This window comes from Dendropsophus ebraccatus, chromosome 12, assembly GCF_027789765.1.
Source record: "Dendropsophus ebraccatus isolate aDenEbr1 chromosome 12, aDenEbr1.pat, whole genome shotgun sequence".
Taxonomy (NCBI): Eukaryota; Metazoa; Chordata; class Amphibia; order Anura; family Hylidae; genus Dendropsophus; species Dendropsophus ebraccatus.
This window is the reverse complement of record NC_091465.1, coordinates 65,450,179-65,594,357: the sequence shown is the minus strand read 5'-3', so window position 1 is coordinate 65,594,357 and position 144,179 is coordinate 65,450,179. Positions and strand designations below refer to the sequence as shown.

The following is a 144,179-nucleotide window of genomic DNA, read 5'->3' as shown; positions in this document are numbered from 1 at the left end:
GGAGTCATAATAGCCCAATTAAACTAAATCTTTTGTGATATACTTTACATAGGTTTTGCTGGATCTATGGAAAATCTGTGCCTCCATTTGTGGATGTGTGTTTAATAATACAGTGGTGCCTTGGATTACGAGCATAATTCGATCCGGGGCCACGCTTGTAATCCAAATCCAATCTTAAACCAAAGCAAATTTTCACAAAGAAATTCTGAATAACATGTAAAACAAATGAAACAAACAATCTGGAACAGCAGAACATATGATATTATAAGTTACTGTACGGTATAGGAGGGGATGGGAAACACAAGGGCTGACAGAGACTGCAGGGAGCATGAAGGAATGAGCAGGGCAGATGTGGGTACAGTATAGCGGCACTCTCTGTCCGGGGAGAGAGGGGTTACAGCTGTGGAGAGATTACCCCCATAGTCCTGTCCCCTGATGTGAGCCCCAGCCTGAAGTGGATCTGCTATGATTTGGAAGGGGAGGGAAACTTCTTGGGTCGGAGAACAGTGCTGTAGACCCCGCTATGCAGGCCATGCCCCTCCCACCCAGTACAGGGAGCTCTTAAACCAAAGCAATGCTCTTAAACCAAGTCACAATTTTGAAAAATTGTAGGGCAATAGGTGTCCCACATGCTGAGAAGTAAAGTGAGTTTAGAGTAGCAGAGAAGAGCTTGTCTTGAGAGTTCAGAGTAGTAGAGAGGAGTCTGTCCCGAGAATCCCAATCCAGGGTAGAAGTGTGCTCTACTGGAACTTTTAGAAGTAAAAAAAAGAAGAAGTAGAATACTTAAAAATACTTGAAAGTAGAAGACTACTTGTACCCGTGTTTCGACCTCTGTCGTGATACCACCTATTGCCCTACAGTGTCTGGTTACCCGTCCTCCTAGTTTGACAAAAGCCCAAGACCTTGTTACCTGAGTTGAGCAGGTTGGTAAAAATTTCCTGGTTACACCCATGCTGCAAGATGGAGAACATAGGCTTGTAGCAACTTTGCTCTATTCGGATCAGTTCCTCTTGTTTCAGGATACTGTCCTGCACTTTAAGAGATGTTCACGGTGTGGGTTGGGGTGATCTCTGACTTGTCCTCTCTCAAGTACTTTAACACTGCATAGCTAGAATAAGAGTTGCTTTTAGGAAGAAAGTAAATGGCGCCCTGTGCGAAACCTTTTTTTGGCGCCCCCCCTTAAGGTAACATAAAGCTCCTTCAGCCGACCAAGATTCCAGACAACACCCAATAACCGACCCCCACCCCCATACACTGACCACCTAAATACCCCTGATTATGTCATTGATACAGTTTGACTGAAACACGTTGGGTATGGGTATGGGTATGTTTTGGCAGCATGCTGTATATGACTCTAGATTGTGTGCCCTTCTTTGGAGTACTTCCGTTATGTGTTTTACTTACTGGATTCATACGAGGTCTTGACCGACAGGGGTCAAATACTGACGTGTTGGACTGATACGGGTCATTGTGACTATTGTTATTATTATTATTACTTTCATGATTGTGCCTGAGACGATCTGTACATGTGTGACTGGACATACAGTCGAGACTGATCTGACCAAGACACGAACAGACAAACAACATTGGTACTGTCTTATTGTACATTTGTATATAGTATACTGGAGACTTATCTTTCTGCCAATTGCTAGCGATTGGTAACATGGCCGGACTGGGACTTAAAATCAGCCTTGGCACTCAAGCCCCAGCAGCCCACATACAACATCCTCCCAGATATCATGGATAGCGGTGACTATACATGCTGTTGTGTATTCTGCTTCAGTTAGCCATGTCCCACTCTACTCTCTTAAATATGTGAACACATAAAAGTAAAGATATATAATGTCATCCCCTGTGGATTCTATGATGCATATTCACATATTTTTTAAACTGATTAAATGAGCAGCATCAAATCCACAATGGATGTGTTCTGAACGTGCCCTTTGAGATAATCTATGAGGTCCATACCAGGCCCCCAGCTCCACCTTCTGCCCTCGCTTATTCCTGCTCTGTCTTTCATACATAGCGGTGCTGCGGCTTAGACTAAAGGTCCTGTCACTTACAACTCCCCAACATCTGTATGCTAGGATCTACAGCCCTGTACCAGGTATTAATTCATTAAAAGAGAAAAAACATGGCCGCTTTCTTCAGAGGTGTGGCTAGGCTCTCCTGCACCCAGGGCAAAGATTCAATTTTGCGCCCCCCCCCCCCCCCCCGTGTGCACAGTAGTTGAGGGAGGTCCTATATACCAGTAGTGTATAGTTGGGGGGGGGGGCTGTATACCTGTACTGTATAGTTTGGGAAGTCCTGTATACCTGCAGTGTCTAGTTGGTTAAGGTTTGCACAAGCCAAAAAGACAGAAATGGCTGCAAATCACACCCATGGCTGACACAAAAGCTTATTCAGCTACATTTAAAACCAACATCAGAAGTTAGTATATAATTTGGCCAAACCATATTGCCTCATGTACCACGTGCAGGTCTTCTGATACACATGAGTCCCTAACCAAAAAACATCACTGTGCTGGTCAGCGACCACAATCCCCGCAAAACGTGTGCAAGCAGAGAAGGAGGGCAACGGAATGGCCCGGCAACCCCATTGTCACAAGACCAGACCCTAAATGGCCCTCCCGGACCCCGTAGGCGCCACCGGCGGAAAAAGTGGACGCCAAGCAACACAAGTGTGAACAAGCTCTTACCTCTCTCCATTCCTGTGCAGGTAGAATGGGAGAATACTAGGAGATCCTCCCCTTATGTACACAGGTGCTTCCTGCTAATTTGGATCACATGGGTCTTACAAAGCACGAGTGCTAGCCACAATGAAAAAAGGGACAGAATACATAAAATATGCACAAGCCAAAAAGACAGAAATGGCTGCACATCGCAACCATGGCTGACACAAAAGCTTATTCAGCTACATTTAAAACCAACATCAGAAGTTAGTATATAATTTGGCCAAACCATATTGCCTCATGTACCACGTGCAGGTCTTCTGATACACATGAGTCCCTAACCAAAAAACATCACTGTGCCGGTAAGCGACCACAATCCCCGCAAAACGTGTGCAAGCAGCGAAGGGGGGCCATGGAATGGCCCTGCAACCCCATTGTCACAGGACCAGACCAGGGGGGGCCCTTTAGGGTCTGGTCCTGTGACAATGGGGTTGCAGGGCCCTACCCTCCCTGCAGGGCACTACCCTCAACATACAGTAACCATTATATCACTATAGTGTCACTGAATAATATCCACTATATAAAAAGAGCAATATTCTCCCTAAGCAGTCACCGTATAGAGGTAGATCCAGCTGTACACAGGTTCTGCAGACTTATAAGTGACTATAATGCAGTGATGGTATAGAGGTATATACAGCTGTATACAGGAGGCTCCGCAGTCTTATAATTGACTACAGTGCACTGACTCACAGGAGGCGTCTTCTCTGTAAGAATTGCATGTGACGTTTCTCATTGTCAAAGTTGTTCGTTTTGTCAATTCTTCTCCATCTGGCTCCGATCATCATGAAGACTTCTCCAGCCATGACTTGTATCCACAGAATCTGCCAGACAACCATTTTAGGCTCCTTGTTCCACAATCATCCTCATCTCTATACAAAGTCCTCATGTATTGCTCCACACTGTATCAGTGCCCCCCTCTATGCCCCTATATAAGCAGCTATGCCCCATATGGGCCTGCAAATAGTAGTCGCTTTGTGCCCCATATGGTAAACAAGCCTTTTCTGTGCCCCCATATAGTACAGACCCTCTTTTTGGCCTTATACAGTATAGACCCCTCTGTGCCTCCATATAATATATGCCCTCCATATTGTACCTCCATATAGTAGATATACAGTAGTATAAATATAAGGAAATTCCACTGTAGTAATCCCCCTTATATGCAGTCCCACTATAGTAATCCCCCATATGCAGTCCTGCTATAGTAATCCCCCATATGCAGTCCCGTTATAGTAATCCCCCATATGCAGTCCCGTTATAGTAATCCCCCATATGCAGTCCCGCTATAGTAATCCCCCCTTATGCAGTCCTGCTATAGTAATCCCCCCCTTATGCAGTCCCACTATAGTAATCCCCCATATGCAGTCCCACTATAGTAATCCCCCATATGCAGTTCCACTATAGTAATCCCTCCATTATGCAGTCCCCCTATAGTAATCCCCCATATGCAGTTCCAATATAGTAATCCCCCCATATGCAGTCCCGCTATAGTAATCTCCCATATGTAGTCCCGCTATAGTAGTCCCACTATAGTAATCCCCCATATGCAGTCCCACTATAGTAATCCCCCATATGCAGTCCCGTTATAGTAATCCCCCATATGCAGTCCCGTTATAGTAATCCCCCATATGCAGTCCTGTTATAGTAATCCCCCATTTGCAGTCCCGCTATAGTAATCCCCCCCTTATGCAGTCCCGCTATAGTAATCCTCCCCTTATGCAGTCCCACTATAGTAATCCCCCATATGCAGTTCCACTATAGTAATCCCCCCATTATGCAGTCCCACTATAGCAGTAGCGAAATTTGGTGGGGGGCAAGGGGGGCGGTCGCCCCCGGGCCCACTCAGACAGGGGCCCACTGAGGTCTTAGACAGTTAATGCTGTCTGCAAAAGCTATTGCTTTTGCAGACAGCATTAACACGTCAGTAGTGGCCGGAACTGTATGCGCTCGCACTCCTAATGAGCGCATACAGTTCCGACTGGGCCAGGATGTGATTGACACAACATCAGGAGCCATTGGCTCCGGGCTGTGTCAATCATTCTTGTGGCCGGAGGCAGCGTTATGCCTCCAGCCACAAGAGGCTGCGCTCCGCACACGCCCCTCGAACCGCCGAGCCCACCCCCTCCTTTATGCCTCTCTTGCGACCGCAAGCACGGTCTTGCTTGCGGCCGCAAGAGGCAATCTTGCCCCTGTCTGATGCGTCGCTCCCTGGGGGATTCCCAGGGAGCGCACGTATCAGGAACCTTAGTGCGCGTCGCTGGGACTTCCTGTACCGGAAGTCCCGGCCTGGGCGCACACTCAGCTTCTGGATGTGTGCGCTGCCCGGGAATCCCCCAGGGAGGGACGCATCAGCTGGGGGCAGAAGAGAGGACAGCAGCGACGGGGGAGCGCTTGTTAGGTGAGTTGTGTGTTTGTTTTTTTTAATCTGCTGTGCAGGGGGCAAACTATAAGGGGGATACAGGGGGGGAGCCATCTACAAGGGGGGAATACAGGGGAGGGAAGCCATCTATAAGGGGGGATACAGGGGGGAGCCATCTATAAGGGAGGGATACAGGGAGGGGAGCCATCTATAAGGGGGGATACAGGGGGGGAGCCATCTATAAGGGGGGGGATACAGGGGAGGAGCCATCTATAAGGGGGGGGATACAGGGGGGGAGCCATCTATAAGGGGGGAATACAGGGGAGGGAAGCCATCTATAAGGGGGGATACAGGGGGGGAGCCATCTATAAGGGAGGGATACAGGGGAGGGGAGCCATCTATAAGGGGGGATACAGGGGGGGAGCCATCTATAAGGGAGGGATACAGGGGAGGGGAGCCATCTATAAGGGGGGGGAATACAGGGGAGGAGCCATCTATAAGGGGGGGGATACAGGGGGGGAGCCATCTATAAGGGGGAATACAGGGGAGGGAAGCCATCTATAAGGGGGGGGGATACAGGGGGGGAGCCATCTATAAGGGGGGGATACAGGGGGGGAGCCATCTATAAGGGGGAATACAGGGGAGGGAAGCCATCTATAAGGGGGGAATACAGGGGAGGGAAGCCATCTATAAGGGGGGATACAGGGGGGGGAGCCATCTATAAGGGGGGAATACAGGAGGAGCCATCTATAAGGGGGGAATACAGGAGGAGCCATCTATAAGGGGGGATACAGGGGAGGGAAGCCATCTATAAGGGGGGGATACAGGGGAGGGGAGCCATCTATAAGGGGGGGGGATACAGGGGTAGCCATCTATAAGGGGGTAATACAGGGGGGGCATCTATAAGGGGGCAATACAGGGGGGAGCCATCTATAAGAGTCAGCCTACCCACTAAACAAGGGTGTAAAGGAGCCAATACAGATGTGCAGTGTGTAGAGAGATGAGGATGGTGCCAGAGTGTGGAGCCTAATATGTATGTCTGGCAGATTCTGTGGATTCGTGGCTCGGAGAAGTTCTCATAACGGCCTAGGACGGATGGAGAAGAAGATGAAAAGGGAAGAACTCTGATCAGAGAAGACGTCACCTGTGAGTCACTAAATATATCTGCACTGTAATGTATATGGTGTGTAGAGCCTGTGTAGAGCTGGGGCTACTGCTAAATGACTTGAAGAGGTGATATTGCTCTGTGTACAGTGGATTATTCAGTTGCAGCAGTGGTGTTAGTCAGTATGTGCTGGTATTAGTCGGTATGTGGTGGTATTAGTCGGTATGTGCTGGTATTAGTCGGTATGTGCTGGTATTAGTCGGTATGTGCTGGTATTAGTCAGTAAGTAGTGGTGTTATTTGTTACTTGTAATCTGGTACTGTGTTTTATTGGATTTAGTATAGAGGATTTAGTCAGTAACAATATGGTGGTGATGGTAGTGGTTGTGGCGATATTTCCCCCTTGTATACTGGTATTATTGGTAATACCATATATATATACCAGTAGCATGCACTTGGTCGAGGAAGGGGGGCTCCAGGTTGACAGTCTGCAGCCCTCAGGGTATGCTGGGAGTTGTAGTACAGTAGTACAATCCTCCGATACCTGCCGCTGTAGACAGATGTATTGCTGGAACTTCAGGGCTGATGGTTGTCACCCACAGGTTGCAGCCACCAGGAGAATCAAACTGAGGACAAGAGTGGTGCTGTCTGTGGAAGAAGGCAGCTATATTTTTCTAATGTTAAGCCCTTTTACTTTTTTTGTGGTTCTATATTCCAGATGTAGAAGCCTCTTACACGGCTCTGTATCCTTATTCACTATAAGAAATGTAGAAGAATATTCCCTTTATTATTCAAAAAAATCCTTGTCACCTGCTGGGGTTCCCTATGGGTAACGTTGGTTGGGGGCCCACTCAGCCTCACTCGCCCCCCCTAGGCTGAACCCCTAGCTACGCCCCTGCACTATAGTAATCCCCCATATGCAGTCCCACTATAGTAATCCCCCATATGCAGTCTCACTATAGTAATCCCCCATATGCAGTTCCACTATAGTAATCCCCCCATATGCAGTCCCACTATAGTAATCCCCTCATGCAGTCTTACTATAGTAATACCCCATGTAGTCCCACGGTAGTAAATCCCCCCTGCTATCCCACTGTACTACATCCCCCCCCCCTGCTATCCCAATGCACTACATCCCCCCCTGCTATCCCAATGCACAACATCCCCCCCCCCCCGCTATCCCAATGCAGTAAATCCCCCCATGTGCTATCCCACTGTACTACATCCCCCCCATAGGCATTAGCCACCCCGGTCCGTCTCAGGGCAAGCCCCAAACAACATTCTCCCCCGGCCCAAACACCACCCGCCCCCCACTAAACATACTGTTTTGTGTGGGGAAAAAATTACACATACTCACCTGGTTGCGGCGCAGCCCTCCAACACTGGCTTTATATATAAAATAAATATTCTTATTACACACAGTCCTATCTTGTGTCCTCATTTATCAGTTTATATTGAGAGGGCCATATCATCCCTATGGTGTTATGTATACACACTGGTATTTTGGATATGTGCCTCCATACATGTGTGCCCAACTGGCACTGGCATCACGACAGTATAACAACCAGCTGAGCTGTACTCCGACCAACCACTACAGCAGTGGCGTCACACAGAACCACCTAGCAAGTAACCGGTCAAGAGCATGGGCGTGCCACATCAGCATGCTGCAACTTCTCCAACCACTTCAGATAAGTATTTATAGCATTTAGTGCCACAAAGAACCATGTACCTCAATAATGACACTATCAAGATGACCGACTAAAGGGATCAATATATAAATATAATATATAGCTGATAAGTAGTGTGTTAGGGAAGCGCTGTAAACATCAATGTCCTGTTGATTTAATACCATCACTTACTTGCGTTGCGACCAACAGTATATTTCAGATGAATGGCATGTTATTTTCTTTTTTTAAAAGATCTTGAATCTGGAAGATGACAGTATAGTTACTGGGAGCGTGCCTTGGCTGTCTGCATTGCTACTTTTAGCTGACAACGTCCGGTATGTGTTCCTAATGGGTGAAGGATGGCATTACTGTTTGGAACTACAGAAGTCTGTGAGGGTCTAAACTGATCCTACGTGTTTCGGAATTGCCTATCGCCTTCATCAGGGATCCCTGACCCACCTGGCACATTACATTATCCCTCAGTACAACTACGAGATCCCTTAAGCCCACCTGACTACGATTGGCTCGAGTTCTATCATTCGGCATTTAAATACCGAGGCTGAAAAAATTGTATACAGCCCTAGAGAGTCTGGGAAAACATTGATGGCTTTATCCATGTTTCCCCGAACTTAGCTGCATCTAACTTCTTCAGCCACCAGTTTTCAAATTCCAAATCCATCTCTCGGTATGCAGCAATTCTGACCATATAGAGCTGTCCCTCTTCAGCTGTACTATATAACAAACTACAGAAATTCAATACTTCTGATAAAGATGAAGAATGTCACCTTTACCCCCTGCCGTAATACACATTATGTGACACAGGGAGGAGTTCAGGCAGCTTATAAAAGGTACATAACCTGTCAGTCATCACAGTAAGAAGTCACCATGATCCAGATCCTTGGTCTCTTATTCCTGTGCGCAGGAGCTGCTGCAGGTAACCTTTATCTATATATGAAGTCAATACAGGGAATAAAATTGCGCCTGATGCATTGTTATTTCTTGCAGACTGTTGCTTATGTTTAGGTTTATTGTGTTATTCTTGGACTGTCTTCTTTTCACAGATCTGCAGTGCACTGTAATACCTGGGAAACTGAGGCAAATAGATGCAGGAGCCGATGAGGTGTATGGTGTGAATGATGATGACAGCATCTACCAATGGGTGGACCAAAACTGGAAGCTGCTCCCTGGAAAGCTGATCCATGTGTCGGTGGGTCCAGCCGGTGTCTGGGGAGTCAACAGGGGGAATACTATCTACAAATTCCAAGATGGCAACTGGGTGGCTGTTAATGGTAAGAAAAACAAACCCACTGTTGCCTATTTCACAACTATGTCACTTTTGTTATAATATTTAAAAATCTAAGGTTAGTTTCACACACTGCAGTTTTCGAGCCAAGGACAGAAGGAGCCTAAATCAGCAGGAGATGTGATATAAAGAATGTTTGCAATTCACGTTAATATGTATTTTTAGTTATCATATTGTAAACCAAAGCTATACTTACTTGTATCCAGGTCCAGTCTCCTGAAGGCAGCTTTTCAGTCTTGTGCTGGTTGAGAAAAGAGACTAAACACTACTAAAGACGACTAAACATGAGTGTCACAGCTCAATGTATCCATCAATCAAATGACTGTCTCCTCTGTGATTGCGGAGATTGCCGGGACTTCCTGTATTTAGTCTCTTTTTAACACGCACAATACTAAAAAGCTGCCTTCAGGAGACTGGACCTGCATACAAGTAAGTATAGCTTTGTTATAAAACATGAGAGTTAAAATAATAATAATAATAATAATAATATAAATTGCAAACTTGCTTTATATCATATCTACTGTTGATTTAGATTTTGAAAATGATAATGTGAGTGACACTTTAAATTGGTCCTGTAAGCTGAGATAAAGGGTGCTGTTTTCTTGGGTCATCATGCTGAAAAGAGACTTTAGCTGTTCTATGCCTGCATGTAAGGAACAAGGTGGTCTCCCCATTCCTTGTCTAACCAAGTGAAATTCTGCAGGGTCCAAAAAATATATATATATATCTATTTTCACAGGACAGTTCTACAGGGTCCTACCAAGTAGCTTTCTATATTTAGGATCATCATCTTTTATTCAGATCAGAGAACAGCTGAAGAGCACCCTGAAGGACTTGGCATCTCCCTGAATTACACAGACTACAATAATTTAATTGTGAATTGTGCAATACTTAGTTTTTCCTGCGGGGACACTGCATGAAAATTAAGTACTTGCTGCAAGTTCCCAGCACAGATTCCAGCTGATCACTGGACGATCCATTTGCAGGACATCTTATACTTTGCTTATACCCTGGGGACCTTTGTAACGTAAAGGGATTATCCAAAGTGTAGAACGCCTTCAGTCAATATTTTATGAACATGATGGTAAAAAGTTGTTGTAGGCATGCCGAATATTTCTGGCACAAATCATCCTGTCCTTTGTACACTCTTTTCTGTAGCTGTGGGTAATTGATCGGCTATATGGAACTATTCTGGTATTTACAGTATTGACTCTGCTGAACATACATGAGCTGCTGCTTTTCTGTAACCTCTCCTGTCTGATTATATTACAATAGCAAAGCTGCTTGTGAACACAGTCTATCACAGTCATGGTATGTGTCCGAGTGACTCAGTAGACAGACAGGTTTCTCACACATTTCTAAGAGATTATGAACTATTCTGCAGATTGTGGGTGTGCAGTAATACACGGAACGCAGTATATGGCCATGTTCACACAACGTATGCTTAGCATGAATCACGGCCATTGTTGCAATTTGCAACAACGTCCTTAATTTATGCTAAACATACGCTGTATTTCAATTAATGGAATTCTATCCGGCCGCATTGTGTCAGCTCACTCAATGGAGCGTTCGGCTCCGTCTGCACGCTCCATTGTGTGCAATGGGGAATTGGGATGCCGACGCACACTGGTGCGCCTGCATCCGAATTCACCAGAAATGAAGATTATCTGGCCGGTAACACAGTACCGGCTGGGATGATCTTCAGTAGCACAGGCCGTTCTGTGACCCGGCCGGGTCACAGAACAGCCAGTGTTATACCATGTGTGAACACGGCCTATGTCTGTATCAAAGGGTTTACTATCTAATCTACGTAGTCTATCTATTTACAGTATCTGTCTGTCACGTCCAATATTTAGTGAACAAAAAGATTAGGTGTTGAGGGTATTTTACATTGATCACATCTTTAGTGGGGGCTTTAAAATTTATCGCTTTCGGCCACACATCTCCCTGTGTAAACAGCTGATAGCAAAGAGAAACTGACAGCGCAGATATGCATATATCTGTACTGTCAGTTTCTAGATCACACAAGCAGTGCATACTTACTTTCAGCACTGCTTTGTGATCTTGGACTATCACCTTCTGTCCTGTGCCATGGCTGTGTCTTTAGGCCTGCTGCCCTACCTCCTTCTCAGCTGTCAGTCATTTTGGAGGAGGCAGGATGACAGCCTGTAGTTACAGCAGCAGCCAGAGAGCAGGAGGGGAGCTGACAGTGTCAGATCACACAGCAGCACTGGTGGTAAGTTGTAACGCCTGGAGTCGTGGATCCACTGAACTGTCACTAGCGATGGCACTAACCTCACCAGGGAGCGGAGTCTAAAGGGCCGCTGGTTTTCACCAGAGCCCGCCGCAAGGCGGGATGGACTTGCTGCGGCAGGCGACCCCCAGGTCGCTACCCCTGGCTTGGTTGCTAGTGACGGCAGGCGAGGCGTGGCAGGAGCAGAAGTGCAGGCAGAGGTCTGTAGGCGTAACATACATAGTAACATAGTAACATAGTAAATAAGGTTGAAAGAAGACAAGAGTCCATCAGGTTCAACCTAGGAGAATCCTACTGTGTTGATCTAGGAAGGCGAAAAACCCCTATGGGGCAGAAGACAACCGCCCCACCACATGGAGAAACTCCCCCCCTCCCCCCCTCCCCCCCCCCCCCCCCCCCCCCCCCCGACTGCAATGGCAACCAGAACAATACCCGGATCAACGTATCACCAGAAATCTAATGCCCATAACTTGTTATATTATATTGTTCAAGAAAAGTATCAAGTCCTCCCTTGAACTTATTTAATGAATCGGCCATGACAACATCATGTGGCAGAGAGTTCCACAGTCTTACCACTCGCACAGTAAAGAACCCGCGTCGATGCTGATGATGAAATCTTCTTTCCTCTAGACGTAGAGGATGCCCCCTTGTCATTGTTACAGACCTAGGAGTAAAAAGACCACTACAAAGATCTCTGTACTGTCCATTCATATATTTGTACATTGTGATCAGATCGCCCCTAAGACGTCTTTTTTCTAGCGTAAATAACCCCAAGCTTGATAACCTGTCTTGGTACTGTAACCCACCCATTCCCTTAATGACCTTTGTTGCCCTCCTCTGCACCCGCTCCAGTTCACCTATGTCCTTCTTATATACCGGTGCCCAAAACTGTACACAGTATTCCATATGTGGTCTGACCAGTGATTTATAAAGAGGCAAAACTATGTTCTCATCTTTAGCATCTATACCTCTTTTGATGCACCCCATTATTTTATTAGCCTTGGCAGCTGCTGCCTGGCACTGATCACTAAAGTTGAGTTTACTGTCCACCAATACCCCCAGGTCCTTTTCGGAAGTACTTTTACCCAGTGTTTTATTATTTAGCACATAACTGTACTTATTATTTCTATGGCCCAAATGCATAACCTTACATTTATCCACATTAAACTTCATTTGCCATTTCTCCGCCCAAGCCTCTAGCTTCTCCAAATCCCTCTGTAATATGATATTATCCTCCTCTGTACTGATTACTTTACCCAGTTTAGTATCATCTGCAAAAATGGAGATTCTACTCTGTAGCCCCTCTACAAGATCATTAATAAAAATATTAAAAAGAAGTGGACCCAACACTGACCCCTGTGGTACCCCACTAGTAACTAAAACCCAATCTGAATATTTTCCATCAATGACCACCCTCTGTTTTCTATCACACAACCAGTTACTTACCCATTTGCATACGTTTTCCCCGAGTCCCAGCATCCTCATTTTGTAGACCAACCTTTCATACGGCACAGTATCAAATGCCTTTGAAAAGTCCAGATACACAACATCCACAGCCTCCCCCAGGTCCAGTCTATAACTTACCTCTTCATAGAAGCCGATCAGATTAGTCTGACAGGACCGATCCCTCATAAATCCATGCTGGTGCTGCGTCATAAGATTATTTTCATTAAGATACTCTAGTATAGCATCTCTTACAATCCCCTCAAATACTTTACCTACTATAGATGTTAGACTTACGGGCCTGTAGTTTCCAGGATCACTCCTTGACCCCTTCTTGAATATCGGTACCACATTAGCTATGCGCCAGTCCTGTGGAACAATCCCTGTCGTAATAGAATCTTTAAATATTAGGAATAACGGTCTGTCCAACACAGTATTTAATTCTTGCAAAACTCTAGGATGGATACCTTCTGGGCCCGGTGACTTATGGATTTTAATGTTTTTAAGGCGTTTCCCCACTTCTTGTTGTGTTAGGCAGGTGAGATTTATGGGAGGATTAACATTATCCCTAGTCATGTCGTCTGTTATGGGATTCTCCTCTGTGAATACCGTAGAGAAGAATGTATTTAGTAGATTGGCCTTTTCCTCTTCCCCCTCCACCATTACACCCAGATTATTTTTGAGGGGACCAACATTTTCGGTTTTAAGTCTTTTGTTATTTATATAAGTGAAGAACATTTTGGGATTTGTTTTACTTTCTGTGGCTATCCTTCTTTCTGTTGCTATTTTTGCTTCTTTTATTTGCGTTTTACACATTCTATTCTTCAGTCTATAGTTGCTCAATGCTTCCCCACTACCTTCTTGTTTTAGTTGTCTGAATGCTTGTTTCTTATCATTTATTGCACCCCTTACAGCTGAAGTTAACCACATTGGATTTCTCTTATTTCTACTACGTTTATTCCCATATGGTATGTGTCGTTCACACGATTTACCCAGGATGCTCTTAAATATGTCCCATTTCTCTTGTGTACTTTTATTTCTGAAGGCATTGTCCCGGTCTATGTTCCCAAGGTCCTCTCTTAGTTTTTGGAAATTAGCCTTCCTGAAATTTAATGTTTTTGTAGCCCCTCTACTAATAATTTTATTGAAGGATAATTGAAAACTTACTATGTTATGGTCACTATTACCTAGGTGACCCCCCACCTCTATTTTTGATATTCTGTCGGGCCTATTGGTTAAGATCAGGTCCAGAAGGGCCCCCCCTCTTGTTGGTTCCTCTACTAGTTGGGAAAGGTAATTATCTTTTACTATTTCCAAAAACACGCTTCCCTTCCTGGAGCTGCAGGTTTCTGCTTTCCAGTTTATATTTGGGTAGTTAAAGTCCCCCATAATAATGACTTCCCCCTGCTTCGCTGCCGCATCTATTTGTCTTATAAGAAGATTTTCTGATTTTTCCACTATACTTGGAGGTTTATAACTCACTCCTATAAGAATTTTATTATTCTTCGTCCCTCCCCTTATTTCTACCCAAAGAGACTCCACATTATCATCACATATATCCTCCCGCAGAATAGGCTTAAGGCATGATTTAACATATAGACAGACCCCTCCCCCTTTCTTATTTTTACGGTCATTTCTGAATAGACTATAACCCAGGATATTAACAGCCCAGTCATAACTCTCATCCAGCCATGTCTCGCTTATCCCCACTATATCATATTTCTCTTCAACCATTATGAGTTCTAATTCCTCAGCTTTATTAGTGAGGCTTCGAGCATTAGTATACATACATTTAATATATTTGTCCATATTCCCTTTCCTCTTGTCACTAGTGACTGTTCTAACCCCTCCCGCCGCTCCACCCCCAGTTCCATAATCTAGGCCCAGCTCTCCATCTACTCTGTCTTTACTCACTATATTGTTGTTGCCCTCCCCCCCGGGCCCTAGTTTAAACACTCCTCCAACCTCTTAGCCATCTTCTCCCCCAGCACGGCTGCACCCTCCCCATTGAGATGCAGCCCGTCCCTACCGTACAGCCTGTAACCGACCGAGAAGTCGGCCCAGTTCTCCATGAACCCAAACCCCTCTATCCTACACCAGCTCTTGAGCCACTTATTTACCTCCCTAATCTCCCGCTGTCTCTCAGGTGTGGCTCGCAGGTGGCAGACAGTACTCAGGAACAATTAGGAAGGCGCGGACAGGGACTAGGGACCGAGTCAGCGGACAGGAACAAGGAACAAGGACTGAGGTCAGGAACAACAGGGAGCTGGGCCAAACGCATGTAGAGGCTCTAACACGAGGGACAGGGCATGCTGGGATTTATAGGGAGTGATTCAGTGTAACTTCCAATTAGGGGCGGACTGGCCCTTTAAATCTGAGACAGCCAGGCGGGTACGCGCGCGCTGGCCGGCACAATGAGAGACAGGAGCGGAGGAAGGTAAGGCGCCCCCAGGGGCCGAACTAGCAGCAGCACCGGGTCCTGGCACTGGGACACCGGCGGCTGCCCACGGGGAAGAGGAGTTGCGGCGGCGGCCCGGAGCGCGGGCCGCCGCCGCAGCTGTGACATAAGTACACACTTGTGTAATCTGAAAACTGACAGCATAGATACATGCACATCTGTGCTGTCAATTTTCATGGCTATAGAATAATTGTTCGCGTGGCCAGGCCGCTTGATTAATTGTGCAGTGTAAAGGCAATGTAAATGAGAATGGTGCTCATTTGCAGTGCCTTCAGAGGGCACGACTAATCGAGTTTCTGGGCCACATAAACGATCACCACCTTGTTCATGTGGCAAATTAAATATACAGTGGTACCTTGGTTTAAGAGTAATCTGCAGTTCTATTCTGTTTTTACAAACTGCTGCTTTGTTTTCAGGTTTATGCACTTACTATGCATTATACTCCTCATGCTGATTCTATACTGTACAGTAACTTATGATATCACATATTCTGCTGTTTCTCATTGTTTGTTTTATCTGTTTTACATGTTATTCAGAATAAAAAATTTTCAATGTTTTCTTATGGGAAAATTTGCTTTGGTTTAAGTGTGGATTCGCATAACAAGCACAGTTCGAACTATGTTCCTCATCCAAGGCACCACTGTATTTCTAATAATAGTAACATATTTTGGTGCAGCTCAAAAGATGTGATAAGCTAAGGATCAGCATTTTCCCCCTCAGCTATTACATGTGTAAAAGGGCCTATAGTTAGGTTGGTGGATAAGTCGGTGGATAAGAGTGGGTACGTGGGTGGTTTGGGTAGTAAAGTAGATGGGTAGCTTGGTAGGGTATCTATCTATCTATCTATCTATCTATCTATCTATCTATCTATCTATCTATCTATCTATCTATCTATCTATCTTCCGCTCATTTAACCTTGAATTTTGTTCCCATAGGTGCTCTGAAACAAATAGACGCTGGTGGAAACAAATTTGTATCTGGAGTCAATTCAGGGGACGGTATTTACTGCCTGAACCAGGATCAAACACTTTCCAGATCTTCAGTCTTGTCCTATAACCAACTAGATGGGAGTCTGAAGTACTTTAGCTGTGGCCCTTATGGGTGCTGGGGTGTCAACTCCAACAATGATATATGGTACCGCCATGGTGTGCAGCCCACCTCCTGCAGGGGAAGTCGGTGGCAGCAGATAGACGGTAAATTGATCATGATAGAGGTCGGCACGGATGGTTCTGTCTATGGTGTGAACTCCAACGGAGATGCATATAAAAGGTAAAAGCTTTGGAGACATTACACATCACTATCATACATAGTTTATGAACAAGGGCTCAGTGGCACAGTGATTGACAAGATATAAACATGAGGTTCATTCCCAACCTGTATAAATTCTAGAATGAGGGGTTATTTGAAATAAAAAAAACATGGCCGCTTTCTTCCATAAACAGCACCACTCATTGAAGTAAATGGACTATATCACACACAACCTGACACGTTTGGAAAAAAAGTAGCCAGGTTTTTTCAGTTCTGGATAACCCTTTTAATATTTATGGGGCATACACAGAAATCATAGGGCACCATAGCAAAAATCTGAATGGGTCCCACCCTGACAGCTTCGCTACATGTTTACTATTCGCTTTGGTGATCCAATTCAGTTGTGAAAATTTCATAACATATCTGTATAGGAAAACTCTGATCTGTATTGATTTATTGATAAATAACAGCAGTTTTCTACATATAGATTTATATAATTGACAAATTTATGGGTCTCCAAACTGGCCCTCCAGCTGTTGCAATACTACATTTCCCATCATGCCTGGACAGCCAAATCCAAAGCTTTAGCTTTTCGGGCATGATGGGAATTGTGGTTTTGCAACAGCTGGAGGGCCACAGTTTGGAGACCCATGCTATTAGAGCAATAGAATTTTATATGCAGGGCTCCCCTAGTGGTGGCTACAAGGAGTAACTGTTAGGGTAAAGAACATGTCTGTAGTATTTCGTCCGTACACGTGTATGCAGGGCCGGGACAAGGAGTTTTGGTGCCCTAGGCAGAGAAGGCAAATGGCGCCGTCCTCAGTGTATAGCCCCCACATACAGTATAGCCTTCTGGCTGCCCCCATGGCGTATAGTCTCCACACAACCCCACAGTATACAGCCCCGACATATGGTACAGTCTCCTGGCTGCACCCACATAATGTCTAGCAGGGGTCCCCAAACTTTTTACACAGGCTTGTCGGTTCACTGTCCCTCAGAGCAGTAAAGGGCTGGACTATATGCCGCTGGAGGAGGACACTGTCTGTGCCCATGAGGAGGAGGTGGAGTGGAGGATCATACTGCTCATCAGGTCTCTGATCTGGGAGAGGGACATTAGGGGTGGCTTAGGATGGTGGAGTTGTAGTTCTACCACAGCCACACAGGATCATTCTGGGAGCTGTAGTTCTACCACAGCCACATGATCATACTGGCAGTTGTAGTTCTACCATAGCCACACAGGATTATGCTGGGTGCTGTAGTTCTACCACAGCCACAGGATCATACTGGGAGTTGTAGTTCTACCATAGCCACACAGGATTATGCTGGGTGTTGTAGTTCTACCACAGCCACACAGGAACATGCTGGGAGTTGTAGTTCTACCACAGCCACACAGCAGCATGGTGGGAGTTGCAGTTCTACCACAGCCACACATGATCATGCTGGGAGTTGTAGTTCTACCACAGCCACACAGGGTCATGCTGGGAGTTGTAGTTCTACCTCAGCCACACAGGAACATGCTGGGAGTTATAGTTCTACCAAGGCCACACAGGTGCATGATGGGATCTGTTGTTCTACCACAGCCACACAGAAGCATGCTGAGAATTGTTGTTATACAAAAGCCACACAAGGTCATGCTGGGAGTTGTAGTTCTACCTCAGCCACACAGGAACATGCTGGGAGTTATAGTTCTACCAAAGCCACACAGGTGCATGATGGGATCTGTAGTTCTACCACAGCCACACAGGATCATGCTGAGAGAGTTGTTGTTCTACCACAGCCACACAGGATCATGCTGAGAGAGTTGTTGTTCTACCACAGCCACAAAGGAGCATGCTGAGAATTGTTGTTATACAAAAGCCACACAGGAGCATGATGGGAGTTGGAAGTTCTACCTTAGCCACACATAAGCAGTAATACACACACACACACTCCATTAGCACACACATTCCATTAACACACACACGATCACACACTCCACTAGCGCACACACACACACACACACACTGTACATATACTCACCCACACAGCAGTAGCAGTGAAGAATGACACTGTCTCTGATCGAAGGATCATTCTCCTCATCTGTCTCTGTAGGGAGGGGGGGCATCTGTCACTACAGTTGTCCCTGCACTTCTCCCCTCTCCTGTTTGGCTCAAGACGTCATGTGACATTGGTCAGAAGCTTATCCTTAGCTCAGAAGCAGAAGAGAGGAGAAGAGCAGGTACCTGCCGCCATGAGGCTGGAGCCTTCAGCAGCTGCGGGGCAGAGCGGGGTAGGGATGCTGCCTGGTGAGGTTGGATGGGGGGGATTTTTACTTGGAATACATTGTCCGTCGGGGGGGGGGCGGTTGTCACGGAGGTCACGGAGGTATGTGAGTGCGGAGGTGCCAGGTGGTGCAGAGGTAAAAACTGCGCCCCCAGTAATTCAGCAGGAGATGGCACCATAGGCCATCGCCTATCCCTGTCTACCCTTTGTCCCGGCCCTGCATGTTTGGAGTCCTTGCTGTATCATTCAGGCTGGAAAAACAGTTAATTGCTGGGCACAACATAGGGTTATACCATAGTAATCACCATTAGTATATAACCATTGTGGATCCATGTAGCCTCTCCTCTCTATTCCAGGGAAGGGATCTTGGCTAGCAATCCCATTGGAACCTCTTGGACTCGTCTGGATTTCTGTGTCAGTTTCAGACATGTATCCTATGATCAGGGAAACCTGTGGCTTCTCACTCAGAATGGAGAAATCTATAAATGCAAAGTCAATGGTGCCGTTGTCCCAACCTTGTGATGAGATCCCAATAATACACAGAACCCTCTAGAGCAAAATGTATTCACTTTGTTTTTTTTGTGAGTAAGTAAATGCATTTATTAAAAGGGCAAAAAAAAAAAAAAAACCCTTTTTCTCTACCGTATCATGCACATGCAATAAAATCTGTTTTTCAAACCATTACATTTTCAGTGTTTTTCTTTTACCCCACCAGAGAAGAGAGATCAGATATCTATGACCTGGGTCTGCTCCCAGGCCTAGAAACGAATAATCCCTGGCCCAATGGTACTGAGTATGGGGGAGCTCCACTCCTAAGAATTAAAGGCTCTAATACACGGGGCGTCAAAGAGCATTGCTAGAAAGGTTCATTCTGCCAATACGTATGCCCATGTAAAAGTGTCAGCGATCAGCTGAGTAGCGGGAAAACGCTAATTCCTTGGCTGAGCGCATCTTTTGACTAGGCCAATAAATCATTGTTTACCAGTCGCACATCACTGTGTAAATTAGAGATGTGTGCCGATAGCAATGTATTTATATGGCCATATGAACGTTTTCTGTGTAATGGCACTGCAAATGAGCGTCGATCTCTCTGATCGGGGTTCATTTGCTTTAGTAGACTGATCCATATTGAGCCATCTAAAAGTACCCAAACACTGGTTATAACGCAGCAATAACTGGTGACAATAATACACAATAAAGTACAGTTAATCTCCTTCCCAATGCTAGTGTCTACTGGTTTGGGCTGAGGGCCCCAGCAAGAATATTCTCTATCCTCTTTAGGTGTTAGCTGACAGAAGTTCTGGGTTCACTCACATGTGGTCATCTCAAGCAATGGTACTGCTGGGTATGTTTCTCCAGTAATAATCCAGTCAGCATAGTGATAACACAGTAGTAGGAAATGCTGAAAATCTCTCCCAGTGTGACAGCTTATAGGCTGAGGAGCTTGTGGTATGGAAGGTGTTGAGATGCCTTGTGGTGCATGGTTTTTCTCTAATAGCTATAGTAGCAACTTCTCACTTGGGGTCCTATTAGACGAAGATATTTTTTATTTCCATTGATTAACAATTGCAAACTAGCACTTTTGGGAACGACATGAAATCATTCACCTTAATACGCATAACTAGGGATGAGCGAACTTTTGAAAAGTTCGGTTCAGTTCGATCCGGCGAACTTTCGTGAAGTTTTGATTCGTACGAACCGAACCTAAAACGAACCTTGCTCTAACGTCTGATAAATTGCAGCTACAATAGTGGGAGTCTGATAGGGTATAGTTTAGTTTAGTTGCAGTTGCTATTACAATGAAAAAGGTGGAAAAAAAATTAAAGTGAAAAAAAAAATATGGTTGAGAACAGACTATTTGAGGAGGAGGAGGAGGAGGCAGTACCTTATTGCACCCAGGCCAGTATGGTTGAGAACAGACAATTGACGGAGGAGGATGTTCAGCCTTGGAGTGGTGGCCTGGGAATCCTCGCTGATGTTCAAAGCACTTTCCAGAACACAGACGAGTGGGATGATGTCATTGATCCCATAGTCACGCCTGCTCACAAACAGATAAAAAAATCAAACTGGGACAGCACTGGAAAAAATGGAAAAAAATAAGAATATTTAGATGGAGTGCACGTCTCACCGCACAGGACCCTTCCGTTCGGCTTCAATCCAATAGTAAACGTAGGAGACAGCACTTCTTGTGAAAAAACGTGATTTTTTTTATTCACATCAGACGCGACGTTTCGGCTGGTACTTCAGCCTTTCTCAAGCGCTTGAGAAAGGCTGAAGTACCAGCCGAAACGTCGCGTCTGATGTGAATAAAAAAATCACGTTTTTTCACAAGAAGTGCTGTCACCTACGTTTACTATTGCTCACAAACAGAGTCGCGTCCTCAAAAGGGATCAACAATTGGCAGGAAACTTTTGAAGAAACCTGTGCACTATGAGGTTTATCACATGTGCCATAGGTGTATGACCTCAGCCCTCCCTGCTACACTGCAGAGACAATGTTCCTCCCATTGTCGGCTACAACACTTCCCACCGTTAGTTGACCTTGGGTCAGCCATTCATATATCTCCTCCTTGATGGTCCGGAGGAGCTCCTGCCCACTGTGGCTCTGTTCACCCAGACTCACCAAATGGAGGGCAGCCTGAGAGGCCCGGGCCTGACATCGTTGGTAAGACACCAGGGCAGGTTGGACTGCAGTCAAATGGTTGCAAGGTGGTGGAGGCAGAACTTGTGCAGAACTGGTCCCCTAAAGAACCGGAGAGGTGACAGTGGCAAGAATGGGCCAATTTCCTGATGGTCTTTTGGGAGGACGTTGACCCAATAGGCAGTAACAGACATGTACTGCCCTTGCCCATAATTAAAGGACCAGACATCAGCACTCAGGTGCACGGTCTTGGACACCAAGAATCCCAATGACTCGCCAACATTTTTCTACACAACTGTGCAGAGATAGGACAGCTGATGGGACTTTTTTTTTCTGGGACAGTGATGGGACTTTTTTACTGTTTTTTTTTTTTTTTTTTTGCGGCTAAACGGGGTTCTTCTATTATTTTTTGAAGCTTTAATGTAAAGATATAAACTGAGATTTTGACTTAATAAAGTAGATCAGCTTGAACCCTGAAGTTGCTTTCATGTGTCTTGGTTGATACTCACAGACAGCTGTCACATTACATTTTTTGATTAGGCAGCACCCAGGTATATCTGAGGAGACTTACTTAAGGTCTCACCCTAACAGGGGTGATGTCACACATCTTGATATTCACAGAAAACCAGGATACAAGGGATTATAGGAATAATAATCCCTTGTATCCTGGTCTATTCTAACTTTCTCAAAGTTTGGTTCGGCGACGAATCAAACTTTTTGCAAAGTTCGTAACAAATCTGGTTTGTTACAGTTCGGTTCGCTCATCCCTACACATAACGATTGTTCTTATAAGCGGGACAGGGGCTATTGACCATTACATTCTGCCTTGACAACGTCTTTAAGGTGCCTAAACGCCATTAATAAAGGCTGGATGTGTAGTGATCCGGTAAGGGCCCCTAAGTCTTTTTACAGCTGAGTAAGGTAACTCCCTCGTGTTGACACAAGTGGGATGAGGTATCCACTGCAGTTAGCATTTTTCCCACTAGGTGTCACTACTGTGTTTGTAATTAATTTCTATGAAAAGCTGAAGTCTTCCAAGAGTTAACTATTGTGTCACATTTTTTGCCCACTCACAGGTGCAGGTGCTTTCCCTCCTTTCTCTAGCCTATCTTCAACTTTCTTTCTCTCTGCACACACAAGCCTCTGCACACACACAGCCCACCAATCACAGGCAGGGTTAGACGGAACCCTGTAGTTAGGACTTAGTTCCTAGTGAGAGTAGTTAGTGAGTTGGAGTTCGTTGTAGTCTGAATTCAGTGTAAGAAGGAGTCTCTGCAGGAGCCAAGCCAGGACCTGGCTTTGGCCAGGTCCTCTGATAGGGACGCAGCTAACTAAGCAAGCAACCACAGTTTCTTTCCTTATGAGCAACAAGTCCACTATGCAGTGCTAGAACTCTATAGGGGGAGAGAACCTGCAACTAGGGGGCAAAAGGCGGTCAGTCTTGGTCTCTGGCCTGGACCCTTACCCACACACACACACACACACACACACACACACACACACACACACACACCTGTACACTTGGGTTAAATCTTATGTGGTGTTGGTGAGGCATCAACTGTCCGGGGTGTGTCCTAAACCACTCCAGGCTACCATGCGCAATTTATACCAATTTCTATTTTACATGGAACAGGGTATTGACAAGGCCGTCCCGGTCCACTATTAACACTAGGTTAACCATACATTACTTGACACACACCCCCAGCCCCCATACTCCCCCCTACCCCTCCAAATAACCACAACATTTGGATTTTAATGTCCACAGCAGCCCTTTATTAATACAAAATAACATTTATAACAAACAGCTTTACCCATTAAGCCTAAACCTGACCTCCCGCCCTGAGGTCTTTACCCCACCACAAATAAGTTCCCTAAATGTTGCCCAGGGAAGTCCAGAACCAACCAGGCTCCCTCCCAAAACCATTCCACTGCCTCTAACCCCGAGAACCCCGACTACCCCTACTGTTGCCGTGACAAAATTGAATACCCTTAACCCTCCAACCACCCAAGCTGCACTGCCAGACCCAAATGCTCCACATGACCCCCCAGTAAGAAGAGGACCCCCCAAAACGGAAAACAAAAAAGAGAGAGGGTTGTTGTTAGATGTTCACTAAGGGTCTATCCATACAAAATTGCTACTGCCCCAACCCTGTTGCCCCCTAATATAAGGGTCATAACCTCACCTATCACACTCCACTCCCCTTTACTCCAATTAACCTCTAACCTACTTATGGGGCAAACCCCCTCCTTGAACCCCCACCTACCGGCCTATCAAATCCCTGTCATGAATTACCCCAAGCTACGCCCTAGTCCATCCCCACTTACAAAGTGGAATCCGCAATGCCCCCATAATAGCCAGTTACAACATCTAAATGCCAGCCGCAGTGTATCTATAAATGTTCCTATTAGGTTATATACAGGGAATGGTTCAAACTCAGAACCCCCTGATAGTGACTGACATAAAGCAGCTCCTGCTGTCAGCCGAGCCACATGTTAAATGGTCAGCCTTTCACTAAAATGGCCGATGCTGAAACTTCTATGAGGTCCATATAGTGGTAGGCTATTTTTGTAAATGCCCTTGACATTCTTTTGTATTTATTTCTATTTTTTTTCTTATTTTTTCTTTCCTTCATGTAAGGTTAGTTTTAACACAGAATACACCCCCCTCCACCTCCGCCTGATTGTCTCTGGTTGTTCTGTCTCTTCAAGTCATCAACAGTTCTTTGCAGGTCGTTCAGAGATTGTTGATGCGTCGCACTCAGTCTGGATTCTTGGGCCTGAAAAAAAGTAACAGAAAAATTGTAAAATACTGTAAAGTTTATAGCAACTCATCAGATTCCTACTAAGCGAAAACCTCTCCTAATTTAATGCCGTATTAGACAGCCTAAAGTGAGCGAGCACAGATGTGCTCACTTGCAGAGCCTATTATATGGCTTGATAACTGTGCGGGGAGGGCCTGCTGTCAACCGTGTGATCATTTTAAAACATGTTGAAAGAATGATCAGCCGACAAGGGAACGTTTCTTTGCTCCTTGGCTGATCGTTGTGTGGTGTCCCACCACGGGTGTTGCTAGTGTATACACACTTCGCAAAAGCCTGTACTCTAAGTAAAAGTGGTGATGCAGTCGTACCTAAGTTTTGCCACTAGATGTCACTAGTTGCATATTGTATGCTTAAGTATTGCACAGCTGTGATACTCAAGGGGTTATTGTTGTTTGTGATTTGTGCACCAATGAGAGCTCTTTCCTCTTTTCTACCTATCTCTTTTCTCCTTCTTTCTCTGCACGCTCTTCTCACCCACTCACAGCAGGTATTACATACCTTGTAGAAGGTAGTCACATGAGGAGAGGAAGTGTTAAGGAATCTTAGTCTGGTTCCTGCACAGAGAGGATGCAAGCCAGAACGGTCCCTTCAGCAGTCAATTTGGGCCCTGGCTTATGCCAGGTCCCCTGTTAGAGGAAGAAGTCCAGTGTAGTCTAAGGGGTGGTAGTGGACAGACACTCATGGGAGACAAGGACACTCATTTCTTGAAAGCAGCACTTCTACACGCTATGCAGTGCTAAACACTCTCAGAGAGGACAAGTCAGGGATCATCCCAGCCTACGCCGTTAGCAAGTCTAAAGGTGCAGGACAATCCTGATAGAGTACGTAGGCTTCTAGCAACTTTGCTCTATGTCGCAGGGCGGGTGTAACCAGAAAACTCTGACCACTCTGCTGAAGTCAGGAAACAAGGTCTGGGGCTTGTGTCACCCTCATAGGACAAGTCACCCAACACTGGTGGAATCGGTGGTATAAAGACCTAAGAACTAACATGGGCACAAGTATTCTCTCTTCTCTGAAGTATTCTATTTATTCTACTTCTAAAGTTCCGGCAGAGCACAGTACTACATTGGGATGGGACTCTCTCAACATCCTCCTCTCTACTTCTCTGAACTTACTCTACTTCTCAGCATGCAACCAAGCCAGCACGGCTATTCTACCCCTCAAGCTCTCAACACAAGTCTTGTCAGTCAAGTTCAAACTGTATTGTCAAGTCAGAAGTCCATTGTATATCACTGTATCAAGTATTTCTACAGTAAAAGTTTATTTATGATTATGGGATAACAGGATTATTGCTTAAGCACCGACAGAGTAATAGCACCTTTCTTGAGTCATCTCCAATTTCTGCGGGTGGCGGTACCGATAGTCCGGCTGGGTGGCAACTCCACTCTGGACCACCGTGATAAGCACCCAAGGGACCCTCTCACAGCCCGGCAGGTCAAAGACCACAGGGGACAGGGTGTAGCCAGCCTCCCTAAAAAAAAGCAGGTGTGCCACCATACCTGTGTGCCCAACCGGCACTGGCGTCACAACAATCTAACATCTGGCTGAGCTACTTCCCAACCAACCACTACTGTAGTGGAGTCACACTTCACCACCTAGCAAGAGAGCGGTCGAGCCTCACAGTGGGGCAGCACCACAGTTGTCTTTATAACATGTGGCGATATCTGCCTGATATGGCAGAGAATTGATCAGAGTAATAGGGTCTTTAGTCCTGTTCACACAGCTGATGGACGGTTATAATAGACTGGTGCAATATGCATGCTGGTTTCACACATGGTTTTTGGAAGACTGCAGTTGCAGTTTTTGAGCCAAAGCCAGAAGTGTGGATCCGGCAGGTACGACACATATACATGCTTCCTTTATTTTCCCAATTACTTTGTATCCACTTTGGCTTAAAAACTGCTACGTTTAAAACCGCATACAGTTGGGTTCACACATAGTGCAATCACAGCGGATTTCATGCTGCGAGTTATCAGCCAATGCGATTCCCGGCACTGTCAGTTTGAATAGGTTTACAGACTCAATTTTAATCCCCCCTGCAAGTATGTAAACGCCGCCCCCCTTAACCTGCAGCGGCCCAGTGAATACTTTACCGGGTGCGAACCTGCTTGCTCCTGTGGCTCCTGGCACCCTGACTTCCCATTTGGCCAATCAGTGCTCTGTCCTGCCGCAGCCACTGATTGGTTGAGCTGGACATCAGGAAGCCGGGAGCCACAGAAGCAGGCCAGAGTGCGGACTGGTAAAGTATTTACAGGGCTGTGGTGGGTTAAGGGGGATGACGTTTACATACTGGCAGCAGGATAAAAATTACGCTGCGAGTATGTAAACCTATTCAAATTGATAGTTCCTCTATGTGTGAACCCACCACTATGTGGAAACACACACAACAGTTTTTTTTTTTTTTAAACAGCCAGTGCAGTTCCTGTGCCAAAGCCAGAAATGGATCCAACAGCAAAGAAAAGTACAAGTCCTCCCTTTAGTTTTCATCCCATTTGAATCAACTTCTGGTTTCAGCACTAAAACTGCAGTGTGTGTTACCAGCCTCAGGACTATCAGCCTGATATGTTTCCACTCTTTGACACCAAGCAAAAATTATGACAATGGTGAGGAATTAAAAGACGAAGGGGAAGATTTATCAAACTAGTGTAAAGTAGAATTGTTTTAGTTGCCCCTAGCAACCAATCAGATTCCACCTTTCAACAAATCCGTAAAGAATAAAAAGTGGAAAGTGATTGGTTGCTAGGGGCAACTAAGACCATTCTACTTTACACCAATTTGATCAATTTCCCCCTTAGTTTACTTCATAGAGCTAAAATCAGACTCCTCTCCTCCAGGCTGGGCTGCCCTGCCCTGCTCTGTGGTTTTTCTGTCCATAAGATGGCTGACATGGAGGAGCATGTGACCATGCCCCGCCCCCTGTGTCCACCATTGAGCCTGTATGTCTATGGAGGATGCAATCCTCCTCTCCAAATTCCAGCAGGATTAACAGGCGCAGCTACTACCAACATATGAAGTATAAAAAAATACTTTATCAAAATAAAAAAAATTATATAACAGACTCAGCATTACGTGTTTCTAGACCGGACCAGTCTCTTAATCAGATGCTACAGTAGTTTTTTTATTCTTCATCTGTTGGGAGTAGCTGCGCCTGTTAACCTGCTGGAATTGTGAGAGGTGGATTGCATCTTGCTACGGCCGTGGCGTGGGTTTGCAGGAAGGCTGCACACTGGTTCCCTTCTTAAGTGTATGCATGGAGAGTTGTGCCTCAATCTTGCACAACTCAGCCAGGTGAGAGGGGACCCTGTTTTACTCAGTTACTGGATTTTTATCCATCCTATTGCATCTGGTCCTGCACATGGAGTGCTGTCTTTGTTCTCTTTTACTCTAGCTATGTCTATGGAGGACACAGGGGGTGGGGCCTGGTCACATGCTCCTCCATGTTCGCCATCTTATGGACAGAAACATCACAGAGCAGGACAGCCCAGCCTGGAGGAGGGGAGTCTGATTTTAGCTCTATGAGGCACACAGGGAGCAGCTGTCAGTATATACAGTGAGTACACAGGGAGCAGCTGTCAGTAAGTAATGTGAGTACACTTACTAATACTGTAAACCGAACTATTTTACTATAAAGTGGCCAACCCCTTTACGGAATAGGGATGTAGCTTAATACAGTAAAAAAAGCTTTCTTGTTATTTCTACCTGAAGTCTCTGAGCTATCCGCGCCTGATCCTCTTGAATCATCCTCCTTTTGTTCTGCTCCATCATTTCTGTAAGGGAGTTTATATGTTGCTTGTGCCTGACGCTCTGTTGGTCTATAGACAGCTGCAGGTTTCTGTTTTGCTGCTCCACAGATTGCCGCTGCCGTTGTGCTTGCATGGTCCGCTCATGGGACTCTGGATAATAGGGGAGAGATACAATTAATTATTAAATGGTTTCTGCATTTTCTAAACGTTTCCAGTTTAAATCCACATGAATATTTGAAAAATGTTGATCTCCTGTTATTTACTCATTTACATTATGCTATATTGTTTCTATCCAGACTGTTTCCACCGTACCGTACCTGCTAGCTGTATCTCTGCATGGGCAGCCCTCTCCTCGGCTTTGAGGATGGCAGCTTCAATGTTCTTGTTTTCACGTATGAAATTTTCCAGCACCTCCAGAGACTTCAGATGTAAAACATAAAGCATGAATTTATTAGGTTTACTTTCCTGCCCTGGACCACTAACCCCCAACATCATGGTAAACAGTATATCAATATCGCATAAAACTGTAACTACAAAACACTATTAAAATTTTAACCATTAGCAGATATCAACCTATAACTACCCCTTATACTGTATATACTGTAAATAGTAACAATTTTCAAACTGGGCCAGTTTCCCCCCTTCCATAACCTAACCCATTTTTGTTCTCTCAGTACTTATGGATATGAAAGTTATAATGTTTTAGCACATTAAAATACTTTTTAAATTGTGCCCCCATTCTACTATGTTTTTTTTTCATATAAAGGTGTGTAGGTGGGTTAGGGTTGTTTACTTATACGCATTATTAATTTATTATTTGGTTTTGGTTATTTCTTATTATTATGAGATGACATGATTGAGCTAAACACAAAGGGCCACATGTATCATCCGGCAAACGGATGATTTTCGGCGGAAAGTGCCGATTTGCGTATTTTTTTATTCGCAAATGGCCGAAATGGCGGTGCGCACGGGATTTATGTAGAGGCAGTCCGCCTCTACATAAATCTCCGTAGCGCCGGAGCTGCGGGGGCATTTATAAGTCCGGCATAAAAAACGCCGGACTTAATAAATGCCACCCAAAATGTTCAAAAAAATCTGAACTCTTTGGCTGAGATCTTGAAATTGTTAGATACCTTTACTCCCTTTCCTGGCATTCGGTGATATCTCTCCAGGAATACTAGCTTATCCATTAGGAAAAGCATATGTCCTCCAGGTCGGGAGTAACGTCCCTGCATGAGCCCATCTTGCATTGTCTTGCTGAGGTCCTGGAGAAGTTTGTTACATTCGGCTCTTGATAGATCTTCATTTATCTTTATATATTCTTTCCTTTTCTTCTTAATCTCATTCTGTGGGTAAAATAAGAAATTAATTAGAGCTGGGATAGGATTGTACAAGAAGGAGAGGATCTACCAGAGACCCTGAATATCTCCTTAAAGTGACTGTACCACCAGGCCCAGGCTGAAGCACTGGAGGCAGGCCGACCCACCCTTAGTGGGAAGAAACCACAGCCCCTCCATGACGTGTTTCCATTAGAATCAATGGAACCCTATCATAGAGGGGCTGGGGTTTCTTCCCACTAAGGGTGGGTCGGCCCGCCTCCAGTGCTTCAGCCTGGGCCTGGTGGTACAGTCACTTTAAAGCAATGTACCACTAGGTATATTGTTTTGTGTTTTTTTTACATGAACAGACCAGCGCCGGGGTGGGGATGCCAGTGGTGCGGTCCTTTCTTTGAACCATCGCCCGTTTCTCGCACTGGGTGCTGGTCTATTACCGAGCAACAGTCCAGCACGAAGAACTGGAGATGGGCCGCGTCACAGAGGGGAGATCGTCACACTGCCAGCCTTCAGTGATTGTCGCCCACCTCCAGTGCTTCATACCAGGCCAGTGTTCGGGAATAGACCGGCGCCGTGGATTCGAAATGGGTGGCGGTTCAAAAAAAGGACCACACCACTGGCATCCCCAACCCGGCGCCGGTCTGTTCATGTAAAAAACACAAAACAATATACCTAGTGGTACCTTCGCTTTAAGAAACAATAATATATGGAGATATCTGCCTAAATTGACAGAGAATAATCTTATGTAATAGGGCCTTAAAGGAGGACAGTGGACCCCATCGCTGGAGCTAGGTGCATGTTGTTATGTTCAGCCACCTCCTCCCCAGCTCTTTTTGGGGAAAAAAAGCCAGAGCCCGGACTTCTCCTTTGTGTGATTCATCAGCTGTTTCCATTATCCATAGACTTGACAGGATAAGGAATAAGTATATAATTGTGAAGGATCCAACCTCTGTCTATGGCACCACTAGTGATAGCTTAGTGTCACACTTGGCGATCTTTGGCAGTGCCACAGGCAGTAAAATGAGCAATAGTTGCATTTACTACCATTTTACCACAGGGGTCCTAGTGTTTGGACTGCATCTTAAATGTTTCCCTATCCTCTGACCAGTGGAATAAGTGTTATTGGTGGGATAATCCCTTTAAATATATCATAGAGACATGCCAAAAGACTTCATTGGTTGGAGTGACTGTTCTCTCCCAGCTCTATGCCACGTAACCAAGATGGATGCACAACATAAGTCTATGGGACCACTTGCTTGCACAGAGAGCGGGGAGAGAAGCATTCAGCCACAGTCTTCTCTCTCTACTTGTTCTTGTGATCAGTCCGCTGAACGCCTAGACCCCATCCGAATATAAAAAAAACTACTTTTGACATGTCATAGATATATATTAAATGTTTAGATGTAACAGGAACAAATTTCATCAGTGCGGGATGTCTGACCTTTAGTTTTTGTAGATACTTCTGATCCTCATCACTAAATGATTGTTTATCGAAGACTTCTTTGGCCTTTCTCACACATTTCAGGTGCATCTTCACAAACTCTAATTCGTTCAGTGTTGGGAACTTCCAGACATTTTTGTCCATCTCACATTCATATCTGGTCAGAGCTTCTTGCAAAGCTGCCGTGTTTTCAATCTCCGCAAGAGCCAGGACGGCATTGTCCATGTTAGGAATTGCTCCGCTCTGAATAGTGTCCACATACAAGGAGGTAAGATTACCTAACACTAAAGAGGAGAAACAAGCATTAATGTGGGTCCCTTCTTCTGAATGGGAAGTCCTTTTGACAACGCTTATTGAATTATTACAGGGGGAGCTTATGACTGCCATTATCCTGTGTAATAGGGCAAGCGATCAGGCAATGAACAAGCAAACGCTCATTTGTCAACCTGATTTTGACCCACTAAAAAAATCAATAGACGTCATCCATACAGCTCCCTGTCCAGGGCCGGTATAAGCACAGGGCTTAGCAAGTGCTGGGGCCCACAGCGCCTCTAGGGGCACAGAGAGGGAGAAGGGCCTGGTGTTCTAATGTTCAGTCTGTTTACTGTAGTGCAGGGTGAGGGGCTGAACATCAGAAGACAAAGGAGATGGCGCATGACAGAGAGAGAAAAGGGCCAAGGACCTGATCACGACCCGAAGGTCCTTAACATTACAGTGTGGAGAGCAGCCCGACAGAGAGGAAGCGGGAGAAGACTGAGCTGTAAGATCTGTGTGTCAATGTCTGAGTGTGTCTGTGTCAGTCAGTGTCATTTAGTCAGTCAGTGTGTTTCAGTCAGTGTCTGAGTCAGCCAGTGTCAGTTAGTGTCTGTGTTAGTCAGTCAGTGTCTGATTCAGCCAGTGTCAGTCAGCCTTAGTCAGCCAGTCAGTCAGTCTGTGTCAGTCAGTCAGGGTCTGCATCAATATTGTGTGTTTGTGTATGTTGGTGGTGTCTCAAGTCATTGTGCATAGTGTGTGGATGATGGGTGCATAGTGGATGGGCCCGCTGAGGCTCTTTTGCCCGAGGGCCTGTGAAAACCTGGAGCCGGCCTTGTCCCTGTGTAATATGTGACATGTGGCCAATTATTATTATTATTATTATTTATTTATAGAGCGCCCTTAATTGGTTGGTTGTGTGAAAAGGCCACATGACTGATCCAGCCTCCTGAATGATCTTTCAATGAGCGCTGATCACCGATTACAGACAGACCAAACCTTAGGGCCTTATTAGTGACAGATTTATCATTGAGTTGTCTGAAATCTCCAAAGGTGGATTTTCAGATTTTCCTATCCTCTAATATGTATGGTACCCCCCCTACTCCCAATTACCAATAAAAACTAACCTTTATATTGGCAAATTGTGTTAGATCATTACAATGGTTGTATGTCATGGCAGCGCTTACTTTTCCCACTGACTATAATTCCACCAGTCAGCCTTTTAACTCCAGCGTTCCTTATTATATACTGGTAGAATTTGGCCGCCTGCTCCACAAACTCCTCTTCCAGTTCGCTCTCCTTCACCTCTTCCAGACGCTGCAGGTTTTTCTTAGAAGTTGGGCAATCAAACACAAAACATTTGTGAGAGTGGAAAAAGTTTCGGATGCATTCACGAGGGAGGTTGCAGTTTTGTACGTTTTCACCTATACCATACAGAAAGGTAATAAGTTTAATTGTCAATTGTTATCACATATTAATATTATAGGACTGAGCAGCCTCTATTAAATGCTTGATGTAATAAGGATCACAGCAATACTGTACTATGAAAGTGCTGGAAAATAAGATCCATCAACAGTATGAACAGCTTCTGAAAATATCTACCCCAACTGATTATGGATCACTGGTAAATCCTTTTGTAAGACACATGATCCCTAAATCCAGAGGTAACTATTACCTTGAGTGTCCTCTTATATGTAGAATAGTGATTACCTTGTTTGAGTTCTAGGCTCATCATTAGATATTCGTCTTCCGATATTTCCTTGCCATCCCTCATCAGTTCTAGGGTAAAGTCTCGGACGCACCAGGTAAATGATGGTAAGAACGCCTTGTATTCCTCCATCTCATCTCTGGTATCAGAGGACTTCAATTTTATCATCTTTGTTAGTTCAGTGACAAAGCTATAATAGTATCATGATAAGGAAATAGGCTGCCACATGTATATTAACCCCTTCGTTCTGCAGCTAGTTTGGGCCTTAATGACCAGGCTAATTTTTCAAAATCTGACCTGTCTCACTTTATGCTCTTATAGCTCAGTGATGCTTTAATGTATGCTAGCGATTCTGAGATTGTTTTTTTGTCACATATGGCACTTTATGTTAGTGGCAAAATTTGGTCACTACTTTGTGTGTTTTTTGTGAAAAACATCAAAATATCATGAAAAATGTAAAAAAAATTGCATTTTATGAACTTTGAAATTCTCTGCTTCTAAAAAAAAAAAAAAGTCGTAGCACATAAATTAGTTACTAAGTCACATTACCAATATGTCTTCTTTATTCTGGCATAATTTGGTAAACATATTTTACTTTTTTAGGGTGTTATGGGGCTTAGAAACTTATCAGCAAATCATCACATTTTCGTGAAAGTTTCCAAAACTGATTTTTTTAGGGACCAGTTCTTTTTTTAAATGGATTTAGAAGTCTGGTATCCTGAAAACCCCCATAAGTGACCCCATTTTGGAAACTACACACCTTAAAGAATTAATCTAGGGGTATAATGAGCATTGTAACCCTACAGGGGCTGGAGGAAAGTATTCACAATTAGGAAATGTTCACACTACGTATATTTGAGGCTGTATTTGGTCCTCAAGTCAGATCCTCATAGCAACCAAAACCAGGAGTGGATTGAAAACACAGAAAGGATCTGTTCACATAATGTTGTAATTGAGTGGATGGCCGCCATTTAATGGCAAATATTTGCTGTTATTTTAAACAACGGCTGTTATATTGAAATAATGGCAGTTATTTACCGTTATATGACGGCCATCCACTCAGTTTCAACATTGTGTGAACAGATCCTTTCTGTGTTTTCAATCCACTCCTGGTTTCGGTTGCTATGAGGCCTGAAATATACAGCCTCAAATATACGTAGTGTGAACCCAGCCTTAGGCAGTAAAAAAATGGAAAATTAAAATTTCTCATTTTCAAAAGGAACATGAGAGAAAAAGCACCCCAAAATTTGTAACGCAGCTTCTCTTGAGTACAACGGTACCCCATATGTGGGCGTAAACCACTGTATGGGCACACAGCAGGGCTCAGAAGGAAGGGAGCGCCAATTAGCTTTTCCAATGCAAATTTTGCTGAAGAAGTTTCTGAGCGCCAGGTGCGTTTGCAGTGCCCCTGTAGTGTCAGCAGAGAGAACCCCCATAAGTCACCCCATTTTGGAAAGTGCACCCCTCAAAGTATTCATCTTGGTGTGTGGTGACCATTTTGACCCCACAGGTGTTACAGGAAAGTATTCAAAAGAAGACAGTAAAAATGAAAAACTCGAATTCTTCCAATAATATGTTCGTTTAGTTTGAAATTTCTCAATTTCACGAGGAACAAGAGAAAAAAAGTACCCCAAAATTTGTAAAGCAGGTTCTCCTGAGTACAATTGTACCCCATATGTGGGCGTAAACCACTGTATGGGCACACAGCGGGGCTCAGAAGGGAAGGAGCGCCAATTAGCTTTTTCAATGCAAATTTTGCTGCAGAAGTTTCCGAGCGCCAGGTGCGTTTGCAGTGCCCCTGTAGTGCCATCAAAGTAAAATCTCGCCATAAGTCACCCCATTTTGGAAAGTGCACCCCTCAAAGAATTCATTTTGGGGGTGTGGTAAACATTTTGACCCCACAGGTATTAGAGGAAAGTATTCAAAATTAGACAGTAAAAATGAAAAACTAAATTTTTTCCAATATTATGTTCTTTTAGTTTGAAATTTCACAATTTTATGAGGAACAAGAGAAAAAAAGTACCCCAAAATTTGTAACGCAGGTTCTCCTGAGTGAAAAGGTACCTCATATGTGGGCATACACCACTGTATGGGCACACAGCAGGGCTCAGAAGGAAAGGAGCGCCAATTAGCTTTTTCAATGCAGATTTTGCTGAAGAAGTTTCTGAGTGCCAGGTGCGTTTGCAGAGCCCCTGTAGTGCCAGCGGAGTAAAATCTCCCAATAAGTCACTCCATTTTGGAAAGTACACCCCTCAGAGAATTCATTTTGGGGTGTGGTAAGCATTTTGACCCCACAGATATTAGAGGAAAGTATTCAAAATTAGACAGTAAAAATGAAAAACTCGAATTTTTCCAATAATATGTTCCTTTAGTTTGAAATTTCTCAATTTCACGAGGAACAGGAGAGAAATGTCACCCCAATATATGTAACGCAGGTACTCCTGAGTAGAACGGTACCGCATATGTGGGCATAAACTACTGTATGGGCACACAGCCGGGCTCAGAAGGGAAGGAGCTCCAATTAGCATTTTCAGTGCAGATTTTTCTGAAGAAGTTTCTGAGCGCCAGGTGCGTTTGCAGAGCCCCTGTAGTGTCAGCAGAATAGATTCCCCCCAAAAGTCACCTCATTTTGGAAAGAGCACCCCTCAAAGAATTCATCTTGGGGTGTGGTGACCATTTTGACCCCACAGGTATTAGAGGAAAGTATTCAAAATTGGCCAGTAAAAATGAAAAACTCGAATTTTTCCAATAATATGTTGGTTTAGTTTGAAATTTCTAAATTTGACGAGGAACAGGAGAGAAAAAGTACCCCTAAATCTGTAACGCAGGTTCTTCTGAGTAAAACGGTACCTCATATGTGGGCATAAACCACTGTATGGGCACACAGCAGGGCTCAGAAGGGAAGGAGCGCCAATTTACTGGAGCAAAACCGCAGCTAGTAATGGTTATTAGAATAGCGCAGTTACTAAAATAAAATTAAAATAATTAGATTACAGGTAATGTGGGGTGGTTACGGGCAACTTGGGGTGGTTATGGGCAACCTGAGGTGGTTACAGGTAATCTGGGGTGGTTACGGACAACATGGGGTGGTCACGTGCAACCTGCTGTGGTTACGGCAACCTGGGGTGGTTACAGGCAATGTGGGGTGGTCACGGGCAACCTGCAGTGCTTACAGACAATCTGGGGTGGTTACGGGCAACGTGGGGTGGTTACGGGCAATGTGGGGTGGTTACTGAAGTGCTTATAGGTAATCTCGGGTGGGTACCTGTAATCTGGCATGGTTACCGCAATCTGGAGGGGGTCATTGGCAATTTGGGGTGGTCAGAGGCAACATGCGGTGGTCAGAGGCAACCTGCGGTGGTCGGAGGAAACCTACGGTGGTCAGAGGCAACCTGCGGTGGTCAGAGGCGACGTGAGGTGGTCGGAGGAAACCTACGGTGGTCAGAGGCAACCTGCGGTGGTCAGAGGCGACGTGAGGTGGTCAGAGGCGACGTGCGGTGTTACAGGCAACGTGGGGTGGTTACGGGCAACGTGGGGTGGTTACGGGCAACCTGCAGTGCTTACAGACAACCTGGGGTGGATACTGGCAACGTGGGGTGGTTACAGGCAACCTGCAGTGCTTACAGACAATCTGGCGTGGATACGGGCAACGTGGGGTGGTTACGGGCAACCTGCAGTTCTTACAGACAATCTGGGGTGGTTACGGGCAACGTGGGGTGGTTACGGATAAACTGAAGTTCTTATAGGCAATCTGTGGTGGGTACCTGTAATCTGGCATGGGCACCACAATCTGGAGGGGGTCATTGGCAACTTGGGGTGGTCAGAGGCAACGTGGCGTGGTCAGAGGTGCCGTGGTGTGGTCAGAGGCATCGTGGCGTGGTCAGAGGCAAGGTGCGGTGGTCAGAGGCAAGGTGCGGTGGTCAGAGGCATTGTGGCGTGGTCAGAGGCAAGGTGCGGTGGTTACGTGGTTACATGTAATCTGGCGTGATTACGGGCAACCTGGGGGGGTTATGTGCAACCTGGAAGGGTTACAGACAATCTGGGATTGTTACTGATAAACTGAAGTGCTTATAGGTAATCTGGGGTGGGTACATGTAATTTGGGGTGGTTACGGGCAATCTGGAGGGGGTCACTGGCAATTCGGGGTGGTTACGGGCAACGTGCGGTGGTTACGGGCAACGTGCGGTGATTACGGGCAACGTGCGGTGGTTACGGGCAACGTGCGGTTGTTATGGGCAACGTGCGGTGGTTACGGGTAATCTGGGGGGGGGTTAGGGGTAGTTTGGGAGTAAACTGCAATTATTACTATAATAAAAAGTGTGTGTTTTATTTTTTTGTAGGTTTGTCACTTTTTGTACTTTACACATTCATTTTCACTGTATTACTATGATTACTGTGATATTTTCTATCACAGTAATCATAGTTCAGTGACAGAGACCAAATTGGTCTCTGTCACTTAAAATTTTCAGAGCTGGCTGGTTGTGGAGCGCATGCGCACTTCATAACCAGCCAGGACGTCGAGGAGGACGGAGCTCCAGGATCAGGTGAGTATATGGGGAAGGGGGGGATGACTGGGGGACGGGGGTGACATCACTTTTTATCCCCTGTCACCAATCATTTATGGTGACAGGGGATAAAAAGTGCCTGGAGCACATGGTACAAGCGATCAGCAGTATATAGTATATACCGCTGATCCCTTGTACCGGGACCCCACAGGGGGGTCCCCGATGACTGCCCCATGCTCTCCGCTAAGCATGGGGCTTTCATTCATTTTCACTTTTCCATCCCTGCGAACAAACATCGTTTGTTTGCAGGGATGGCGGCGGCCATCTTGGAAATGATGGCCGCCGGGTGAGGGGGGTTAGTGATCGCCCTACTAGGGGGGGCTGATCTGAAGTCTGGGGGAGATGAAAGGCGGCGGCACTGGTAATCCCCTTTACAGACGGCCGCCGCTATTATGTTAATAGCGGCGATCATCGGTAAGGGGGGGGGGGACCGGGACGGACCCCACACACTGCCCCAACCCCTCAGCTACCTCCGGTAGCTGGGGGATGGGGTGGGGGCCGTCCCGGCCCCGTTATCTTATTCTCTGCCATCGCCGTAAAAAGCTGATGGCAGCAGAATAAGGACCCTTAGTGACCGCCGTAAAAAGCCGTATCGGCGGTCACTAAGGGGTTAATGTCCAGTTTCATGTTTTTACATAGTGTGAACATAGTCTAAAAGAGAATTTCCACAAGTCTAAAATTCTATCCTACTGTGCAGGCTCTCCTAGATCAGTGCTTCTCAAACTGTGAGGCGGGCCTCACCAATGAGGCGCCCCCTAGTTGTTGGTGAGGCCCAGCTGAGGAGCCAGTTTTCACAAAAGTGACTACGAGCTGCACAGTCCTTTTGATGTTTGCAAAAATCTCCATTTTAGCAACATTATTAATTTATTTTGTACTTGCTTTATTAGTATATAGAACGTGAAAGGTAGCCCTAGCATTATTTTCCGTTTTTAAATGGACTTTCACCACAGATAGTGAGGCCCAGGCATTGCCTTGGTCTGTTTAGTGAGGCTCCTGTACAAAAAGTTTGAGAAGCGCTGTCCTAGATGATCGACATTAGGCTGTGTTCACATGGTGTTTTGCAGTCCGTTTCCACATATCCGTACATGCAATTGTGTGCATCATTGACTTCCAATATTAAAAAATATATATTTGAGGAGTACACAAAAACGTGGTTGACCACATTTTTCAGTATTAAAAATAACCATCTAAAAATTGATCCGTGACCCCAGCTTTAGGCTCAACATCTAATGGTTTACTATACACATTATATCATAGACATTGCTAGTTTTACCATATGCTGCCAGCAGAGGGCAGTATTGCTAAACTGCAGAACATAGACCAGTTTACATGTTGAGCATAAGTGTGGCTTTGTGATGTGGGCTCTCACCATTGTATGGCACAATTCTACTGTATGTAATAGCTGGCCATTTATAAGCGGTACATTTTAACAACGTAATATACCCTCTGGAAAGTGTGTTTACTAGGTACAATATGGCGCTGTGTGCGCTGTAGAGGTTGTCCATCACTTTCGTACCTGTGTGAACATGGACTGACAGTACACAGGATAAAGCTAGATGTATTTGCATTCATTCCATATGTAACATAGGGGTCACACAGAGATTTCTTCAGCATACGACGCATTAATAACTCCTATGGTCATAAAGGATACTGTAATTGCTCAATCGCTTGCTGATCGATGGTCCCCATACTGTTAAACACCAGAGCGCTGCTTAGTAGAACAGTCAATGAGAAGATCCAGGTGTCATTTTTGCTGTCTCCCTGCAGTATGGAAAGAATTGACTGGATTACAGTACATACTGGTAGCTGCAGAATAATGTAGTATTACATGGCGGATCATCAGTGTAATTATCAGTTCCATGTTCATCAGAGCAAGAATTGCTATTATTGGTGGCTATCCGCTATGGCTCGTAGAGGGGGGTCTAACCTTCCATCTAAAGTTTGGGCAGTTACTGCAGCCAGCACCTACATAGAAGAAAGTGGGCTCCATGGCACAGTTCTAAGTGATTTTTTTTGCCACCCAGGGTAAAATCCAAGTTCCATTACCCTCTCTTTACCCTATTTGTTAACAATACATTTCCTCTGGGGCAAGTCCCCCCCACAAAAAAAAAAAAATCATCTTATACTGCCTAGACCCTGTAGAACCTCCTTTTCGTAGTCAGCAAAAATAGCAACAAACAGCCCCAATAGCTCAGTCATAGTGAGTTTTAGTGTTTTTTCTTTCTGATTTTAATCCGGATCTGTTCATCTAGCTAGTGGCATCATTTTTAACTACCCGTTTACGGATCCACAAAAAAACAAACGGATTACGGATGCAGTTTTGCGGATTGCAGACTAAAAATTGCGGACATAATATACCGTCAATAACAACAACAACAGAAAGAATGTGTGAATGTAGCCTAAGTTTATATTGGATTCACCTTCTCTACGTCTCCCAGTCCCTCTGTGTCCAGCAGAACCAGAACATGTCCAGGTTTCCGAGGGTGAGGAACACACCACATCCAGATCCCTTTAGTCTTGGATTGGATACTGGATCCCAGGGGAAAACCTAGAAAGATTATTCAGATAGATATAGAATTGACAATTACTGAAATTTGAGTCTGAAGGCTGAATAAAATGACGTGAAAAAAGTTCTTGATAGTGAAGTAAAAGGAAATGAGGCTAGAAAAAAAAAGGCTGCTTTCTTGCAGACACAGCGCCACTCTTGTATATAGGCTGTGTATGGTATTGCAGATTAGTCCAGTTCGAGCAAGTTACTCACCGCTGTTACATCCAGCCAGCTTGTTCATTAAATAAGATTTTCCAGTCCTATATTTTCCTGCGATGGCCACAACAATCACCGGTTCTGAGATTTCTGAGAGAAGTTTCTCCGCTTTTTTATTGACCACCAGTTTACCCCCATCATTTTCTATTAGACACACTGGTTGTGGCATTGAGAATACTGCAGGCATTCTGATGGTGTTGTACAGGGGCTGGAGAACAAACTGCGTTACATATGTAGAGAACCCAATAAAATAACTGTAGGAAAAAAAATTTAAAATAAATTTAAAAAAAGTTTCCCCCTAAACTGCCACACTAACAAACACACAAGTTTGATATTACTGCGATCATAATGGCCCAACAAATAAAATGAACATGTTACTGAAGTCCATTTGTACACATCATAAAAAATTATTTGTACCTCATAACAGTGTCAATAAAAACTACACTCATCCCGCAAAAAACAAGCTGCCACAGAGCTACATTGATAGAAGTAAAACTCTAGATTGGATACAACTTTTAGATTGGATTTTTTTTTTAAGCCAAAGATTGCAGGGTCCCTTAAGCACTGTTGTCATGTTAAATGTTATTATCAGTAAGGATCCCAAGAACAGGACTGGCATCATTCCCACAATGAGTGGAGCATCCATATAACCTCTATGGGCCCGATGAACAGTTCCCAGTTCAGCGCTCGGTGAGGCAGTCCCATATGTAATGAATGGAGTTCAGGCCATGATGACTACACCATTCATTGTAGGGATGACTATGTCCTGTTCTTGGATTCAGTGGACGTCCCAGCGGTCAGATCAAAAGTGATCAGCTTGTTATTCCCTATGGATAGGGGATAACAAGCTGAAATGGGATTATCTTTCTAAGGGGTTAAATGGTTTGTATCCGTCGTTTACAAGCAATGTAAATCTGTCCTGGTCATGTGATGATCGCACTCGCACGGGTACCTGCACTGTAACTGTTAGGGTACATTCACACTGAGGAATAGATGAGGAATTGCCCTATAGTGGCCCGTAGCTATGTGCCCTAACCACAGACAGGAGAGAACAGTCATCATATCGAACTATGCTTTTTCTGCTGAATCAAGCCTTTAGCATAGTCTCTCCCTCTCGCTGCACCTCCCCCACCACTCACTTATTTTTACTTCTCCCCCCATCACAGTCCGTCCCCTCCCCACACCCTTTGCCCACCATATCTCTTTCTGTTTACTGAATTTTAGGCCATAATAAATGTAACCCAGACATACAATACGTTACCTCCTAGGATGTGTTCTCTCTCTCACGTCTTGTGTTTCTCTTGTGTGCTTTTTTTACATCTAAGTAAATATAACTGTAGGAACAGAAAGTGAAAGTAGATTTCTTAATAATGTAAACTCCAAAAGACAGTCGTCATTTATTAACTATTACATAACTGGATGGCCTCGGAAGAATCACTGGCAGATCATTTTAAATATACGTGTGTATCAGAGCTGTGTTAGACAACGGATACAGGCTGATGTAGCAGGGCTGAGTTTGTCATATTACACAACTCCTATGGTAAACAACTGAGTGGTGGGATTAGAGCGTGGTCAATAGGGGGTGTTAACGGGACTGCACATAAACCAGCAACTTTTTTTCTGATACCAATCCAAGGCCCCAGGCACCCAGGCATATTAAACTTGTCATATATAGTGGTCATATAGAAAATCATAAGAACCTCTGCATATGTCTGTGCTGTGTCCTGCTGCAGCGCCTCTGGTGTCCCCCGCTACTGCAGCCCCGCCACTGCTGAGATAGACTCGTCTCCTGAGTAACAGCCCGCTCATCCAATCACTGACAGACGGGACAGCTCCCCAAGAGAAGAGCTATAGTTTACTGTCATCAATTTATTATTATAGTAAAGAGAATAGCGTAGTTTGCACTGTATGATCCTTTAAGGACTTGATTTAAAGTGTCACTGTCGTTTAATTTTTTTTTTTTTGCAAAAATTAATAGTAGAGGCGATTTTAAGAAACGTTGTAATCGGTTTTTTAGTCGAAAAATGCATTTTTGCCATGAAAAAGCAGTTTGAAGCTCTCCCCCCTGTCTTCATTATTCTCTATAGAGAGGGGAGGGGTGGAGGGAGATGAGGCACCAAACAGGACAACAAAGAGTTAATTTACAGCTACATCACCAGGCTATCTCCTCTGAAGTCAGCACTGACCTCTCTGACCTCTAAATACCGGCTTTCATACAGCTCCCACTGTGTAATCCTTTGTTCTCTGCTTTCTGCTGGTAACTAATCTCCCTCCTCCCCCCTCCCCTCTCATTTTAACCGCGGGTACAGTCTGAAGTGGGACTATATTCTGGTCTGTTACACCGGACTTCTCCTTTTAGAGTGTAGTGCGGGCACAGGTCACGGGATTCCTTCAGGACACCGCTCCAGTCACTGATTGGTTGAGTGGCCAGTCCATCAGCCGGTTCGTGACGTGTCCGCTCCAGAGATCCCAGAGCCCATAGGCAATGACAGTACAGAGTATCGCTTCCGATTACACAGACAGTACAGAGTAACACTGCGGATTACAGAGACAATACACAGTATCGCTTCCCTGTGAAACTCACAGTGTGAAATCCGCTGTGATATTGTACGTGTGAAGCTACCCTAACGGTTAAGTTCACTTTGATTCAGCACTTGTGTATTTTCCCTTTCATATTTTAGCTCTAGCCTCTATTACCTCAAATTGAAGTTTCTAAAGCTAGTTCCTGTTTAGATGTCATGTTAAAAGTTTGCTATTTTGCAAGTGAGCAAAATTACAGTAGAAAACCTAGGACAGAATCATGCAATGCATAGAAAGGCGGGGGGTATGGGGTCTGTATAAAGCACTGCAGTTCTAGGGTGCAGAGCTAGAATTCTAGAAAGTTGAAAATGTTTTTGAGTCTTTTAATCATTTTGAAACTGTTCAGAAAAAGCAACAAGAAGAGAATTATGTGTTAGTCAGTCATCTGCTTGGGATATAAATTTCCCTCATTACAGAACAAAGGACGATTTCAGCCTGAGGGATTCTTAGTATACAAGGCATAGCTGTTATCTATAGCTAACCTATTTCCAGTAAATGTCGCAGCTAACTACTTTCTCTTTCGTTATAAGTAATCGGCAAGGAACTTAGAAAGATTTTAAAGGAAATCTACCAGCTGCAATTCACGTTCATATGTGACCACACACAGGGCCGGTTTTAGACTAAATGTGGCCCTGGGCAAAGTTGAAGGTGGGGCCCCAAATGCTGAAATATTGTAGCAGCAATTTAAGGTTCCCATACACTTTTTGGTGGTACCTGCTGCTCGTGGTGGGTTCGGCCATCAGTGTAAGGTGAATGGGGCTCTTTGTACAGTCCTCTGACATGATATCAGTGGACATATGGGGTTGGGCTTGATGGAAAATCAACATCCAACCTCTTTGTTCTCAGAGAGACAAGCCGTCATCAGATCTGTCTGGCTATGGCTTACCCCTCCTATAGAGAACACAGAAACGCTCAGCTGTGCCGAACATTCCTGTGTATGGGGAGGATGGGGCCAGATGAGATTTTATATATATATATATATATATATATATATATATATATATATATATATATATATATATTTCATTAGTGATGTGTGTGCAGCCCTTGCTGTATATAGTGAACAATGAAGATACATACTACCTGACCACATTCCCCGGTGTCCTCAGGCCTTGTCTGTGGGATCCCCCAGTCCCAGCTCTCACTTCTGGTCTTCTCTCTGAGGTGACAGGCCATTCAGCCAATCACTGGCCGTAACAAACAGACAAGGCCTGAGGGCACCGGGGAACGTGATCAGGTAAGTAACAGCTTTATTATGTTATACGCACAGCAGACAATGATTTTTACACTTGCCAAAAGACAATGATCATTTGATTACTGTTGTCTCTATATACACAGAGCGATATCGGCCAGGTTAGGACAATTTTCGCTCCGTGTATTATGGCCCTTAGTCACATTGAGTCAATTTAGAAGGTTACATGCCGGGACTGCCGCTACATGTCAGGACTGCCGCTACATGCCGGGACTGCCGCTACATGCCGGGACTGCCGCTACATGCCGGGACTGCCGCTACATGTCGGGACTGCCGCTACATGTCAGGACTGCCGCTACATGTCAGCACCGCCGCTAGTGGTGTAAACACAAAAACTATCTATATGCATGGTTTTAAAAAATAAAATAAAAAAAATCACTATATCAGGACCAAATATTACCTCCATACCGTTATTGATGAAAACATACTATGTATAGGCCAATATTACCACCATAAAGTGACCGCCCCATAATGACACTATATACACGCCAATATTAGCACCACACCATGACCGCAACATAATGATTCTATATACACTATATACAGACCAATATTACTACTATAGACTGACCATCACATAATGACTCTGTATACACTATATACAGACCAATATTACTGCCATAGAGTGACCACCACATAACTCTATATACACTATATACAGACCAATATTACCGCCATAGAGTGACCATCACATAATAACTCTATATACACTATATACAGACCAATATTACCGCCATAGAGTGACCACCGCTTAATAACTCTATATACAGACCAATATTACCGCCATAGACTGACCACCGCATAATGACTCTGTATACACTATATACAGATCAGTTTTACTGCCATAGAGTGACCACCACATAATGATCCTATATACAGACTAATATTACTGTCATAGAGTGACCACTGCATAATGACTCTATATACACACTATATACAGACCAATATTACCGCTATAGACTGACCGCCACATAATGACTCTATATACAGACCAGCACACAGCATGACCACCACATAATGACTCCATATATACACCATATACAGACCAATATTACCACCATAGTGGGATCACCACATAATGACTCTATATACACACTATATACAGACCAATATCATGTGGCGGTCACTGTATGGCGGTAATATTGGTCTGTATATAGTGTATATATAGAGTCATTATGTGGCGGTCACTCTATGGCGGTAATATTGGTCTGTATATAGTGAATATAAAGAGTCATTATGTGGCGGTCACTCTATGGCGGAAATAACTCTATATACACTATATACAGACCAATATTACCGCCATAGACTGACCACTGCATAATGACACTATATATACTATATACAGACCAATATTACTGCCATAGAGTGATCACCACATAATGACTCTATATACACTATATACAGACCAATATCATGTGGCGGTCACTCTATGGCGGTAATAATGGTTTGTATATAGTGTTTATATAGAGTCATTATGAATTATGTGGCGGTCACTCTATAGCGGTAATATTGGTCTGTATATAGTGTATATAAAGAGTCATTATGTGGCGGTCACTCTATGGCGGTAATAACTCTCTATACACACTATATACAGACCAATATTACCACCATAGACTGACCACTGCATAATGACTCTATATACACTATATACGGACCAATATTACCACCATACAGTGACCACCACCATACAGTGACCGCCACCTTATTTTTTTCTCAATAAAATACACCGTGTTGCCTTAGTGACATCATCATACACTATACATACATACATACATCACACACTAACACATCCATAAAAACACATTATACAGATACAAACCATCCAGTCCACACACTACACACATGACATGTAACACACACTACATTCATCCATTATACACATACAGGGGCTGGCTGGCAGATTTTAGCCTGGGGGGCAAGCACACGGCACTGGCCCTTGACTGGCAGGCTAGCGGCCCATCCACCACCCTGGCCCTTACCTGGTATTACCCTCCCCAAATAAGTGCGGGAAAGGAAGATTACACATGCGCCACAGAATTATAGTATTGTGGCCAGTGTTCCCAGCCACTAAAAGCCCTTGTGATATACATCTATTGGATTAAAGGGAACCTAGCTCCAGGTGCACAGCATAGTACCTTAGGATGCCTTTAAACAGAGAGATTTATCTGACCGATGTTTGAAGCCAAAGCCAAGAACAGACTATAAGCAGAGAACAGGTAATAAAGGAAAAACTGAGATTTCTCCTCTTTTCAACTCCATTCCTGGCTTTGGCTTCAAAAATCTGTCAGCTAAATCTGTCTGTGTGAATGCACCCTTAAGGTACCATGCTGTGTACCCGGTGACCCTGTTATCAGTGCTGTAATGCCCTTTTGGTTCTCTTATCATGTTAAAACCATCAGCCCTGAATCTCTGCAGCACCAGCTGTTATCAGAGGATGTACTACAACTCCCAGCATATCCTGAGGGCTGCAGACTGTAAGTAAATGCTGGGAGTTGTAGTGTTTGCAGCTGTTGTACTTGGAGGATTCCTGGTGTATTGTATACTGGAGGCTTTGTGAGAGATCAGTATACAGAGTTCTGTGGGGGATCAGTGTGTGGATGTGACCCCAGAACAGAACTAATAGGGGATAGAAGAAATATACCGTTACTGACCAAATCAAATACACCAGTATATAAGAAACATATATTATCACTGTGACCACAACCATTTACACCCCATAATAACTAATACCACCAAACCATAACTGAGATCCAGTATAACAAGACCAATAATACCAGTATAAAAGAAACAAATATCACAACCCCTTCACCACCACCGCCATTACTAACTAACATCCACTGTACAAATACCAGGATCATCCCCATAGAAGGTTCTCATTATTATAATGTGTCTGCTGGTTCTGATCTCATGTGTAATCAAAGATACATAATGAACTGCTAGATAGCTATTTCCTATCTCCTATCTATCTACTATCTATCTATCTATCTATCTATCTATCTATCTATCTATCCATCTCCTATCTATCTATCTATCTATCTATCTATCTATCTATCTATCCATCTCCTATCTATCTATCTATCTATCCATCTCCTATCTATCTATCTATCTCCTATCTATCTATCTATCTATCTATCTATCTATCCATCCATTATCTATCTATCTATCTATCTATCTATCTCCTATCTATCTCCTATCTATCTCCTATCTATCTCCTATCTATCTCCTATCTATCTCCTATCTATCTCCTATCTATCTCCGGTATAAGAACACTGACAATAGAACACAGTTGTCAAACTCCGTCCCTCCAGTTGTTACAACACTACAAATCCCATCATGACTGGACAGATAAACCATGACGGGAATTGTAGTTTTGCAACATCTGGAGGGACATAGTTTGACACCCCTGATAAGTTAAAAGACCTTATAAGTTATTATAGTGCAGTTACATTCAGTGACTCACAGTAGGCGTCTTCTCTGCATGAAGAGACGTCCACTTTTCCTTTTCTTCTCCATCCGGCTCCGGCCATCATGAAGGCTTCTCTGGCCATGACTCCTCTCCACGGGATCTGTCAGACAGACATTTTAGGCTTCTTGCTCCAGCAACATCCTCATCAATACATCCCTCCATATAGAATAGCCCCCCGCTGCACATCTCTCCATATAGAATAGCCCACCTGTGCATCCCCCATATAGGATAGCCCCCCCCTGTGCATCCCCCCATATAGAATAGCCCCCTTGTGCAACCCCCCTCGTAGAATAGCCCCCTGTGCATCCCCCCTCATAGAATAGCCCCCTGTGCATCCCCCTTCATAGAATAGCCCCCTGTGCGTTCTCCTTTATAGAATAGCTCCCCCTGTGCATCCCCCTTATAGAATAGCCCCCCTGTGCATTCTCCTTTATAGAATAGCTCCCCCTGTGCATCCCCCTTATAGAATAGCTCCCCCTGTGCATCCCCCCCTCATAGAATAGCCCCCTGTGCATCCCCCCTCATAGAATAGCCCCCCTGTGCATCCCCCCCAATATAGAATAGCCCCCCTGTGCATTCTCCCATATAGAATAGCCCCCTGTGCATCCCCCTCATAGAATAGCTCCCCCTGTGCATCCCCCCCCTCATAGAATAGCTCCCCCTGTGCATCCCCCCTCATAGAATAGCCCCCCTGTGCATCCCCCATATAGAATAGCTCCCCCTGTGCATCCCCCCTCATAGAATAGCCCCCTGTGCATTCCCCTTCATAGAATAGCCCCCCTGTGCATCCCCCTTATAGAATAGCTCCCCCTGTGCATCCCCCCATATAGAATAGCCCCCCTGTGCATTCTCCCTTATAGAATAGCCCCCCTGTGCATCCCCCCTTATAGAATAGCCCCCCCCGTGCATCCCCCCAATATAGAATAGCTCCCCCTGTGCATCCCCCCATATAGAATAGCCCCCCTGTGCATTCTCCCTTATAGAATAGCTCCCCCTGTGCATCCTTCCTTATAGAATAGCTCCCCCTGTGCATCCCCCCCCTCATAGAATAGCCCCCTGTGCATTCCCCCAATATAGAATAACCCCCCCTGTGCATCCTCCCATATAGAATAGCCCCCATGCACCCCCCCATATAGAATAGCCCCCATGCACCCCCCCCCCCCCATATAGAATAGCCCCCTGTGCATCCCCCTTCATAGAATAGCCCCCCTGTGCATTCTCCTTTATAGAATAGCCCCCCCTGTGCATCCCCCCTTATAGAATAGCTCCCCCTGTGCATCCCCCCCTCATAGAATAGCTCCCCCTGTGCATCCCCCCTCATAGAATAGCCCCCCTGTGCATCCCCCCCTCATAGAATAGCCCCCCCTGTGCACCCCCCCCTTATAGAATAGCTCCCCCTGTGCATCCCCCCCTCATAGAATAGCCCCCTGTGCATCCCCCCTTAATAGAATACCCCCCTGTGCATTCTCCTTTATAGAATAGCCCCCATGCACCCCCCATATAGAATAGCCTCCTTGTCCACCCCCCCCCCTCATAGAATAGCCTCCTGAGCATCCCCCCTCATAGAATAGCCCCCTGTGCATCCCCCTTCATAGAATAGCCCCCCTGTGCATCCCCCCTCATAGAATAGCCCCCCTGTGCATCCCCCTTCATAGAATAGCCCCCCTGTGCATCCCCCCCCCCCCTAATAGAATATCCCCCCTGTGCATCCCCCCTCATAGAATAGCCCCCATGCACCCCCCCATATAGAATAGCCTCCTTGTCCATCCCCCCTCATAGAATAGCCCCCCTGTGCATCCCCCTTCATAGAATAGCCCCCCTGTGCATCCCCCCAATATAGAATAGCCCCCCTGCGCATCCCCCCTCATAGAATAGCCCCCCTGCGCATCCCCCCTCATAGAATAGCCCCCCTGTGCATCCCCCTTCATAGAATAGCCCCCCTGTGCATCCCCCCAATATAGAATAGCCCCCCTGTGCATCCCCCCTCATAGAATAGCCCCCCTGTGCATCCCCCTTCATAGAATAGCCCCCCTGTGCATCCCCCCAATATAGAATAGCCCCCCTGCGCATCCCCCCTCATAGAATAGCCCCCCTGTGCATCCCCCTTCATAGAATAGCCCCCCCTGTGCATCCCCCCAATATAGAATAGCCCCCCTGTGCATCCCCCCTCATAGAATAGCCCCCCTGCGCATCCCCCCTCATAGAATAGCCCCCCTGTGCATCCCCCTTCATAGAATAGCCCCCCTGTGCATCCCCCCCTAATAGAATATCCCCCCTGTGCATCCCCCCTCATAGAATAGCCCCCATGCACCCCCCCATATAGAATAGCCTCCTTGTCCATCCCCCCTCATAGAATAGCCCCCTGTGCATCCCCCTTCATAGAATAGCCCCCCTGTGCATCCCCCCAATATAGAATAGCCCCCCTGCGCATCCCCCCTCATAGAATAGCCCCCCTGTGCATCCCCCTTCATAGAATAGCCCCCCTGTGCATTCCCCCAATATAGAATAGCCCCCCTGTGCATCCCCCCTCATAGAATAGCCCCCCTGTGCATCCCCCTTCATAGAATAGCCCCCCTGTGCATCCCCCCAATATAGAATAGCCCCCCTGCGCATCCCCCCTCATAGAATAGCCCCCCTGTGCATCCCCCCAATATAGAATAGCCCCCCTGCGCATCCCCCCTCATAGAATAGCCCCCCTGTGCATCCCTTCATAGAATAGCCCCCCCTGTGCATCCCCCCAATATAGAATAGCCCCCCTGTGCATCCCCCCTCATAGAATAGCCCCCCTGTGCATCCCCCTTCATAGAATAGCCCCCCCTGTGCATCCCCCCAATATAGAATAGCCCCCCTGTGCATCCCCCCTCATAGAATAGCCCCCCTGTGCATCCCCCTTCATAGAATAGCCCCCCTGTGCATCCCCCCAATATAGAATAGCCCCCCTGCGCATCCCCCCTCATAGAATAGCCCCCTTGTGCACCCCCCCTCATAGAATAGCCCCCCCCCCGGTGTGGCCACATGTTAATGGGTTTAAAAAAAAGAAAAACAACTCACCTCTCCTCGGGCCGGATCTTCAGTGTGCAGCAGCTTCTCCCTGCTGCTGCAGCGCGGCGGCTCCTCTCCTCTCCCTTTCCTATCAGGTCCTCAGCGGCGCGTCAGGGAAGTGACGTCACCGCTGGGGACCTGATGTAGGTGCCTGCAGACGTGCCTGCGTACAGCACGTCTGCGGCTCCTGGGGGGATCAGGCGGCCCGGAAGAGACTGGGGGACTAGCGCGGCGGCCGGCCGCGCTATTCTTTCAGTCTCAACTACTGTAGAGAGTCGGCCGCGCGTCGCGGCCCACTCATTGGTGGGGAAGACCGGCCCGGGGGGCACATGCCCTCCTGCCCCCCGGCCCAGCCCGCCCCTGTACACATAGCATTCATACACACACTACATGTACAGTATACTTACCCCCTCTAACAGCATGCTGGGTGTAGTTGTCCTTGTCCATGGCAGCAGCAGCAGGAGGTTCTGCTCCTTACACTGCAGCCCTCTCCTCTATCGTCCCGACAGCTCCACACCAGGAAGAGAGAGGAAATCACATGGTACAGAAGGGAGGGGGAGGGGGAAGCTACACACTCCGGAGCAGAGCATCCTGTAGCCTCTGTGTGACCCCTGATAGCAGCCATCAGCTGCAGCCAGAGATCACTGACAGAGGCTGCAGGACGCTGTCTGTGCGCTTCTGCACCTAACACTCACTGTAACTGGGGCAGGGGGCCCCTGGGGGATGGGGGCCCTGGGCAACTGCCCTCTTTGCCCCCCCCTAACGCCGGCCCTGAGTCTGCCATCAAGCCCAGGTCATGACTAATGACAGTGTATAAGGAACTAACATCTAGAGTACAAAAGAGCCACCCCTCCTGCCAATCTACATTCTCTAGAATCTTAATAGTTTCGGTGGAATCTTTTAGGTATGATGGTGTGATTTTAACATATGGCTGTAAGAATTCATCCACATATTGTAAGAGATTAGTAGTTAGAGAGTCGATGCTTGATTTTATTGGTCGGCCTGGGGGTTCAGTCATATGCTTATACACCTTTGGGAGAATGTAGAATATTGGCATTCTTTTGTCCGTATTCATAACGAAACTAGATTTTGTCAGTTTCTGTTCTTTCAGTGCCTTGGTACACAGAGATTCGAGTTCTCTAGAAAAAGTGACTGTAGGGTCAGATGTTAGTTTTTTATACATGGTAAGATGTCTTTGACACTCTTTCACCTATTGCTCTGTGTCCAAGATAACTATTGCACCCCCTTTGTCTGCAGAATGAAAAAAAAATCTGATTTTTTTTGTAATTCTTTCATAGCCTTAAATTCTTTGGTAGTTAAATTTGGTCTATTTTTTTATCGGGGGGGGGGGGGGGGTATTTAGTTTTCTTATCTCATTTTCTACTGAGTGTCTAGAGGCATTATCCTCTCCTCTCGGAAAAAAAAGGTGATTTGTGTCTCAGTGCAGTATGTTTATCTGCCTTTTGATTTATGTTGGTGTTCTTCATAATTGGATTCTTTATTTTCCCCTAATTTTCGGTGTATAAGACGTCTGGGTGTATAAGCCGACCCCCAACTTTTCCAGTTAACCCTTTGGCGACCCTGGACGTACGCATACGTCCAGGGCCGCCTCCATGTGTTCAGAGCGGGGCTGTCGGCGGCCAAGCTCTGAACCACCGTGGCCCCGGGTGCCACTCGTAGCCCAGGACTGCGGCTATTAGCAGGCACGGTCCGATCGCCGTGCCTGCTAATAAAGTAATCAGATGCAGCTGTCAAAGTTGACAGCTGCATCCGATTACTTGATGCAGCCCGGTCCCTGGTGTCTAGTGGGGTGGATCGCTCCTCCGGGACGTTGTCCCAGAGGAATGATCCACACATCTTGCGCCGTCCGGGGTCTGCGCCGTAATGGCGCTGATCCCGGCTTGGCACTTGATTGCTTCCGGCTACAGCAGCCGGAAGCAATCAATGTGCCTATCTCATCGATCTATGCTGCATATCTATGCAGCATAGATCTCAATGAGAGATCAGTGTACTCATACTAGAAGTCCCCCATGGGGGCTTCTAGTATAAGTGTAAAAGAAAAAAAAGTGTTATTAATAAAAAGCCCCTGTCCCCTAATAAAAGTTTGAATCACCCCCCTTTTCCTATGTTATAAAATAAAAATAAATAAATAAACATGTTTGGTATCGCCGCGTGTGTAATCGCCCAAACTATTAATTTATCACATTCCCGATCTCGCACGGTAAATGGCGTAAGCGCAAAAAAATCCCAAAGTGCAAATTGTGCATTTTTGGTCGCATCAAATCCAGAAAAATTATAATAAAAAGTGATCAAAAAGTCGCATATGCGCAATCAAGGTACCAATAGAAAGAACACATCATGGCGCAAAAGCCCCATAGACCAAAGGATAAAAGCACTATAAGCATGGGAATGGAGCGATTTTAAGGAACATATATTTGTTAACAATGGTTTGAATTTTTTACAAGCCATCACATAATATAAAAGTTATACCTGTTACATATCGTAATCGTAACGACTTGAGGAACATATATAACAAGTCAGTTTTTTTTTTTCAATTTCACCACACATTGAATTTTTTTCTGGTTTCGCAGTGTACTTTATGAAAAAATTCAGCCTGTCATTGCTAAGTACAATTAGTGGCACAAAAAATAAGGGCTCATGTGGGTTTCTAGGTGAAAAAAGTGCTATGGCCTTTTAAGCACAAGGAGGGAAAAACGAAAACGCAAAAATTGAAATTGGCCCGGTCCTCTAAGGGTTAAAATACAGAGTTTGGGATATACTTGCTGTATAATACCACCCCTTTTCCAATGCACACTAAGTAAACATTTATAAAAAAAAAAACATCAGACAACAATGAGATCTGAGAAGCAGAGAAGAAGGTATCGAGGTGTGTTTTTCTGGGCACAGCGCCACTCTTGTGTATCTCTTTTTTTCCATAACCTGGATGCCTGCAGTTTGCTCTGTCCTTCATATGGTCGCCGCATACTGTACATCTGAGATGCAGCCTTTTTGAGCTCCCCCCACAGTATGCAGCGACCGCAGATTCTTTATTCCATTTCAGAAGATTTTTAGCACCCGTCCTATGAGATGACACTCGGCGTATGAGACAACACCGGACTTATGAGAAGGATTTTCCTGGGTTAAAAAAAGTCTTATATGCAGGAAAATACAGTAGTATTTTTTCAAACATAGTTTTTGTACATATTTTTCTATGCTGATATAGTCATAAAATTTGTTCAATTTGTGACGGAGCAAATTTTAGGCCTTTATTTCACAAAGAAACCTATGGGTCCCTAAGTCTTAGGCTGGGTTCACACTACGTATATTTCAGTCAGTATTGTGGTCCTCATATTGCAACCAAAACCAGGAGTGGATTGAAAACACAGAAAGGATCTGTTCCCACAATGGTGAAATTGAGTGGATGGCCGCCATATAACAGTAAATAACTGCCATTATTTCAGTACAACAGCCGTTGTTTTAAAATAAAAGTAAATATTTGCCAATAAATGGCGATCATCCACTCAATTTCAACATTGTGTGGACAGAGCCTTTCTGTGTTTTTAATCCACTCCTGGTTTTGGTTGCAATATGAGGACCACAATTCTGACTGAAATATACGTAGTGTGAACCCAGCCTTATTGTGAAGGTATAAGTGTAAGGTAAGTTAACTCTCTAGGGCTCACACAAATGGGAAGATGTCTTCACTGCAGCTAGTGTTTTTCCCACTAGGTTTCACTACTGTGTTTCTAAATAACTTATTCTCATATTCTCAAGTCATAACAAGGTTAATTGTTATGCGTCACATGTTGCCTTTCTGACCACTCACAGGTGCAGTTGCTTTCTTTCCTTTCTCTAGCCTATCTTCTTCACTCTCTCTCTCTCCACACACACAGCCCCACCAATCACAGACAGGGTTAGATAAACCCCCGGAGTTAGGACTTAGTTCCTGGTGGAAGGAGTTAAGCTGTTCTAGTCTAGTTCCAGTGTGAGATGGAGCACAACAGACAGGTCTCTGCAGAAGTCTAGCCAGGGCCTGGCTTTGGCCAGGTCCTCTAACAGGGACACAACTAAACAAGTCAGTTCTTCTTATGAGCACTAGAACTGCTATGCAATGCTTATCCTTTTACTAGTAGAGAGAAGCCAAACAGGGAACACTTTGCCCATGCCAGAAACCTCTTTAAAAGTGCAGGGCAGTTACCTTAGGAGTCATAGGAACGGACCCTGGTGGAACAAAGGTACGGAACGTCTACGTATTCCACTGCGCAATGCAGGCTCGGGAGTCTGCTCAACTGAGATAACAAGGCCTGGGGCCCGTATTATCCACCTAGGAAGGGTGGCTTAGGCTTCCAAGCTACAATAATAATGTTCTGAAGAATGCTGCAGCGTTTCCTATCATATAAACTGCTAGTTTGCTGTTGCCTCCGTCTCCCCAAAAATGTAGTTTTATTTCTTCCCACCTTGTATGCAGATCATCACTAACTATACATGTGGGCAGTGTCCCTCCCTCAACTAGTTATTGCTCCCGGGCTGGCTCCCCTCCGCCCCTGAATGATGTAGCAGGCTACTGAACTGAGAATCAAACCCAGAGAGATGGGGTTACAGCAGGGAGGGGAGTGATTTGCATACAGCGCGGGGTTACAGCATAGGCCCTGGTTGCTGCCCTGGTGATCAAGGTATTGCTCATAGAAGTCCCCTAGACTAAAGGGACTACAAAAGTGTGTAAAAAAAAAAAAAAGTTGCTTAATATATAAATAAATCCATTCCTATCAAAAAAGGAAGGATGGGAGGTTTTTGTCAGAAGCTTTGTAACCTAAGAGTGGCTAACTAACCTACTGACCCCTCTATTATATATGCTCCACTTCCCCCCTCAACTAACACCACCCCCCAGACCAACTCCCCCCAACTTCCACCAACCCTCATTGTCCATAGTGCTGATTGGGCTCCCAGAACGGCTGCACAAACCTTGCAGCTGAGTCTCCTATGGTGTCAGGGTTTTTGGACTCTGTAGACTTCATGTGGGGTAAAATACTTTTTAATCCCGAGCGCGAGGCAGGGGGAGAGTCGAGAACTAGTCATCTAGGCTTATCTCTGTACATAGCCTTATCTCTGGAAAAGTGTGTATTGCTGCCTTGTCCAGGCCCCATCAGTATAATAGAGCTGTAATCAAATGTAAGCTGTAGTCCCGCCTCCAAAGCACCAAACCACCTAATTTACATATTATTAAAACACAGGATTATGGGGAAACTGCTCTAAGGATAAAGGTATGACAATTACCTTTTTGTGTAATAAAAATGTTATGATCATCCCCCTTAAAGGATATGAAACTATTTAGTACAGAATCTACGCTTTTGTGGTTGTTTCTAGGACTGCAAAAAGGGACATTTCTGGTCTTTATGTCGACTCTCATTTCCCATTTTTTGCTCATTGGTAGTTATTGAGAATAATGTTTACTACAGTCCTTTACATTTCCCTCTTAGTAAAGGAAAAAATATGTTTGTGTTTTCGCCATTTTTTTCCTTTTGTCAGTTCACCTGTTTTTTCAGATACTGAAATTGACAAAAATTGGAGGAGCAGAGCTTAACAATATTTGTATAAAAAATAGTAGTCGTGTTCCTTTAACAAGAAGGCAAGGAGAATCATGTGCTGGTGTCAGTCTGCCTTCTACGGCACAAAGGATGTTTTTAGCCCCAGAGATTCTAAGCAGCTACTGCATATCCGTATTATTTCCAGGAAACCACTTGAACCAGTTTCCAGTAAATTTTTCTCTTAATACTTTCAGTTTCATTGTGAGTAAAATATAGAACTTAGAAGGTTTCAGGGAACACCCATCCTGATCATCATGCTTAAAATTCTGTTTACAGTTTTCTTACAATCGCTGAACTAGCTACACATACCCCTCCTTACATATCCTTTTTCTCTCCTTTCCCCCTATTTCCCTTTTATTTGTTAGTCTTTATTGTTCTCTGCTTGGAATTTGTTATGATGATTGTTCAAACTAACATGGGTATTGTGATTCCAGCATGTTTTATAATACTTCACAAGCGACTAATAACGACTTTATTCAAACTGTTAAAAAATTATTTTTCTTTAATAAAAACTAAATTAGCAAGGAAAAAAAAATTCTATTTACATTAACAGACCGGCGCTGGCACAGGGATGCCGGTGACACAGTCTTTTTTTTGAACCGCTGCCTGGTTCCCGCACATGGTGCCAGTCTATTCCCAGGCATTGGCCCGCTGACCCCAGTGTGATGACCTCCCCTCTGTGATGCGGCTCCATTGATTGATTTTTTTAGGCAAACTGTGGAGTTTTTTCTCCGATAGACTTCAATGGGATTGTTTTGGATGTCTAAGGGTACAAACACACACACCGTATATGCAGCAGATACGCAGCAGATACGCAGCAGATCTGCAGCAGATTTGATGGTGAAGACTTGATGCCGTGTTCAGTTATTTAGATCTAATCTGCTGCGTATCTGCTGCGTATCGCAGCAGTAAATACGCTGCGTATACGGTGTGTGTGTTTGTACCCTCAAAAACACTATTGCTGTGCGTATTTTTTGTGGTCCAGCAGCTAAGTCATGTAATGGCAGAGGGAAAAAAGTTCAGCACACAAAAAAGCCTAAACCACCAAAAAGATCATTCACACATAAAGTTAAAAACGCTAGAAAAAAATGCCAGAAAAAGCGTAAATGCACGCAATAAAATGGTCTGAAAAACGCCAAACAAAAAGTGTGTGTGAGGGCACCCTTATAGCAGTTTTGTTATTGTCTGATACAGAGCTCCAAATCCCCTGCATTGACATCGAATTAGATCATAAAACTCTAACTGCCTGCAACCAGAATGGGTTCCTTTATACCTAAAATAAAATACTGTAAGAATTTGATTTTATTGTGTTATTTTTCAGGTTACCCCTGTTTACTTAGGGCCATCTTGTCTGCAGGGCCGCCTTATCCATTGGGCAGGGTAGGCGGCTGCCCGGGGGCCCTTGCGTCCTAGGGGGCCCCTGCCCTCTGTGACCTGTATTTTTAGCTTTATAAGACGCACTTATAAAACTAAGTGCGTCCTATAAAGCAAAGACGGCTCCCAAGCAGTGCTGAGCACCGCAAGGAAGACGTCCCGCACGCCCGCCTGAGCCACCCCCTCCGCCCGCCCAGCCCGCCCCTTCTATCGCTTCTCAGCTGACAGCCGATCAGAAGCCCAGGAAAGTGCTGCTCATTGCACTTTCCTGGGCTTCTGATCGACTCAGCTAAGTGGCGATAGAAGGGGCGGGCAGTCCAGGAACTCACCTGTCCGGCGGCCCCAGCAGCTCCTCTCCCGGCAGCGCGCACTCCCGTCATCCTCCGGGCACCGGCAGCGGGTACAGAGACGCTGCCTGTGTCCTGGATGTGTCATGCAGCAGGTCACTTCCGGCACAGGCAGTCTCTCTGTACCCCGCTGCCTGTGCCCGGAGGATGACGGGAGTGCGCGCTGCCGGGAGAGGAGCTGCTGGGGCCGCCGGACGGGTGAGTAACTGGTTTGTTGTTTTGGGGGGCACTGGCTACTATGGGGGCACTGGCTACTATGGGGGGCACTGGCTACTATGGGGGCCACTGGCTACTGTGGGGGGCACCGGCTACTATGGGGGGCACTGGCTACTATGGTGGACACTGGCTACTATGGGGGACACTGGCTACTGTGGGGGGCACTGGCTACTATGGGGGACACTGGCTACTGTGGGGGGCACTGGCTACTATGGGGGGCACTGGCTACTGTGGGGGCACTGGCTACTGTGGGGGGCACTGGCTACTATGGGGGGCACTGGCTACTATGGGGGGCACTGGCTACTATGGGGGGCACTGGCTACTATGAGGGGCACTGACTACTATGGGGGGCACTGGCTACTATGGGGGGCACTGGCTACTATGTGGGCACTGGCTACTATGGGGGGCACTATATGGGGGGATTGGCTACTATGGGGGGCACTATATGGGGGGGATTGGCTACTATGGGGGGCACTATATGCAAAGATGTGGGGGATTTGATGGTGGTGGTTGGGGGGGGCCAATTCGCACCTCTGCCCAGGGGCCAATAATACTGTTAAGACGGCCCTGCTTGTCTGCAGTTATACGCACATCTCATGAACAGTGACCATATAGTGGTAGATACAGATATTACACAAGCACTTTGTAAACCATATAAGTAATTATAGTATGGTTGCATCTAGAGATGAGTGACGTTATAGTAATAGCGAAGCCAATTGCTTCGTTATCTCAGCAATTTGCTCATCAGCAAACCTCTGGGAGTTACAGCGTTGCAGTCGCTTACCCGTCCCGCAGCGCTGTAACCAGGGCCATCCCTCCAGACAACACCCATCACCCGACCCCCCGCTATACACACAACTACCCCCCAGCCATTCACACAACTACCACCCCCAGCCCCCCACAAACTACCAGCCCCCCACACAACTACCACACCCAGCCCCCCACAAATACCACCCCCAGCTCTCTAAACAACTACAGCCCCCACACAACTACCACCCCCATCCCCCAACACAACTACCACCCCCAGCCCCCAAACCAACTACAGCTCCCTACACAACCACCACCTCCAGCCCCCAACACAACTACCACCAAGGGTCCTATTCCACGGGCTGAGGAGGGCCCGATCAACGATGTAAACGAGCGTCGATCTGCTAGATCGCCGCTCGTTTACTGGGCCCATTCCACGGCCCAATGATCGATGAGAGAGGGCTGCAAGGACATCGTTACCGATGTCCTTGCAGCCCTTGCAGCAGCATCATACATTACCTGGCTTCAGGGCTTGTCCTCCGCTCCGTCTCCTCCCCGGGTCCCCCGCGCTCTATCTTCTGAATGGCCGGTCAGCTGACAGGCCACACTCAGCCAATCACAGGCCGCGGCGGTCCCGGCCTGTGATTGGCTGAGCGCTCCGTCAGCTGACCGGCCATTCAGAAGATAGAGCGCGCGGGACCCGGGGATGAAGACAGCGCAGAGAAGAAGCCTGCAGCCAGGTAATGTATGATGCTGCTGCTGTTTCTTCTCAAAGCGATGCGTGGTGGGGAACGATGATTTTAGGTCTGGCCCTAAATGAACGATCAGCCGATGACACGATCATCGGCTGATCTTTCTCTCTATTTCACCGAACGATAGTCGGCCGAATCGGGCCAAATGGGGCCGATCCGGCCGATTATCGTTACTGTGGAATAGGGCCCTAAGGCTGGCTTTGAAAGGGACTCTGCGCCTCTAAAGCCATCTGACACTGTCAGCGTCCACTGACATATCTGCTGACAGTGTCAGACGGCCGGCTGGCCCTAGCTGTAACTTCTGGAGGTGCGGGCTGTGCGGCGGCGGTTGCTGTGTGGGTGCAAACAGGATGACAGCTCTGGTATGAGGAGGAGGGAGGGAAACGGGGCTGTCCAGAGCAGCCCTACACTACCAAGCAGCCCGATTACTGCAGTGGAAGGGTGCCGTGGCTCACTCTAGACTCCAGTCCTGGAGAGCAGGCAGAGCGAAACACACTCGGGGGACCAACCGACAACAGAGTGGGATTTAGCTGATGGCACAGTGCAGGCAGGACAGGTCCCCAGAAATGAGGATGTTAGGCAGGCTGCTGTGACCGTACACACCGCCGCCACACAGCCCAGCCTGCACCTCAGGGACTTATACAGCGTGTCGTGACGTCACCATTTTTATCAATGAAGTGAAAACTTGATGCAGTAGTAAGTGGAGGGAAAAAGCACTATACAGTATGTGCAATTCTCCTATTGAGTGTCTATTGAGAGTTTGTATGTTGCAATAACATCCTTTCATTTAGCTTTGAGACGGACTTCTCCTGTAACCTTGATATTCTTCCATAGCCTCTGTATAGCACCGCTCTTTGGGTTTTGAATGGTGGTGTTACTATTATTTTTTGTCACATAGTCATGATATTGGTGTATACTGTTATAACATAAAAGCTGTAAGGCTAAACCAGAGCAAGAAGCAGGAGTAAAGCTAGATTACAAGCCCCGGTAATATGTTGCTCCAGTATGGACAGACTACGGTGCAGCGTGGAGGGAATCCCTCATGATAGGGATGTGATAGGCCAGAAAGGAGGAAGGAAGAGAGAGTGAAATGAGTAGTTTAGCTTGTCAGGGCTAGGTAGGTTGGTGAGGGTGGGGGTGAGGAGTTATGGTGTCCCATCACTAGTGTTTCTGGTCTATACACCCCTCGTAAAAGTCTGTGCTTCAAGTAAAGTGGTAATGAAGTTGTACCTAAGTTTTACCACTAGATGTCGCTACTATTTGTATATTCACGCCATGCCTGGTATGGATTCTGGTCCACTCCTTTTTTGTGTGGGTATCTTTGAGAGCAGCAGTGTAACCTAAAGGAAGACAGCTGGGTTTCACCTGAGAGGACATAGTGGTTCATTGGTTGGGTGAGAGGTGGATGACGTGGCGGAGTGTTACCAGAGTTCCACCGTTTTGACAGGGCTCCTACCATATTTGCTGCTGCATATTGGGGGAAAGGATTTAGAGGCCCGTCCGATAAGGGAGCTGAAGCCTGTAGTTAGCCACAGGCTCATATGTGGGGTTATGGCCTCCATTAGGGGCTGTTGGGAGTTATCACACAGGTGTTTAGTTGGTGCCTCTGAGTCAAGTTGCTCTTTGGCTAGAGGCAAATCCTTTGTGGGGATTGGAGATTAGACTAAAGATTAAAGATGGGCTTCGAGGACCGCCCCATAATTAATATTTTTGTTTTGAGAGGGTTATATATTACAAATGTTAAATAATGTGATAACTGGATGTTATTTGCTAATAAACGTCTGCTATGGTTTATCCAGCGCTACAAAAACATGTCCATTTTCCCCCTTCTGTTGTCTCCAGATTGGGTCATTGGGTGGGGTTTTGAAACTCAGTTCCATTGAAGTAAATGGAGCTTAATTGCAAACCGCACCTGAACTGGAGACAACAGTAGGGGGAAAAGTGGCCATGTTTTTGCAGCGCTGGATAACCCCTTTAAGACACATCTGAATTGGTGGGTGATGGATCGGGGCGCTCTGATATTGGCAATGCCTGTAGGGCCTTGTCAGTACCCTGGTTATATATAGCACTCTTGTTTGGATAGTATATGGCAGTATTATTACAACACTGTATGATTTATTAATTTCAGTTTTAATTTAAACTTTTAATTATTAAGTCAATGTGTTACTTTGTTGCTTACTAGTTTATGGTTGTGATCACAAAGTACATTCCCATCCTGTTACAGGGTAAACTAAGACATTAAAAAAATATATCCCAATGTTTCCTTTAGCTCTTACAATTGTTTATTTCAGGAATAGAAGCCTATCCTCCATGGCTTCAATGCAAATATTTGGAAAATGCAGTCATGGAATCTGCAAACCATGGGATTTTGTGGCTGTTTTGGCAATAGTTTCATGTCCTTTTTGACCTTTCTACACCTTCCCATATTGGCACACAGTGACAGGAGATGCAGGGATGGTGATAATAGTCTCTGCCTCCAGCACTATATGTAGCATGCCTGGTAGATGGAAGTGGATTAGGGTCCCAGTGATGTTAGTCTTGCAGTAATGTGACCAGACACACATAATAAAACAACAGAGCAGAACTTTACTTATGAATGCAATAGGGAAATTCTTCATAGAGCTTTGAAAGTACCGTTTCTTTATAGAGTAAAGCTATAGCACATGATGGGGTACCCCTTTTTATCAGTAATGTGGTGAGGCATGTGAGGGGAATTTTGTAACAGATGAATCACTCCTTTAGCCCAGTGCTGATGTAAGGATTTTTCCTGAATTACTTCACTAAAGAGACCTTTGTTGGTTGTCTCCCAGAGGGGGTTTAATACTTTATAATAAGCTTCTCATTTGACTTAGGCTGTAATAAGGTACTTTAGCTGCATTGTCTATTGTAAGATCTTTAAAATAAAATGGGCATGGTAGCCACAATGACCTGGCCCGAAGCCTCTGTAGGTTCCAGAAATGTACAACATCATATAAATAATAAGTTCAGTTATGTGCTAAATAATAAAACACTGGGTAAAACTACTTCCGAAAAGGACCTGTCGGTATTGGTGGATAGTAAACTCAACTTTAGTGATCAGTGCCAGGCAGCAGCTGCCAGGGCTAATAAAATAATGGGATGCATCAAAAGAGGTATAGATGCTAAAGATGAGAACATAGTTTTGCCTCTTTATAAATCACTGGTCAGACCACATATGGAATACTGTGTACAGTTTTGGGCACCGGTATATAAGAAGGACAAAGCTGAACTGGAGGGAAGGGCTGTGGAGTCGGTAAGCCGCAGCTCCGACTCCAACTCCTGCTCCTTCATAAATGGCCAGTCATATACCAGGGGAGTTACAGTGGTGCCTTGTATTACGAGCATAATTCGTTCCGGGACCATGCTTGTAATCCAAATCCACTCTTAAACCAAAGCAAATTTTCCCATAAGAAATCATTCAAATGCAAACAATTGGTTCCACACCCCAAAAATAATGATTTATTATTCTGAATAACATGTAAAACAAATGAAACAAACATTCAGAAACAGCAGAATATGTGATATTATAAATTATTGTACAGTAATGGAGAGGATGGGGCACACAAGGACTGACAGAGACTGCAGGGAGCATGATGGAATGAGCAGGGCAGATGTGGGCACAGTATAGCAGCACTCACTGTCCGGGGAGAGAGGGGTTACAGCTATGAAGAGATTACCTCCACAGTCCTGTCCCCTGATGTAAGCCCCAGCCTGAAGTTGATCTGCTATGATTTGGAAGGTGATGGAGACTTCCTGGGTCAGAGTACAGGGCTGTAGACCCCGCTATGCAGACCATGTCCCTCCCCCACTTGCGCTCCCACCTAGTACAGGGAGCTCTTAAACCAAAGCAATACTCTTAAACCAAGTCACAATGTTGAAAAACTGTGAGCTCTTAAACCAAAACGCTCTTAAACCAAGTTACTCTTAAACCAAGGTACCACTGTATTTATCACACTGGTTCAGCAGTTTCTCCCTAATGTCCTACATGATCCTGGGGCGACTTCTGAGGGAATAAAGGAATACTGTATATAAAGCAGCGTCACCTGTGTGTGCAGAGGATTCAGACAGTCTCCAGCCTCCATGAGCTGAACAACTCAGAACTAGACTAGATGGAGCAGATGGTTTTTCCTGCTGACAATCTTCGATGTTTCTAACTAATATTCACTCTACACAAAGAAACACTGCTAACAATGCCAGATCCCTGTGATACAGAGGGGTCAGCCATACTGATAAAGTCACACATAGGGATGTTGAGGGTCACTGTGGGGGCAAGCAATAGCACACACACTGCAGCCATAGCACACACACGCACAGCCTGCTGCAGCCATAGCACACACACACGCACAGCCTGCTGCAGCCATAGCACACACACACACACGCACAGCCTGCTGCAGCCATAGCACACACACACACACGCACAGCCTGCTGCAGCCATAGCACACACACACACACGCACAGCCTGCTGCAGCCATAGCACACACACACGCACAGCCTGCTGCAGCCATAGCACACACACAGCCTCCTGCAGCCATAGCACACACACACACACACAGCCTGCTGCAGCCATAGCGCACACACACACAGCCTGCTGCAGCCATAGCACACACACACAGCCTGCTGCAGCCATAGCATACACACACAGCCTGCTGCAGCCATAGCATACACACACAGCCTGCTGCAGCCATAGCACACATACATACACACACACACAGCCTGCTGCAGCCATAGCACACGCACACACAGCTGCTGCCATAGAACACTGAAGACAAACACACAATCTTCTCCCAGAGAGAAAACACCGCACTGAGGACTGAGGTTACTGCTACACTACTTATGTCTTCTCCTCCTCCTCTATATTATACAGGATATCTTCATATTACACTACTGCTGAAATACAATCATCCAGCATCCAGGTAGAGAACAGCACAGATCTCCCCCCCCCCCCCCCCCCCCCCCCACACAACGGACTCTTCCAGCTCAGAAACAAACTGCCAAAGAGTGGCTGACAACTTTTCCCTGACCCCCCTTATGTAATAGAGCCAGTGTCCTATTAGAATGTTGCTCATAATATATATTAATGAGCAAAACTTATAAAATTCATATCAAAACTTAATTCTAAATAGTTTAAAGATGTTTTTAAAGCTGGAGTCGGAGTCGGTACATTTTTTTCCCCGACTCCAACTCTGACTCCAGCCAAAGCTAGCTCCAACTCCGACTCCACGACTCCGAGTCAGACTCCACAGCCCTGCTGGAGCAGGTGCAGGGGAGGGCAACAAAGGTCATTAAGGGAATGGGTGGGTTACAGTACCAGGACAGGTTATCAAGCTTGGGGTTATTTACATTAGAAAAAAGTCTTAGGGGTGACCTGATCACAATGTTCGAATACATGAATGTGCGATGCCCTGGCCCCTGGGGGCCACTTCCGCAGTGCTGGTGTTATGAGCGGGCAACGACCGGGGCAGCTGCAGGGGTTATACTTGTCACGGTATAGGCCTGAGGGCAGCACAGCTGTAGGGCCGGTCTGAGGAATCTGCGGGTGATGATGGGCATGCGATTCTTCGCTGCACTTAGTCGGGGCACCAGTTAGTGGACACCAATGCCAGGGTTCAGTAACAGCGGTTTTATTATAGATAAGGTAACTAGTAGCAACAGTTCTGTCCGGATGCAACCGGATATATAGCAGGCTTTGACAAATAAAGCAGGAGTGGTGCTGCATAGGCTGTGAGAATACGTGCCGGATGATGGGAGTAGGAGTATGAGAGAAATAGCGTTGCTGGGTGGATTAGCTTGAGAATAATACTTGCTGTGAATCCTTGCAGCGATGAGGAGAGATAACAGAATGACACCCAGATGAGAGGAAAAGAATCCGGTCACTTGAGCAGGCAGAAACAGCCGAAGACTGGTATATAGCAGCAGACTTAGTCACTCTTCTGTGGGAGAGGATAGAACCACACAACCTCCTTGCTTGGAAGCAGGGGGAAGACTAACTTGTCAGCAGGAAGTGGGAGGTCACATGGTTGCTCCTGGCCAGAGCTAGTCGGCCATTGGAGGAACCATGGTTACAGGTCACGTGATCAACAGCCTTGCATACCACTGTACACTGTAATACACAGGAACACATGAGAATACACATGAAAACGCACAATACCAGAGAATACTAGGGGAAAACCAGCAGCAGTTGCAGTGCAAACACTTACCAGAACAGGCATTGACACAGCAAGAGAAATGGCCATAATAGGAGTAGTAGTCTGCATGTTCTGGGACACTGCATACCTCCCTAGCAAATTTGAGCCGACCTCGGCGAATCTAGAAGGCAGCAAACATGAATAGACTGGACAATCAAACAACAGGAATGAATTATGAGAGTGAGTGTGATGAGGTGTGTGTTTCCCACGCCCAAGGCACAGGTGAGAAGAGAGAGAATGAGAAACCCTAGTGGCAGGACTTCACCTAGGGGTGCCTAACGTACTCTGGCGACCAGGTAGCTAGTGCGTGAACCATCTGACATGTAAGCCAGGACAACTTAACTGCTGGCGGGTGACCCTCAATATTCCAGCCAGTTAGACAGTAGGTTTTCTGTTAAATGTGTTACCCTACTGGAGGAGAACGTGAAGACCTGTGTACTACCTTGGCGTGTCTGAGTAGTGTCTTGGATACCTGGAAGAGAAAGAACAAAATAATAAAAGCAAACATACATGGGGAGCTCCCTTTCATACCACTCTATCACACACACAAGCACTCCACAGGCCAAACACACGAAAAGATATCCAAGGTGCGATATGTATGGACAAGTGTGAAGGTTAGGTATGACTATGTGTGATAACTACTGTGTTGGGACAAGACAGAGGCGAACAAATACTGGAAACAAAAGGAAAGGGAACACAAGGGACAACAAATACTGCAAGGTCTTGAGGAGAATTGGCTCACATGAATCTGAATGAAAATCTGAGAGAAATCTGAATGAAAATCTGAGAAAAATCTGCATACGAACTGGCTCAACTAAATCTTTCCAGCTATAGATACGATAATAATACACAATACTGAGACTGGATGAGAAAATACACTCCTACATAAACTGGACTTTCTCTGAGGTATATGTAAACTGACTTCTCTTACTCAGAGGAGGAGCTATCTGACTTAGACACTGGAAAAATATACTGTTTTACAAAAGAGGCACTCTACTCTGAGGCAATCTATGTAACCTTGTGCTTACTCAGAGGAGGAAATACAAATGACTCTGATAACACTGAAATGCAATAGTAGAAAAAAAATGCAATAAGGAAATAAGTGCAATAATACCCTGTGTGGAACACACAATCACAGGAAACTGCATTAGGAAGGAATGGGTTAAGTGTCTCTGTTAGGTAGAGTCTCTTTTAGGCAATTAGACATCGTCCATGTAAAAGGCTCTGGGACAGGCACTAGAGAACCTTTTGTTATGGTAAGTGTCCATCAGCTCATGGCTGGTTAGTACAGGGAACTTGGTCAGGAGGACCAGGCACGAACCTTGAACGTTGCAGGAACTGGAACAAAACAGTTAGACAACAAAACAGTTTAAGGGCTCTGGTCTCTGTAGCGAAGTGGAGGAATTCCTCTGGTAGAGCGCTCAGACCGTCTCAGCGGAGGATCCTCTTCAACAGTGATTGGTGCAGGTACCGGTGGAAGATCACCCCCAGTGTCTGGTTGTAAAGATGGAGTCGTTGGAGGCACAATTGGAAGTGGAGAAACCGCTGAAACGGGTACAGGGAACGCTGGATAGCCTACGGCCATGAGGAACGGTTCAACTTGGAACATTTCTTCCAGAGAGAGAGGTTTAGCTGGAGCTGCTGGGGGAGCCGGAGGCGTGGATGCAGGTACCGGACACGGTGCTGTAAGGCCCTGTAGGTCCTCCTTAGTGCAACGTTTTATCCTATTCCGATGCACCGTCTGTGGGGCTAGCCCAGGCTTTTTGACTTCATACACATCAGTCTCTGGGTAAGGGATAGAGGAGATGACATAGGGCTCAGGCTCCCAAAGGCTTTCAAGTTTGTGAGAGCGATGATATTTCTTTAGCCAAACTTTATCCCCCACTTGTAGTGGTGTGGCATTCGCCCTTAGGTTGTAGGCATCCTCTTGGCGCTGCTGAGCCTCCCCCATCCTCCGGTCAACAATTTCCCGGGCATCCTGGATTCTCCTCTGATGTTCCCGAACCCAGTCCGTTTCAGGTAGGGGGTTGAAGGTGTCAGGAGCTTGGACTCCAAGAGCACGGTCCTGAGGAAGTTGGCCTTGGCGGCCGAACATCAGGTAGAACGGGGAGTAGCCAGTGGAACAATGAGTGGTATTGTTATAGATCTCCACTAGTTCATCCAACAAGTGGGGCCACTCTACTCTCTTGGTCACTGAAGCCGTTCGGAGCATGTTGATAAAGACCTGGTTAACTTTTTCACACAGACCATTCCCTTGAGGGTGATAGGCCGTGGTGCGGAGCTTCTTACATTCATGGTAGGCACACAGCTCCTGGAAAAGTTGCGACTCGAAGGCCGGACCCCGGTCCGTCAGCAGAGACTCTGGGCACCCATAGTGCTTTACATACTCCTTGTAAAAAGTAAGAGCAGTGGTCTTGGCGGTCAAGTCCCTGACAGGTACCACGACTACCCACTTGGAGTAGTGGTCAACCATGGTGAGGGCGTAGGTATACCCGCATCTTGTAGGGGCTAGCTTCACATGGTCCAGGGCGACTAGCTGATTCGGCCGGTGGGAGGTGATTGGATGCAAAGGGGCCCTGACTTCTCTTCCCCCAGCTTTGGAGATATTACAGGCAGGGCACTCAGCACACCAGTTCTCGATGTCAGCCCTCATCCCGATCCAGTAGAACCGCTGTCGGATAGTGGCCTCCGTCTTGTGTACCCCGAAATGACTGGACCGGTCATGGTAGGCATCTAGCACCATCTTAGCGTCTCGTCGGGGAATGAGGATCTGGTGGCACCTCTCCCCAGAGACCGGATCAAGAGAGTTCCGCAGGATCAGTCCCTTCTGTAAGAAGAGCCTCTTTCTTTGCCTCCAGAGTCGCCTTAGCTCGACATCAGGATAGGGCCTCTTTATCCGCATGGGGACCCGACCAGTAGAGAGGTGGTCATAGATCTCCCCCAGGACACGGGACTCTTCCTGGATGGTCTGCCACCTGGCCAAGTCTTGCGGGGCCCTAGGTGGAGGCGAAGGCGTTTCAGGCCCGGCTACATCAATAGCACTCTGGGTAGCGAACCTTTGATAGAAGGGAGGCATTTCTACGTCTTCCCAATCGCTGTCCTCTGGGGCCTCTTCGCCCTTGGATAGTCGGGACAGAAGGTCTGCATTGACGTTAGCCTTGCCACTGCGGTACTTAATTTCAAACTGGAAATTGGCCAGTCGAGAAGCCCACCGCTGCTCCAGGGCGCCCAGCCGAGCAGTGTTGAGATGCGCCAACGGGTTGTTATCCGTATAGATGGTAACAGGGGTGGCAGCCAGGTAGTCCTTGAACTTTTCAGTGACGGCCCACACTAGGGCTAGTAACTCCAACTTGAAGGAGCTATAATTGTTATCGTTCTTTTCAGCACCCCGAAGACTCCGGCTGGCATAAGCTACGACTCTCTCTTGGCCATCTTGAACCTGGGACAGCACAGCTCCCAGGCCTTGGAAGCTGGCGTCTGTGTAAAGCCGGAAAGGAAGGTTATAGTCCGGGTAGGCCAGGATAGGAGGCGTGGTCAACAGGCGTTTCAGGGTTTGAAAAGCAACCTCCTGCCGTTCGGACCACTCGACGGGGAGTCGTCGGTTGTAGCTTTCTCGAGGGCAACCCCGGAGTAACTCATTGAGGGGCTCGGCCACTTGGGCAAAGTGGGGAATGAAGCGGCGGTAATAGCCGGCAAATCCCAGAAAGCTTCTCACCTCCTTGACGGTCTTAGGGGTATCCCAGTGTTCCACAGCCGAGATCTTCTCTGGATCGGGTCGTATCCCCTCAGCACTCACAACGTGCCCCAGATAGTTCACTTGGGGTTTGAGAAGGTGGCACTTGGAAGGCTTGATTTTCAGGCCGTGATCGATTAGGACCTGGAACACTTCAGCCAGATGATGGACGTGATCTTCGTAGGTACGTGAATAGACAATCACATCATCTAGGTAGAGCAGGACACTCTGAAAGTTGAGATGGCCGAGACACCTTTCCATCAACCGCTGGAAGGTAGCGGGGGCGTTGCACAGACCGAAGGGCATGCTGGTGAATTCGAATAGTCCCATGGGGGTGGTGAAGGCCGTCTTCTCACGGTCTTCGGGTGCCATGGGCACCTGCCAGTACCCACTGGTGAGGTCCAAGGTGGAGAAGTAGGCGGCTGACCCCAAAGCAGCAATAGACTCTTCGATCCGGGGCAAAGGATAGGCATCCTTGTGGGTGATTGTGTTTATCTTCCTATAATCCACGCAGAACCGGATGTTACCGTCTTTCTTCCTCACGAGGACAATAGGGGCAGCCCACGGACTCTGACTTTCTTGGATAACGTTAGAGTCTTTCATCTCCTTGAGCAGTTTCTTGACCTGCTGATAGCTGGCAGGAGGGATTGGCCGATGTTTCTCTTTGATAGGCAAATGGTCCCCAGTGTTGATCCGATGCTGGACCAGGTTGGTCTTCCCGAAATCGAGGGAGTGTTTGCTGAAGGCCTCGTGATACCTTTTGGCCACCTTGAGGATGCCGTGGAGGTATTCAAGTGGGGTATTGGCATCGCCAATATGGAGTTCATCCCACCAAGGGGCGAGAGCCCTGTTTGAGTCCCTTTGAGTGCCACGGATGGAACTCTGATAGGCGATGGTCTCCTCACAGATGATGTCCTCAGGATCGAGTTGGTATAACATGGCCACGGTGGTGAACTTGGGTAGGTCAGCTGAGGAGTCTCCAAGGTTCACCAGACGGACAGGGACCTGACCATTGAAGACGGTCACCAGGCTTCTAGCGGCCCTGACAAGAGGTTGCCCCTCAATTTCAATAGCATCCAGAAGGGCCACATAATCAGCATTGTTGAGGCCTGGACGGACCCTGCACCAGATGAGGAACTCACTGTTAGCTGGGATGGTGATCGGACGAGCATCTCTAGTGCGGACACAGCAGATTTCTCCTCGAGGATTGGCAAATTTCCGCTGAGCGGCGAGCACCTTTATGGTCTTCTGAACGGCTTGCCTGTACTGAGGAGACATAGCACAAGACATAGAGGCATTCAAGGCATCCAACACTTCAGTGAATACATGACGGATAATATTCATGCCTAATACCACGGTCCCACTATCTCCCTGAGCCTCAGTAACAATGATACCCTGACGCGCTAGCTCCCGCTTCCCTATGCAGACAGTGGGTTCCCAGTAACCTAGTTGCACAATAGGACGACCATTACTAGCAATAAGTTTCAGACGGTATTTCTCAACTGGACCTAGGGTTCTCAGATCCCAATGTTCTTCAAACACATGCCTCGGGATAGTGGTAACCTGGGAACCTGTATCTACCAGAGCCTCCAGGGGGACTCCGTCCACCCAGAGAGTCACATGCGGGCATTGTGAGAGGAACCTTGAGAACCACTGTGCTTCCTGCGGGCCTGGATCTCGACCTCCTGGGTGTTGGCCCTCGGACCCAGGGGTAGCCCGTTTAACTGATAGCACTGAGAGCGGTAGTGTCCATGTCGCCTACAGTGGCGGCAATAGGGGCGCTCAGGGGATCTAAGTCTCGGTGGAGGAGGCCGATCGGGAACTGAATACTCAGGGCAGGGGTCCTGTGGTGGTGGAGGTGTTGGATAGGCCCCTTGTAGCCCCCTTAGGGCTTGGCAGAGAGAGTCAACCACTTGCGTAAGGAGAGCAGGGATCGCTGGTGAATTAGCCGGGATAGACTGTTGGGCAGCTTGTATAGCGGAAACTGGTGGAACCATAGTGGCCACTGGAGGTGGGGGTATAGGTCCCACCGGATCCGGGCAATCCGAACCTGGAGTACAGCCGGCACAGGGATTGTCAATGCCAACCACCCTCAGAGCCAGAGTCTTGAAGTCCAGGAAAGGCATTGTAGGGTTTTGGGCAGCTAGCATACGCAGTTGGCTCTGGATGAGTCTAGAGTCCACCCCCTCTATGAAGCGGTCAGTGATCATACTCTCCACAGCCGAGGGGTCTATGGTATCAACCTGTCTCAGGGCCCGGTAGGCAGATTGGAGTGCTAGTGCATAGTCTCTGAGGGTCTCACCTGGCCTTTGTCGTCGGTCATAAAACTTAAGGCGGACCTCCGTGGGTGACTGTACCTCAAATTCTTTACTCAGCCGGGTCAGGATCTGTTGTACATTAGCTTTCTCCGTAGCTGGCCATGACCGCACCTCCTCGGCAGCGGGACCCTCAAGTTGTCCTAGCAGCAACTGCACCTGCTGAGTGGGAGAGAGTGAGACAAGTTCAAGGGTGCGGGAAATTTTTTCCTTGAAATCAGCCAACGTGTGGGGTTCTCCTTTATAACTGGGAAGATTGTTGGGCCCAATGAAGAATGGGACCGCTGCGGTAGCCATAGCAACGGGAGCCGCGGGAAGCCTTCTTCGGGCCGTCGGCGAACTGCCGGACCCGTCAGAGTCACTGTGATGGCCGGTGGACATGACGAGGGGTTCTGGTGTAAGGCGCCTGGAAGAAAGTAGGGGCGAGGAGAGCTTGCGGGAACAGCAGGCTTTAATAGGCAGGGTGTCCGGGACCGGAGAGGAATAGGGCGGAAGTCAGCATCAACACTTCCGGCGGTCCGGGCACAATCTCCTTCCCTCCTGCAACAGAGGCTTGGATACTGCAGGGCCGGGGCGGAGCGCGCGCGCGCGCGAAGACAGTGCGTCACCAGCTGACTTGACCCCTTAGCAGGCCGCAGCGCGGCAATAGCAAAGCCTCTGGGGGGATTAGCAGTACAGTTCTGGGGACACTGACAGTTGGCACAACACAGTCTGTATCCTGTTCGTGACGCCAAAAATGCGATGCCCTGGCCCCTGGGGGCCACTTCCGCAGTGCTGGTGTTATGAGCGGGCAACGACCGGGGCAGCTGCAGGGGTTATACTTGTCACGGTATAGGCCTGAGGGCAGCACAGCTGTAGGGCCGGTCTGAGGAATCTGCGGGTGATGATGGGCATGCGATTCTTCGCTGCACTTAGTCGGGGCACCAGTTAGTGGACACCAATGCCAGGGTTCAGTAACAGCGGTTTTATTATAGATAAGGTAACTAGTAGCAACAGTTCTGTCCGGATGCAACCGGATATATAGCAGGCTTTGACAAATAAAGCAGGAGTGGTGCTGCATAGGCTGTGAGAATACGTGCCGGATGATGGGAGTAGGAGTATGAGAGAAATAGCGTTGCTGGGTGGATTAGCTTGAGAATAATACTTGCTGTGAATCCTTGCAGCGATGAGGAGAGATAACAGAATGACACCCAGATGAGAGGAAAAGAATCCGGTCACTTGAGCAGGCAGAAACAGCCGAAGACTGGTATATAGCAGCAGACTTAGTCACTCTTCTGTGGGAGAGGATAGAACCACACAACCTCCTTGCTTGGAAGCAGGGGGAAGACTAACTTGTCAGCAGGAAGTGGGAGGTCACATGGTTGCTCCTGGCCAGAGCTAGTCGGCCATTGGAGGAACCATGGTTACAGGTCACGTGATCAACAGCCTTGCATACCACTGTACACTGTAATACACAGGAACACATGAGAATACACATGAAAACGCACAATACCAGAGAATACTAGGGGAAAACCAGCAGCAGTTGCAGTGCAAACACTTACCAGAACAGGCATTGACACAGCAAGAGAAATGGCCATAATAGGAGTAGTAGTCTGCATGTTCTGGGACACTGCAAATGGACAGTACAGAGATCTTTGTACTGATCTTTTTACTCCTAGGTCTGTAACCATGACAAGGGGGCATCCTCTACGCCTAGAGGAAAGAAGATTTCACCATCAGCATCGAAGCGGGTTCTTTATTGTACGAGCGGTAAGACTGTGGAACTCTCTGCCACATAATGTTGTCATGGCCGATTCATTAAATAAGTTCAAGGGAGGCCTGGATGTTTTTCTTGATAAATATAATATTACAAGTTATGGGCATTAGATTTCCAGTGATGCGTTGATCTGGGGATTGTTCTGGTTGCCATTGGAGTCAGGGGGGAGTTTTCTCCCTGTGGTGGGGCGGCTGTTGTCTGCCTCATCCCTTCCCCTGAGTTAGCGCAGTAGGGTTTCCCTAGATTGAACCTGATGGACTCTTGTCTTCTTTCAGCCTTATTTACTATGTTATATGTTACTATGACAGTATTTCTTTCTCGAAGTAAACACTCTTTTATGGCATTAAATACTAAAGACTTAGTTAGCATGTAGGAATTCACCAGTAGGCAATGTACATAGTAGATCACAGTACAGGGTGAAGGCAATGAAACACAGCAACAATAACAACCAACATATAAATTAAATGGATCTGAACTGGGATACTGCAAATATTATAAGGAAGGCACCCACCACTTCACATCCATTCCTTTTTATAGACCAGATTGAAAATCTACCCTATGGAAGCAGCTCCTGTTCTGGCAACCTCAATACTTTGAAGACATGTGTAATAATAATAATAATCTGTAGGCTAACAATCCCTCAGCCGCTCAATGCTTTACAGATGTGCATGAGGGGGACATTGTATCATGGAGTTTCTCAAGCATAGAGTTTCCATACTAAGGAGGGGAGGTGACCATAGAAGAAAATTTATAGATTGGGAAACATATATGGTGTTTTCTGGTGAGAGTATACTGAGAATGAGGCGATTGTAGAGAAAACATTCAGAAAAAGGGGATCTTGGGTTTTCTGATACCAGTGGATGGATGTTTGAACAGCAGTGATTATGTAAGTGCAGTAACCTGGGGTTGGTAGGTGTGGGAATTAGCAGTGGGCTAGGTGTTAGGTGTATCGACTACGCACTAGTCATGGTGGCCAGGAGTGGTATGCCCACCCCCAGATATACTGACACACGACTTTGGGGTATATACAGGTGCAGTTGTATTCCTGAGTAACCACAGTATAGTTCTTGAACAATTTTAAGGGCAGCTCCACACATACCGGATTCGCAGCGGATTTCACGCTGAGAGTTTGCTGTGAATCCTGGTACTGTGATTGTCAATGAGGTTACATACCCACAGCAGAATTTTCATTACGCTGTATGTAACGCCGGACCCTTTAACCCCCCGCCACCCGCAGCATACATTACCTGCTCAGCGCCGCAGCTGCATGTGATGCTCCCCGCTCCTGATGGTCACGCTCAGCCAATCAGTGACTGCGTCAGGGCCATGCACTGATTGGAGCATAAGGCAGTAAGGTGCAATAAGTTACCAAAAATAGTCCTTCTCCTTGTGGACAACACAGAAAGGTTAAGCTAAATACTTGAGGTATATAAGTGTAGATCACTGGTTGTGTACTTGGCTTGGCTCAGTAAGTTAAGTGAAGGTGTAGTTGGACTTGACTTGGAGTAAGGCTAGGGGGCTACCGAGAGGGTTTGCCTAATTAGTAACAGTATTCTGTCAAGAAGGCTTAGCTTGTACACAATTTTGATAGAAGAACTCATACTCACGGTTTGGAATAAGATACCACCTCCTGCCAGAAAAGGTCACTGAGTGCCAGCTCTAGTAGCACGAGCAACTCAAGGTTCCCCGAGATGGCTGAGCGAAGATCAATGTAGTACTTTAGCTTTATCTGCTCTTAGCTTCGCTGCAGACGACCTTGTAGCTTTATGGAACATCCTGACTAAATAACTATTGTCACCTCTGACGTAAACAAGGTATCCCTGGTGGTAATTACCCACCTTTAGTATTTAGCACTGCATAATCTTGTGAGGTTATTTAGAAAGAAATCTACTGTGGCATAGAGTCCATTGTCAAAGGACCTGGCCTCCAGGCCAGGCCCTGGAGTAGGCTTGTGCGGGAACAACTCTCACTTTCTGTACATGTTCTCTCTTGTACAGGGCCCTATTACACCAACAGATGTCTGACAGATTTCACTGATTTTTTCCAGCCAAAGCCAGGAATGGATTTGAAAAGAGGTGAAATCTCTGTGTGTCCTTTATGACCTGTTCTTTGTTTATAGTCTGTTCCTAAAGGGCCTTATTCCACCGGACTATTATCGTTCAGATGGTCGTTAAATCGTTTGAATCTAAACGATAATCGTTCGGTTGAAATGCAGTTAACGATTAACGACCGAACAAGAAATCGCTGATAGCTTTATAAGACCTGGACCTATTTTTATTGTTGCTCATTCGCAAATCGTTCGCATTGAATAAGACATTGTTCAGTCGTTCGCAATAGATACGAACGCAATAGCGAATAAATAGCAAAGAAAAAACGATCACAATTACGATCATAAGTAACGATTATCGTTCCATGGAAATGAGTGAACGTTTTCAGATCTTTCGCAATAGAGGTCGTTTGAGATCGTTAATCCTTAACGATTATGCAAACGATAGGGCCCTATTCCACCGGACGATTAAGACTAAGCTCCTATTGGTGGAGAAGCTTTTGGAACAGACTAAATTTTGGTGTGTGATAGGCTAGTGTGGTGTGTGGTATCCAGCTGAAGGATTGGACAACAGAGAACCAAATAAGTGCCTAGTTAACCCTTATAATACATTTAGCTTTGCAACATATACAAGAAAGTGAGACACCCATATGTATAGAAGAAAACCGTCAGCATGAGAATGCACCATGTGTCAAAGGTTGTATAGCCATGGATTCATTTCAGAAACATGAAAATCAGTTTTTCTTCCTTCCCAGGTCCTTACAGTGTCCACATTTTAATCCTATGGACATCTCTAGGGTAGAAAATGCTGTTCTGAGTATGTCAGGACCTCCATCTAGTGTGCGGCAACTGCATGAAATGATCCTGCCCAAATGGGCCAATATTCCTGCAGATTTAATCACATGATGAAGTCTATTATCAAGATCAGCTACTGCCATTCTAAAGACCAAATAAGATCCTATATGCTACTAGATGGGCGTCTCTAATAAAGTAGCCCTTCCGTGAATATTTCCATGAGGAACAATATGAAAGATGAAAACAATGAAACAGCAGGAAGTCAGAAGGATTAGAGAGGTAACAGTATCACGGACCCATTCATTTCTATGGCCCCGTTCACATGCCTTTAGGTGTTACGAGTCTGTGCCGAAACTGTGAAATAACGCTGGCCGGCCCGCACAGGGACCACAGTTGCGACACGGATCACCATTCACCTATGAATTGGTCAGAGAAAAAAAAGGTCCTAGCATTTCATAGTGATAAGTCAGAAGGTGATCAATGGGGGTCCAGTAATTAAGACCTCCAATAAGTGTTAATACACACAGAGATGCCTAGCTGAGCATTGTTCCCTCCCTACTGTTATCAGCTCGGCTCTGTTCTTAAAGATGGGAGGTTACCGGTGTACAAATTTATATACTTCATATGTGGTGTCCCCCTATTAAGTGCCTTATGCAACTGTTGCAAAGTTCACACTCCAGGTTAAGTGGTGATGAAGTAGTCTGCAGTTTCACCATTAGGTGTCAAGAGTAATTTGAGTCTTGTTCCATGCACAGCTGAGGAAAGTAATGGGTTAATGTTATTGTTATACCATGTGTTCTGTGCTAACCTATAGGATGTGCTTTCTCTACTTCTAACCAATCTCTACTCTTTTTTCTTATGCGCACACTCATCCCCACCACTCACAGGAAAGTTCAATTAAGCCCCTGTAGGAAGTAGTTACTTGGTGGAGGAAGTGCACAGTTAGTTCTTACCCGATTCTCAGAAAGGGAGAGGCAAAAATGTACTGTTCCTGCTATAGTTAAGCCAGGGCCTGGCTGCTGCCAGGACCCCTGACAGGGACAAGAGCAGTCTAGTCTAGACACAAGTGTGTTCAGATACAGACAACAAGTTTTTTTTTCTACTACCACTATGCTCAGTATGCAGTGCTAAGCACCTTAATGGGAGAAGAGTCCAGGAACACCCTTACCCACGCCGAGAACACATCTAAAAAGTGCAGGGCAGTATCCTGAACACAAGAGGAACTAGCCTGGATAAGAGAAAGCTACCGAAAGAGGTCTATGTATCCTATCTTGCAACGCTTAGCTACACCCATATAACCACGACTGGGGCTTGTATCACCCTATTAGGACAGGTAGCTCGACACTGTAGGGCACAAGGTGGTCAGACATAGTCTAAACACAGGTACAAGTACAAGTATTCCACTCTAAAGTATTTCTTCAAGTTCCGGCTGAGTACATTGCTACAGACAGGGCCGCCATCAGGAATTTCGGGGCCCCATACAACCAAAGTGTCTGGGCCCCCCACATTAATAAAAAAAAAAAAATTGTGTGTTCGACCCACGCCTTGCTGGGAGGTATCATTTGGTTCAGATCAATTCTAGAGAACTGGCTCATATACCCCATTTTCCCCAGTGGCTTAAAATGTAACCTCTGTTATACAGTTATAAAATTGTAGAAATTAAATGTGAACAAGGTGCAATTCAAATAGACACTTACTTGTATAGCTGCCTCTTGTGCTCTGTATGCAGTGCATTATATTCACCCTTGCAACGTACAATTTATAGCGTGTCTACAAGCCCAGCGGGGCTCATTATGATGGAGACTAAAACTTATACAAGAGTGGGGTAGGGGTTCCCCTGTATTCAGAATGCTGTTGAGTACTAGGCAATGCCCCGTTTGGGGGTTATTGAATTTCGAGGGTCTGGGGGGCTGTTTGATTTGTATATGTTCACCAATATCCCCCCCGGTATGCTCACTAACATAGAATATGTTGATAAGGCTAATATAATGAGGCTGTTCCATGTTAGTGAGCATATACAAATCACCCCCCCCCCCCCCCAGGCAGACTAGTTTAGCTCACCCAAGCCAGTGATAGCGAATACATGGCAGTGAGAACGCTTTCTAGGAGATCCTGTTTGTGCAGCAGAGGTGTCTTTATCCTGCTCTGCATAGACCCTCGTAATTCAATAATCCCAGACAGGGCATTGCCTAGCACTCAACAGCATTCTGAATACAGGGGAACCCCTACCCCACTCTTGTATAAGTTTTAGTCTCCATCATAATGAGCCCCGCTGGGCTTGTAGACACGCTATAAATGGTACGTTGCAAGGGTGAATATAATGCACTGCATACAGAGCACAAGAGGCAGCTATACAAGTAAGTGTCTATTTGAATTGCACCTTGTTCACCTTTAGGTTCTACAATTTTATAACTGTATAACAGAGGTTACATTTTAAGCCTCTGGGGAAAATGGGGTATATGAGCCAGTTCTCTAGAATTGATCTCACACACAGACACCAGCACACATGTATACAGACACCAGCACACATGTATACAGACATACAGACACCAGCACACCAGGGCACGATGAAGTTTGAACTTCTGCAACCTGGAGAAATCACCTGATATCACCTGCAGTCCTATGTAACACCACATAACACAGTGGTATCTGAGTACAGATAATGTAGTAGATTTCACCTGCAGTCCTATGTAACAGCACAGATAACACAGTGATATCCCTCTGAGTACAGATAATGTAGTAGTCACCTGAAGTCCTATGTAACAGCACAGATAACACAGTGATATCCCTCTGAGTACAGATAATGTAGTAGTCACCTGCAGTCCTATGTAACACCACAGATAACACAGTGATATCTCTGAGTACAGATAATGTAGTAGCTGTCACCTGCAGTCCTATGTAACACCACAGATAACACAGTGATATCTCTAAGTACAGATAACGTAGTAGCTGTCACCTGCAGTCCTATGTAACACCACAGATAACACAGTGATATCTGAGTACAGATAATGTAGTAGATTTCACCTGCAGTCCTATGTAACAGCACAGATAACACAGTGATATCTCTGAGTAAAGATAATGTAGTAGCTGTCACCTCGGGGCACCCCTACTAAATGATGTTCTACAAAATAAGAAAAGTGTCATACAGGGACTCACAGGTGACGTCTTCTTTGATCTGAGGCGTCACTTTCCCTTTTCCTCTCCATCCGGCCCAGACCTCCATGATGAGTCCTTCCAGATACGTTTCATCCCCTTAGAACCTGCGAGACAAACAATTTAGGCTCCGCACATTTCTAGCAACTTCCTTTCCTTTCTCCCCCCTGTAGGCTCCCATAGTAACTGCGCTGTGTGGGATGCCCCCTGTATGTAGGATCCCCTGCTGTGCCCCCATGAGCTAATAATGCCCCTAGAGGTACCCCCATGAGCTAATAATGCCCCCAGAGGTGCCCCCATGAGCTAATAATGCCCCTAGAGGTGCCCCCATGAGCTAATAATGCCCCTAGAGGTGGCCCCCATGAACTAATAATGCCTCCAGAGGTACCCCCATACGCTAATAATGCCCCCAGAGGTGCCCCCATATACTAATACTGCCCCCAGAGGTGCCCCCATACACTAATAATGCCCCCAGAGGTGCCCCCATATACTAATACTGCCCCCAGAGGTGCCCCCATATACTAATACTGCCCCCAGAGGTGCCCCCATACACTAATAATGCCCCCCGAGGTGCCCCCATACACTAATACTGCCCCCAGAGGTGCCCCCATATACTAATAATGCCCCCCGAGGTGCCCCCATACACTAATAATGCCCCCAGAGGTGCCCCCATATACTAATAATGCCCCCAGAGGTGCCCCCCATACACTAATAATGCCCCCAGAGGTGCCCCTAAAAAAACAAACATCCTACTCACCTAATCCGCGCTGTGTGGCTGCAGGCAGCAGCTCTCCTTCTCCTCTTCTGGCTCCATCTTGCGAGCCACGGGGACGGGACTTCCGGCAGGCGTGATGACGTCACATGATCACGCCTGCCGGAGAGGTCACGTCCCGGCCTCCCATAGGCTGCTGGTATGAAGTGCCGGCAGCCTATGGGAGAGAATACAGGAGGAGGACGCTGACAGGTCCTTCTCCTGTATTCTGATAGCTTCAATGTTCCGCCCGCTCAATGTGCGGGCGGAACATCAAAGCGATCAATGCATCCGGAGAAGCTGCGCGGCCGCAGCTTCTCAGGATGCTCAGAAACAGGTGGCAAGGGGGGCCGTGCGGGCCCCCCTAGCGTAGCGGTGGGGGGCGGCGGCCGGCGGGCCCGCCGGGCCCCCCCCTGTGTCTCTTAGGGTCCGGGCCCCATACGGCAGTACCACTTGTACTGCCCTATCGGCGGCCCTGGCTACAGAGTTGGGGCTCCTTCAACAAACTCTTCTCTACTCAACTCTCCAAGCACTGCTACAACTGCCTCTCTTCTACTCTACTTCTCTCGTCACCTCCTCAAGCACAAACAAGTTCCAGCACTAAAAGTCCATGTCAAAGATTTGCAGGTACCAACATCACTCCTGTGTGCTGGACAAGCACTGGCGTCCCGACAGTACCATCTTTGGCTAAGCTGACACAACAACACATATACCAGTACCTCACCACACATATACTACCGATGAGCTTGTAGACCAGTCTCCAAGTAGGGGCTATGAAAGGTCAATAATTAGCTAAAGCGGGAGAGTGTTCAGCCAGATGCTTCAGTCACTCGTGGTGTCTCAGCACATGGTCCCTCAACTATCAAAACCATTGACGCAGATGCTTCTTGAAATAATTACACTTAAACCCATAGCTGCATAGTATCCATTACTGAACATCCTGGTGCAGCTATGGGGGTTCGGGGGGGGGGGGGGCGCACGACCCCGGGGGGCTACATGCAGCCCAGTACCACGGCTATTAGCGGACACGGTCCAATCGCCATGCCCGCTAATTAAGTATTTAGATGCAGCTGTCAAAGTTGGCATCTAAATACTTAATTAGCGGGCACGGCGATTGGACCGTGCCCGCTAATAGCCATGGTCCTAAGCTGCATGTAGCGACCCCCCCCTGTAGCCCTTCCCTGGTGGTCTAGTGGGGGGATAGCCCCCGTGACGCGATCCCTGCATCTGAAGCTGGCTGGAGTCTGCGCCGTAATGGCGCTGATCCAGGCTCGGCACTCTATTGCTTTCGGCTGCTATCTAAACTGCATAGATCTCAATGAGAGATCAGAGCAGTCATACTAGAAGTCCCCCAGGGGCGCTTCTAGTAAGTGTGTTGAATAAAAAAATAAAAAAAAATAAAAAGTTTTTTTATTAATTCAAAACTCATTTTATAAATAAAAATAATAAACATGTTCTGTATCACCGCATGAGTAATCGCCTGAACTATTAAATTATCACATTCCCGATCTCACACGGTACACGGCGTAAGCGTAAAAGAATTCCAAAGTGCATAATTGCACTTTTTGGTCGCATCAAATCTAGAAAAATTGTAAAAAAAAAAAAAAAACAATCAAAAAGTTGCATATGCGTAATCAAGTTACCGATAGAAAGTACAGATCATGGCGTAAAAAATGACACCTCGCACAAACCCATAGACCAAAGGATAAAAGCGCTATAAGCCTGGGAATAGAGCGATTTTAAGGAACATATATATTTTTTTTAAAGGTTTTAATTTTTTTAAAGCTATCAAATAAAATAAAAGTTATACAAGTTACATATCATAGTAATCGTAACAACTTGAGGAACATCTATAAGAAGTCAGTTTTACTCTAGGCCGAACGGCGTAACCACAAGCCCCCTCCCGCCAAATTTAAAAAAAAAGGGTTTTTGTGTTTCTTTTTTTTTCTTTTTCAATTTCACCGCACATATAATTTTTTTCTGGTTTTACAGCATATTTTAGGCAAAAATTACATCTGCCATTGCAAAGTACAAATAGTGGCGCAAAAAATAAGGGCTCATCTGGGTCTCTAGGTGGAAAAATGCACGTGCTATGGCCTTATATAAACAAGGAGGAAAAAAAACGAAAGCGCAAAAATGAAAACTAGCTGTGTCCCCTAAAGGTTAATGTTAATGTTCACATGGTGGTCTGGGATAGTGAAAGAGTTCATAAGTACGATAATGATGATGATATCACATAGAGTCAGGCAATATCTTTCTATTTTCATGCCATGAATGCCAGCCCTTATACAATTGTCCTGCAGTTCCTTGCTGTCTGGTTGCCGTGTGCTCTGTCTGTGTGTTTCATTCCTAACCCCCTCAAATACAGATATTTACTGTACATAACCACATTGTACAGCACAGAGTACACTGCAGCCAGCAAGTATCTATGCCCATACAGCTGGGCGGACAGGCCGTGAACCAAAGACAGCCTGGGGATAGAAGATAATAGGCTACTCCCCGGGCTGTGGCTGCTGCATCCAGATCACCACATTTTGTACACAGTCTCTATTCTTAGCACTGTTTACAGTCTGCAGCTTAGCAGCAAATTCATGTCAGGAATGAGACTTCCTTTCAGTGAAGAGACTGATATGACACAGACGTTTGGCAGTAACTTGCATTTGCCTCTGGAATGGAGGAGGCCAGAGCGGGGAGTACTTGGAGGAGAGTACAGAGGACTGGGGGCAGAAACAACAGTATGGAGGGAGACAGGCAGAGACATCTTTCTCTTTGAAGGGAATGTGTCATCAGAAAAATGACCTTTTGAATTTCCCATTGTACTATATATACCATGGGTACTCAACAACTTTTAGTGAAGGTCCTCTTACCGGTGTCTATTGTCAGGTAAAGGTCCGAGCTGATCATCAGTAGTTAACGTGTTTTGTTAACTTTTCACAAACATTGTGAAACTATTTACAGAATTGATGCTTATTAGTGGGAAAACTGGCACTTCTTCTCTCTCACCGGCCCTTTGAAATTAGGTACATAGGGGGTGACTGCCCCAATAGTATATAGCCCCCCTGTTGCTCCCCCAGTAGTATATAGCCCCCCTTTGTGCTCTCCCCCAGTAGTATATAGCCCCCCTTTGTGCTCTCCCCCAGAAGTATATAGCCCCCTGTGTGCTCTCCCCCTGTAGTATATAGCCCCCCTGTGCACTCTCCCCCTCCCATATAGCATATAGTCAACCTGTGCGCTCTCCCCCTCCCATATAGCATATAGCCCCCCTATGTGCTCTCCCCCTGTAGTATATAGTCCCCATGTGCACTCTCCCCCCGTAGTATATAGCCCCCCCTGTGCACTCTCCCCCAGTAGTATATAGCCCCCCCCCTGTGCGCCCTCTCCCTCCCATATAGCACCCCTGTGCGCTCTCTCCCTCCCATATAGCATCCCTGTGCGCTCTCCCCCTCCCATATAGCATATAGCCCCCCATGGCGCTCAGGAGGGATGCTGAGTATAAGATCTGTGTATGTCAGTGGTTTTTTTTTTTTTTTTCTTTCTTAGCGACGGAGTTGTCCTATATTGGTTCTGGAAATACCAATGTACGTTAAAACCATTGTATGTTTCTATGGAAAACTGGTAATTAGTTCTGAAGGCCCAAAGATGTCAAAGAAAATGGATAAACAGTTAGACAGGTGATAGATAGATGGATGTGAACAGGCCTGGATTGGTAATCTGGCACAGCAGGCAAATACCCGCTGGGCTGCCAAGATTACCAGTCCGAGACCGTTCATTTGCACTAGCCCTCACCAGTGGCTGCAAAAGCGGCGTGGCCGGCCGCCACGCTATTCACTCGGCCTATGCAGAGGGCTGGTGTCTGGCACAGCAAACCCTACCCTGGCCCTTTAACTGTTCATGATGAATGCTCACAGTTAAATGGTATGGCCAAGCTCTGACTGACAAAGCCAGGGAGCCACTGGCCCCCGGCCCTGCCAATCACTGTCGTGGCCGGTGACAGCATAATACCTCTACCCACAAGAGGCCGCTCTATCTCCCTGCTCCCCAGCAAGACAGTGTCACTCCTGCGCCAGTGAGCAGGAAGAGAGGGCGGCTGATTACCGACCGGAGATAAAGAATATGGACTTCACTGGGATGGGTGAGCATGCGGTTTTATTTTTATTTTTTTTATTATTTTTTTTAATGCTACACTTCCTCTGCAGTGTATCAGTACTACGCCCGGGAAGAAGGAGGGGTTAACCACAGGAATCCTATGGGGAAGGGCGTTAACCACAATGGGGATAACTACAGGTATATTGGGAAGGGGATTACCTACAGTGGGGTCAACTACAGGAATACCTATGGGGGGGGGGGGGGAGGTTGTGGGATTCCCTATATATTTCCCTAATATATATATATATATTTATTTATTTATATATATCATATGGAGGCATAGAGGGGGCTATACCATATGGAGGCACAGGGAGGGCGATATTATATGGGGACAGAGAGGAGGCTTGTTTACCATATGGGGACACGGAGCAGCCTTAAAGGGGGAACTCCACATAAAGAAAAAAAAATTCTATTAAAAGTATGTTAAAAGTTATATAGATGTATCTACATAATGTATTACCATATCTGTACAGTTCTGCCACACTGGTAGCTGATTGAAATCCAGGAAGTGAAGAAAAATGGCCTTTGTGCCAATCCACATTGTCTCCTGCTCCCACTGCTCTCCCACCTTAGGAGACAAATCTTCCATGCCTCTGTCTCACATTGTGTGTTGCTGAGATCAGGCTGATGATCCCCCAATGTACTGAGTGATTCATCATCTCTGAAGAAGGTGCAGCAGCTTCGCTGATTGTGCAAAGCTATGTTCACACATATATTGGAGTGTCATTGCAGTACTGCAGCGTATTCACAAAAATGATGCAGTAACACAATTAAATGATGCTAAACGGCAGAGAGGATCAGAGCCGGCACTGCCAATCCCACCTGGACAAAAAACGAGGCATAAACTGTATATCCCATGTAAGATAATATTGGATAAACTTCTTATTATGGGGCTCAACTTCAAACATAAAAGATGCTTGATCATAATATCTGCGTGAAGATGAAAAGAAAAAAAAAAATTAAATTCAAAAAGTTTTTTACTTTAATCCAATATCAGTGTTACAGGTAAAGAATACAGCGTGCTGTGTGGTGTTACAGGTAGAGAATACAGTGTGCTGTGTGGTGTTACAGGAAGAGAATACAGCGTGCTGTGTGGTGTTACAGGTAGAGAGTACAGTGTGCTGTGTAGTGTTACAGGTAGAGAATACAGCGTGCTGTGTGGTGTTACAGGTGGAGAATACAGCGTGCTGTGTGGTGTTACAGGTAGAGAATACAGCGCTGTGTGGTGTTACAGGTAGAGAATACAGCGTACTGTGTGATGTTACAGGTAGAGAATACAGCGTACTGTGTGATGTTACAGGTAGAGAATACAGCGTGCTGTGTGATGTTACAGGTAGAGAATACAGCGTGCTGTGTGGTGTTACAGGTAGAGAATACAGCGTACTGTGTGGTGTTACAGGTAGAGAATACAGTGTGCTGTGTGGTGTTACAGGTAGAGAATACAGCGTGCTGTGTGGTGTTACAGGTAGAGAATACAGCGTGCTGTGTGGTGTTACTGGTAGAGAATACAGTGTGCTGTCTGGTGTTACAGGTAGAGAATACAGCGTGCTGTGCGGGTGGGACTACAATGAAATGATAAAGTACTACAAATAATTCAGTAACACAATGAAACTGCAATGTGTGAACACAGCCTAGATGTTCTGCAACAGTTTAGGGCGGAGAAGGGGCAGGGTGGAGGACTGTGATGAACAGCCAAAGGAAAGCGTTGCATTCTGAAACCTGTAGTACTATGTCCAACTGCTCAACCTCGAAGAACAGCAACACAATACAGAAAAAAAAAATAAAAAAATGATTTTTTGGTAGTTTCAAAATGGGAATAGACAGGTAAGCAAGTATATATGCTTCTGCAGAAGGTTCATTTTTTCACCTCTACCTGGAGTTCCCCTTTAACACTATATTATACTAGCATATATTGGGCATATCAGCTTATATGGGGGCATTGTTACTGTGTGGAGGAATACATGGGGAGTTTGTATAGGGATAATAATGATTCTGGAGCAAGAAGCCTAAAATATTTGTCTGACAGATCCTGTGGAGACAAGCCATGACCGGAGAAATCTTCATGATGGGCTGAACCACACGGAGAAGAGAAGGAACAGAGAACAACTTTGACTATGAAAAATGTCACAGAGTAGCCGCCTCCTGTGTGTTCTTGCACTATAGTCAGTTATAAGTCTGCAGAACCTGCATACAGCTGTATATACCTCTAAAGCAGTGCTTCTCAATTCCAGTCCTCAGGCCTCACCAACAGGTCATGTTTCGAGGTTTTCCCATACAAAGGACACCTGTGCTAATACCTGATGCACTGATCACCTGTGACATACTAAGGAAACCCTCAAAACATGGCCTGTTGGTGAGGCCCGAGGACTGGAGTTAAGAAGCACTGCTCTATAGGGTCACTGCTCAGGGAGAACATTGCACTTTACATAGTGGATATTATTCAGTGACAGTATAGAGCAGTGTTTCTCAACTCCAGTCCTCAAGACCCACCAACAGGTCATGTTTTGCGGGTATCCCATACAACCAACACCTGTGGCAGTCTGTGAAATCCTCAAAACATAACCTGTTGGTGGGTCTTGAGGACTGGAATTGAGAAACACTGGTATAGAGGTATTATCCAGTCACTGTATGCTGAGGGTAGTGGTTATGGTGTGACAGTATTATTTGTCTGTTGTATACTGGTATTACTGGTAATATATGTATTTTAAGGGTGCATGTACCATATCACAGTGGATTTCAAAATCCACTGCGATACTCGGTACTGTAATTTTCTATGGCTTTACATTCTCCCAGCGCAATTTTCTTTCAGCTGCGAAAATGTAACCCTTTCCCACTCAATCCAGCAGCTGCGGGACTAATGCATTACCTGTCTGCGCTCCCATCTGCTGCTCCGCCTTCTGGCTCCGTACACCGCTATCCGGGATATATAGTGTGTGGGTTGCTGGAGTTTGAGTGCTAGGGCTGATTTTAAATCCCAGTCCGGCCCTGGATGTAACATACATCAGGTATCTCATCATCCACATAGAGATAAGACTCACTCAAAATCATATATGTCCTGCTACATGCTGTCCTTGGACTGACTTACACCAGGGCTTAAGTGATGATCTATGACACCATCCTGTTGACAATGCTGGCACTGCCTCGTGTCTAGCCTGGCACACAAGACTCTCCTTTCCAGCAGGGCTCCATTTTCTTCCACACTCACAGTGGCTTTTACACACAGTCCCTTGGCCAGAAGCTGCTCTGTTTTTCCCTGTGTCTGCTGTTTGCTGACGCTCCCTTGTTTGCAGCCACAGGTCTTATGACACGGAGCTATTATCGTTTAAAAATTCGATATAACGATCGAAAATGAGATTTGTCTGTGTAATAACACCCAGCGATCAAACGACGGATAAAAAATCATTTGTTTGTCATCATGTTGAAAAATTATCGTTGGTAGTTTGCAGATTGTTCACATATCTGTTCATGTAATAAGTCGTTCGCCGATAAAACATGTTGTGTGGGTTGTCCTGAGAAACGATTAGCAACTGTTAAACGACGTAAAAACATTTGTTCATAACGGTAATCTGTGAATGTAGTAACCTCAGAATTGTTCGCTACAAAATTGCTAGTGATCGATCGTTATAGCGAATCTTTAAACTATAATCGCTACGTGTAATACGGGCTTTATACGAGCCTGGACATCCCCCGCCTTACAGTTGTTGTATCCTCACAGGTACAAACAGTTAGTATAATAAGCAGAGAGCCCAGTGAGTGCCCTGATGTGACAGGGAGGGGGAAGGAGACAAAAACATCCCTGGACAGCGCAGCACATACTGACTCAGTAGCAGATTTTAATAGGTCCGTTTCTGGCAGTAGCCCGGGGCCCATGGCCCCCCTAAACAGACTTATACTTTCAGTAGTGTATTATCTCCAGGCTACAGTTCTGCCATGATTTACATAACAATTGCTGCTTTTTACCACAATTTTGCACAAATCAGGGCAAAACTGCAACCAGGAGACAATGCAGTAACATTAGAGAACATACTGAAGGACCTTAATATGTGACAATGATGTCACCACAGGTCTTTTTACAGGCTGCATTATGGAGGAAAAAGACTAAAGCTAGTGCCGCCATAGGTACAGTGGGTTTGAGGGGCCCAAGCTTGGTGAACAGCCCGGGGCCCATGGTAAAGTTAGGCTGAGTTCACACTATGTATATTTCAGTCAGTATTGTGGTCCTCATATTGCAACCAAAACCAGGAGTGGATTAAAAACACAGAAAGGCTCTGTCCACACAATGGTGAAATTGAGTGGATGGCCACCATATAACAGTAAATAACGGCCATTATTTCAATATAACAGCCGTTGTTCTAAAATAACAGCAAATATTTGCCATTAAATGGCGGCCATCCACTCAATTTCACCATTGTGTGAACAGATCCTTTCTGTGTTTTCAATCCACTCCTGGTTTTGGTTGCAATATGAGGACCACAATACTGACTGAAATATACGTAGTGTGAACCTAGCCTTAATTTTCCCCCTGTACTGACTGTTAGCAAGTCTGCAGACCTCTACTATTGCTGCGATGTAACTTGTAGGCACAGTTCCAGTTACCTGTGCCCCTTGCGTGCTTCTGAAAATCTCCAGCTGCAGGGCCTTGTCACCTGTCAGTAATCCCTGCAGATAGCAGCTATGGAAGGCAGTCCCTGCAGGGATGAATGACGTCACAGATACCCAGAGGCATGGTAACCTGATATTGGATGCAAGGTACGATGCAATTATACCTTGTTTCCTTCGCCGCCAGAGGTCATCGTATGTCAGGGGATTACTGTATTACAAAAAAATCCTGAAATCGTTTCAGTTTTGATTCTCCTCACTAGATCTTGTGTAAAGTGATCTGCGCAATACCCTGCTGATAGCGTGACAGCTGTTTCGTGTGAATCACACGAAACAGCTGTCACGCTATCAGCAGGGTTTTGGCGTTGCAGCCACCTGACGGTGTTCACACCGAAGCCTTTTACATGAACAATGAAAAATAAAGTGCAGTGAAACCTCAAGATACGGGTGAGTACCAGCTCGTTTCTTTCGTATGATGTTCCATTGAATTGACTTTATTTGCACACTGAGAGAGTGCACCCCCGTCTGCACAGCATATTCCAGAGAGTCCCCTAGCATATTCCAGCTCCATTGTGTGCCTAGTAGTGCCGACCGCTTTGTCTACTTTTGCAGAAAGTTATATAGATTTGTAATTTACTTCTATCAAAAAATCTCAAGTCTTCAAGTACTGTGTGCCCTACAGGAAGTGGTGTATTCTTTCCAGTCTGACACAGTGCTCCCTGCTGCCACCTCTGTCCATGTCAGGAACTGTCCAGAGAAGTAGCAAATCCCTAATGAAAACCTCTCCTGTTCTCCAAACTGGAAAGAATACACTACTTCCTGCAGAACATACAGCAGCTGAGAATTATTAGAGGATGATCTTCTTCTTTTTTTTTTTTTTTTTTTTTTTTAAAGAAGTAAATTATAAATCTCTTGTACTTTCTGGCAGTTAATTTGATTTTTTTTTTTGTGAACTACCCCTTTAATGGTGTATTCATGCTTCCATATTATGCATCTGTAATAAGGATCTTAGCAGTGTCCGATGGAGTTATATATTTCCAGAGGTATACCCCCAATTTATAGCTATGATGGTTGTCACTGAGCAACATATTTTAAAGGGGTTATCCAGCGCTACAAAAACATGGCCACTTTTCCCCCTACTGTTGTCTCCAGTTCAGGTGCAGTTTGCAATTATGCTCCATTTACTTCAATGGAACTGAGTTTCAAAACCCCACCCAAACTGGAAACAACAGTAGGGGGAAAGTGGCCATGTTTTTGTAGCGCTAGATAACCCCTTTAAACATAGACTCCATGTTATCCAGCACTACAAAAACATGGCTGCTTTCTTCCAGAGACAGCAACACTATTGTCTCTAGTTCAGGTGTGGTTTGCAATTAAGTTCCATTCACTTCAATGGAACAGAGTTACAAAACCTGCACTCAAAACTGGAGAGAAGAGTGGTCCTGTCTCTGGAAGAAAGTGGCCATGTTTTTGTAGTGCTGAAGAGGCCCCACCTCGAAACGCGGCGAAACAAGTTTTTATCGTCACTACAACTCTCATCTCTTAAGTGGTAAACCACGATTTCCATTCAGAGCCTGGAATGTTTATACTGTATGTTTGTACTTCCAACATGCTTCCTTCTTCTGATTTGACACTGGGAACCCCTGGCTCCATGGACAGGCAGCAAGAGGCATAGATTGTACGATCGATTGGTGGTGGTGCGTTTCATGTTATTAGTGCCCCCGGTATTTTTCAAAACGAAAAGTCTTGAAAAACTCTGCAAATGTCTGTGAGGAGCCCTTCAGGGTAGATGTTCACAAATACTTTGCCAGAGTTATAAATATGTGATGGGAGGGAGGAAATTGCCGCCTTCTAGTTACTTTCACTTTTAGTTCAGAAGACATAAAAGGCAGAATTCAGAGGGGCGCCCAGTGAAAGCTGAGCACAGACTGGAGGATCTTCTCTGTACGGTAAGGTTTTTAATCTACAATAATTTTTTAATATGTAAAGTGTAATGTGATAGGAGAAGTCTGCAGTCCTGCAGCAAAGCTACAAGCAGTAGGTGACAGGAAAGGAAATAAGAGTCCATAACATGATAATGAAAGATGTTTTTTGGGTGGTTTCACACACAGCAGACAAAATGCATGCCTGGTAAATTTATTCATATGGAAAGGAGAAACTAGAAAGTCCAGCACGAAGTCCAATAAAACTTTCCTTTATTGACAGAATCCGTAAAATGACATGTAGCAAAATAGAAAAATGTACAAGCTAGACGCGTTTTGGCCAACGGCCTTTGCCACAGCATAGTTTAAAATCCAAGGAGGAAAGAAGGTGGGGGGAGCGAGAAATAGAAAACTGGGGAACAGTTGGAGGAGGGGAAGGAAAGAAGAAAACAAAGTAAAAGAAAAATGAAAGGAAGGAAAAAAGGAGGGGAGCTAAATTTACTAGTGATATGAACACATACAAGATGTATTTTGGGTGGTTTCACACACAGCAGACAAAATATACGCCTGGTAAATTTATCCATAAGCTTCTGTTGGGCACAGACACCCTTCAGTATTTTTTCTGAAGGGTGTCCGTACCGGAAAATAGGCCTAGAAATTATAGGCTCCCTCCGATTTTTTTTTTTTTTGATTTTTTTTTTCTAGAATTCCGACAGGGATGACCCAAGGAAGACTATTGAAGATCTGTAATTCCAGACAGCTCTGGATGCGCATCCAGAGACTGACCAGAATTCAAGATGCATTGCTAGCTTGGGCCAGTGTTTTCCCTTCAGATTCTGAGGTACCTCAGGCTCTCCACCAATAGGTCCCAGCCTTAGCATATAAGTGGTGGTGGAGACAGCCATATGGGGTACTGGTTTAGTTTGGTTATTCAGCAGACCTACTCTAGAGAGCTGAGTCTTCAAGTCTAAACAAGGACTTATCTACACAGTGGTTAGGAGAGGTGCAATTAGCCAACATGCCCCCCTGTCTACTGCTCAATCATCTTGGGTAATCTTAGGAGACTAGCTCTACCCAATTGTGCAACCCTGGAGCCTGTACTACAGCATGTGGCACTCTGTGATCTCTTCAGCATTGGATGGAACTTCATAGCCATAAGTACAAATTATTTCTCCTATATTCAAGTCACACAACTGCAGCCAAGGTTGTAAGAATCTCCCCAACAGAGTATTGCATTCAATGGATAGGCCCCCCCCTCCTGTTAGCCTCCCAGCCTTATATAAGTCTTTTACAAAAAAAAAAAAACTCCAAGAGACTTTCAATGCCAAATGCTATTCACTTCAAGTCTAAACTGCTAAGCAGTACTTCTCCAAAGCCCGCCTAATGGGAAAGCTCTGGCAAAAAAACACCCTCTTAGTAATGAAAATGCAATGTACTATTCCTTTAAGAAAGCTGCTAAGTAAGGGTACATGCACACTGCGTAATGGCGACGGATAACCCGTCGTGCATTCCGCAGCTCGCACCCACCCGCGGACTCTATGCACGGGTGGGTTCTGTTGTCCGTCAAAAGAATTAACCTGTTCACATGAATCCCTGGGTCGTCATATGTGGATGAGGTGGTTAGGGGCACACTCTGTGACCTGGTGTGCTCTTTAGAGTTTAAGAGGCTCAGGGCCGCTAGAGCCTCTTCTCTTTGGAGGGTCTCTACCTTTTAAGGTACCTTAGCTTCTCCTCTCCTGGTGGTGGGATGATGCTAACACATTAGTCTTTTTTTTTTTATGCTGTAGCTATATAGGAATATAGGGCTCACAGCTGCTGAACTTGAGCTTTTGGGTTGTGTGTAGGGCTGAGAAGCCTCACTATGGTTTATTGTGTGTGTATATTATGCCTACTTTGTTCTGTACATATTATTAGTGCTTATTTGTATATATTTAGTGTTATTTGTTTTATATATAGTATTTTGTGTTATTTTTAGCGCTTATTCTTGTTAGGTTGGGTGGTGGGTTTTACAGGGGAGGGTGTTTCTTTGGGACTTTGGTGGGACTTTTATATACAATATATGCAAAATCCTGGGCTGGTTAATGGATGCCTGTTATCATGTACTGGGGGCAAAAGGGGCCAAAAAAACATATGTATTTATGTATGAGGTTCAGGGATTTAGTATAGCTATGTTAAGCATTGTGCACAGGTTATTATTAGTGTTATTGAAGTTCTATAGGATATACTGTAACTCAGAACCAATACAGGATAAGTAATATAATGTATGTACTTACTAACCCAACCAGCAGAATAGTGAGTGTGGCTCTGAAGTAAAATACATAATATTCACGTTTGGATACATCAAAAGAGGCCACATATGGAGCCTCGGGCTTTAGAGGCTACAGTATATAGAGAATTGTGTAATGCTTAAAGGGGTTGTCCGGCGATAAAAAATTATTCACAGAATAACAGACATTACAAAGTTATACAACTTTGTAATGTATGTTATGTCTGTGAATGGCCCCCTTCCCCGTGTTTCCCCCCACCCACGCTAGACCCGGAAGTGTGGTGCATTATACTCACCGCATCTCGTGTCGTCCACGGTCTCCGATCCTCAGCAGTGACGTCTTCTTCGGGAGGCCGGCGGATCTTCCCGAGTGCCGGCCGCCCTCTTCAGCGTCATCCGAAGCTCAGCCGCGATTGGCTGAGCATAACTGTGCTCAGCCAATCGCGGCTGAGCAGCTGATGACGTGGCCGTGACAACCCCTTTAATTCCCCACTTAGAAGCGCTGCAGAAAAATTGAATAGGTGCTACCGTGTTCCCTACAGGTCATGGCGGATCTCTGGGAGTCCGAGCCTGTAATCACTTTTTAAGAAAAAGTGGAAGTAACAATTCTTTCAAATTTTTCCTATACAGACTTTCATATAATGGATCATCCAGTGTGTTTAATAGAGAATCATGACGATGGAACAATCCAGGTTAATGAAAAGGCACTGGGTATCTTATCCCGCTTCTCTCAGAAGGTGGTTGTTGTTGCCATAGTTGGAAAATACCGTACTGGGAAGTCTTATCTAATGAATAAACTGGCAGGACGTAAAAATGGTAAGAGGAGTAAGCGTATAATAAAAGACCAAAAGATTTCTATAATATATTTGTAAGACATAAACTGATACGACCAGCGTCAGGTGAGGGTTCCTGGGCCCACCAGATGACAAAGCGCTTCTTCCCTCTATACAGAATATGTGCCTTTCTTCTTTTAGGTATTATTCGTTTCAATAGACCAGACCCAGAGAGTTGAATGATTGGCTAGGGTATGACTGGGCCTTGTGCAGAAGTCTTGTCATGGCAATGGATGGTTGGAGGGGTTTCACTGGGTGATGTCTCAAGCTCTCATTGACTGGGGTCTTCACAGGTATTGATAGAGAAGGGGCATTGTGGGGTGGTTTTTACATCTATGTATTATTACTTATGACAAGGGGCATTAAAATGTCTTACACAACCCATTCTTATAGTCTATATGTATCTGTCCATACAGGCTTTTCTTTAGGTTCAACAGTCCAGTCCATGACTAAAGGCATCTGGATGTGGTGCGTTCCTCATCCCAGGAAGCCAGATTGCACCCTGGTGCTGCTGGATACAGAGGGGCTGGGCGATGTGGAGAAGGTCCGTGGAAACATTTTATATGGCAGAGGGGTTACTAGCTTGCTGTGACAACCCCCACACACACACACACTTTTACCCATGAAAAGTGCAAAGGCCACAAAATACAACTTATACAAATATAAAAATAACCCAACATAAGACAATTTATAAACATTTTGACAGTCCCTGAATATTTAACCAACAGAGAAGGGAACTTGAGGGCACCAAAATGCCAAATTCTGCCTAATGTCTCTGACTTTACCCCCAGCAATAGTAGTCACCTTACCCAAGGGCACCACGTGTTTGAGCCATAACCTTCCTGTGACCTTGGCCACAGTATCACACACTAAAGCTGGGTACCGGTCCAGCCTTCGACCCAACATTTTACAACCACTGTAGAGGAATTCCCCACCCCGTAGAACCAAATTTAACTCTATCAAACTCTACCCAGAAAGAGGGTGCCTCTAAATTCTTCTCCCATTCTTGCCGCTGTGGCTGTAAAAACAATAAAAGGGGCATCTTCTTCCCTGTCCTGCTCCGCAGTTGTGTGTCCCCCTGCCAGACCTTCCATAAATACCGCCTCCTCTGAACCTCCCTTTTCTTTAAGCTTTTTAATTACCCCTTTTTTCCCAATGTTCCTCCCACTGCCCCTCACACAACCCTTCCGGCCTCACACTCTCCCCTAGTCATGACCCCTGCCAGACTTGCTTATTTAGTGGCGGAGGAGAGTTCACATCTGATAATTGTACATCAGTCCCTGGGATCCTGGCCAAGTGTAGCTCCCAGCTACTGATATGTTCCTAGAAGCAGGCAATGGAGCAGATGACGCACTACAGCTCTACAGTGTAAACACTTCATTCCTTTTTGTTACACATCTATTTTAATTAAAAAACCTTTATTGTATTTCAGGGAAACAGCCAGAATGACTCCTGGATTTTTGCCCTTGCTGTTCTTCTTAGCAGCACCCTGGTATTTAACAGTGTAGGAACTATTGACCAGGATGCTATGAACCAACTGCAGTATCCTTTACATGAGCTCTTTGGGGTTATATTGTATATTGTGCTAGTTTACAAACCCTATTACATAGATGGTTGGTGTTGATTTTGACAACCAATTATAACCTACATTGCCTAGTTGTGCAGGTTGTACTACTACTACTAAATACTACTGGTGTAATTTTTCTAGCCCCGTTAGAGGACAGCTGTGGCTTATTTTTTAATTGCTGTATTTTATGCTTGAACTTCTTTTCGGGAGTGCTTACTGATAGACGACACGGCTGCTTTTTATATGGGCCCCTGATCATTCCATTGGGACGTCTATTCCGTATTGTTGGTAGTCCCAACCCATATTAAGACTTTAAGTGACACTGCCACCCCCTTTCTGTATAAGGACTTCTCTACACAGCTGCAAAGCCTAAATTCTGCCATTTTCATACCTAACTTTATACTAGATTTCTTGGTGCTTGGTCCAGTGAAAAATGCTTTTTATTGCTGGATTGTCCCACCTGGGTGGGCCTTCACAACTGCCATGTCACTTTGCCCCACCCACATTGGCACAGTAGCCCCGCTACTCTGTGACGTCATCTGCATATAGAGGGGGTGGGGCCTAGACCTCAAGGCTGGCCCATTCCAATGGCCACCGAGGGGGCGAGGCCTAGATGGCGATGTCACGGAGGGGCATGGCCTATGTTACCTATGTGGGCAGGGCAAAGTGGCGCAGTGATCGTGAAGCCCTGCCCAGGTTGCATAATCCATCAATGATAAAAAGCATTTTTCACTGCATCAAGCACCAAGAAATCTAGTAAGGTATGAAAAGTGCAGAGTTTTGGCTTTATAGCAGTGTAAAGAAGTCCTTGTACAGAAAGGGGTTGACAGAATCACCTTAAGAGTATCCACCCAGCTGTTGAGTTCTATGTTCTTATTGCGTCTGATATGTAGCTGTCTCTTCTTCCCCAACTTGTGGTCCCCACTAGCAGTGTAAAGAGAGAGATATGAGTCATACCATTCTTGGTTGCCTTCCATAGTGTGTCTTAGAATCGTATGCATTCTACTTTGTCCAAGACTTCAACCAAGGGGGGTAGAGATGAGCGAAACGGGGTGAGGTTGGGGTTTGTACGAACCCAAACTATCGGCATTTGAATCCTCCTGTCTTCCCGGTCTGTGGGGAAGGTAGAGACAGCCTGAGTCCCACCTGCAAAACAGGGATACAGCCTATGACCTAGGCTGTATCCGTGATTTTCCAGGTGGGACTCAGGCTGTCTTCGCCTTCCCCAGGGAGCAGGCAGACAGCAGGATTCAATTGGGTACAAACCCGAACCTCTGCCTTTCAAGTGGTACATGGACACTCTAACTTGTCTACTAAATCTCATAACAGTAAAAATGGTTTCAACCAAATGGGGAATTTGGAGAGAGTAAACGATCCCTTATCACATTGTTATATTTTTAATCCCCATTTATTGGAAGATATCTTAAGTTTTGGGAAGCCAATCTGTTTTATAGATATATCCGTATTCCTCCTGAACTACTTGTAGTTATGTCACGGAACTTACAGAGAAAATAAAAGTGAAATCAAGTGAGCAACAAGCAGATTTTGAAGATGATTCTTCCGAGTTCAAGAGATTTTTCCCATCATTTGTATGGTGTGTCCGGGACTTTAATCTTCAGCTAAAGCTCAACGGGGTGAACATCACCGAAGATGAGTATCTGAAAAATGCCCTGAAGCTAAAACCAGGTATGAACACTAAACATAAAATGGTGATTTTGATTCTCGTTAAAGCTTGTATTAGAGTCCAGAGCTACACACAACATACTGAGGATTGCTGATGGAGCCAGCAGTGTTGACGGACACATCACCATGAGCTTAACTGAAATCCTATTGGGCCAATCTATCTACTGCACTGCATATTCGGATAGTCATCCCTTTCACCAAAAATTATTTCACTACTACAAGGGCTGGTACAAAGACTGTAACTGTCTGAATACATATTTCTATAATATGACTTGTCTTGGTTGGACACTGAACAAGCAGGGAGTTTCTACAAGATATGTAGATTATACTACTCCTCTGTAATATAGCCTTGAAGACTTATGACATTACACCCCCATTTTTTGTATTTCTAGGCATGAGTGTAGCAGTACGAAATTACAACCTCCCTCGGGAGTGTATCCTCCATTACTTCCACTCACACAAATGTTTTGTGTTTGATCGTCCGGCATCTAAGCAAGATCTCCAGAACCTGGATAATGTGCAGGAGTCTCAGCTGGAGCCTGCCTTTTTAGAACAAACAAATAAATTCTGTGAATATATTTTTGAGAAGAGTCCTGTTAAAACCTTATCAGGCGGGTTCGCGATGACCGGGAGAGGTAAGTCCTCACACTACGGTACTTAGTATTTTCTGCATCATTTTCTGGAGCCAAATTATCTTGTTCTTACAATGATTTATTATTAGGTCTTGGGAATGTTGCAGTCTCCTATGTAGAGTCGATTCGTAGTGGTTCCATTCCTTCTATGGAAAATGCTGTTATTGCATTAGCAAAAATTGAGAATTCTCGGGCTGTACAAGAAGCTTTATCTAAGTATGAGGAGATGGTGAGTCAACATGTAGGACAATTTCCAACTGAGACACACGAAGAGTTTCTGCACTTGGACAAGGAAGTTCACGAAGAAGCACTGAAGCTCTTTATGAAACTTTCCTTCAAAGATGAAAACCAAGATTTCCAGTTCAAGCTACTAGTAAGTAAAGTGATTTGATACATTAAAAGCAAATGTTGACAAATGATACTGTTTGTGGCTTGTACTATTTATCTTTATGTAACACCTATTTGTAACACCCTCAATAGGCAGGGGGTCTTGCTGTGAGCTCTGTCATGCAGAAGGGTCTTCCTCTTCTGCCAGGGGTTAGCTCAGGAAACCCATTTAAGCTAAATACACAATTGTAGGACCTAAGAATAAAAGAATGTAGCTGATTTATTTTTTAATATGTTAAACAGTAATGATCGAATCAGAAGAAATACGCATAGTGAAAAATAGCTCAAGACATACAATATTGTATGATTACACCAAAAGTGTTGGGGAGTTGGCTATTTGACAGTTGTTGTAAGGCTTGGGGTACTTCCAGAAACAGTTGGTGCCCTTTAGTGTTACATAAACATCAAAATCCTGTGACCTGCTTTCTTGGCATTTTCCCAGTAACAGAACAAAAAGTCCAAGCAATGTCTCAGATGTTACAACTGGATCTAGTTTGTTACTGCAGCATTTAGGTGCAAATGGAGTAAGAGGCAGGATTCTCCTCTAAGCCAGATGACTGTGCATGACTCATGGGGTTCTGGATGATCTGTAGAATGATGATTTCTTGGAGTATGCTTGTGGGTGTTCAGGCCTCTCTCTCATCCTATTTCCCTGTCCCATAGTTGGCATTGGAGAAGATACAGAGCTCTCTCTCCTGGCCATGTGGCTCTCTCGCGTGACCTTTTACAGGTCAACCAAAACTTTTTTTTCCCACAAGTGTACAGAAATAATAAACGAGTCCCTGCTTGCCATCAGCTGCAGTATTCACTTCAGGTGGTTTCATATATATGTATGATGCGATCTGCACAAATTCTGATGATGCCGGAAATGTATTTTACACTATGTGGGCAGTCTGACAACTGTGTGTCTGACAACTGCAATAGATATATAAGCAATGTATGGAGACTAAATTTTCACTGGATGGCACATGCCTGGCATTGTCTGCTCTATTTATCTGGATAATGTAAGTCTCGTGAAGACTACAGACAAGGATTACACTCAAATATGGTGTAAAAATTGCTTTCTTATTTTTACATATGTCATACTCTTGTAGGAAGAGCTGGCAGGTAAAAAAGCTGAGTATATGAAGATAAATGAAGAAGCATCAGTGAAAAAGTGCAGAGCGTTACTGCAGAAGTTAAGTGCTGACCTAGAGAAAGGAATAAAGGAAGGGAAGTTTTCTGTTCCCGGTGGATATAACATGTTCACTAGAGAGAAGAAAGCATTGGAGGTGGACTATCTGAGAACCAAAGGCAAGGGGGTAAAGGTAAGTAGATGTAAACCAGACTCCATTATATTCTTCCATTCGGCATAGAGGTCTATAGGGTTTACACGGAAAACTCAAAGGACCTCTTCTGTCAAAGTGGCTTTATTATAGCTAAGCCAGGCATGTCACTAAGCTTTCTCAAGCCTCTGAAGGGCAAATTTGATAAGTTATATAGTGATACATAGCACATGGAATATCAAACAGAATAATGTTGACTACTCACTAGAGAGTGTTCACCAGGGGCGTAGCTAGGGTTCATGGGGCCCCATAGAAAAAAACTGTATGGGCCCCCCCTCATGTAGCCAGAGGCAGAATCCTGCATGCAGCCACAACAGTGACTGGCAGAGGAGAAAGCCTATGTCTGCTTGTTCTGTCCATCCACTGTATGTAACTATAACAGCCTATTAGGAGCCTCATGGTTATATACTAGGTGCAGGAGCAGACTACCTTTTGCTTAACCCTTTATTTACTGCAGTGTGTAAGTAACCCAGTGTTCTCTTACATGCTGTAACACAAACAAAGGGTTAATGCAGAAGACAATTAGCCCTCTCCTGCTACTCCTGCACTGATAACCCCTGACCTCTGCAGGAGCTCAGAGGTCAGGGGTTATCAGAGAGCTAATTGTCTTGAGCTTATATTAACCCTTTTTTGTTTTGCAGCATGTAAGAGAATACTGGGTCACTTACACACTGCAGTACATAAGGAGTTAAGCAAAAGGACACAGGAGGCTCTTATCTTCCCTGGGCCCCCTCCCTCCACGGGCCTCATAGCAACTGCCTTCCCTGCCTCTATGGTAGCTACGCCACTGGTGTTCACATAGTGCAGCTGAATCTAGATACGCCAACTTTGTTAATGCGTTTCGAACAGATGCCATCTTTAGTAATAGGTTATGGAATATTCAAAAGATTTTTCTTTTTTTTTTTTTTTAATTCACCATAGTCTCTGGAAGTCTTGCAAGAGTTTCTTAAAGAAAAGGAGAGTGTGGAATCCACCATCTTAACGGCAGATAAAACATTGGCAGAAAAAGAAAAGAAGTTGGCTGGTAAGATCTTAAAGTAAACTCTAAAGCTTTTTTTTCCCACTGATCTCCCTGATCTCCCTGAGCTCAATAAATTCAGTGTTTTGTTAAATTCTAAAGCTTTTGGAATGGAATGCACAAACCCCATATAACTCTGGGTGGATTGGAACCTCTTTACATAACAATATGATACAATACTTAAGCCCCTATTACACGGGGCGACACAGAGGAGCAAACGGTGGTGTGGGGATCTGCGGGGGGCTGCCCGGGTTATTGTTTGATCGTTTGGGCAGCCCATAGAGGATAGCGGCGGTCTGCTGCCGTTGCTCCTATTCTGAGGCACAGCAGCAGATCTCTGCTATCCTGGTCGTTTGTCTTTTCAACATGTTGAAAGACAACGACCACAATGATCAACCAACATCGTTCATGTCAGCCTTCTATTACACAAGATGATTATCGGCTGATATCGGCAGATAATCGTTTTGTGTTATAGGGCCTTAAACCTTATAACGGTAACAATGATTACCTATTGCAAAACTGGAGGACCAGGCTTCACCTTTACCAGTCACTTTTCCTTGGTCCTATTTATCTGGTACTTATATATCCCCTGGATTTATGGTAGAGCAGAACAGTTAGACCCATTTGCTCTTATGTAAGAAGATAATGCAAGCTCATATCAAAAGTCAGAGTTGAAAACCAAAGGCAACTAACCATAGATGTCATAACAACCATAATGAGAAGAAAAGGAGCGCACTCACCCCGTAACATCGGATACTTCTTTATTCTTACATCAAAGATTAAAAGCCATCCATGTGTACATCGGGTGGTAGGAACGCCAAAACACTCAAATCACTGAAGACGGGGTGAGTGCGCTCCTTTTCTTCTCATTATGGTTGTTATGGCATGAACTATGGCTATTGTGAGCAGCACCACGACCCCCTGATCCACCACGCCAGTCCTGTCTATACTACACTTCACCATAGTGTATCTGTGCAGGCGCTGTGACTCTTTTTTTGTTGGAATTAACCATAGATTTCAGCAGCTGCCAGCAGTCTGGCAGGAAATGGTACAGTAGTTGTCCTACTGCCAGACACAGACAAATGACCTATTGTTTAAAGTACATTTTTATGTTAAAGAGGTACTCCAGAGAGGTAAAGGGGAAGTCCGACCATTTTTTTCAAAAGAGTCAGGAGTAGGTGGCTGAACATAACATGCACCTACCTCCCTGGCTCCAGCGATGGGGTCCACTGTCCCCCTCTCCGGATTCTGGTGCCCCTGCCACTTCCTGGTCTGAGTGGGACCTGGGTTGTGACATGTCAGCCCTGCTTAGCCAGTCAGCGGCTGAGGTGGCAGTAAGGAGTAGCACGGTCATGGAGCAGGCCCTTTAATTAAAAACAGTGTTGGAAGCATACAGTAGACTAACATTCTACTGTAAAAGCGAATATGTACAGCACTATACTGACATAATATTCAAACAACATCTACACAGTTCCCATAAACTACCTCTTTGTCATACACACTAGAGATATACAAACAGATACAGCACCTCACCACTACCCACATAGCACCCATATTGTACCCCTATTGCACCCACCCAGTACTTATTACAGTATATAATATCTCTATCATTTATTATATAGATATTCTAAAAAAAACAGCATTGTCCTTACAGAGCAGAAATCGCAGGCAGAAGCTGCAGCACGTGAGAAGGAGATCCTGGAGAAGGCCAACATGGATCTTCAGAAGAACCTGGAGAATGAACAGGAAAGTTATAAGATGCATTTGGAAATGCTGGAAAAGAAAATGAGCGAAGAAAAAGAGAAGATGAAGGAGGAAAATGAGTGGCTGATAAAAGAGAAACTCAAGGTAATGCGGTATCCCGGTGTAACTGTGAGGGGTTGCTGGGTGTTATGGTGCAACTGGGGCCTAACTGGAACCTATTTGTCACGGTGGGGTCCGAGGGTGTTATGGTGGCCCGGCCTCTCAGCACACACACAGGAGATGCAAATGGATATGTACCTTGAAGTAAGCAATGTCCACACACTTGTAGAATGAAAGCAATAAGGAAATTTACTTGAGGTAAAACTTTGGTACAGTTCATACAGTGGCATAAGGTGGCAATATGCAGTCAGGATGGTCCAATACCAGGAGTTGTGAGATCTGTGGGAGCTTTCAGCTTAGTGATGGGGTTCTGAGGCAGCTATAACTCTTTGATCCTCTCAGTTCTTCTATCTTTATGAGCAGCTTACTGAGGAATAGGTTAGGCAGAGCTGAGGGTCTCACATACCAGGCCCGGACTGGTAATCTGGCAAGCCGGGCAAATGCCTGCTGGGCTGGCCAGATTACCAGTCTGTGGGCCGCCCGGGCTGCATAAAAAAAAAAAATCACTGCCGCGGCCCGTTTCTCTTTCCGGTCCGCTTCTGCCCGCTCCGGTCACTGCTGCAGTCGCTGCAGTGACCGGGGGCCATCTATAAAGGAGGGGGGAGAAGAGAGAGGGGGCCATCTATAAAGGAGGGGGGAGAAGAGAGAGGGGGCCATCTATAAAGGAGGGGGGAGAAGAGAGGGGGCCATCTATAAAGGAGGGGGGAGAAGAGAGAGGGGGCACATCTATAAAGGAGGGGCGAGAAGAGAGAGGGGGCACATCTATAAAGAAGGGGCGAGAAGAGAGAGGGGGCCATCTATAAAGAAGGGGGGAGAAGAGAGAGGGGGGCCATCTATAAAGGAGGGGGGAGAAGAGAGAGGGGGGACATCTATAAAGGAGGGGGGAGAAGAGAGAGGGGGGACATCTATAAAGGAGGGGCGAGAAGAGAGAGGGGGCACATCTATAAAGGAGGGGGGAGAAGAGAGAGGGGGGACATTTATAAAGGAGGGGGGAGAAGAGAGAGGGGGACATCTATAAAGGAGGGGGGAGAAGAGAGAGAGGGGACATCTATAAAGGAGGGGGGAGAAGAGAGAGAGGGGACATCTATAAAGGAGGGGGGAGAAGAGAGGGGGGGCACATCTATAAAGGAGGGGGGAGAAGAGAGAGGGGGGACATCTATAAAGGAGGGGGGACATCTATAAAGGAGGGGGGAGAAGAGAGAGGGGGGACATCTATAAAGGAGGGGGGAGAAGAGAGAGGGTGACATCTATAAAGGAAGGGGGAGAAGAGAGAGGGGGCCATCTATAAAGGAGGGGGGGGAGAAGAGAGAGGGGGCCATCTATAAAGGAGGGGGGAGAAGTGAGGGGGGCCATCTATAAGGGAGGGGGAGAAGAGAGGGGGCCATCTATAAGGGAGGGGGAGAAGAGACTGTATGAGGTGATAGTGATATGTGTACAGTGGAAGTTATTTAGTAGCAGCGGTGGTGTTAGTCAGTATGTGATGGTATTAGTCAATGTGCGGTGGTATTAGTCAGTGTGCGGTGGTATTAGTCAGTGTGCGGTGGTATTAGTCAGTGTGCGGTGGTATTAGTCAGTGTGCGGTGGTATTAGTCAGTGTGCGGTGGTATTAGTCAGTGTGCGGTGGTATTAGTCAGTGTGTGGTGGTATTAGTCAGTATGTGTTGGTGGTGTTAAACTGAGCACAGTGACCGAGGGCAGAAGCAGTCTGTCTCTGTACACTGTGTAGTGGTGACAACCTGTAACTGCAGCTCAGCTACACAGTACAGAGACAGAAGCTTCTGACCCCATTTACTGTGTTATTATCTGTAATTCCAGTCATGGCTGTGATGATACAACATGTAGCCGCGCTGCACTCACAACATCGTCTCATAACTTATTACAGCACGGCGAGTGGGCCTGTGTGCTCGGAAATGCCAGGGCTGATTTTTAGTCCCAGTCCGGCCCTGTCACATACACTCGGGCCTGTGCAGAAGATCTCTTTAGCAGGGTTGACCTAATGACTGAAGGTTTCTGAATTGCAGAAATTAGAGAAAGATGTCTCAGTAGCTTGAACTGGAGTGGGACACTTTGGTATACTGGTAAGTTCAGAGAAGTCCTCTGGCATTTGGGGATTTTATCCAGTAGATCACTTACTCTTACACTGGTCCCAGATGATCCGGGCTCCTCTACCAAAGGGATCTAGTAGTTCTGAGTAAAGATGCTGCTTTGCTTTTCTTCTAATTCCCAGACCTGAAGGTGGACTGAGAACAGTGGTCACTTCACCTGGCAGAGCCAGACACTACACACTACACTGGTCCTCACCAGGGAATCTCACTCCTTCCTGGAGAAGGGTGGAGTTCAGGGCAAAAGATATCTCTTGGCCCAATCAGAGGGGTTCTGTCTTGGTACCAAGGATACAAGGCTTACCTCACAGATCTCTTGTTAACTCTTGGTATACAGACAAGAAATACACAAGCACATGTTAGAACATGGATGTAGCTGAGCTGAGATAGCTAATAAACAAAATGGAGGGCTCTACAGAGGTTTCTGCAGTAAAATACACAACAACACAGAGTCAAACCTAGGGACACCTCATTCTACCTTACTTTGGGCAGAAATTAGTTGCTCTGGGTTACCACAGTAACAGAACACATTGTTTTTGACAAGTGCTGAGGAAATTATAGGTGTGTCTCGCAATGCCCCCACATACCTCCCAACTTTTGCAAAGAGCAAAGAGGGACATGTGTGCCGCGGTCCCCATAGCCACGCCCCCATAGCGACCCTCCATAGCCACGCCCCCATAGCAACCCTCCATAGCCACGCCCCCATATCAACCCTCCATAGCCACTCCCCTACAGTCACCACATGCTGCTGACTGAATAGTGCCCTATACAGTATCCAATTCCGCCAAAAATGCCCTATATAGTATCCAATTCCCCATTATAGTGCCCCACATAGTATCCAATCCCCCCAATAGTGCCCCACATAGTATCCAATCCCCCATATAGTGCCCCACATAGTATCCAATCCCCCCAATAGTGCCACACATAGTATCCAATCCCCCACATAGTGCCCCACATAGTAGCCAATGCCCCCTTTAGTGACCAACATAGTATCCAATCCCCCACATAGTGCCCAATCCTCCACATAGTGCCCCACATAGAATCCAATCCCCCACATAGTGTCCAATCCCCCACATAGTGCCCCACATAGAATCCAATCCCCCACATAGTGCCCCACATAGTGTCCAATCCCCCACATAGTGCCCCACAGTGTCCAATTCCCCACATAGTGCCCCACATAGAATCCAATTCCCCACATAGTGCCCCACATAGTGTCCCACATAGAATCCAATCCCCCACATAGTATCCAATGCCCCCATATAGAGCCCCACATAGTAGCCTATGCCCCCATATAGTGCCCCACATAGTAGCCTATGCCCCCATATAGAGCCCCACATAGTAGCCTATGCCCCCATATAGAGCCCCACATAGTAGCCTATGCCCCCATATAGTGCCCCACATAGTAGCCAATCCCCATATAGTGCCCCACATAGTAGCCAATCCCCATATAGTAGCCAATCCCCCCATATAGTGCCCCACATAGTATCCAATCCCCCAAATAGTGCCCCACATAGTAGCCTATGCCCCCATATAGTGCCCCACATAATAGCCAATCCCCATATAGTGCCCCACATAGTAGCCAATCCCCCCATATAGTGCCCCACATAGTATCCAATCCCCCAAATAGTGCCCCACATAGTAGCCAATCCCCATATAGTGCCCCACATAGTAGCCAATCCCCCACATAGTGCCCCACATAGTAGCCAATCCCCCATATAGTGCCCCACATAGTAGCCAATCCCTCCATATAGTGCCCCACATAGTAGCCAATCCCCCATAGAGTGCCCCACATAGTAGCCAATCCCTCATAGAGTGCCCCACATAGTAGCCAATGCCCCCATATAGAGCCCCACATAGTAGCCTATGCCCCCATATAGTGCCCCACATAGTATCCAATGCCCCCATATAGAGCCCCACATAGTAGCCAATGCCCCCATATAGTGCCCCACATAGTAGCCAATCCCCATATAGTACCCCACATAGTAGCCAATCCCCCCATATAGTGCCCACATAGTAGCCAATCCCCATATAGTGTCCCACATAGTAGCCAATCCCCCATATAGTGCCCCACATAGTATCCAATCCCCTCACATAGTGCCCCACATAGTAGCCAATGCCCCCATATAGTGCCCCACATAGTAGCCAATCCCCCATTATAGTCCCCCACATAATAGCCAATCCCCATATAGTGCCCCACATAGTAGCCAATCCCCATATAGTAGCCAATCCCCCCATATAGTGCCCCACATAGTATCCAATCCCCCAAATAGTGCCCCACATAGTAGCCAATCCCCATATAGTGCCCCACATAGTAGCCAATCCCCCACATAGTGCCCCACATAGTAGCCAATCCCCCATATAGTGCCCCACATAGTAGCCAATCCCTCCATATAGTGCCCCACATAGTAGCCAATCCCCCATAGAGTGCCCCACATAGTAGCCAATGCCCCCATATAGAGCCCCACATAGTAGCCTATGCCCCCATATAGTGCCCCACATAGTATCCAATGCCCCCATATAGAGCCCCACATAGTAGCCAATGCCCCCATATAGTGCCCCACATAGTAGCCAATCCCCATATAGTACCCCACATAGTAGCCAATCCCCCCATATAGTGCCCACATAGTAGCCAATCCCCATATAGTGTCCCACATAGTAGCCAATCCCCCATATAGTGCCCCACATAGTATCCAATCCCCTCACATAGTGCCCCACATAGTAGCCAATGCCCCCATATAGTGCCCCACATAGTAGCCAATCCCCCATTATAGTCCCCCACATAATAGCCAATCCCCATATAGTGCCCCACATAGTAGCCAATCCCCATATAGTAGCCAATCCCCCCATATAGTGCCCCACATAGTATCCAATCCCCCAAATAGTGCCCCACATAGTAGCCAATCCCCACATAGTGCCCCACATAGTAGCCAATCCCCCACATAGTGCCCCACATAGTAGCCAATCCCCCATATAGTGCCCCACATAGTAGCCAATCCCTCCATATAGTGCCCCACATAGTAGCCAATCCCCCATAGAGTGCCCCACATAGTAGCCAATCCCCCATAGAGTGCCCCACATAGTAGCCAATCCCCCATAGAGTGCCCCACATAGTAGCCAATCCCCCATAGAGTGCCCCACATAGTAGCCAATCCCCCATAGAGTGCCCCACATAGTAGCCAATCCCCCATAGAGTGCCCCACATAGTAGCCAATCCCCCATAGAGTGCCCCACATAGTAGCCAATCCCCCATAGAGTGCCCCACATAGTAGCCAATCCCCCATAGAGTGCCCCACATAGTAGCCAATCCCCCATAGAGTGCCCCACATAGTAGCCAATCCCCCATAGAGTGCCCCACATAGTAGCCAATCCCCCATAGAGTGCCCCACATAGTAGCCAATCCCCCATAGAGTGCCCCACATAGTAGCCAATCCCCCATAGAGTGCTCCACATAGTAGCCAATCCCCCATAGAGTGCCCCACATAGTAGCCAATGCCCCATAGAGTGCCCCACATAGTAGCCAATGCCCCCATATATGCCCCACATAGTAGCCAATCCCCCATATAGTGCCCCACATAGTAGCCAATGCCCCACATAGTAGCCAATGCCCCATATAGTGCCCCACATAGTAGCCAATGCCCCCAAATATGCCCCACATAGTAGCCAATGCCCCACATAGTAGCCAATCCCCCATATAGTGCCCCACATATTATCCAATTTCCCCATATAGTAGCCAATCCCCCATATAGCGCCCCACAGAGTAGCCAATCTCCCCATTTGTGTGGCCCCAGCGGAAAAAACAATAAACCAGTAACTCACCTGTCCTCCGGTCCCAGCAGCTCCTCTCCCGGCAGAGCGTGCACTCCCGTCATCCTCCGGGGCGGGCAGCGCAGTACAGAGTCACTGACTGTACCGGAAGTGATTCATAATGGAGGCCTCAGGTCACTTCCGGTACAGTCAGTGTCTCTGTACCTCGCTGCCCGCCCCGGAGGATGACGGGAGTGCGCGCTCTGCCGGGAGAGGAGCTGCTGGGACCGGAGGACAGGTGAGTTACTGGTTTATTGTTTTTTTTCTCTGGGGCCACATATAATGCGGGACACGGGGGGCCGTTCCGGGACCGCGGGACAGCACCCCGAAAACGGGACTGTCCCGCGAAATCCGGGACGGTTGGGAGGTATGCCCCCAGTTTGTTAGGAATGACAATACACAAACACGTGGGACATTTAGCACTCAGTTGTGGGGGGCCCACTGTACACTTTTCACCAGACACTATAACATTATCCTATCACTGTGAATATAAATCAGGATGGGGAGGGCAATTTTTATAGTCAACATATAACAATAGGGTACCATGGAATGGATGACTCTAACTGGTAGGGTAGTCTGATTGAAACAGATCCCTGCTCGTATAGAGCAGGGATCTGTTTCAATCAGACTACTCTACCAGTTAAGAGTCATCCATTCCATTTTCCATTCAATCAGACTACTCCACTAGTTAAGAGTCATCTGTTCCATTTTTGTCTTTGCAGGAACAAGAAGAAATGCTGGCTGGAGGGTTTAAAAAGCAATGTCAGATGCTGGAGGAGGAGATTAAGCAATTACGAGAGGAGAACAGAAAACCCACCTCCTTAATGGGAGAAATCCTGGATGCAGTATTACCTGGTGCTTTAGGGAAATTAGTGAAAAAAGTTTTCTTATAGAAGCAATGCATGTAAAAGCAAAGACAGACATACTGTAGCTAAGAACAGGGGCCCGATGCCACCTATTACAGATGCATGTTAGGCCTATTCTCCCCATACATGCTCATGCTCTGTGAGGGAAAACTGTGATGCTCATCCACCTCTGTGAGGGAAAACTCTCGGAAGAACTGCTATAGAGGAATTGTGTAAGATCTTTAGAGTGTTACGGAGGGATTAGAGGACACCAAAGCAATTATCTATGTCATGCCCCTCCCCCTTCAGGCCTTGCACAAGGTATAACACAGAAATGTTATTTTTTGACCAAGTAACAGCTTTAGTATAATGTACTAACAGTGTTCATTCAATAAGTATTAGCTCCCATTGGTATGTAGTAATGCATGCCCGGAGATTTCTTTGGGACGAAAAAACATTTTACCTCACCTCCGAGGATGTACCGTCAGGTAAATCCTCTTTAATTTGACCCACCGACCCACCGAACGGCACTGTCACGGGGAAGCTGGTGCTGCGGTCCGTTTTTCGATCCACGGCCCGTTTCCCGTGTACGGCGCCGTTCTATGCACGGATACCGGGCCGGTGCTCAAGCACTGGAGGCGGACCGGGCCGCCCCCAGTGGGAGGGAACCCCCACCCTTCTATGACGCGCCTCCATTGATTCTAAAGGAGCCGCGTCATAGAGGGGTGGGGGTTTCCTCCCACTGGGGGCGGCCTGGCCCGCCTCCAGTGCTTGAGCACCGGCCCGGTACCTGTTCATAGAACGGCCCCGTACATGGGAACCGGATCGAAAAACGGACCGCGGTATCGCCTTCCCCGTGACGGCGCCGTTCTATCGGTGGGTCAAATTAATGAGGATGTACCTGATGGTACATCCTCTTTAACTCAACTCTCTCTTACAAAACTTTTTTCTTGATTTTTTTCAAAGCAAAATTACAGCCACCATATTGCTAGTACTAAGCAAAATTGATAAAATTAGATGTGTATCACATATCAAATGTACAAATGTGGTGTTTTTAGTTTCTTTTTACATCATTGCACAGCTCTTCTCCCCCATCAGTCTGATCCCTTCCTGGTCTCCTCTCTGTGCTGTGGCCATGCGATGCTGAACACACTTTCCCACAACTCCCCTTGCCTGCATACACAGTTGAGATTAAGGGCCCTATTACACGGAGAGATAATCCACCCGATTCGGCTGATTATCGCTCTGTGTAATAGAGACAACGATTAGCTGATGAAACGATTATCGCCTGATCGTCCCTTTAGGCCCAGACCTAAAATCATCAGCAGACAACCATGCATTGCTACCTGTAATAGTGATGCATGGCCGACGATTCAACAAACATTCTACATTACCTGTCCACGTTCCCGGTGTTCTCCTACGCTCTACTTCCTCCTAGGTCCCGCGGCCTTAGCTTCAGAGCGGCCTATCTGAGAGACAGGCCGCTTAGCCATTCACTAGCCATGGTGGTCCCGGACAGTGATTGGCTGTGCGGCCTGTCAGGCTGCTCTGAAGTAGCAGCGTGCGGCACTGGGGAGAAAGCAGAGCGCAGGAAAACACCGGGAATGTGGACAGATAATGTAAACTGCACGGACATCCCTAATGATGTCCGTGCATCCCTTGCTAAACAATTATTGGACGGAGCTCTGCCTGTCCTATTCATTGAATAGGATGCCTTGTGCGCCCTCCGCTCTCTGCTCAAAGAATTGTCTCTGCTCAATCGAAATGTCAATTCTTTCGGTGGAGAAAGGAGGGTGCATGGGGCATCCTATTCAATCAATGAGACAGGCAGAACTTCAGGTTGAGTCCACAGTGCGGGCTCTGCTTGAAATACTGTGAGGATTACTCTGTGTGAACGGGCCAGTAGGATCTTATTACATGGCTTCAATCAAGAGGATCTCTTATTCAATGGCCCCTTCACACGTGTGTACAGTGCCGCGATCCAAGCTGCTACAAAATAGGACATGTTGTAACGCTGACCGCAATCGCTATGCTAATGATGTGCAAATGTAGTGCCCTGTGAAACGCGGAGCACTACAGATGCACATTCCTAGTGCCTCCGCGGTCCATAACCACCCCCTCCCTAGCCATAGCGTAAAAATACCCCCAGGCTGGAGTACCCCTTTAACCTTTCATGCTTTTCTATATTTAAAGGGTCCATCTGTTTCGGGGGTTCATACATGAACTTGAATAAAGTGTTTTCTTGAAAGTTATTATTGTGGTTTAGATTTATTAAATATAACAATATAAATGTTTTTTTTTTTTTTTTTTTTTTACACAATTTTAAATGGGGTGTTTCTGTCAAAATAGACTGATAAGCTATCCACAGGATAGGTCATCAATCACTGATCAGAACCTGTTCACTTAAATTGGAGCTGAGCTGAGGTTACAGGTCGCTACTAGAGATACTGTAAGCACGACTCGAGCATGCTCCAGAGCAATCACTTGCCATTTGAATACTGGTGGCTGAAGAATTAGGATGCAGCTCTAGAGAGTTACAGCTGACGGCTGTGTGAGATAAGTTACCACATTTTGTAATATATTTGGGAGGTCCATGGTGTTTTTTTTCAAAACGCAGCATGCTGTAGGTATATGGTATACTGTGGGTGATTATTAACTATTTATAAGCCTATGTGGGAAATGCATGCTCAGTATGTAAGTGGCACATGCATGCTGCATTAAAAAAAAAAAACCATCAAACATGTACCTGAGGGTATATTCGCTTTAATGTTGTTTTTTTTTGTTTTCTTTTTTTTACATTAGCTGGCACAGGAATCCTGGTGGTGCAGTCTCTTTTTTTTTTTTTTTTTTTTTTTTTATAAAGGCTGCTTGGTTCCTGTGCTCTACCTCCTTCTTTTGCCATGCATCGTCCCGGCACTATGCACTGGTGACAGGACCCCCCCCCCCCCCCAGTGTGATGATATCCCCTCCCATCTGTTGCGTGGCTCCATTAGAATCAATAGAGCCAGTCACAGAGGAGAGGGGATATAGTCACACTGGGTGGTGCCCAGTATTTAAAAAAAAAAAAAGAAAAAAGGACAACACAGAAGGGTGCTCACCAGGGGCTTAACTAGAAATGGCTGGTCCCCATAGCAAACTTTTGATTGCCCCCTTCCCAACTGACCACTAAGCTGTCAAGTGTAGTCATAACTCCTAATGAGCGCAGTTAAAGGGACATTTGCAGGACCCGGCAGGCCAGCTCGGCCATACGGTACTGCAAATGATGGTGGCTCAGGTGGCCTAGTGTATTGCAGGAGCGGGCCATCAGGCTCCTTGATGATACGGGCCCCATAGCAACTGCTATGGCTGCTACAGTGGTAGTTACTCCCCTAGTGCTCACATATCAGCTAGGTCCAAACTACAAAGTAAATGAGGCTGGAAGCAGTTTGTCCCTGTGTAGAGGCAGCGACTAAAGAGGAGCGTGACTGGAACATGCTCAAGGGCAATTGCTTGGCATTTGAATACTGGTGACTGACGAAGTTGGATGCAGCCCTAGAGAGTCCTGGGAAACATGGATACAACCTATGGCCTACTCTACTGATCAGACACTGATGGGACTATACTGTGGACAAGTCATCAGTCCATAGGCTTATATATAGTAAATAAACACCCATAATATATCATATCCCTACAGCATGCTGCATTGTGAGAAAACATCATGGACCCAACAAATCTATTGCACAATGTGATAGGAAATATAAAGCTTATACACAGGGCCAAGATACAGGGACCTCCTTACCCTGATGTTACTAGGCTGCTGCTGATTGTTCTTTTTACCTGTCCAGTTATGGAGAAGAGAGGGGACCCCTCATGGTGACATAGCTCTCTTATACACAATAAATTACACCCCTCAGTGAAAAAATAATTAAAATCTTGGTAACTATATAACATTGTTTAATGTATAGTGTAGCGGCACCTGTGTTATATTGTTGGGCTATCTATGGGATTTGTAATATGGTAATTTATTGTGTGCTGCTTCTTAGCTGGAACTGCTGCACAGTACATTGTATGTGTGTTAAAGATAACTGGTTGTTAATAAAGCTACTTCAGTAAAAAAAAAAAGTCATTGTCCAATCACGTAATGTTATGATTTGAATTGGCTGGTGAGGCTGGCGACCAACTGCCACCATCACTGTAGCGGTAAACAAGTCTGGTGGCGGCTGAGGTTGCTGAGGGACAATTTTCTGCCCATTTCTCCTGTCACAGATGCCTGATGGACGGCACAGCTCCCAGTACATCCCAGAGCATCTACTGGTAAGTGTTACTGGTACACACCGCACACAGGACAGCGGAGAGGACACTGATCATGGGGGGAGACTGGTCATGTTAGGCGGCCATGTAACTAGCTGACATTTATCAGACTTATCTGTACAGGACATAGAGGACATTAGTAATGGCGGCCATGGAGATCTGTAAGAAAAAACTGTCATCTCCAAGACCTGACCATATAACACTACAGGTTACAGGCTGCTGCCATTCAGATCATACATAGCTCTGTAATCTGGCCCATAGAGTAATATGGGGTTGTCTGCAGCCTCCTCAATGGCAGATTGTTCTGCTCTATACAGACTGGATATTAGAATGTATAGGGGGAGATTTATCAAGCTGTCTTACAGTAGCAATGTTCTCCGTTGACCATAGCAACCTATCACAGATTAGCTTTAACGTTTTCACAAGCTCCAGTAAAATGAAAGCTGAGCTGTGATTGGTTGCTACGGGCGACAGGGGTCAGATTTAGGGGGGTGGGAAGGGCGCCAGAGGGTCTGCATTAGGGGGCTGGGAAGGGCACCTGGAGGGTCCGCGTTAGGGGGTGGGGCTGGCAAGGGCGCTGGGAGGGTCCGTGTTAGGGGGCTGGGGTGGGCCTGAGCTGGGAAGAAAAGAAGATTTAGCAGAAGAGGAAAAAGAAGACTGGGATGGGCCTGGGCTGGGAAGGGCGCCATGAGGGTCCGCGTTAGGGGGCTGGGGCGGGCCTGGGTTAAGAAGGAGAGCAGGGATGGTCCGCGTTAGGGGGCTGGGAGGGTCCTTGTCAGGGGTCTGATGCGGGCCTGGGCTAGGAAGAAGAGGAGGAAGAAGAAGAAGAATGGGACAGTCCTGGGCTGGGAAGGGTGCCGGGCGGGTCCGCGTTAGGGAGCTGGGAAGAGCCTGGGCGGGAAGGGCGCTGGGATGGTCCCTGTCAGGGGGCTGGGGCGGCCTGGGCTAGGAAGAAGAGGAGAAGAGGAGGAAGGAGGGTCCGCGTTAGGGGGCTGAGGAGGGCCTGGGTTGGGAAGGGCACTGGGAGGGTCCGCGTTAGGGGGTGGGGAGGGCCTGGGCTGGTAAGGGCGCTGGGAGGGTCCGCCTTAAGGGGCTGGAAAGAAGAGGAGAAGAAGAGGAGATGTAGAAGAAGAGGAGTAAGGCGACGACTGGGACAGGCCTGGGCTGGAAAGGGTGCCAGGAGGGTCCCCTTTAGGGGGCTCTGGCAGGCCTGGGCTGGAAAGGTGCCAGGAGGGTCCACGTTATGGGGCTGGGGCGGGCCTGTGTTGGGAAGGGCGCCGAGAGGGTCCGAATTAGCAAAGGGCAGGTAAATTAAGGGTTGGGATGGGTAATCGGGTTAGGGTGGAGGCGCTCCCTCATGGTGCCTTCACCTTGACGTGGCGAGGGAGCTTGCGTGCTTTGGTGATCCAATGAGCTAAGCTGGCGGGAGTAATACTCCTGGCGGGGTCACCCGTGCCAGACAGGTCATTGGGGAGAGGCCAGACTAAGCAAGGCACCCAGAAGAAAGGGCTGGTGTTCTAGACATTATTTAGATTCAATTAGAATCAATAGAGCCACGTCATAGAGGGGCTGGGTTTCCTCCCACTGGGGTCGGGCCAGCCTGCCTCCATTGCTTAAGCCCTGGCCCGATACTCGTGGATAGAATGGCGCCGTACACGGGAACCAGGCCGCGGTTCAAAAATACCTTTACAGCACTGTAATGAAACACGGCTGCTTTATTAACACTTTCCCCATTCCCGGCATAATATTGATACATCATGCAAGGTGGGGAAACACTCCACTATAGGGCTTCCCCATCCGTAACATCCATGGAATACAGGATGTGGAAATAAGCCCTTAATTTATATTTATTGCATTTACCTGCAAGCTGTATGCAACACTGTGATAAAAGTGACTATCATACACAATATTAATGCATCAAAAATGTATTTATTAATTATGTCATTTATTGTTACAGAAAATGCACATACATTATTTTAACAGTTCTCCTGCCTGAGATTTAAACTTAAATGTCCCCTTCACCAGCCCCCCACCCTATAGAAAATCATAAATAGGAAAATTACTGTAACAAGTTATTCTACGGCTATGTTTACACTACATACAAACAGCCGTATTTGCAAAACCACTGCCGTTATTAATGTTCATTAATAACAGCCGTTGTTTCACAATAACGGCCATGGTTTAGCATTAAATGACGGCCATACACTAAAGAATAGAATGTTGTGTGAACATAGCCTACGTCTGTGCCATGGCATCATTTGCAAGTCATGGGGTTCATGGCAACAGTGGTGTGCAACCGAAGATGCTAGACAGTATGATTAACGGCCGCTTCAGGGAACATGCTACCTCTTAGGGTTTTTGAAATCTTTTGCCTGAGACAAGCTACTCACCTTGCCTCATGGCAGATGCAGCTCTGAATGGAAGCATAATCTAATTTACATGGCCCGATAAAGTGCCTCAAACAAACAAAATGTGTACTTATTTGCAGAGCCTTTACAAGGCTCAATTAACTGTGCAGCCAATAGCCATATAGACTGAAAGTTTTTTGTTTTGTTTTTTTCTCTAGAAGCACAAACAAGACTCTTGCACCTATAAATCTACCAAATCAATTGGCAACATCCAGTAGTTCGCCATTTTTAATAACCCTTCATCTACAGTGGATGGACCCCAATATGTAATGCCTACTGACCACTCAAGATTTCACAACATTGTCCAATAAGGCCGGGTCTATACAGTGATTCCCAGTCATATCACCAGGAACCACCATGTCTCACAACTCAAAGTGAATGGTTCTTAATGGATTTTTTGGCAGTTTTTGTCCCTCGTTATTCTCTTGTATGAGTGGTGGAGCTGCGGGATAGGCAGTGAGACACAGTGGCTTCTGGTCAGTCAACCAGGAGTCACCTTATAGCCCCAGCCTAAAGGAATAGTTAGAGTACCCATTAATTTTCTGTATTATTCTGTAATATGGAATTATCAGTATTTCTAGACCAATGTGTTCAAGGTTACCAAAATATTTTTAACTATGCTAACAGATTTTAATATATTTTTCTACAGAAATTTACATTACAATACAACGGGATTTTTTGGGTTGGTTCTGACTGCGCAAGTTTTCAACTTCTCTTTGAAGTGATGAAATTTTGTCTTGAAACCCAGCGTTGATCATCATTTCTTGCTCCTAAAATGAATGCAAAACAAAAAATAATTAAAGGAAGGAATGTATGAAGAGTGAGTGCTGAATAGTAAGCCTGTGGATACTTAAAGGGCTTATCAAGTATTAGAAAAACATTTTTATATTGAAATCTCTGTAAAATCCACTTGTGGCATACTCCATCAACAGACATGCAATGTCCGTGGACAGCGTAACATGCAATATCTAAATAATAATTGAGCCATAAGATACCTTAAGTTTCTGAGCTATCACCAGTTCATTTTGTTGCACCATCATCTTTCTCTCATGTTCCATCTTGTCCATGAGCATTTCCTTATGCTGCTCAAAGCTCCTATCCTGATCCTTCATACGTTGTTCCAGATTTCGGTTGTTCTGCTCCAAAATTTGTCTCTCATGTTCAGCGTTTTCAGCCTGAGCGCGTTCCTCTAAAACAAAGAAGAAAATACAACATATATTACTAAAAGACACACGGGGTGACCAGGTGGTGTATCACAGTGCCGAATCAGCAGGTCTGCTCTAGCCCCATCGTTTTTCCGGCATAGTGATACTTCCAGCCGTCTATACAGGTAAGTGAATGAGGTTGTGCATTGATTTCCTGCACAGTGGCCTCCCACCATATTGTCTTTCCATGACTAAGCATGCAATTACGTCCAAGGGTCAAATGAGACAATGACCATGTGTCAGAACCACTGCCCATCTCTCACCTGCTAGCTGTCTCTCCTTTTCAGTTAGGGTCTCATCGGCTTGAATGATGGCGGCTTCAATGTCCCTCTTCTCCGAGATATACTCCTGCATCACTTCCAGAGCCTTTGGTTGCAAAATGTAAGAATAGTTACACGTGGATAGAGCCAGCAGCAGGGAAATGTTTTAATGCATCTATATCATAAAAATGAAAGTCTGTCTGTGCCGTATAGACTTCCAAACGCCTGAACCGTTTGACCCCAAATTTGGCCCACGGATACATTAGGTGCCTGGGCAGGTTAGAGCGAAGGTCCCGTCCTTGCCAGATGTACAGGAGAGGAGGGGGAGGGGGAAGAGCGCCCCATAGAGATGAATGGGAAAATCTCCACACTGCACACACAGGTGATATAATTAGCTGCAGCTTGCCAGCAGAAACGGCAGTTGGGAGCCTTAGCAACCAATAGGATTACTACTTTCATTTTCACAGGGAGCTGTGGTTGCTAGGGCAGCTGCCTCACAACATCCACAGAAATAACTGGTAGACCCCCTTTTAACACCACCATATCAGACCTGACCAATACCGCCATACCAGACCTGACCAATACCGCCATACTGTGACTGGAAAACACCGCCATACCAGACCTGACCAATACCGCAATACCAGACCTGACCAATACCACCACACTGTGACTGGATAACACTGCCACACCAGCCCTGACCAATACTGCCTTACTGTGACTGGATAACACTGCCATACCAGACCTGACCAATACCGCCACACTGTGACTGGGTAACACCGCCATACCAGACCTGACCAATACCGCCATACTGTGACTGGATAACACCGCCATACCAGACCTGACCAATACCACCACACTGTGACTGGATAACACTGCCACATCAGCCCTGACCAATACTGCCATACCGTGACTGGATAACACTAACATACCAGACCTGACCAATACCGCCACACTGTGACTTGATAACACCGCCATACCAGACCTGACCAATACCACCATACTGTGACTGGATAACACCGCTATACCAGACCTGACCAATACCGCCATACTGTGACTGGATGACACTGCCATACCAGACCTGACCAATACCACCATACTGTGACTGGATGACACTGCCATACCAGACCTGACCAATATTACCATACTGTGACTAGATAACACCACTATACCAGACCTGACCAATACCGCCATACTGTGACTGGATAACACCGCCATACCAGACCTGACCAATACTACCATACCCCGCTTCGAAAAGACACTAGATTTTCTGGCAAGTCTGAACAGGAGGTGGAAGACTAGAAAAATTAAAAAAAAATTAAAAAGTTGTTTCCTTCCCCCTGCTCCTTGGTGCTGCTCCCATGCAAGGTGCTGCCCTAGGCAGACCACGAGTGCCTAATGGCAAATACGACCCTGCAGGTATACAGGACACTACAGGTATACAGGACCCCAAAACTATACACTACAGGTGCACGGTACCTCCACCACCTATATACTACAAGTATACAAGACCCCAAACTATACACTACAGGTATACAGGAACTCCACCAACTATATACTACAGGTATACAGGACCCCAAAACTATACACTACAGGTATACAGGACCTCCATCAACTATACACTACAGGTATACAGGACCCCAAAAGTATACACTACAGGTATACAGGACCTCCATCAACTATATACTACAGGTATACAGGACCCCAAACTATACACTACAGGTATACAGGAACCCAAAACTATACACTACCGGTATACAGCACCCCCACCAACTCTATACTAAAGGTATACAGGATCCCAAACTATACACTACAGGTATACAGGACCCCCGAACTATATACTTCAGGTATACAAGATCTCCACCAACTCTATACTACAGGTATACAGCACCTCCGGCAACTCTATACTACAGGTATACAGGACCCCAAACTATACACTACAAATATACAGGACCTCCACCAACTATATACTACAGGTATACAGCACCTCCACCAACTTTATACTACAGCTATACAGGACCCCCAAACTTTACACTACAGGTATACAAGACCTCTACCAACTATAAACTACAGGTACACAGGACCCCCAAACTATACACTACAGGTATACAGGACCCCAGAACTATATACTACAGGTATACAAGACCTCCACCAACTATACACTACAGGTATCCAGGACCCTTAAACTATAAACTACAGGTATAGAAGTCCTCCACCAACTATACATTACAGGAATACAGCACCTTCACCAACTATATATTACAGGTATACAGGACCCCCAACTATACAGTACAGGTATACAGGACCTCTACCAGCTATACACTGCAGATATACAGTACTTCCCAAACTATACAGTACAGGTATACAGCCCCACCCCCAATTAGACACTACTGGTATACAGGACCTCCCTCAACTATACACTACAAGTATACAGCCCCCCCAACTACACACTACAGGTATACAGGACCCCCTCAACTATACACTACAGGTATACAGCCCCCCCCAACTACACACTACAGGTATACAGGACCCCCTCAATTATATGCTACAGGTATACAGTCCCCCCCCACCCCAACTATACACTACTGGTATATGGGACGGATGTTTGAAGTTTTTAGTTTATTTCTAATGTGCATAAGCTACAATTTACATAAACAATGCAAAACTGTCAGGTATATAGGGGCATATAGGGCTACTGGCGATTTTCCCTTAAACAAAAAAAAACAAGGACATAGATTGGCCTCCTGGGCACCTTAGAATAAATCTAATTAACACACTGACACTTTATACCCGGGCAGCGCCGGGTACATTTTCTAGTAGTATAATATATGTAACATAGAAGACCAGGAGAAAAGTCTGTGATGTTTTTGTGAATCTTACCTTTATGCCTTTTCCGGGTGTAAGGTTATAAGTTTCCATAACCCTAAGCTTCTCCATTAGATACTTCTTGTGTCCTCCTGGTATGGAATATTCTCCTGCCATTAAGTTATTCTCCATAGTCACGCTTAGCTCTTGGAGAAGATTTCTGCAATAATCTCTCGAAGCCTTTTCATTCTTTGCAGAGTATTCCTCCATTTTCTTATCGATTTGTTCCTGGTAGAAACAAAAAAGTTAAATCATTTGTTAGAATATTGAGTAATCATCTTGGAAGTTGTCACTACGCTGGGCCAGGCTATGCTGCGATAATGTTACAAGTGATGAGAAAAGCTATGCATTCAGATCCAGCTTCGTGATGAATACAGATATGAGAATATTGGAGATGCTTTTATCAGTAACAGTACAGTTCTTTCTAAATGCATCATGGGTAACTTTCTTGCAGTAGCCAATCACAATAATGTCAAGAGCTTTGATCCAGAGTCCTAGAATGGGCATGGATTATCTTTGGCACTGCCATGTTGGTGACTAATACTAATGATGGGCATTCGGCATATATGAATGTAGAAATTCAATCTTTTTTTCCCCCCATAGACAAACAATGTTAGGTAGAATGCCAGAAATAATGATAAACTCAAAACCTATATCTGTGAATTCACAGAACAGGAAGAGTAAGAGTAAAACAGGGCCCAGTTGCCTTGTTTCCAATACTGCAAATAAATTCTTCTATTACTACTGGAAACGGACGTATTGCAGTTACAAATTTCAATGCAAGGATTAAGTGTAACCCTGCACATTCACAGTTTTGTTGTTTCTTGGTTTACATATTGGAGCCCACATAATGAATGAGGCTCTACAATTGTGTCCAAAATGACTATCTTGGCTTTGTCATGTGATCAGCATTTCCAGGCTTCATCAGGTCTATGGCAAGAAAACCACTTACAATAAAGCCTGGTAATGCTAATAACAGGACTCAATTGCAGATCCCACAGAATCAATCTGGCTATTATTATTATGTAAACCAAGAAACACAACAAGACTGCAAATGTGTGAACGCAACCTAAGGATGCCCATATACTGTGCATAGTTGTGGGTCATAATAAAGTAGATAAAAAAAATACTACTTTTATTTTACTTAAAGCTCCTTAAGGTGTTCTCCAACGTCAGGTTAAAAAATTAATATGCTGCAGAAGAAGATAGCATTGCTTACCTATCTGCTCTAGTTCTGTAACCACCAATTGTTTTGAGGCTTAATTCCTAGTTATGTTAATCCTGGTTGAGCAGTTGCTCAGAATGCATTGCTTTCCCTCAGCTCTTATCACAGTCCTCCCACAGCACTCCTGACAACTCCTTGGCCAAATCTGCTGCAGAACATCTCAGTTCACTGCGGACTATTGCCCAGTGAGGTTGCAGCATCTGCTGCCTTTTCTCTCTGACTGCTATTTATGTAGCATCATTCAGCAGAAGGCAGCATGCTATTAACAGCCAGGGATAGAGCTCAAAGACAAGATCCAGCCAAGCCTCCTGAAGATTTAGGAGAGGGAGAGAGAGGGAGAGGGAGAGAGAGAGAGAAAGAGAGAGAGAGAGAGAGAGAGAGAGAGAGAGAGAGAGAGAGACACAGACAGAGAATACACATTTTGTAGTTCTAACTTCCTGTCAGTAGTGAATCATTACAATGTTCTGATAAACCTTTAGGCTGGGTTCACACTACGTATATTTCAGTCAGTATTGTGGTCCTCATATTGCAACCAAAACCAGGAGTGGATTAAAAACACAGAAAGGCTCTGTTCACACAATGGTGAAATTGAGTGGATGGCCGCCATATAACGGTAAATAACTGCCATTATTTCAATATAACAGCCTTTGTTTTAAAATAACAGCAAATATTTGCCATTAAATGGCGGCCATCCACTCAATTTCAACATTATGTGAACAGATCCTTTCTGTGTTTTTAAACCACTCCTGGTTTTGGTTGCAATATGAGGACCACAATACTGACTGAAATATACGTAGTGTGAACCCAGCCTTAAAATTATAAAAACTAAACTGTAATTAGTTGATGTAGGAAAAGCCATACAGCGTGAGTTTCTGGCAGCTTGATAATTCTCGGCCAGAGTTTTTTTTCAGGCTAAATAACATCTGAAATTCAGGATGTTTTTCAGCCTTTAATATTGTGATAATGGACAATGGGAAAGAATTTTTTTATCCACTGTCTGACCTTCAGCTTATGTTGGTATTTCTGGTCCGTATCATTTAGTGAACGTCCCATGAAGACTTTAATGGCCTCTTTCTCACACTCCATGTGCATGTTCAGGAAGTCTTGCTGAGCCTCCGTTGGGAACTTGGGGACATGTCTGTCCATCTCGCGTTCATACTTGGCCAGTGCTTCTTGCACAGCTGCTGTGTTTTCAATCTCCGCCAGAGCCAGGACGGCATTCTCCATGCAGGGGACTGTTCCGCTCTGAATCGCCTTCACATAAGAATCGGTAAGAACCGCTAACACTGAGACATACAAACGAGATTTAGTATTATATAACTATTGTCCTAGTGTCCAACTGGGATTCTACGAGAGCTCAGACGACGGTCGAAGAAAGCTCTCAATAAAGAGTTGAGGGCACTTAAGTAAAAGAGCCTGCCTCCTGAGCACTTTAGTAGCACTTTTGTATCAAAAAGTTGCAACTTTTTGCACCGTCATTTCAGTGCTCAAGAACTTTTTCTGTTTCTAGGTCATGTAAAATGTATAGCCAAATCTGCAGTTGTCATTACATTTCCCTTCCCAACCTCTGTATATTGATGGCTCAAAACTGCTGACAGACTCCAGTTATTATTACACCGATACTCACTTCTCCCAGTTACTTCATGTCCTCCTGCAAGTGTTTTCGAACGACTGTTTGTTATCATGTAACTATAAAATCTTGTAGCCTGCTCCACAAATTCCTCATCCAGTTCACTCTCCTGTAGTTCCTCCAAAATCTGAAGTTTTTTCTTGGTGGCCGGTCGGTCAAACACAAAACATTTGTGCGTGTGGAAGAAATGTAAAATGCACTCACGAGGTAGATTGTAATCCCTGGCTTTGTTGTCAGTACCTTAGGGATACAAATGAACAGTGTTAATATAAACTAGGTGAACTATATATGTATAAATCTGTTAAATTTATTAATAGTAAATGACAGTACTGAAAATATGCAAAAAAATGTGTGCAGGTAATAAAATATTTTAATATAGCACAGACCAGGGCCTAGAAAACATAGTCCTACACATAAAACATAATAAAAACATAAAATATAATGTTACATTGAGAATAAAAATAATAAGGTAGCAAAAAGAATGAGTCTCTATAACTTGTGCACCAAATCACGCAAAATGAACAGAATATAATGAGAATATATGTTAGTAGGAATGTAGGATGTTAGTAGTTCACTTCGCTCACGCAGGGTATATAAGCCTTTAGTAAATACTGTATTTTCATAGATGGATCTTATCATGCTTTTACAAAAATATGGTTGGTGCTGTCTAAATGGGAGTCAGGGCCGCTTCTGCCATGAGGCGAGATGAGTTTATTGCTCAAGGCGGCAAATTTGTAGAAGCGGCAGGTTTTATAAAGTGGCCATAAATTATACTGTGTGCTACACACCGCTGACTTCATTGACCCATGACCTGCAAATGATAGCTGGACACAGATATACAGTCATGGCCAAAAGTTTTGAGAATTATACAAAATAATTTTTACAAAGTCTACTGCTTCAGTTTTTAAAATGGCAATTTGTATATATTTCAGAATGTTATAAAGAGTGATCAGCTTAACAGCAATTACTTGCAAGTCAATATTTGTCTAGAAAATGAACTTTATCCCCCAAAACACATTTCAACATCATTGCAGCCCTGCCTTAAAGTGTCACTGTCGTGAATTTTTTTTTTTTTTGCAGAAATCAATAGTCCAGGCGATTTTAAAAAAATTAGGTTGATTAGCCAAAAAATGCATTTTTATCATGAAAAAGCAGTTTGAAGCTCTCCCCCCTGTCTTCATTGTTCTCCTATGGAGAGAGCTAAAGAAAAGACCAAAACAGGACAACAAAGAGTTAATCTACAAGTACCTCACCCATTATCTCCTGGGACAGTCACCACTGACCCGTCTGAGCTCAGATTACAGCTGTCACCCAGCTCTGTGCCTGTAATCCTCTGTTATCTGCTTTCTGCTGCGGGCTAACTCCCTCCTTCCTCCTCCCCCCTCCCCTCTCCCTAGAACAGACAGGGTACGACTCCTGCAACAAGTCACAATTTTCAGATTTTTTGCAGTGGATGGAAAAGAGGAAGGAGGGGGGGACCTGGGAAAAGGCTTTTTACATGCAGATAATGGCATATTTGGCTAATAAACCCAATTACAAAGTTTCTTAAAATTGCCTGGACTATTGACTTCTGCCAAAAAAAAAAAAAAAAAGTGACTCTTTAAAAGGACCAGCTAACATTGTTTCAGTGATTGCTCCATTAACACATGTGTGGGTGTTGATGAGGACAGGGCTGGAGATCAATCTGTCATGATTAAGTAAGAATGACACCACTGGACACTTTAAAAGGAAGCTTGTGCTTGGCATCATTGTTTCTCTTTTGTTAAACATGGTTACCTCTAAAGAAACATGTTAAGTTATCATTGCACTGCACAAAAATGGGCTAACAGGGAAGAGTATCGCAGCTAGAAAGATTGCACCTCAGTCAACAATCTATCGCATCATTAAGAACTTCAAGAAGAGAGGTTCTATTGTTGCCAAAAAGGCTCCAGGGTGCCCAAGAAAGACCAGCAAGCGCCAGGGCCGTCTCTTAAAAGTGTTTCAGCTGCGAGATCGGGCTACCAGCAGTGCAGAGCTTGCTCAAGAATGGCAGCAGGCAGGTGTGAGTGCGTCTCCATGCACTGTGAGGCAGAGACTCTTGGGGAAAGGCCTGGTCTCAAGGAGAGCAGCAAAGAAGCCACTTCTCTCCAGAAAAAACATCAGGGACAGACTGGTATTCTGCAAAAGGTACAGGGAGTGAACTGCTGAGGACTGGGGTAAAGTCATTTTCTCTGATGAATCCCCTTTCAGATTGTCTGGGACATCTGAAAAACCGCTTATTTGGAGAAGACAAGGTGAGCGCTGCCACCGGTGTTGTCTCATGCCAACTGTAAAGCATCCTGAAACCATTCATGTGTGGGGTTGCTTCTCAGCCAAGGGAATCGGCTCTCTCACAGTCTTGCCTAAAAACACAGCCATGAATAAAGAATGGTACCAGAATGTCCTCTGGTCCTCAGAGCAACTTCTCCCAACCGTCCAAGAGCAGTTTGGCGATGAACAATGCCTTTTCCAGCACGATGGAGCACCTTGCCATAAAGCAAAAGTGATAACTAAATTGCTCAGGGAACAAAACATAGAGATTTTGGGTCCATGGCCTGGAAACTCCCCAGATCTTAATCCCATTGAGAACTTGAAAATAATCAAGAGACGGGGGGACAAACAAAAACCAACAAATTCTGACAAAATGCAGGCATTGATTGTGCAGGAATGGACTGCTATCAGTCAGGATTTGGTCCAGAAGTTGATTGAGAGCAGCCGGGAGAATTGCAGAGGTCCTGAAGAAGAAGGGTCAACACTGCAAATATTGACTTGCTGCATTAACTCATTCTAACTGTCAATATAAGCTTTTGTTACTCATAATATGATTGTAATTATATTTCTGTATGTGATAAAAACATCTGACAAACACACATAAAAACCAGAGGGCAGCAGATCATGTGAAAATATAATATTTGTGTCATTCTCAAAACTTTTATCAGGACTGCAAACACTTTGCAAATTTTGTTATATGTGTCAGACATAACTGCACTACAAGTGGTCACTACCCCTTTATATGGAGCACAAGGTGTTATGGTAATATAACCATGAATAAGATAACTAGGAGTAGTCACAATGCTCTTGTATATGTCAGGTGCTTTTATTCTTGGAGAAGAATTGTTTACACACTGGTGGAATTGGAAACTTTGGAACTTTTTCTGTCTTGTTCTCACCAAAGATGGAAAGTAGTGCTTAAACAGGATGATTTATGGTGGAGTTGGGTTGTTTATGAATTTATTATTATAACCAGCAGGTTTTCTGCAGACATTCCTTACTTACTAATGATTTTCAATGTGTGTGTGTGTGTGTGGGCGGGGGGTGATGGGACAGTTTGGGCACCGGAGGAAGGGTGCCATTTCAGGATTTGCCTCAGGCAGCAGAAAACCTAGAATCAGCCCTGTGTAAAGTTTTCAAGAGGCTAGCGAGCAAAACCCTGGTGATTGAGCAGTGTTGATGCAATCTGGACCATTAATGCTTGTGCATCCAATATGTGCCCAGAGGCCTTATGGAGAGAGAAATAGTGGTACACAAGGGAGTGGCTGATGTAGAAATGAGGCCAGATGCATCCCTGGCCTCACATACATGCCTTTTCTCAGTAGCCAGGATAAAGTTTATCTATTTTTGCTACCTTATTATGATTATCTAACTTTGTCATTTTTTTTTTATGTTTTTTTATATTTAGATTATTGGGGTTTATGCATAAGCGTATATGTGTGTTTCCCTCCACCAGGGCCCTCCCTTATGTTATATGATTTGAGTACCTGAACACCTTTTTTTGCATATAGTCATTTTGAATAATCAATAAAATGGATATTTTTTACAGATACTTTTACATGTTTGGTTACCTATTTATATAACCAGTGCAACCAGGTGGTAAGGAAAGCTAACAGTATGCTGGGCTGTATTACTAGAGGTATAACCAGTAGGAAGGGGGAGATTGTGATCCCGCTGTATAGAGCTCTAGTGACATCACATCTGGAATACTGTATCCTGGTATGGAGACCTCACCTAAAACAGGATAGTGATAGAATAGAACAGGGCCAAAGACGGGCTACAAAAATAGTGGAGGCATAAAACATATCAGGAAAGACTTAAGGATTTGAATCTGTATAGTCTGGCGGAAAGAAGAGAAAGGGGAGACATGATGGAAACTATCAGATATGTTAAAAGACTAAATAAGGTTCAGGAGGGAAGTGTTTTTAGAAAAAAACTGATGCTTGGAACAAACTTCCAGCAGATGCGGTAGGTAAATCTATATTGAGAGACAATATTTTTAAAATTTTTGTATTTATATCAAGAGTATGGGTGTTTTATTATGCACTTGACACAACCTAGTGTTCACTACTGAGCGGAGCTGTTCCCGATATTTTATAGAGCACTATCCTAGGGATAGAGCACCATGATATGTCACCAGCAAAACAAAAATGTTATGGCATTTAGAGGGGAAGGATAAGTTGTTTCATCAGACTTTATTAGAGCATGAAGGGTTATTATACTTGAAGGAAACTTTGTTTAATTTTTTAAAAATATTTGACTAGAGCAAAAAACGAAACTGCCCCGGGGAAACCTTCACTACAGAAAGGACTGGGACAACTTCCTGCAACATTACTGTTGTGCAATAATAAAAATCCTTACTGAAATCTCTACTTATTTTTACTGCAACTTTTCAGTGACTTACACAAGTGAATGAACATGACCAGAGCATTTTCACAATTTTGGAACTGTGTGACTAAGGGCTGTATTACACGACCCAATGATAGCTGTAAGCGAGCACCGATCTGCTAGATTGTGATCACTGTGCAGCCCTTGCTTTATAAAGAAAATAATAAGCATTATACTTACCTGTCCAGACTCCTTCAGTGTCCTGCTGCCTTTTCCCCGCTCACCGCAACTGAAGCTGTTTCTGAAGTGACAGGACACTTGACCAATAACTGACCAACACTGGACAGCGCCAGTGATTCAATGAGCGGCCTGTCACTTCAGAGATGGCTTCAGAAGCTTCAAGTACAGGAAAAAGGCAGCAGGACACACTGGGGGAGCTTGGACAGGTAAGTATATTCTTTGTTATTTTCTTTACACAGTCATCAGCCGTCGGCCATGCATCACTATTACACATAGCGGTGCACGGTCGGCGGTGAATTGGCCTGATTTGGCAGATAATCCCTCTGTGTAATAGGGCCCAAAGACTACTAAGATTACCTATTCAGGTGCATTACCTTAACCTTTACATTAAAGGAAAACTTGGGGAGGGATACATTAAAGGAGTTTAGTGGTGGCATTATAATAAAGAAGTGATACCTACTCATCCTGGTGTCCCGAAGCTGCAACTTCAGCACCCACTGTCAGCCTCCAATGTCCTGAAGATCATGATTCTGAGATGTCACAGGCCTGCTCAGAAATGCCTACTCGGCCAATCAGTGATTGGGGCGGGACATCTCTGCAGTCATTGACTGGTTGAGCAGGCAGTTCTTTTGGGGTTGTGAGGACACAGGAACCCAGGAGATTCAGGAGACCAGAGGCTGAGCGTGAGAGGTAGTCCTGCAGCTGCGGAAGCACCTGGACAGGTAGGTATCTCTTCTTTACCTACCCATCTCTTCTCTCCTATCTGTTTTGTTTTTACCTTTGCCTTGCCTATTGTTAAATAAATATATATATATATATATATATATATATATATATATATATATATATGTATTAAATTAGTAACTAATGGTATTTCCTGACAAAGAGATTACAAGAGGCCACAGTCCTGCAGAATAAAAGCAACTAATTGGTAATGGATAAGTCACTAGTTGACAGTGTATGTTCCTTTTGAGGGTATACCGCGGTATACATCCACAAACCCTTTTGTTCTATGCTGACGTATACTAAAACTCACCTTTCTTCGGCTCTAAAGATGACAGCAGATATTCATCCTCTGTTATTTCTTTACCATCCTTCTCCAGTATTAGAGTGAAGTCTCGGACACACCAGGTGAAGGACGGGAAATACCTCTTATATTCACCCGTCTCATTATTTTGGTCTGAAGATGACTTTAGCTTAATCAGTTTTGTCAGCTCAGTTACGTAACTGGGAAATTGTATATTTAAGGAAATATAAATGCATGTAAAAAATTGAGAGACAGATAGACAAAATCTGCTATAGAAGAATAGGGATCCTCATCCTCAGTCTTCTATATACTGTTTCTGACAACAGACTTCTAAACATTAACAGAGATGTAAATACAAAAAATATAATTGCTTTGCCCTCCTGGACATTTTAACTATGCTTAGGGGGAGACATTTTGAAGCCATACCTCTGTTTTCCTGGCTGGATTCAGAGGGGTATGCCTCTCAGTAAAGTTGGCTGGTCCCGCACCATTAAAGAAAGCGGCAGTCTTCTGCTGCTATTCCTTTTACACAAATGTTTTACACAAAAGTTTTGCACTAAAGCCTCAGCAGTGTACAGTCAAAAACCTATAGCTACAGCAGTGTGCTGACAAAAAATTATCGTCCCAGCAGTGACCCACCAGAAGGTTATCATCCCAACAGTGTGCAGCCAAGGATCCATAGCTACAGTCTGGAGGAACAATGCAGAGATTAATCCTAGGAAGTGTGCACTATTTCTGTGTGCGGTAGATTTGTGCTTAACACGATGATATTAAAGAACTTGGATCCTGGGTTTGAATCCATACAATGATGATATCTGCATGGAATTTGTTCTCCACGTACCTGGTTTAAAGTGACTCTGTACCCACAATCTGACTCCCCCCCCCCCCCCCAAAAAAAAAAACAAAACCTGTTTGTACCTTCAGATAGCTGCTTTTAATGTCCTAAAAAACAATTTTTAAACTTGCAGCCTTGTGTAAAACTGGCGTGGCCAAGATTGTGTATGCATTAGTCTGGCACAACCTCTTTGTCCCTACTCCCAGCCCTCCTCATCATTAGGAATGCTCCCGGCAGATTTTCTACTATTCCTCACCTGTGTGAGCACGGCACATGGGCCGGCTCATTAAGGCACCTGTGCAGTGTTCAGACAAGTGAGGAATAGAATACCTGACTGGGACATTCCTAATGCACAGTCACTCTAGGCCACACCAGTTTGACACAGGGCTGCAAGTTTAAAAGTAGTTTTTAGGAAAATAACTGCATCACCTGCCGAACGGACCCCAGGACAAATCATGGATTAAAAGCTACTATCAGAAGGTACAAGCGGTTTGGGGGGGCAGATTGTGGGTACACAGTCCCTTTAAGTTTCAGAGTGCTGGATATATCTGACACAATAGGGAACTAAATATGAGCCTTAATAGGTACAGAGCCTCATGTGAATATTAACTATCTGTACAGCTCTGTGGAATATGTTGGTGCTATATAAACAAAAGAAGATGAGCAAATAACAGGCAAGTTCTAAAAGAAAGAAATCTATTCCTACAACAATCCACATGAAGGATACTGTAGCTGCTCCATAGATTGCTGGTCGATAGTCCCTAAGCTATTGAACACAAAGGCGCTGCTCAGCAGAACAGCCAAGGAGAAGATCCAGGCGTCATTCTTACAGTCTCCCTGCAGGACAAGGAAAGAAAGTTCTGTTAATGTTTTACTAAATTATAGATAGCAATGATTCCATAAAGTGGTTGGGAGAGGGGCGAGGTGTTGGGGCATTTCCAAGAAAAAATAAATCCAGCACAGTAAAAGCAATTTCATTTAATCCAAGTCCAAGATACAGTTTCAGCAACTGGTGCTGAGCTGACGTGTTTTGGTGTACAACAACTAGCACTACTAGTTACGGAGGGAGTCACATGATCTTAGGCATAGTTACTTAAAACATGTGATAAGAAAAAAATTAACAGCTAGCATATCAGTCTGTTTTAAAAGTCACCGTGTCATTACAAAAAATTTTTGGTACAGATATGGCTTGATCTGTTGGGGTCTAAGTGATCCTCACCAATCTCCAAAGCATGGGGGCTAGGCTTATTAGTCATTGGCTTGGTGCCATTTTTGTCTCTGCTCCAGACAAGCTACATAGACTTAAAGGGGTTGTCCAGAGAAAATCTTTTTCACTCAAATCAACTTCCCGTACTTATTAGCTACTGTATGTCCTGCAGGAAATGTTGTTTTATTTTCAGTCTGACACAGTGCTCTCTGCTGAAATCTCTGGCTGAGACAGGAACTCTATAGAGAAGGATAGGCTTTCTATGGGAATCCCCATAGAAAACTTCTCTTGCTCTGGGCAGCTCCTGTCTCGGCCAGAGGTGTAAAACTGAAAATAAAACAACATTTCCTGCAGGACATACAGTATTTTTTAAATAGAAGTACATTACAAATCTATATATCTTTCTGACACTAGTTGATTTGAAAGAAAAAGATTTTTTCTGGACAACCCCTTTAAGGCCCTATTAAACCTATAGGTAAATATCTCCCTGAATAATAGAGACAGCAATCAGCAGACGAGCAAGCAAACCTCATCAGCTGATCACTGTCTTCAAGCAAGTTGAAAGATGTACGCGTAATAAGTGATGCACGGCCAGTAGCTGATAACAGAAAAGTACTCCGCGAACATCACTAGCGATTTTTATGCAGCCCTGGCCACATGATGTCTGCGGTGAGATAGAGATTGCAGCGAGTTAGGAAGTAAAGCCTACAGCCATAATACTAAGGCCCTGGCTGATTAAAACTTTAGACATCTTGCTGCAACATGAAAGTAGCATCCGTAGAGTATTAAATCCAAAATTTATTTACATGTTCTGGTACAAACAAGCAACCTTTCGACTCGAAGGGTCTATTTCAAGAAAGACCCTGCTATTGTTGTGGTTATATCTCTGTGACATGTCAACTGTTTTTAATTTTTATAATGGGACACATTTATCACTATGTTCTCCTGGCGTACGCCACAGGAGAAGCACAGATTCTAACATTTTTCATGGCGTACGCCAGCCATAACCCCGGCTCGCCTGATGGCCTTCTATTGCAAAGTGGAAGCACAAGAGTTCTGGCTGAACGGACATAAATACCCACAGACACATTCATTGGACCTGGACAGTCGCTTTAACCCACCTTCTCCACATCGCCCAGCCCCTCGGTATCCAGTAGAATTAGTGTTTGTCCAGGATTCTGAGGGTGAGGAACGCACCACATCCAGATCCCTTTGGTCTTTGACTGGATGCTGGATCCCAAAGCAAAACCTGAAAAGATGCATTAAGAGATCCCCAAAATTTGTTGATTTTAACATTATTGGTTACAATAATAATTCATTTCTGTCAGCACGGCCTCCCGAAGATGTCGTCATTGTCCCAAGATGGCGGCCCGGGGGTCGACACGAATGCGGTGAGTATAATGTACCACACTTCTGGAGCGGGGTGGGGGTGGGGGGACACGGGGAAGGGGGCCATTCACATACATAACACACATTACAAAGTTGCATAACGTATAATGTGTGTTATTTTGTAAATAAATGTTTAGCGCCGCACTACCCCTTTAATGACGGGACAATTGTCACTTTTGCGTTTTTCATTTTTTCCTCCTCGCCTTCTAAGACCCATAACGCTTTTATTTTTCCACCTACAGGCCATATGAGGGGTTGTTTTTTCAGGAACAGGTCTACTTTGTAATGGCATCTTTCAATCTGCCATAAAATGAATGACTAAACCCCCAAAATATTATTTATGGGGTGAATTTGGGTCAAAAAATGCGATTTCGCTAATTTTTTTGGGGGGGTTCCATGTTTACGTAATGCACTTTACGGCAAAACTGGCATTTTTACTTTATTCTATTGGTCGGTCTGAACACAGCGATATGTATGTTTACTAGGTTTTCTAACGTTTTATTATTTTTATTAGCAGTAAGACTTTTTTTTGCAAATAGGTATATTTAAAATGGCCCTATTGTGACTTATAGCACTTTTATTTTTTTCACCTACGGGGTCATATGGGGCATCATTTTTTGCACCAGGATCTCTAGTTTTTATTAGTAAATTTTTTTTCTAGATCAGAAGTATTGATCACTTTTTATAAATTTTTTTATACATAAAAAAGTAATTTTAAAAAAGCAATCCCTGCATGTTTTTTTACCGCTTTTTGTTCATGCTGTTCACCGTGCGGGATCAATAATGTTTTATTTTAATAGATCGGATAATTACGCATGCTACGGTGTATTACATGTTAAGTAACTTTATTATTTTTATGTCTTTTATGTGTTAAAATGGGAAGGGGGGCGGATTTTCACTTATTGGGGGAGGGGCTTTGGGACATTTTTTAAAACTTTTATTGATTTTTTTTTTTTTCACTTTTAAAGTCCCATTAGGGGACTGTTCTGTTACAATAATACATTAGATTTCGTACACTGATCACTGCTATGCCATAGCATAGCAGGGATCATTGTAATCTGCAATCTTCTGATGCAGCCTGCGGCAGACTGTATCAGAAGATCTGAGGTAAGGAGCATACCTGCGGCAGTCAGGCAGTGCAATCGGTAAGTGACCGCACATGCTCCAGTCTCTTACACTTAAAACACTGCATTATCCGGTCTCTTACACTTAAACGATCGCATTGTTTAAGGGGTTAATGGCGGGCGGCAACGAGATCGCAGTTGCCCGCCATTGAGGGTGAGGGCCTGGCTGCAGATAGCAGCCGATCCTCACCAGCTATGGAGTGAGCTCAGCTTGTGAGCCCGCTCCATAGCCCGGGATCGCTGCAGGGCATACATGTATGCCCTCCTGCCTTAAAGAGGATGTACCATCAGGCACATCCTCTTTAATCTGACCCACGTCCCAGTTCCCGTGTACGGCGCCATTTTATCCACAGGTACCAAGCCGGGGCTGAAGCACAGGAGGCGGGCCGGCCCGCCCCCAGTGGGAGGGTATTCCCTCCCCTCTATGACGCAGCTCCTTCAGAATCAATGGAGCCGCGTCATAGAGGGGAGGGAATTCCCTCCCACTGGGGCTGGCCGTCCTGCCTCCTGTGCTTCAGCCCTGGCCCGACACCCGTGGATAGAATGGCGCCGTACACGGGAACCGGGTCGCGGTTCAAAAAACAGACCACGGCACCGGCTTCCCCGTGACTGAGCCGTTCGATCCGTTGATCAGATTAAAGAGGATGTACAACCATCACCCTTGCATTACACTATTGTGTCACAGGCATTTAGGTTTTCACCAAAAAGTCTCTAAGACACAATTCACATGTTGTGTTTTCCCCCCAAAAAAGTCTCTATGACAGTTATTATGTAGCATTTTTTTCACTGTTACAACAATGTCATATTATGATCACACGTGCCTCTGTTCTGGACTATTTAGTCCTATTGCACAAGTCACTGTTCAGACTTATTCACCATTCAGTCATACCTCATGTTTTGTTATATCCCTTGCGTTTTTTTGCACGTTTCAGGGAGAGGTATCTCAATTGCACTAATTTTAAATGTTAACTAATGTTAAATTATATTCACATTATTTTGCAGTCCTTGTCCAAAATATTTTTCACATAATTTTTTCTTTTTTTTTTTTACTGAAGACACTTCAAGACACTGAAGACATGATTAAATGAACAAGGTGCCTTGCCGATGCACAGCATGGATGATTTTTGTATGTGAAAAAAAAATTTGGGACAAGGACTGTGCAATATAATGTGAAAATAAGTTAACACTGACAAATTAGTGCAATTGAGATACCTCTCCCTGAAACATATGTAAAGAAAAACGCAAGGGATATAATAAAACATGAGGTACGACTGAATGGTGAATAAGTCTGAACTGTGACATGTGCAATAGGACTGAATAGGACATATTTTCGAAAATGCTTGTGAGAAAAAAAAGGGACTTTTCCTGCTGCACATGATGGAACAATACTACAGTATATCCTGTTTTCAGTGAAAAGGAACAGAAATGAACATGTATTGGCCAAACAGTCTCTAGAAAATTACTGTAATTGTACATTTCTTAATATATCTATTACGTGGAGCTCGGTTTTTCAGACTTTCAAAGGGAACTACAGGGGAACCTAAAATATCAGGGCTGGAAGGTAGTGGGGGGGAACATAAAAAATAATTTATACTTACCAATTCCTCTGCCCCAGCAGCGCAGCAGCGCCAGCTCACTGACCATCGCCCGGCTCCAGTTTCTCCTGGTTTTCTGTATGGTCAAGCTTTGGCGAGAAGCACCCTCTCAGCCAGTGAGTGACTAGCTAGGGTGCATTTCTCAGCCAGGATGTGATGTTGCAGGAATAGGAGCTACAGAAGGCTGTCAGGGGTCAGTGAGCTGGTGAAGCTGCACTACAGTGGCACGGGGATGGGTAAGTATAACTTATCATGTTACCCCCCTGGATTTTTAGATTTCCCCAGAGTTCCCCTTTAATAAATTCCAAAATTATGGCTGCAATCAGCTACCATTAGGGGGAGCCAACTGCAATTAGATTCAGTGGCTGTATGCAGTGTAGCTCTCCTAGTGGAGGCTATACATAACTGTATGACAGTATTATTACAAGCTTTGGCAGTGCCAGGCCCATTCTTACCACAAGGCCCATAGCAGTAGTATGCCCAGCCGTTACACAAGAATACATAGTATATAACTATGATTCTGCAATACTTTATAGAATTATTCTCCATTTATCGGTCCTAGAAGCTGATTTTCCAGCTATGTGAAAATACAACATAACATTTACATCAATAGAGATTATACAGAATTATAACATTTATAACTCACCAGTTCTACTCCCAGCCAGTTTGTTCATCAGATAGGATTTTCCTGTCCGGTATTTTCCTACAATTGCAATAACCACAACCGGCTGCGAGATTTCCAAAAGGATTTTCTCAGCTTCCTTATTGACCACCAGTGTATTCCCTTCCACATTCTCTATCAGGCAGATGGGCAGCGGCATAGAAGGGACTGAAGACATTGTCAGCAGCGTTCTTGTTCTATAAAAGCCACATACTGTAAGACTGAATGAAGGGCTATTATTCACCATCAATATAACACAAAAAACCCACAGACCCTGTTGTTGTTGGGGGTCCATTGGATGTTGGTGGTAAGTGTTATGCACCAGATTTAGTTATATATTGTGGGCTATTCTCAGGGCCGCCATCAGGAATTTCGGGGCCCCATACAACCAAAGTGTCTGGGCCCCCCACATTAATAAAAAAAAAAAAAAAATTGTGTGTTCGACCCACGCCTTGCTGGGAGGTATAATTTGGTTCAGATCAATTCTAGAGAACTGGCTCATATACTCCATTTTCCCCAGTGGCTTAAAATGTAACCTCTGTTATACAGTTATAAAATTGTAGAAATTAAATGTGAACAAGGTGCAATTCAAATAGACACTTACTTGTATAGCTGCCTCTTGTGCTCTGTATGCAGTGCATTATACTCACCCTTGCAACGTACAATTTATAGCGTGTCTACAAGCCCAGCGGGGCTCATTATGATGAAGACTAAAACTTATACAAGAGTGGGGTAGGGGTTCCCCTGTATTCAGAATGCTGTTGAGTACTAGGCAATGCCCCGTTTGGGGTTATTGAATTTCGAGGGTCTGGGGGGCTGTTTGATTTGTATATGTTCACCAATATCCCCCCCCCCCCCCCCCCCCCGGTATGCTCACTAACATAGAATATGTTGATAAGGCTAATATAATGAGGCTGTTCCATGTTAGTGAGCATGTACAAATCATCCCGCCCCCCAGGCAGACTAGTTTAGCTCACCCAAGCCAGTGATAGCGAATACATGGCGGTGAGAACGCTTTCTAGGAGATCCTGTTTGTGCAGCAGAGGTGCCTTTATCCTGCTCTGCATAGACCCTCGAACTTCAATAATCCCAGACGAGGCATTGTCTAGTACTCAACAGCATTCTGAATACAGGGGAACCCCTACCCCACTTTTGTATAAGGGTGAGTATAATGCACTGCATACAGAGCACAAGAGACAGCTATACAAGCAAGTGTCTATTTGAATTGCACCTTGTTCACATTTAATTTCTACAATTTTATAACTGTATAACAGAGGTTACATTTTAAGCCACTGGGGAAAATGGGGTATATGAGCCAGTTCTCTAGAATTGATCTCACACACAGACACCAGCACACATGTATACAGACACCAGCACACATGTATACACACATATAGAGACCAGCACACATGTATACAGACACCAGCACACATGTATACAGACACCAGCACACATGTATACAGACACCAGCACACATGTATACACACATACAGACACCAGCACACATGTATACAGACACCAGCACACGTGTATACAGACATACAGACACCAGCACACCAGGGCACGATGAAGTTTGAACTTCTGCAACCTGGAGAAATCACCTGATATCACCTGCAGTCCTATGTAACACCACATAACACAGTGGTATCTCTGAGTACAGATAATGTAGTAGATTTCACCTGCAGTCCTATGTAACAGCACAGATAACACAGTGATATCTCTGAGTATAGATCATGTAGTAGATGTCACCTGCAGTCCTATGTAACAGCACAGATAACACAGTGATATCCCTCTGAGTACAGATAATGTAGATGTCACCTGCAGTCCTATGTAACACCACAGATAACACAGTGATATCTCTGAGTACAGATAATGTAGTAGTCACCTGCAGTCCTATGTAACAGCACAGATAACACAGTGATATCTCTGAGTACAGATAATGTAGTAGTCACCTGCAGTCCTATGTAACACAACAGATACCACAGTGATATCTCTGAGTACAGATAATGTAGTAGCTGTCACCTCGGGGCGCCCCTACTAAATGATGTTCTACAAAATAAGAAAAGTGTCATACAGGGACTCACAGGTGACGTCTTCTTTGATCTGAGGCGTCACTTTCCCTTTTCCTCTCCATCCGGCCCAGACCTCCAGGATGATTCCTTCCAGATACGTTTCATCCCCTTAGAAACTGCGAGACAAACAATTTAGGCTCCGCACATTTCTAGCAACTTCCTTTCCTTTCTCCCCCCTGTAGGCTCCCAAAGTAACTGCGCTGTGTGGGAGGCCCCCTGTATGTAGGATCCCCTGCTGTGCCCCCATGAGCTAATAATGCCCCTAGAGGTGGCCCCCATGAACTAATAATGCCCCCAGAGGTACCCCCATGCACTAATAATGCCCCCAGAGTTGCCCCCAGAGGTACCCCCATGCACTAATAATGCCCCCAGAGGTGCCCCCATGAACTAATAATGCCCCCAGAGGTGCCCCCATGAGCTAATAATGCCCCCAGAGGTGCCCCCATACACTAATAATGCCCCCAGAGGTGCCCCCATGAGCTAATAATGCCCCCAGAGGTGCCCCCATGAGCTAATAATGCCCCCAGAGGTGCCCCCATATACTAATAATGCCCCCAGAGGTGCCCACATATACTAATAATGCCCCCAGAGGTGCCCCCATACACCAATAATGCCCCCAGAGGTGCCCCCATACACCAATAATGCCCCCAGAGGTGCCCCCATACACCAATAATGCCCCCAGAGGTGCCCCCATACACCAATAATGCCCCCTGAGGTGCCCCCATACACCAATAATGCCCCCAGAGGTGCCCCCATACACCAATAATGCCCCCAGAGGTGCCCCCATACACCAATAATGCCCCCAGAGGTGCCCCCATACACCAATAATGCCCCCAGAGGTGCCCCCATACACCAATAATGCCCCCAGAGGTGCCCCCATACACCAATAATGCCCCCAGAGGTGCCCCCATACACTAATAATGCCCCCAGAGGTGCCCCCATACACTAATAATGCCCCCAGAGGTGCCCCCATGAGCTAATAATGCCCCCAGAGGTGCCCCCATATACTAATAATGCCCCCAGAGGTGCCCCCATACACTAATAATGCCCCCAGAGGTGCCCCCATGATATAATAATGCCCCCAGAGGTGCCCCCATACACTAATAATGCCCCCAGAGGTGCCCCCATACACTAATAATGCCCCCAGAGGTGCCCCCATGATATAATAATGCCCCCAGAGGTGCCCCCATGAACTAATAATGCCCCCAGAGGTGCCCCCATACACTAATAATGCCCCCAGAGGTGCCCCCATACACTAATAATGCCCCCAGAGGTGCCCCCATACACTAATAATGCCCCCAGAGGTGCCCCCATATACTAATAACGCCCCCAGAGGTGCCCCCCATACACTAATAATGCCCCCAGAGGTGCCCCCATACACTAATAATGCCCCCAGAGGTGCCCCCATATACTAATAACGCCCCCAGAGGTGCCCCCCATACACTAATAATGCCCCCAGAGGTGCCCCCATACACTAATAATGCCCCCAGAGGTGCCCCCATATACTAATAACGCCCCCAGAGGTGCCCCCATACACTAATAACGCCCCCAGAGGTGCCCCTAAAAAAAAACAAACATCCTACTCACCTAATCCGCGCTGTGCAGGCAGCAGCTCTTCCTCCTCCTCTTCGGGCTCCATCTTGCGAGCCGCAGGGACGGGACTTCCGGCAGACGTGATGACGTCACATCATCACGCCTGCCGGAGGGGCACATGATCACGGCCCGGCCTCCCATAGGCTGCTGGTATGAAGTGCCGGCAGCCTATGGGAGAGAATACAGGAGGAGGACGCTGCCAGGTCCTTCTCCTGTATTAATGTTCTGTGCGGGCGGAACATTAAAGCGATCAGTGCATCCCGAGAAGCTGCGTGGCCGCAGCTTCTCGGGATGCTCAAAAACAGGTAGCAAGGGGGGCCGTGCAGGCCCCCCTAGCGTAGCGGTCGGGGGGCGGCGGCAGGCGGGCCCGCCGGGCCCCCCCCCCCCGTGTCTCTTAGGGTCCGGGCCCCATACGGCAATACCACTTGTACTGCCCTATCGGCGGCCCTGGCTATTCTAGACACAGAAGCCATGAGACAAGTATGAACACAACTTGGCTGCAGTAATTGTTTGCCTAGCCCTCAGTGCAGCATTACTGAACCACAATGGGAATTGTAGTTGTGCAACAGGTTGTACACAATGGGGGAGATTTATCAAAATGGTGTAAAGTGAAACTGGCTCAGTTGTCCCTAGCAACCAATCAGATTCCACCTTTCATTTTCCAAAAAGTCTGTGAGGAATGGAGGGGGGGGGACAGTAGGAGTCCTGCATATATCATGGCAGAAACCTATAGCGGTCAAATTAGGCCAGATACACTAATGGTGCGTTTACACAGAGAGATTTATCTGACAGATTTTTGAAGCCAAAGCCAGAAATAGACTATAAACAGGGAACAGGTCATAAAGGAAAGACTGAGATCTCTCCTCTTCTCAAATCCATTCCTGGCTTTGGCTTCCAAAATCTGTCAGATAAATCTGTCTGTGTAAACGCACCCTAAGAAGCGTGAATCCGGCAGGGCAATTGGCGGCGGGGCCTAATTTAAGGCCGCCGTACATTCATACATGCCCCCCCTTGTAGTCTACTTCTATTCAAAAATCTCTAGTCTTACAGTATTTATCAGCTGCTGCATGACCTGCAGGAAGGTGCTCTCTGCTGCCACCTCTGTCCATGTCAGGAACTGTCCAGAGCAGTACAAAATCCCCATAGAAAACCTCTCCTGCTCTCCAAACTGGAAAGAATACACCATTTCCTGCAAAGCATACAGCAACTGATAAGTACTGGAAGGCTTGACATTTTTTTAATTGAAGTACATTACAAATCTCTGGCACTTTCTGGCACCAGTTGATTTGAAACAAAATGTTAGTATCTGCATATTGATACTACACAATAATAACAGTGCTATATGGTAGTCCACTAATTCTGCAGCTATCACCTAGACAGGTGACAGGGTTACAGTATACAGTGTGAGGGTGGCGAGGACTGTATGCATTGTCTCTTACCGTGCAGGTCTGCTCTCTCTCCGCTCTGAAGATGGATGTGTCCTCACACAGTTTCATTTGCCTTTTATAGCAACTCAAAGTGAAAGTGAAACAGATTAGGGATGAGATAGATGCTATTAGTCACAGAAAAGCTACTCGTCTGCGGATTTCCTCACAACGGACATTTTATGGGAAGCCCATGTAGATATCAGATATTGCCTAATGTGGTCTGACACCCAGCTTTACCAGACTCCTGAATGGCAAATCATTTCAGATCACAGCTGAACAAATTGTAGCTGAGCCTACTCTAAAACTCCACAGCTGTAAACAGGGCCGGCCTTAGGGGTGTGTGACCAGTGCCACTGCACAGGGCGCATGACTCCAGTAAACAAAGGGGGGCGCTGGAGGCGACTGCTGTGCTGACCCTGTTAAAGGGGTAGTGCGGCGCTAAAAAATTATTCACAGAATAACACACATTACAAAGCTATACAACTTTGTAATGTATGTTATGTCTGTGAATCGTCCCCTCCCCCGTGTCCCATCACCCCCGCCCGTGTACCCGGAAGTGTTGGTGCATTATACATTACATGATCCGTGTCGCGCATGTTCACCATCTTGTGCCAAACGTGCCCCCTCTGCCGCGTCATCAGCTGCTCAGCTGCGATTGGCTGAGCATAACTGTGCTCTGCCAATCGCGGTTGAGCACAGTTATGACGCGGCAGAGGGGGGACAGCGGCAGCGATTCGGCTGATTCGACAAGATGGCGGACAGCCCTCGACACGGATCAGGTAATGTATAATGCACCAACACTTCCGGGTACACGTGCGGGGGTGGTGGGACATGGGGAAGGGGGCGATTCACAGACATAACATACATTACAAAGTTGCATAATGTGTGTTATTCTGTGAATAATTTTTTAGCGCCGCACTACCCCTTTAACTATAAGCAGGGGCGTAGCAAGGGGGGAGCAGGGGTGACAGCTACCCGGGTACAAGGCTGAGGGGGGAGCCAGCCTCCCCCATACACAACTCCACTAACCTGCCATTGACTCCTCACTGTGCAGAGAGCTGCCTGACAAAGTAGCAGAGTGTGAGCTCAGCAGGACAGTGTAGTTGGTGCTGGGTGCAAGCCTGATAGGGGCAGACAAGGTGCTGAAGATGACCTGATGAGGACCCTGCACACTGATTACAGAGGCTCCGCCCCCTCCTTACCATGTGACCTCTCCCCTATCTTTTTTTTTTTTTTTTAAGAATTTATTTAAACTTTTTGCATGTTATACAAAAAACAACAAACAGGCACAGTCCGCCCAACCTCTTCCCTATCTAACTGCTGGAGGGCGTGCCGACTCTTGGGGCTGCTGTCTGGTGAGTTCACTGACTGACTCTCATCATCCTGTAGGTGTAGGGAGCCTGGGAGGCTGGGAGTGCTGGGAGAGGGAGGTCAGAGGTCTGCAATATAACACTGCCCCATTTCCCTGCCCTGCTGATCTGGACACAGCACTTCCCATAAGCTTTTATTCCCCAACCTGTGGGTCTCCAGCTGCTCCAAAACGACATCAGTTAGGGCATGATGGGAGTTTTAGTCCTGCCACAGCTTGGCACCCATAGGTTGGTGAACACTTATAAGCTATTGATTATGTACAAGCTAATACTCCTGACACCAATGCTTTGCATCCTTATTGTATTGGATCCTTGTACTGGGTTATGTCAGTATATGATGTGTATATGGCGCTGGGACTGTTGCTGTCATGGTATAGGGGAGGTCTATGTGGCAGGATCAGTATACAGTATGGCGCTGTGACAGGGGAGGCGTATGTGGCAGGATCAGTATATGGCGCTGTGACAGGGGAGGCGTATGTGGCAGGATCAGTATATGGCGCTGTGACAGGGGAGGCGTATGTGGCAGGATCAGTATATGGCGCTGTGACAGGGGAGGCGTATGTGGCAGGATCAGTAAATGGCGCTGTGACAGGGGAGGCGTATGTGGCAGGATCAGTATATGGCGCTGTGACGGGAGGCGTATGTGGCAGGATCAGTATATGGCGCTGTGACAGGGGAGGCATATGTGTCAGGATCAGTATATGGCGCTGTGACAGGGGAGGCGTATGTGGCAGGATCAGTATATGGCTCTGTGACAGGGGAGGCGTATGTGGCAGGATCAGTATATGGCGCTATGAGGGGAGGCGTATGTGGCAGGATCAGTATGTGGCGCTGTGACAGGGGAGGCGTATGTGGCAGGATCAGTATGTGGCGCTGTGACAGGGGAGGCGTATGTGGCAGGATCAGTATATGGCGCTGTGACAGGGGAGGCGTATGTGGCAGGATCAGTATGTGGCGCTGTGACAGGGGAGGCGTATGTGGCAGGATCAGTATATCGCGCTGTGACAGGGGAGACGTATGTGGCAGGATCAGTATATGGCGCTGTGACGGGACGCGTATGTGGCAGGATCAGTATATGGCGCTGTGACAGGGGAGGCGTATGTGGCAGGATCAGTATATGATGTGTATATGGCGCTGTGACAGGGGAGGCGTATGTGGCAGGATCAGTATATGGCGCTGTGACGGGACGCGTATGTGGCAGGATCAGTATATGGCGCTGTGACAGGAGAAGCATATGTGGCAGGATCAGTATATGGCGCTGTGACAGGAGAGGCGTATGTGGCAGGATCAGTATATGGCGCTGTGACAGGGGAGGTGTATGTGGCAGGATCAGTATATGGCGCTGTGACAGGAGAGGCATATGTGGCAGGATCAGTATATGGCGCTGTGACAGGAGAGGCGTATGTGGCAGGATCAGTATATGGCGCTGTGACAGGGGAGGCGTATGTGGTAGGATCAGTATATGGCGCTGTGACGGGAGGCGTATGTGGCAGGATCAGTATATGGCGCTGTGACAGGAGAGGCGTATGTGGCAGGATCAGTATATGGCGCTGTGACAGGGGAGGCGTATGTGGCAGGATCAGTATATGGCGCTGTGACAGGGGAGGCGTATGTGGCAGGATCAGTATATGATGTGTTGCTGTCATTGTTTTGGGGAGGCATATGTGGCAGGATCAGTATATGGCAGCTCCTGTGCTGCATCACTTTCTCTGTTCCTGAAGTCTGTAACGCTGTATATTCCTGTTATACCTATAGCACAATGTGCACCATCATTATACCCGAGGGGCCTGGTGTGTGACACTTATATTCTCAGAATGCCATGCGTGACACTACTACATTCAGGTTGCATGGTGTGATACTATGCAATTCATTCAGGGGGTACAGTATACATGGTCCTGTTACATTCAGGGGGTACAGTATACATGGTCCTGTTACATTCAGG

The 144,179-nt window shown here is 45.7% G+C and overlaps 4 protein-coding genes across 8 annotated transcripts; 2 read left to right on the top strand and 2 right to left on the bottom strand.

The window, feature by feature from the left end:
* The first annotated feature begins 8,740 nt into the window (after positions 1 to 8,740).
* On the top strand, positions 8,741 to 19,411 carry LOC138769264 (fish-egg lectin-like). The gene is made up of 4 exons (XM_069947615.1): positions 8,741 to 8,792; positions 8,920 to 9,147; positions 16,252 to 16,585; positions 19,183 to 19,411. The coding sequence occupies exons 1-4, from the start codon at positions 8,744 to 8,746 to the stop codon at positions 19,346 to 19,348; spliced, it is 777 nt and encodes a 258-aa protein (XP_069803716.1). The 5' UTR covers positions 8,741 to 8,743; the 3' UTR covers positions 19,349 to 19,411.
* A 3,818-nt stretch (positions 19,412 to 23,229) lies between these two features.
* LOC138769953 (guanylate-binding protein 1-like) lies at positions 23,230 to 41,459 on the bottom strand. Its single transcript, XM_069948728.1, has 11 exons — positions 41,357 to 41,459; positions 40,093 to 40,349; positions 39,752 to 39,879; positions 38,983 to 39,092; positions 32,769 to 32,956; positions 32,246 to 32,482; positions 30,807 to 31,090; positions 29,165 to 29,377; positions 28,349 to 28,451; positions 27,988 to 28,181; positions 23,230 to 24,243 (listed from the first exon to the last, which is right to left on the bottom strand). The coding sequence occupies exons 2-11, from the start codon at positions 40,280 to 40,282 to the stop codon at positions 24,112 to 24,114; spliced, it is 1,779 nt and encodes a 592-aa protein (XP_069804829.1). The 5' UTR covers positions 40,283 to 40,349; positions 41,357 to 41,459; the 3' UTR covers positions 23,230 to 24,111.
* On the top strand, positions 32,689 to 109,356 carry LOC138769952 (guanylate-binding protein 4-like). 4 transcript variants are annotated; one of them, XM_069948724.1, is made up of 11 exons: positions 32,689 to 32,722; positions 93,773 to 93,958; positions 94,392 to 94,519; positions 95,408 to 95,517; positions 97,029 to 97,228; positions 97,618 to 97,860; positions 97,947 to 98,230; positions 99,339 to 99,551; positions 100,491 to 100,593; positions 102,242 to 102,435; positions 109,078 to 109,356. In XM_069948724.1, the coding sequence occupies exons 1-11, from the start codon at positions 32,704 to 32,706 to the stop codon at positions 109,246 to 109,248; spliced, it is 1,851 nt and encodes a 616-aa protein (XP_069804825.1). In that variant the 5' UTR covers positions 32,689 to 32,703; the 3' UTR covers positions 109,249 to 109,356. The 4 variants fall into 4 exon arrangements, with proteins under 4 accessions (XP_069804825.1, XP_069804826.1, XP_069804827.1 ...); XM_069948725.1 differs by lacking the exon at positions 32,689 to 32,722 and adding an exon at positions 88,881 to 89,104; XM_069948726.1 differs by lacking the exon at positions 32,689 to 32,722 and adding an exon at positions 90,745 to 90,903.
* A 6,043-nt stretch (positions 109,357 to 115,399) lies between these two features.
* LOC138768901 (guanylate-binding protein 1-like) lies at positions 115,400 to 140,986 on the bottom strand. 2 transcript variants are annotated; one of them, XM_069946936.1, is made up of 11 exons: positions 140,880 to 140,986; positions 135,761 to 135,972; positions 132,128 to 132,255; positions 130,527 to 130,636; positions 128,974 to 129,164; positions 123,078 to 123,320; positions 122,453 to 122,736; positions 120,241 to 120,453; positions 117,367 to 117,469; positions 116,894 to 117,087; positions 115,400 to 116,668 (listed from the first exon to the last, which is right to left on the bottom strand). In XM_069946936.1, exons 2-11 carry the CDS (start codon positions 135,951 to 135,953, stop codon positions 116,552 to 116,554), a joined length of 1,776 nt encoding a protein of 591 aa, XP_069803037.1. In that variant the 5' UTR covers positions 135,954 to 135,972; positions 140,880 to 140,986; the 3' UTR covers positions 115,400 to 116,551. The 2 variants fall into 2 exon arrangements, with proteins under 2 accessions (XP_069803037.1, XP_069803038.1); XM_069946937.1 differs by lacking the exon at positions 140,880 to 140,986 and adding an exon at positions 140,489 to 140,546.
* Between the last annotated feature and the right edge of the window lie 3,193 nt (positions 140,987 to 144,179).

What these genes read in the sequence shown, in the direction of transcription:
- LOC138769952 (XM_069948724.1), top strand. An exon ending in AAAAGAAAAGAAGTTGGCTG is followed by an intron (nt 100,594 to 102,241) that starts GTAAGATCTTAA and finishes TTGTCCTTACAG; the next exon opens with AGCAGAAATCGCAGGCAGAA. An exon ending in TGATAAAAGAGAAACTCAAG is followed by an intron (nt 102,436 to 109,077) that starts GTAATGCGGTAT and finishes TTGTCTTTGCAG; the next exon opens with GAACAAGAAGAAATGCTGGC.
- LOC138769264 (XM_069947615.1), top strand. Translation starts at nt 8,744, where the DNA reads ATGATCCAGATCCTTGGTCTCTTATTCCTGTGCGCAGGAGCTGCTGCA. An exon ending in GTGCGCAGGAGCTGCTGCAG is followed by an intron (nt 8,793 to 8,919) that starts GTAACCTTTATC and finishes TTCTTTTCACAG; the next exon opens with ATCTGCAGTGCACTGTAATA. An exon ending in CAACTGGGTGGCTGTTAATG is followed by an intron (nt 9,148 to 16,251) that starts GTAAGAAAAACA and finishes TTGTTCCCATAG; the next exon opens with GTGCTCTGAAACAAATAGAC.
- LOC138768901 (XM_069946936.1), bottom strand. Translation starts at nt 135,953, where the DNA reads ATGTCTTCAGTCCCTTCTATGCCGCTGCCCATCTGCCTGATAGAGAAT. An exon ending in ACTGGCTGGGAGTAGAACTG is followed by an intron (nt 132,256 to 135,760) that starts GTGAGTTATAAA and finishes GCATCTTTTCAG; the next exon opens with GTTTTGCTTTGGGATCCAGC. An exon ending in ATCTTTAGAGCCGAAGAAAG is followed by an intron (nt 123,321 to 128,973) that starts GTGAGTTTTAGT and finishes TGTATCCCTAAG; the next exon opens with GTACTGACAACAAAGCCAGG.
- LOC138769953 (XM_069948728.1), bottom strand. Translation starts at nt 40,282, where the DNA reads ATGCCTGCAGTATTCTCAATGCCACAACCAGTGTGTCTAATAGAAAAT. An exon ending in CAAGCGATTGAGCAATTACA is followed by an intron (nt 32,957 to 38,982) that starts GTATCCTTTATG and finishes ATACTATTATAG; the next exon opens with CTTTGTCACTGAACTAACAA. An exon ending in GGATAGCTCAGAGACTTCAG is followed by an intron (nt 24,244 to 27,987) that starts GTAGAAATAACA and finishes ACTTTTTTTCAG; the next exon opens with GCCCAAGAATCCAGACTGAG.